At 40.7% G+C, this 136984-nt stretch overlaps 5 protein-coding genes across 15 annotated transcripts in view; all 5 read right to left on the reverse strand.

Annotated features, from left to right (window-relative positions):
- Positions 1-31196: 31196 nt before the first annotated feature.
- tnnt1 (troponin T type 1 (skeletal, slow)) lies at positions 31197-41908 on the reverse strand. 4 transcript variants are annotated; one of them, XM_080775483.1, is made up of 14 exons: positions 41901-41908; positions 40512-40577; positions 39926-39943; positions 38783-38803; positions 38186-38206; positions 37156-37177; positions 36184-36235; positions 34971-35087; positions 34388-34465; positions 33101-33211; positions 32582-32691; positions 32134-32224; positions 31807-31847; positions 31197-31650 (listed from the first exon to the last, which is right to left on the reverse strand). In XM_080775483.1, the coding sequence occupies exons 8-14, from the start codon at positions 35067-35069 to the stop codon at positions 31605-31607; spliced, it is 576 nt and encodes a 191-aa protein (XP_080631609.1). In that variant the 5' UTR covers positions 35070-35087; positions 36184-36235; positions 37156-37177; positions 38186-38206; positions 38783-38803; positions 39926-39943; positions 40512-40577; positions 41901-41908; the 3' UTR covers positions 31197-31604. The 4 variants fall into 4 exon arrangements, with proteins under 4 accessions (XP_080631609.1, XP_080631610.1, XP_080631611.1 ...); XM_080775484.1 differs by lacking the exons at positions 39926-39943; positions 41901-41908; XM_080775485.1 differs by lacking the exons at positions 38783-38803; positions 39926-39943; positions 41901-41908 and having other exon boundaries at positions 40512-40572.
- Positions 41909-48082: 6174 nt separating this feature from the next.
- pih1d1 (PIH1 domain containing 1) lies at positions 48083-63676 on the reverse strand. 6 transcript variants are annotated; one of them, XM_080775440.1, is made up of 12 exons: positions 63481-63518; positions 62476-62608; positions 60909-60966; positions 59783-59971; positions 55867-55928; positions 55191-55272; positions 54121-54217; positions 51763-51789; positions 51578-51656; positions 50800-50912; positions 50074-50110; positions 48083-48122 (listed from the first exon to the last, which is right to left on the reverse strand). In XM_080775440.1, exons 1-11 carry the CDS (start codon positions 63489-63491, stop codon positions 50104-50106), a joined length of 858 nt encoding a protein of 285 aa, XP_080631566.1. In that variant the 5' UTR covers positions 63492-63518; the 3' UTR covers positions 48083-48122; positions 50074-50103. The 6 variants fall into 6 exon arrangements, with proteins under 6 accessions (XP_080631566.1, XP_080631563.1, XP_080631564.1 ...); XM_080775437.1 differs by having other exon boundaries at positions 48087-48122; positions 50051-50110; positions 50800-50943; XM_080775438.1 differs by having other exon boundaries at positions 48094-48122; positions 50800-50943.
- A 606-nt stretch (positions 63677-64282) lies between these two features.
- On the reverse strand, positions 64283-77767 carry LOC308323219 (uncharacterized protein). 3 transcript variants are annotated; one of them, XM_080774897.1, is made up of 12 exons: positions 77601-77767; positions 76795-76852; positions 74875-74958; positions 73484-73549; positions 73281-73379; positions 72585-72705; positions 70473-70496; positions 68855-68974; positions 67164-67241; positions 66281-66369; positions 65989-66024; positions 64283-65565 (listed from the first exon to the last, which is right to left on the reverse strand). In XM_080774897.1, the coding sequence occupies exons 2-12, from the start codon at positions 76822-76824 to the stop codon at positions 65542-65544; spliced, it is 771 nt and encodes a 256-aa protein (XP_080631023.1). In that variant the 5' UTR covers positions 76825-76852; positions 77601-77767; the 3' UTR covers positions 64283-65541. The 3 variants fall into 3 exon arrangements, with proteins under 3 accessions (XP_080631023.1, XP_080631024.1, XP_080631022.1); XM_080774898.1 differs by having other exon boundaries at positions 76795-76942; XM_080774896.1 differs by lacking the exons at positions 76795-76852; positions 77601-77767 and adding an exon at positions 75137-75382.
- A 2304-nt stretch (positions 77768-80071) lies between these two features.
- Positions 80072-120044, reverse strand: cpt1a2b (carnitine palmitoyltransferase 1A2b). The gene is made up of 19 exons (XM_080776565.1): positions 119908-120044; positions 112666-112808; positions 110466-110605; positions 106409-106586; positions 104571-104672; positions 104252-104389; positions 104043-104120; positions 103069-103176; positions 102675-102762; positions 101873-102068; positions 98894-99082; positions 98468-98573; positions 97847-97963; positions 92124-92288; positions 89866-89994; positions 85904-86059; positions 83642-83755; positions 83102-83194; positions 80072-82172 (listed from the first exon to the last, which is right to left on the reverse strand). Exons 2-19 carry the CDS (start codon positions 112804-112806, stop codon positions 82050-82052), a joined length of 2361 nt encoding a protein of 786 aa, XP_080632691.1. The 5' UTR covers positions 112807-112808; positions 119908-120044; the 3' UTR covers positions 80072-82049.
- A 5400-nt stretch (positions 120045-125444) lies between these two features.
- LOC308324588 (serine/threonine-protein kinase BRSK2-like) overlaps positions 125445-136984 on the reverse strand; it is a gene marked incomplete at its 5' end in the record, with an annotated part of 19467 nt that continues 7927 nt past the window's right edge. Inside the window, 13 exons of the mRNA XM_080776685.1 lie at positions 125445-125925; positions 126713-126802; positions 126997-127114; positions 127277-127378; positions 127515-127638; positions 128124-128172; positions 129329-129605; positions 132263-132323; positions 133406-133556; positions 134218-134315; positions 134757-134921; positions 135498-135529; positions 136776-136922. Coding sequence (XP_080632811.1) covers positions 125675-125925; positions 126713-126802; positions 126997-127114; positions 127277-127378; positions 127515-127638; positions 128124-128172; positions 129329-129605; positions 132263-132323; positions 133406-133556; positions 134218-134315; positions 134757-134921; positions 135498-135529; positions 136776-136922 — 1665 coding nt within the window. The 3' untranslated portion in view covers positions 125445-125674. The remainder of the gene's footprint in view (positions 125926-126712; positions 126803-126996; positions 127115-127276; positions 127379-127514; positions 127639-128123; positions 128173-129328; positions 129606-132262; positions 132324-133405; positions 133557-134217; positions 134316-134756; positions 134922-135497; positions 135530-136775; positions 136923-136984) is intronic.

Raw genomic sequence — 136984 nt, forward strand, 5'->3', positions numbered from 1 at the left:
CGATATGGGCTATAGCCCACGGTCCAAAATGATGAGAAACGAGGCTAACTTTTTTTTTCAAATTTTCAAAGAACATGGGCTATAACCCACCGTTTTTTTCATTTTTCATTTTTTTCAAATCCTCAAAAATGATGAAAAACGGCGTGCCATAGTATGCCGTACGATATGGGCTATAGCCCACGGTCCAAAATGATGAGAAACGAGGCTAACTTTTTTTTTCAAAATTTCAAAAAACATGGGCTATAACCCACCGTTTTTTTCATTTTTTCATTTTTTCAAATCCTAAAAGATGAAAAACGGCGTGCCATAGTATGCCGTACGATATGGGCTATAGCCCACGGTCCAAAATGATGAGAAACGAGGCTAACTTTTTTTTTCAAAATTTCAAAAAACATGGGCTATAACCCACCGTTTTTTTTCATTTTTCATTTTTTTCAAATCCTCAAAAATGATGAAAAACGGCGTGCCATAGTATGCCGTACGATATGGGCTATAGCCCACGGTCCAAAATGATGAGAAACGAGGCTAACTTTTTTTTTCAAAATTTCAAAAAACATGGGCTATAACCCACCGTTTTTTTCATTTTTTCATTTTTTTTAAATCCTCAAAAATGATGAAAAACTGCGCGCTATAGTATGCCGTACGATATGGGCTATAGCCCACGGTCCAAAATGATGAGAAACGAGGCTAACTTTTTTTTTCAAAATTTCAAAATACATGGGCTATAACCCACCGTTTTTTTCATTTTTCATTTTTTTCAAATCCTCAAAAATGATGAAAAACGGCGTGCCATAGTATGCCGTACGATATGGGCTATAGCCCACGGTCCAAAATGATGAGAAACGAGGCTAACTTATTTTTTCAAAATTTCAAAAAACATGGGCTATAACCCACCGTTTTTTTCATTTTTCATTTTTTTCAAATCCTCAAAAATGATGAAAAACGGCGTGCCATAGTATGCCGTACGATATGGGCTATAGCCCACGGTCCAAAATGATGAGAAACGAGGCTAACTTATTTTTTCAAAATTTCAAAAAACATGGGCTATAACCCACCGTTTTTTTCATTTTTTCATTTTTTTCAAATCCTCAAAAATGATGAAAAACGGCGTGCCATAGTATGCCGTACGATATGGGCTATAGCCCACGGTCCAAAATGATGAGAAACGAGGCTAACTTTTTTTTTCAAAATTTCAAAAAACATGGGCTATAAACCACCGTTTTTTTCATTTTTTCATTTTTTTCAAATCCTCAAAAATGATGAAAAACTGCGCGCTATAGTATGCCGTACGATATGGGCTATAGCCCACGGTCCAAAATGATGAGAAACGAGGCTAACTTTTTTTTTCAAAATTTCAAAAAACATGGGCTATAACCCACCGTTTTTTTCATTTTTCATTTTTTTCAAATCCTCAAAAATGATGAAAAATGGCGTGCCATAGTATTCCGTACGATATGGGCTATAGCCCACGGTCCAAAATGATGAGAAACGAGGCTAACTTTTTTTTCAAAATTTCAAAAAACATGGGCTATAACCCACCGTTTTTTTCATTTTTCATTTTTTTCAAATCCTCAAAAATGATGAAAAACTGCACGCTATAGTATGCCGTACGATATGGGCTATAGCCCACGGTCCAAAATGATGAGAAACGAGGCTAACTTTTTTTTTCAAATTTTCAAAAAACATGGGCTATAACCCACCGTTTTTTTCATTTTTCATTTTTTTCAAATCCTCAAAAATGATGAAAAACGGCGTGCCATAGTATGCCGTACGATATGGGCTATAGCCCACGGTCCAAAATGATGAGAAACGAGGCTAACTTTTTTTTTCAAAATTTCAAAAAACATGGGCTATAACCCACCGTTTTTTTCATTTTTTCATTTTTTTCAAATCCTCAAAAATGATGAAAAACTGCGCGCTATAGTATGCCGTACGATATGGGCTATAGCCCACGGTCCAAAATGATGAGAAACGAGGCTAACTTTTTTTTTCCAAAATTTCAAAAAACATGGGCTATAACCCACCGTTTTTTTCATTTTTCATTTTTTTCAAATCCTCAAAAATGATGAAAAACGGCGTGCCATAGTATGCCGTACGATATGGGCTATAGCCCACGGTCCAAAATGATGAGAAACGAGGCTAACTTTTTTTTTCAAATTTTCAAAAAACATGGGCTATAACCCACCGTTTTTTTCATTTTTCATTTTTTTCAAATCCTCAAAAATGATGAAAAACTGCGCGCTATAGTATGCCGTACGATATGGGCTATAGCCCACGGTCCAAAATGATGAGAAACGAGGCTAACTTTTTTTTTCAAATTTTCAAAAAACATGGGCTATAACCCACCGTTTTTTTCATTTTTCATTTTTTTCAAATCCTCAAAAATGATGAAAAACGGCGTGCCATAGTATGCCGTACGATATGGGCTATAGCCCACGGTCCAAAATGATGAGAAACGAGGCTAACTTTTTTTTTCAAAATTTTCAAAAAACATGGGCTATAACCCACCGTTTTTTTCATTTTTCATTTTTTTTAAATCCTCAAAAATGATGAAAAACGGCGTGCCATAGTATGCCGTACGATATGGGCTATAGCCCACGGTCCAAAATGATGAGAAACGAGGCTAACTTTTTTTTTCAAAATTTCAAAAAACATGGGCTATAACCCACCGTTTTTTTCATTTTAATTTTTTTTCAAATCCTCAAAAATGATGAAAAACTGCGCGCTATAGTATGCCGTACGATATGGGCTATAGCCCACGGTCCAAAATGATGAGAAACGAGGCTAACTTTTTTTTTCAAAATTTCAAAAAACATGGGCTATAACCCACCGTTTTTTTCATTTTTAATTTTTTTCAAATCCTCAAAAATGATGAAAAACGGCGTGCCATAGTATGCCGTACGATATGGGCTATAGCCCACGGTCCAAAATGATGAGAAACGAGGCTAACTTTTTTTTTCAAAATTTTCAAAAAACATGGGCTATAACCCACCGTTTTTTTCATTTTTCATTTTTTTCAAATCCTCAAAAATGATGAAAAACTGCACGCTATAGTATGCCGTACGATATGGGCTATAGCCCACGGTCCAAAATGATGAGAAACGAGGCTAACTTTTTTTTTCAAATTTTCAAAAAACATGGGCTATAACCCACCGTTTTTTTCATTTTTCATTTTTTTCAAATCCTCAAAAATGATGAAAAACGGCGTGCCATAGTATGCCGTACGATATGGGCTATAGCCCACGGTCCAAAATGATGAGAAACGAGGCTAACTTTTTTTTTCAAAATTTCAAAAAACATGGGCTATAACCCACCGTTTTTTTCATTTTTTCATTTTTTTCAAATCCTCAAAAATGATGAAAAACTGTGCGCTATAGTATGCCGTACGATATGGGCTATAGCCCACGGTCCAAAATGATGAGAAACGAGGCTAACTTTTTTTTTCCAAAATTTCAAAAAACATGGGCTATAACCCACCGTTTTTTTCATTTTTCATTTTTTTCAAATCCTCAAAAATGATGAAAAACGGCGTGCCATAGTATGCCGTACGATATGGGCTATAGCCCACGGTCCAAAATGATGAGAAACGAGGCTAACTTTTTTTTTCAAATTTTCAAAAAACATGGGCTATAACCCACCGTTTTTTTCATTTTTCATTTTTTTCAAATCCTCAAAAATGATGAAAAACTGCGCGCTATAGTATGCCGTACGATATGGGCTATAGCCCACGGTCCAAAATGATGAGAAACGAGGCTAACTTTTTTTTTCAAATTTTCAAAAAACATGGGCTATAACCCACCGTTTTTTTCATTTTTCATTTTTTTCAAATCCTCAAAAATGATGAAAAACGGCGTGCCATAGTATGCCGTACGATATGGGCTATAGCCCACGGTCCAAAATGATGAGAAACGAGGCTAACTTTTTTTTTCAAAATTTCAAAAAACATGGGCTATAACCCACCGTTTTTTTCATTTTTTCATTTTTTTCAAATCCTCAAAAATGATGAAAAACTGCGCGCTATAGTATGCCGTACGATATGGGCTATAGCCCACGGTCCAAAATGATGAGAAACGAGGCTAACTTTTTTTTTCAAAATTTCAAAAAACATGGGCTATAACCCACCGTTTATTTCATTTTTCATTTTTTTCAAATCCTCAAAGATGATGAAAAACGGCGTGCCATAGTATGCCGTACGATATGGGCTATAGCCCACGGTCCAAAATGATGAGAAACGAGGCTAACTTTTTTTTTCAAAATTTCAAAAAACATGGGCTATAACCCACCGTTTTTTTCATTTTTCATTTTTTTCAAATCCTCAAAAATGATGAAAAACGGCGTGCCATAGTATGCCGTACGATATGGGCTATAGCCCACGGTCCAAAATGATGAGAAACGAGGCTAACTTTTTTTTTCAAAATTTCAAAAAACATGGGCTATAACCCACCGTTTTTTTTATTTTTTCATTTTTTTCAAATCCTCAAAAATGACGAAAAACTGCGCGCTATAGTATGCCGTACGATATGGGCTATAGCCCACGGTCCAAAATGATGAGAAACGAGGCTAACTTTTTTTTTCAAAATTTCAAAAAACATGGGCTATAACCCACCGTTTATTTCATTTTTCATTTTTTTCAAATCCTCAAAGATGATGAAAAACGGCGTGCCATAGTATGCCGTACGATATGGGCTATAGCCCACGGTCCAAAATGATGAGAAACGAGGCTAACTTTTTTTTTCAAAATTTCAAAAAACATGGGCTATAACCCACCGTTTTTTTCATTTTTTCATTTTTTTCAAATCCTCAAAAATGATGAAAAACTGCGCGCTATAGTATGCCGTACGATATGGGCTATAGCCCACGGTCCAAAATGATGAGAAACGAGGCTAACTTTTTTTTTCAAAATTTCAAAAAACATGGGCTATAACCCACCGTTTTTTTCATTTTTCATTTTTTTCAAATCCTCAAAAATGATGAAAAACGGCGTGCCATAGTATGCCGTACGATATGGGCTATAGCCCACGGTCCAAAATGATGAGAAACGAGGCTAACTTTTTTTTTCAAAATTTCAAAAAACATGGGCTATAACCCACCGTTTTTTTCATTTTTCATTTTTTTCAAATCCTCAAAAATGATGAAAAATGGCGTGCCATAGTATTCCGTACGATATGGGCTATAGCCCACGGTCCAAAATGATGAGAAACGAGGCTAACTTTTTTTTTCAAAATTTCAAAAAACATGGGCTATAACCCACCGTTTTTTTCATTTTTCATTTTTTTCAAATCCTCAAAAATGATGAAAAACGGCGTGCCATAGTATGCCGTACGATATGGGCTATAGCCCACGGTCCAAAATGATGAGAAACGAGGCTAACTTTTTTTTTCAAAATTTCAAAAAACATGGGCTATAACCCACCGTTTTTTTTCATTTTTCATTTTTTTCAAATCCTCAAAAATGATGAAAAACGGCGTGCCATAGTATGCCGTACGATATGGGCTATAGCCCACGGTCCAAAATGATGAGAAACGAGGCTAACTTTTTTTTTCAAAATTTCAAAAAACATGGGCTATAACCCACCGTTTTTTTCATTTTTTCATTTTTTTTAAATCCTCAAAAATGATGAAAAACTGCGCGCTATAGTATGCCGTACGATATGGGCTATAGCCCACGGTCCAAAATGATGAGAAACGAGGCTAACTTTTTTTTTCAAAATTTCAAAATACATGGGCTATAACCCACCGTTTTTTTCATTTTTCATTTTTTTCAAATCCTCAAAAATGATGAAAAACGGCGTGCCATAGTATGCCGTACGATATGGGCTATAGCCCACGGTCCAAAATGATGAGAAACGAGGCTAACTTATTTTTTCAAAATTTCAAAAAACATGGGCTATAACCCACCGTTTTTTTCATTTTTCATTTTTTTCAAATCCTCAAAAATGATGAAAAACGGCGTGCCATAGTATGCCGTACGATATGGGCTATAGCCCACGGTCCAAAATGATGAGAAACGAGGCTAACTTATTTTTTCAAAATTTCAAAAAACATGGGCTATAACCCACCGTTTTTTTCATTTTTTCATTTTTTTCAAATCCTCAAAAATGATGAAAAACGGCGTGCCATAGTATGCCGTACGATATGGGCTATAGCCCACGGTCCAAAATGATGAGAAACGAGGCTAACTTTTTTTTTCAAAATTTCAAAAAACATGGGCTATAAACCACCGTTTTTTTCATTTTTTCATTTTTTTCAAATCCTCAAAAATGATGAAAAACTGCGCGCTATAGTATGCCGTACGATATGGGCTATAGCCCACGGTCCAAAATGATGAGAAACGAGGCTAACTTTTTTTTTCAAAATTTCAAAAAACATGGGCTATAACCCACCGTTTTTTTCATTTTTCATTTTTTTCAAATCCTCAAAAATGATGAAAAATGGCGTGCCATAGTATTCCGTACGATATGGGCTATAGCCCACGGTCCAAAATGATGAGAAACGAGGCTAACTTTTTTTTCAAAATTTCAAAAAACATGGGCTATAACCCACCGTTTTTTTCATTTTTTCATTTTTTTCAAATACTCAAAAATGATGAAAAACTGCGCGCTATAGTATGCCGTACGATATGGGCTATAGCCCACGGTCCAAAATGATGAGAAACGAGGCTAACTTTTTTTTTTTTAATTTCAAAAAACATGGGCTATAACCCACCGTTTTTTTCATTTTTCATTTTTTTCAAATCCTCAAAAATGATGAAAAACGGCGTGCCATAGTATGCCGTACGATATGGGCTATAGCCCACGGTCCAAAATGATGAGAAACGAGGCTAACTTTTTTTTTCAAAATTTCAAAAAACATGGGCTATAACCCACCGTTTTTTTCATTTTTTCATCTTTTTCAAATCCTCAAAAATGATGAAAAACTGCGCGCTATAGTATGCCGTACGATATGGGCTATAGCCCACGGTCCAAAATGATGAGAAACGAGGCTAACTTTTTTTTTCAAAATTTCAAAAAACATGGGCTATAACCCACCGTTTTTTTTATTTTTTCATTTTTTTCAAATCCTCAAAAATGATGAAAAACTGCGCGCTATAGTATGCCGTACGATATGGGCTATAGCCCACGGTCCAAAATGATGAGAAACGAGGCAAACTTTTTTTTTCAAATTTTCAAAAAACATGGGCTATAACCCACCGTTTTTTTAATTTTTCTTTTTTTTCAAATCCTCAAAAATGATGAAAAACGGCGTGCCATAGTATGCCGTACGATATGGGCTATAGCCCACGGTCCAAAATGATGAGAAACGAGGCTAACTTTTTTTTTCAAAATTTCAAAAAACATGGGCTATAACCCACCGTTTTTTTCATTTTTTCATTTTTTTCAAATCCTCAAAAATGATGAAAAACGGCGTGCCATAGTATGCCGTACGATATGGGCTATAGCCCACGGTCCAAAATGATGAGAAACGAGGCTAACTTATTTTTTCAAAATTTCAAAAAACATGGGCTATAACCCACCGTTTTTTTCATTTTTTCATTTTTTTCAAATCCTCAAAAATGATGAAAAACTGCGCGCTATAGTATGCCGTACGATATGGGCTATAGCCCACGGTCCAAAATGATGAGAAACGAGGCTAACTTTTTTTTTCAAAATTTCAAAAAACATGGGCTATAACCCACCGTTTTTTTCATTTTTTCATTTTTTTCAAATCCTCAAAAATGATGAAAAACTGCGCGCTATAGTATGCCGTACGATATGGGCTATAGCCCACGGTCCAAAATGATGAGAAACGAGGCTAACTTTTTTTTTCAAATTTTCAAAAAACATGGGCTATAACCCACCGTTTTTTTCATTTTTCATTTTTTTCAAATCCTCAAAAATGATGAAAAACGGCGTGCCATAGTATGCCGTACGATATGGGCTATAGCCCACGGTCCAAAATGATGAGAAACGAGGCTAACTTTTTTTTTCAAATTTTCAAAAAACATGGGCTATAACCCACCGTTTTTTTCATTTTTTCATTTTTTTCAAATCCTCAAAAATGATGAAAAACGGCACGCTATAGTATGCCGTACGATATGGGCTATAGCCCATGGTCCAAAATGATGAGAAACGAGGATAACTTTTTTTTTCAAAATTTCAAAAAACATGGGCTATAACCCACCGTTTTTTTCATTTTTTCATTTTTTTCAAATACTCAAAAATGATGAAAAACTGCGCGCTATAGTATGCCGTACGATATGGGCTATAGCCCACGGTCCAAAATGATGAGAAACGAGGCTAACTTTTTTTTTTTAATTAAAAAAAACATGGGCTATAACCCACCGTTTTTTTCATTTTTCATTTTTTTCAAATCCTCAAAAATGATGAAAAACGGCGTGCCATAGTATGCCGTACGATATGGGCTATAGCCCACGGTCCAAAATGATGAGAAACGAGGCTAACTTTTTTTTTCAAAATTTCAAAAAACATGGGCTATAACCCACCGTTTTTTTCATTTTTCTTTTTTTTCAAATCCTCAAAAATGATGAAAAACGGCGTGCCATAGTATGCCGTACGATATGGGCTATAGCCCATGGTCCAAAATGATGAGAAACGAGGATAACTTTTTTTTTTTAAAATTCAAAAAAAATGGGCTATAACCCACCGTTTTTTTCATTTTTTCATTTTTTTCAAATACTCAAAAATGATGAAAAACTGCGCGCTATAGTATGCCGTACGATATGGGCTATAGCCCACGGTCCAAAATGATGAGAAACGAGGCTAACTTTTTTTTTTTTAATTTAAAAAAACATGGGCTATAACCCACCGTTTTTTTCATTTTTCATTTTTTTCAAATCCTCAAAAATGATGAAAAACGGCGTGCCATAGTATGCCGTACGATATGGGCTATAGCCCACGGTCCAAAATGATGAGAAACGAGGCTAACTTTTTTTTTCAAAATTTCAAAAAACATGGGCTATAACCCACCGTTTTTTTCATTTTTTCATTTTTTTCAAATCCTCAAAAATGATGAAAAACTGCGCGCTATAGTATGCCGTACGATATGGGCTATAGCCCACGGTCCAAAATGATGAGAAACGAGGCTAACTTTTTTTTTCAAAATTTCAAAAAACATGGGCTATAACCCACCGTTTTTTTCATTTTTTCATTTTTTTCAAATCCTCAAAAATGATGAAAAACTGCGCGCTATAGTATGCCGTACGATATGGGCTATAGCCCACGGTCCAAAATGATGAGAAACGAGGCTAACTTTTTTTTTCAAATTTTCAAAAAACATGGGCTATAACCCACCGTTTTTTTCATTTTTCATTTTTTTCAAATCCTCAAAAATGATGAAAAACTGCGCGCTATAGTTTGCCGTACGATATGGGCTATAGCCCACGGTCCAAAATGATGAGAAACGAGGCTAACTTTTTTTTTCAAATTTTCAAAAAACATGGGCTATAACCCACCGTTTTTTTCATTTTTCATTTTTTTCAAATCCTCAAAAATGATGAAAAACGGCGTGCCATAGTATGCCGTACGATATGGGCTATAGCCCACGGTCCAAAATGATGAGAAACGAGGCTAACTTTTTTTTTCAAAATTTCAAAAAACATGGGCTATAACCCACCGTTTTTTTCATTTTTTCATTTTTTTCAAATACTCAAAAATGATGAAAAACTGCGCGCTATAGTATGCCGTACGATATGGGCTATAGCCCACGGTCCAAAATGATGAGAAACGAGGCTAACTTTTTTTTTCAAAATTTCAAAAAACATGGGCTATAACCCACCGTTTTTTTCATTTTTCATTTTTTTCAAATCCTCAAAAATGATGAAAAACTGCGCGCTATAGTATGCCGTACGATATGGGCTATAGCCCACGGTCCAAAATGATGAGAAACGAGGCTAACTTTTTTTTTCAAAATTTCAAAAAACATGGGCTATAACCCACCGTTTTTTTCATTTTTCATTTTTTTCAAATCCTCAAAAATGATGAAAAACGGCGTGCCATAGTATGCCGTACGATATGGGCTATAGCCCACGGTCCAAAATGATGAGAAACGAGGCTAACTTTTTTTTTCAAAATTTCAAAAAACATGGGCTATAACCCACCGTTTTTTTCATTTTTTCATTTTTTTCAAATTCTCAAAAATGATGAAAAACTGCGCGCTATAGTATGCCGTACGATATGGGCTATAGCCCACGGTCCAAAATGATGAGAAACGAGGCTAACTTTTTTTTTCAAAATTTCAAAAAACATGGGCTATAACCCACCGTTTTTTTCATTTTTTCATTTTTTTCAAATACTCAAAAATGATGAAAAACTGCGCGCTATAGTATGCCGTACGATATGGGCTATAGCCCACAGTCCAAAATGATGAGAAACGAGGCTAACTTTTTTTTTCAAAATTTCAAAAAACATGGGCTATAACCCACCGTTTTTTTCATTTTTCATTTTTTTCAAATCCTCAAAAATGATGAAAAACGGCGTGCCATAGTATGCCGTACGATATGGGCTATAGCCCACGGTCCAAAATGATGAGAAACGAGGCTAACTTTTTTTTTCAAATTTTCAAAAAACATGGGCTATAACCCACCGTTTTTTTCATTTTTCATTTTTTTCAAATCCTCAAAAATGATGAAAAACGGCGCGCTATAGTATGCCGTACGATATGGGCTATAGCCCACGGTCCAAAATGATGAGAAACGAGGCTAACTTTTTTTTTCAAAATTTCAAAATACATGGGCTATAACCCACCGTTTTTTTCATTTTTCATTTTTTTCAAATCCTCAAAAATGATGAAAAACGGCGTGCCATAGTATGCCGTACGATATGGGCTATAGCCCACGGTCCAAAATGATGAGAAACGAGGCTAACTTATTTTTTCAAAATTTCAAAAAACATGGGCTATAACCCACCGTTTTTTTCATTTTTCATTTTTTTCAAATCCTCAAAAATGATGAAAAACGGCGTGCCATAGTATGCCGTACGATATGGGCTATAGCCCACGGTCCAAAATGATGAGAAACGAGGCTAACTTATTTTTTCAAAATTTCAAAAAACATGGGCTATAACCCACCGTTTTTTTCATTTTTTCATTTTTTTCAAATCCTCAAAAATGATGAAAAACGGCGTGCCATAGTATGCCGTACGATATGGGCTATAGCCCACGGTCCAAAATGATGAGAAACGAGGCTAACTTTTTTTTTCAAAATTTCAAAAAACATGGGCTATAACCCACCGTTTTTTTCATTTTTTCATTTTTTTCAAATCCTCAAAAATGATGAAAAACTGCGCGCTATAGTATGCCGTACGATATGGGCTATAGCCCACGGTCCAAAATGATGAGAAACGAGGCTAACTTTTTTTTTCAAAATTTCAAAAAACATGGGCTATAACCCACCGTTTTTTTCATTTTTCATTTTTTTCAAATCCTCAAAAATGATGAAAAATGGCGTGCCATAGTATTCCGTACGATATGGGCTATAGCCCACGGTCCAAAATGATGAGAAACGAGGCTAACTTTTTTTTCAAAATTTCAAAAAACATGGGCTATAACCCACCGTTTTTTTAATTTTTTCATTTTTTTCAAATACTCAAAAATGATGAAAAACTGCGCGCTATAGTATGCCGTACGATATGGGCTATAGCCCACGGTCCAAAATGATGAGAAACGAGGCTAACTTTTTTTTTTTAAATTTCAAAAAACATGGGCTATAACCCACCGTTTTTTTCATTTTTCATTTTTTTCAAATCCTCAAAAATGATGAAAAACGGCGTGCCATAGTATGCCGTACGATATGGGCTATAGCCCACGGTCCAAAATGATGAGAAACGAGGCTAACTTTTTTTTTCAAAATTTCAAAAAACATGGGCTATAACCCACCGTTTTTTTCATTTTTTCATCTTTTTCAAATCCTCAAAAATGATAAAAAACTGCGCGCTATAGTATGCCGTACGATATGGGCTATAGCCCACGGTCCAAAATGATGAGAAACGAGGCTAACTTTTTTTTTCAAAATTTCAAAAAACATGGGCTATAACCCACCGTTTTTTTTATTTTTTCATTTTTTTCAAATCCTCAAAAATGATGAAAAACTGCGCGCTATAGTATGCCGTACGATATGGGCTATAGCCCACGGTCCAAAATGATGAGAAACGAGGCTAACTTTTTTTTTCAAATTTTCAAAAAACATGGGCTATAACCCACCGTTTTTTTAATTTTTCTTTTTTTTCAAATCCTCAAAAATGATGAAAAACGGCGTGCCATAGTATGCCGTACGATATGGGCTATAGCCCACGGTCCAAAATGATGAGAAACGAGGCTAACTTTTTTTTTCAAAATTTCAAAAAACATGGGCTATAACCCACCGTTTTTTTCATTTTTTCATTTTTTTCAAATCCTCAAAAATGATGAAAAACGGCGTGCCATAGTATGCCGTACGATATGGGCTATAGCCCACGGTCCAAAATGATGAGAAACGAGGCTAACTTATTTTTTCAAAATTTCAAAAAACATGGGCTATAACCCACCGTTTTTTTCATTTTTTCATTTTTTTCAAATCCTCAAAAATGATGAAAAACTGCGCGCTATAGTATGCCGTACGATATGGGCTATAGCCCACGGTCCAAAATGATGAGAAACGAGGCTAACTTTTTTTTTCAAAATTTCAAAAAACATGGGCTATAACCCACCGTTTTTTTCATTTTTTCATTTTTTTCAAATCCTCAAAAATGATGAAAAACTGCGCGCTATAGTATGCCGTACGATATGGGCTATAGCCCACGGTCCAAAATGATGAGAAACGAGGCTAACTTTTTTTTTCAAATTTTCAAAAAACATGGGCTATAACCCACCGTTTTTTTCATTTTTCTTTTTTTTCAAATCCTCAAAAATGATGAAAAACGGCGTGCCATAGTATGCCGTACGATATGGGCTATAGCCCACGGTCCAAAATGATGAGAAACGAGGCTAACTTTTTTTTTCAAAATTTCAAAAAACATGGGCTATAACCCACCGTTTTTTTCATTTTTTCATTTTTTTCAAATCCTCAAAAATGATGAAAAACGGCACGCTATAGTATGCCGTACGATATGGGCTATAGCCCATGGTCCAAAATGATGAGAAACGAGGATAACTTTTTTTTTCAAAATTTCAAAAAACATGGGCTATAACCCACCGTTTTTTTCATTTTTTCATTTTTTTCAAATACTCAAAAATGATGAAAAACTGCGCGCTATAGTATGCCGTACGATATGGGCTATAGCCCACGGTCCAAAATGATGAGAAACGAGGCTAACTTTTTTTTTTTAATTTAAAAAAACATGGGCTATAACCCACCGTTTTTTTCATTTTTCATTTTTTTCAAATCCTCAAAAATGATGAAAAACGGCGTGCCATAGTATGCCGTACGATATGGGCTATAGCCCACGGTCCAAAATGATGAGAAACGAGGCTAACTTTTTTTTTCAAAATTTCAAAAAACATGGGCTATAACCCACCGTTTTTTTCATTTTTCTTTTTTTTCAAATCCTCAAAAATGATGAAAAACGGCGTGCCATAGTATGCCGTACGATATGGGCTATAGCCCATGGTCCAAAATGATGAGAAACGAGGATAACTTTTTTTTTTAAAAATTCAAAAAACATGGGCTATAACCCACCGTTTTTTTCATTTTTTCATTTTTTTCAAATACTCAAAAATGATGAAAAACTGCGCGCTATAGTATGCCGTACGATATGGGCTATAGCCCACGGTCCAAAATGATGAGAAACGAGGCTAACTTTTTTTTTTTTTTTTTCAAAAAACATGGGCTATAACCCACCGTTTTTTTCATTTTTCATTTTTTTCAAATCCTCAAAAATGATGAAAAACGGCGTGCCATAGTATGCCGTACGATATGGGCTATAGCCCACGGTCCAAAATGATGAGAAACGAGGCTAACTTTTTTTTTCAAAATTTCAAAAAACATGGGCTATAACCCACCGTTTTTTTCATTTTTTCATTTTTTTCAAATCCTCAAAAATGATGAAAAACTGCGCGCTATAGTATGCCGTACGATATGGGCTATAGCCCACGGTCCAAAATGATGAGAAACGAGGCTAACTTTTTTTTTCAAAATTTCAAAAAACATGGGCTATAACCCACCGTTTTTTTCATTTTTTCATTTTTTTCAAATCCTCAAAAATGATGAAAAACTGCGCGCTATAGTATGCCGTACGATATGGGCTATAGCCCACGGTCCAAAATGATGAGAAACGAGGCTAACTTTTTTTTTCAAATTTTCAAAAAACATGGGCTATAACCCACCGTTTTTTTCATTTTTCTTTTTTTTCAAATCCTCAAAAATGATGAAAAACGGCGTGCCATAGTATGCCGTACGATATGGGCTATAGCCCACGGTCCAAAATGATGAGAAACGAGGCTAACTTTTTTTTTCAAAATTTCAAAAAACATGGGCTATAACCCACCGTTTTTTTCATTTTTTCATTTTTTTCAAATCCTCAAAAATGATGAAAAACGGCACGCTATAGTATGCCGTACGATATGGGCTATAGCCCATGGTCCAAAATGATGAGAAACGAGGATAACTTTTTTTTTCAAAATTTCAAAAAACATGGGCTATAACCCACCGTTTTTTTCATTTTTTCATTTTTTTCAAATCCTCAAAAATGATGAAAAACGGCACGCTATAGTATGCCGTACGATATGGGCTATAGCCCATGGTCCAAAATGATAAGAAACGAGGATAACTTTTTTTTTCAAATTTTCAAAAAACATGGGCTATAACCCACCGTTTTTTTCATTTTTTCATTTTTTTCAAATTCTCAAAAATGATGAAAAACTGCGTGCCATAGTATGCCGTACGATATGGGCTATAGCCCACGGTCCAAAATGATGAGAAACGAGGCTAACTTTTTTTTTCAAATTTTCAAAAAACATGGGCTATAACCCACCGTTTTTTTCATTTTTCATTTTTTTCAAATCCTCAAAAATGATGAAAAACGGCGTGCCATAGTATGCCGTACGATATGGGCTATAGCCCACGGTCCAAAATGATGAGAAACGAGGATAACTTTTTTTTTCAAAATTTCAAAAAACATGGGCTATAACCCACCGTTTTTTTCATTTTTCATTTTTTTCAAATCCTCAAAAATGATGAAAAACTGCGCGCTATAGTTTGCCGTACGATATGGGCTATAGCCCACAGTCCAAAATGATGAGAAACGAGGCTAACTTTTTTTTTCAAATTTTCAAAAAACATGGGCTATAACCCACCGTTTTTTTCATTTTTCATTTTTTTCAAATCCTCAAAAATGATGAAAAACGGCGTGCCATAGTATGCCGTACGATATGGGCTATAGCCCACGGTCCAAAATGATGAGAAACGAGGCTAACTTTTTTTTTCAAAATTTCAAAAAACATGGGCTATAACCCACCGTTTTTTTCATTTTTTCATTTTTTTCAAATACTCAAAAATGATGAAAAACTGCGCGCTATAGTATGCCGTACGATATGGGCTATAGCCCACGGTCCAAAATGATGAGAAACGAGGCTAACTTTTTTTTTCAAAATTTCAAAAACATGGGCTATAACCCACCGTTTTTTTCATTTTTTCATTTTTTTCAAATTCTCAAAAATGATGAAAAACTGCGCGCTATAGTATGCCGTACGATATGGGCTATAGCCCACGGTCCAAAATGATGAGAAACGAGGCTAACTTTTTTTTTCAAAATTTCAAAAAACATGGGCTATAACCCACCGTTTTTTTCATTTTTCATTTTTTTCAAATCCTCAAAAATGATGAAAAACGGCGTGCCATAGTATGCCGTACGATATGGGCTATAGCCCACGGTCCAAAATGATGAGAAACGAGGCTAACTTTTTTTTTCAAATTTTCAAAAAACATGGGCTATAACCCACCGTTTTTTTCATTTTTCATTTTTTTCAAATCCTCAAAAATGATGAAAAACGGCGTGCCATAGTATGCCGTACGATATGGGCTATAGCCCACGGTCCAAAATGATGAGAAACGAGGCTAACTTTTTTTTTCAAAATTTCAAAAAACATGGGCTATAACCCACCGTTTTTTTCATTTTTTCATTTTTTCAAATCCTAAAAAATGATGAAAAACGGCACGCTATAGTATGCCGTACGATATGGGCTATAGCCCATGGTCCAAAATGATGAGAAACGAGGCTAACTTTTTTTTTCAAAATTTCAAAAACATGGGCTATAACCCACCGTTTTTTTCATTTTTTCATTTTTTTCAAATCCTCAAAAATGATGAAAAACTGCGCGCTATAGTTTGCCGTACGATATGGGCTATAGCCCACGGTCCAAAATGATGAGAAACGAGGCTAACTTTTTTTTTCAAATTTTCAAAAAACATGGGCTATAACCCACCGTTTTTTTCATTTTTCATTTTTTTCAAATCCTCAAAAATGATGAAAAACGGCGTGCCATAGTATGCCGTACGATATGGGCTATAGCCCACGGTCCAAAATGATGAGAAACGAGGCTAACTTTTTTTTTCAAAATTTCAAAAAACATGGGATATAACCCACCGTTTTTTTCATTTTTTCATTTTTTTCAAATTCTCAAAAATGATGAAAAACTGCGCGCTATAGTATGCCGTACGATATGGGCTATAGCCCACGGTCCAAAATGATGAGAAACGAGGCTAACTTTTTTTTTCAAAATTTCAAAAAACATGGGCTATAACCCACCGTTTTTTTCATTTTTCATTTTTTTCAAATCCTCAAAAATGATGAAAAACTGCGCGCTATAGTATGCCGTACGATATGGGCTATAGCCCACGGTCCAAAATGATGAGAAACGAGGCTAACTTTTTTTTTCAAAATTTCAAAAAACATGGGCTATAACCCACCGTTTTTTTCATTTTTCATTTTTTTCAAATTCTCAAAAATGATGAAAAACTGCGCGCTATAGTATGCCGTACGATATGGGCTATAGCCCATGGTCCAAAATGATGAGAAACGAGGATAACTTTTTTTTTCAAAATTTCAAAAAACATGGGCTATAACCCACCGTTTTTTTCATTTTTCATTTTTTTCAAATCCTCAAAAATGATGAAAAACTGCGTGCTATAGTATGCCGTACGATATGGGCTATAGCCCACGGTCCAAAATGATGAGAAACGAGGCTAACTTTTTTTTTCAAATTTTCAAAAAACATGGGCTATAACCCACCGTTTTTTTCATTTTTTCATGTTTTTCAAATCCTCAAAAATGATGAAAAACTGCGCGCTATAGTATGCCGTACGATATGGGCTATAGCCCACGGTCCAAAATGATGAGAAACGAGGCTAACTTTTTTTTTCAAAATTTCAAAAAACATGGGCTATAACCCACCGTTTTTTTCATTTTTTCATTTTTTTCAAATCCTCAAAAATGATGAAAAACTGCGCGCTATAGTATGCCGTACGATATGGGCTATAGCCCACGGTCCAAAATGATGAGAAACGAGGCTAACTTTTTTTTTCAAATTTTCAAAAAACATGGGCTATAACCCACCGTTTTTTTCATTTTTCATTTTTTTCAAATCCTCAAAAATGATGAAAAACTGCGCGCTATAGTATGCCGTACGATATGGGCTATATAGCCCACGGTCCAAAATGATGAGAAACGAGGCTAACGTTTTTTTTCAAAATTTCAAAAAACATGGGCTATAACCCACCGTTTTTTTCATTTTTCATTTTTTTCAAATTCTCAAAAATGATGAAAAACTGCGCGCTATAGTATGCCGTACGATATGGGCTATAGCCCACGGTCCAAAATGATGAGAAACGAGGCTAACTTTTTTTTTCAAAATTTCAAAAAACATGGGCTATAACCCACCGTTTTTTTCATTTTTCATTTTTTTTAAATCCTCAAAAATGATGAAAAACGGCGTGCCATAGTATGCCGTACGATATGGGCTATAGCCCACGGTCCAAAATGATGAGAAACGAGGCTAACTTTTTTTTTCAAAATTTCAAAAAACATGGGCTATAACCCACCGTTTTTTTCATTTTTCATTTTTTTCAAATCCTCAAAAATGATGAAAAACGGCGTGCCATAGTATGCCGTACGATATGGGCTATAGCCCACGGTCCAAAATGATGAGAAACGAGGCTAACTTTTTTTTTCAAAATTTCAAAAAACATGGGCTATAACCCACCGTTTTTTTCATTTTTTCATTTTTTTAGATCCTCAAAAATGATGAAAAACTGCGCGCTATAGTATGCCGTACGATATGGGCTATAGCCCACGGTCCAAAATTATGAGAAACGAGGCTAACTTTTTTTTTCAAAATTTCAAAAAACATGGGCTATAACCCACCGTTTTTTTCATTTTTTCATTTTTTTCAAATCCTCAAAAATGATGAAAAACTGCGCGCTATAGTATGCCGTACGATATGGGCTATAGCCCACGGTCCAAAATGATGAGAAACGAGGCTAACTTTTTTTTTCAAAATTTCAAAAAACATGGGCTATAACCCACCGTTTTTTTCATTTTTTCATTTTTTCAAATCCTAAAAAATGATGAAAAACGGCACGCTATAGTATGCCGTACGATATGGGCTATAGCCCATGGTCCAAAATGATGAGAAACGAGGCTAACTTTTTTTTTCAAAATTTCAAAAAACATGGGCTATAACCCACCGTTTTTTTCATTTTTTCATTTTTTCAAATCCTAAAAAATGATGAAAAACGGCACGCTATAGTATGCCGTACGATATGGGCTATAGCCCATGGTCCAAAATGATGAGAAACGAGGATAACTTTTTTTTTCAAAATTTCAAAAAACATGGGCTATAACCCACCGTTTTTTTCATTTTTCATTTTTTTCAAATCCTCAAAAATGATGAAAAACTGCGCGCTATAGTTTGCCGTACGATATGGGCTATAGCCCACGGTCCAAAATGATGAGAAACGAGGCTAACTTTTTTTTTCAAATTTTCAAAAAACATGGGCTATAACCCACCGTTTTTTTCATTTTTCATTTTTTTCAAATCCTCAAAAATGATGAAAAACGGCGTGCCATAGTATGCCGTACGATATGGGCTATAGCCCACGGTCCAAAATGATGAGAAACGAGGCTAACTTTTTTTTTCAAAATTTCAAAAAACATGGGCTATAACCCACCGTTTTTTTCATTTTTTCATTTTTTTCAAATACTCAAAAATGATGAAAAACTGCGCGCTATAGTATGCCGTACGATATGGGCTATAGCCCACGGTCCAAAATGATGAGAAACGAGGCTAACTTTTTTTTTCAAAATTTCAAAAAACATGGGCTATAACCCACCGTTTTTTTCATTTTTCATTTTTTTCAAATCCTCAAAAATGATGAAAAACTGCGCGCTATAGTATGCCGTACGATATGGGCTATAGCCCACGGTCCAAAATGATGAGAAACGAGGCTAACTTTTTTTTTCAAAATTTCAAAAAACATGGGCTATAACCCACCGTTTTTTTCATTTTTCATTTTTTTCAAATCCTCAAAAATGATGAAAAACGGCGTGCCATAGTATGCCGTACGATATGGGCTATAGCCCACGGTCCAAAATGATGAGAAACGAGGATAACTTTTTTTTTCAAAATTTCAAAAAACATGGGCTATAACCCACCGTTTTTTTCATTTTTCATTTTTTTCAAATCCTCAAAAATGATGAAAAACTGCGCGCTATAGTTTGCCGTACGATATGGGCTATAGCCCACAGTCCAAAATGATGAGAAACGAGGCTAACTTTTTTTTTCAAATTTTCAAAAAACATGGGCTATAACCCACCGTTTTTTTCATTTTTCATTTTTTTCAAATCCTCAAAAATGATGAAAAACGGCGTGCCATAGTATGCCGTACGATATGGGCTATAGCCCACGGTCCAAAATGATGAGAAACGAGGCTAACTTTTTTTTTCAAAATTTCAAAAAACATGGGCTATAACCCACCGTTTTTTTCATTTTTTCATTTTTTTCAAATACTCAAAAATGATGAAAAACTGCGCGCTATAGTATGCCGTACGATATGGGCTATAGCCCACGGTCCAAAATGATGAGAAACGAGGCTAACTTTTTTTTTCAAAATTTCAAAAACATGGGCTATAACCCACCGTTTTTTTCATTTTTTCATTTTTTTCAAATTCTCAAAAATGATGAAAAACTGCGCGCTATAGTATGCCGTACGATATGGGCTATAGCCCACGGTCCAAAATGATGAGAAACGAGGCTAACTTTTTTTTTCAAAATTTCAAAAAACATGGGCTATAACCCACCGTTTTTTTCATTTTTCATTTTTTTCAAATCCTCAAAAATGATGAAAAACGGCGTGCCATAGTATGCCGTACGATATGGGCTATAGCCCACGGTCCAAAATGATGAGAAACGAGGCTAACTTTTTTTTTCAAATTTTCAAAAAACATGGGCTATAACCCACCGTTTTTTTCATTTTTCATTTTTTTCAAATCCTCAAAAATGATGAAAAACGGCGTGCCATAGTATGCCGTACGATATGGGCTATAGCCCACGGTCCAAAATGATGAGAAACGAGGCTAACTTTTTTTTTCAAAATTTCAAAAAACATGGGCTATAACCCACCGTTTTTTTCATTTTTTCATTTTTTCAAATCCTAAAAAATGATGAAAAACGGCACGCTATAGTATGCCGTACGATATGGGCTATAGCCCATGGTCCAAAATGATGAGAAACGAGGCTAACTTTTTTTTTCAAAATTTCAAAAACATGGGCTATAACCCACCGTTTTTTTCATTTTTTCATTTTTTTCAAATCCTCAAAAATGATGAAAAACTGCGCGCTATAGTTTGCCGTACGATATGGGCTATAGCCCACGGTCCAAAATGATGAGAAACGAGGCTAACTTTTTTTTTCAAATTTTCAAAAAACATGGGCTATAACCCACCGTTTTTTTCATTTTTCATTTTTTTCAAATCCTCAAAAATGATGAAAAACGGCGTGCCATAGTATGCCGTACGATATGGGCTATAGCCCACGGTCCAAAATGATGAGAAACGAGGATAACTTTTTTTTTCAAATTTTCAAAAAACATGGGCTATAACCCACCGTTTTTTTCATTTTTCATTTTTTTCAAATCCTCAAAAATGATGAAAAACGGCGTGCCATAGTATGCCGTACGATATGGGCTATAGCCCACGGTCCAAAATGATGAGAAACGAGGATAACTTTTTTTTTCAAATTTTCAAAAAACATGGGCTATAACCCACCGTTTTTTTCATTTTTCATTTTTTTCAAATCCTCAAAAATGATGAAAAACGGCGTGCCATAGTATGCCGTACGATATGGGCTATAGCCCACGGTCCAAAATGATGAGAAACGAGGATAACTTTTTTTTTCAAAATTTCAAAAAACATGGGCTATAACCCACCGTTTTTTTCATTTTTCATTTTTTTCAAATCCTCAAAAATGATGAAAAACTGCGCGCTATAGTTTGCCGTACGATATGGGCTATAGCCCACAGTCCAAAATGATGAGAAACGAGGCTAACTTTTTTTTTCAAATTTTCAAAAAACATGGGCTATAACCCACCGTTTTTTTCATTTTTCATTTTTTTCAAATCCTCAAAAATGATGAAAAACGGCGTGCCATAGTATGCCGTACGATATGGGCTATAGCCCACGGTCCAAAATGATGAGAAACGAGGCTAACTTTTTTTTTCAAAATTTCAAAAAACATGGGCTATAACCCACCGTTTTTTTCATTTTTTCATTTTTTTCAAATACTCAAAAATGATGAAAAACTGCGCGCTATAGTATGCCGTACGATATGGGCTATAGCCCACGGTCCAAAATGATGAGAAACGAGGCTAACTTTTTTTTTCAAAATTTCAAAAACATGGGCTATAACCCACCGTTTTTTTCATTTTTTCATTTTTTTCAAATTCTCAAAAATGATGAAAAACTGCGCGCTATAGTATGCCGTACGATATGGGCTATAGCCCACGGTCCAAAATGATGAGAAACGAGGCTAACTTTTTTTTTCAAAATTTCAAAAAACATGGGCTATAACCCACCGTTTTTTTCATTTTTCATTTTTTTCAAATCCTCAAAAATGATGAAAAACGGCGTGCCATAGTATGCCGTACGATATGGGCTATAGCCCACGGTCCAAAATGATGAGAAACGAGGCTAACTTTTTTTTTCAAATTTTCAAAAAACATGGGCTATAACCCACCGTTTTTTTCATTTTTCATTTTTTTCAAATCCTCAAAAATGATGAAAAACGGCGTGCCATAGTATGCCGTACGATATGGGCTATAGCCCACGGTCCAAAATGATGAGAAACGAGGCTAACTTTTTTTTTCAAAATTTCAAAAAACATGGGCTATAACCCACCGTTTTTTTCATTTTTTCATTTTTTCAAATCCTAAAAAATGATGAAAAACGGCACGCTATAGTATGCCGTACGATATGGGCTATAGCCCATGGTCCAAAATGATGAGAAACGAGGCTAACTTTTTTTTTCAAAATTTCAAAAACATGGGCTATAACCCACCGTTTTTTTCATTTTTTCATTTTTTTCAAATCCTCAAAAATGATGAAAAACTGCGCGCTATAGTTTGCCGTACGATATGGGCTATAGCCCACGGTCCAAAATGATGAGAAACGAGGCTAACTTTTTTTTTCAAATTTTCAAAAAACATGGGCTATAACCCACCGTTTTTTTCATTTTTCATTTTTTTCAAATCCTCAAAAATGATGAAAAACGGCGTGCCATAGTATGCCGTACGATATGGGCTATAGCCCACGGTCCAAAATGATGAGAAACGAGGCTAACTTTTTTTTTCAAAATTTCAAAAAACATGGGATATAACCCACCGTTTTTTTCATTTTTTCATTTTTTTCAAATTCTCAAAAATGATGAAAAACTGCGCGCTATAGTATGCCGTACGATATGGGCTATAGCCCACGGTCCAAAATGATGAGAAACGAGGCTAACTTTTTTTTTCAAAATTTCAAAAAACATGGGCTATAACCCACCGTTTTTTTCATTTTTCATTTTTTTCAAATCCTCAAAAATGATGAAAAACTGCGCGCTATAGTATGCCGTACGATATGGGCTATAGCCCACGGTCCAAAATGATGAGAAACGAGGCTAACTTTTTTTTTCAAAATTTCAAAAAACATGGGCTATAACCCACCGTTTTTTTCATTTTTCATTTTTTTCAAATTCTCAAAAATGATGAAAAACTGCGCGCTATAGTATGCCGTACGATATGGGCTATAGCCCATGGTCCAAAATGATGAGAAACGAGGATAACTTTTTTTTTCAAAATTTCAAAAAACATGGGCTATAACCCACCGTTTTTTTCATTTTTCATTTTTTTCAAATCCTCAAAAATGATGAAAAACTGCGTGCTATAGTATGCCGTACGATATGGGCTATAGCCCACGGTCCAAAATGATGAGAAACGAGGCTAACTTTTTTTTTCAAATTTTCAAAAAACATGGGCTATAACCCACCGTTTTTTTCATTTTTTCATGTTTTTCAAATCCTCAAAAATGATGAAAAACTGCGCGCTATAGTATGCCGTACGATATGGGCTATAGCCCACGGTCCAAAATGATGAGAAACGAGGCTAACTTTTTTTTTCAAAATTTCAAAAAACATGGGCTATAACCCACCGTTTTTTTCATTTTTTCATTTTTTTCAAATCCTCAAAAATGATGAAAAACTGCGCGCTATAGTATGCCGTACGATATGGGCTATAGCCCACGGTCCAAAATGATGAGAAACGAGGCTAACTTTTTTTTTCAAATTTTCAAAAAACATGGGCTATAACCCACCGTTTTTTTCATTTTTCATTTTTTTCAAATCCTCAAAAATGATGAAAAACTGCGCGCTATAGTATGCCGTACGATATGGGCTATATAGCCCACGGTCCAAAATGATGAGAAACGAGGCTAACGTTTTTTTTCAAAATTTCAAAAAACATGGGCTATAACCCACCGTTTTTTTCATTTTTCATTTTTTTCAAATTCTCAAAAATGATGAAAAACTGCGCGCTATAGTATGCCGTACGATATGGGCTATAGCCCACGGTCCAAAATGATGAGAAACGAGGCTAACTTTTTTTTTCAAAATTTCAAAAAACATGGGCTATAACCCACCGTTTTTTTCATTTTTCATTTTTTTTAAATCCTCAAAAATGATGAAAAACGGCGTGCCATAGTATGCCGTACGATATGGGCTATAGCCCACGGTCCAAAATGATGAGAAACGAGGCTAACTTTTTTTTTCAAAATTTCAAAAAACATGGGCTATAACCCACCGTTTTTTTCATTTTTCATTTTTTTCAAATCCTCAAAAATGATGAAAAACGGCGTGCCATAGTATGCCGTACGATATGGGCTATAGCCCACGGTCCAAAATGATGAGAAACGAGGCTAACTTTTTTTTTCAAAATTTCAAAAAACATGGGCTATAACCCACCGTTTTTTTCATTTTTTCATTTTTTTAGATCCTCAAAAATGATGAAAAACTGCGCGCTATAGTATGCCGTACGATATGGGCTATAGCCCACGGTCCAAAATTATGAGAAACGAGGCTAACTTTTTTTTTCAAAATTTCAAAAAACATGGGCTATAACCCACCGTTTTTTTCATTTTTTCATTTTTTTCAAATCCTCAAAAATGATGAAAAACTGCGCGCTATAGTATGCCGTACGATATGGGCTATAGCCCACGGTCCAAAATGATGAGAAACGAGGCTAACTTTTTTTTTCAAAATTTCAAAAAACATGGGCTATAACCCACCGTTTTTTTCATTTTTTCATTTTTTCAAATCCTAAAAAATGATGAAAAACGGCACGCTATAGTATGCCGTACGATATGGGCTATAGCCCATGGTCCAAAATGATGAGAAACGAGGCTAACTTTTTTTTTCAAAATTTCAAAAAACATGGGCTATAACCCACCGTTTTTTTCATTTTTTCATTTTTTCAAATCCTAAAAAATGATGAAAAACGGCACGCTATAGTATGCCGTACGATATGGGCTATAGCCCATGGTCCAAAATGATGAGAAACGAGGATAACTTTTTTTTTCAAAATTTCAAAAAACATGGGCTATAACCCACCGTTTTTTTCATTTTTCATTTTTTTCAAATCCTCAAAAATGATGAAAAACTGCGCGCTATAGTTTGCCGTACGATATGGGCTATAGCCCACGGTCCAAAATGATGAGAAACGAGGCTAACTTTTTTTTTCAAATTTTCAAAAAACATGGGCTATAACCCACCGTTTTTTTCATTTTTCATTTTTTTCAAATCCTCAAAAATGATGAAAAACGGCGTGCCATAGTATGCCGTACGATATGGGCTATAGCCCACGGTCCAAAATGATGAGAAACGAGGCTAACTTTTTTTTTCAAAATTTCAAAAAACATGGGCTATAACCCACCGTTTTTTTCATTTTTTCATTTTTTTCAAATACTCAAAAATGATGAAAAACTGCGCGCTATAGTATGCCGTACGATATGGGCTATAGCCCACGGTCCAAAATGATGAGAAACGAGGCTAACTTTTTTTTTCAAAATTTCAAAAAACATGGGCTATAACCCACCGTTTTTTTCATTTTTCATTTTTTTCAAATCCTCAAAAATGATGAAAAACTGCGCGCTATAGTATGCCGTACGATATGGGCTATAGCCCACGGTCCAAAATGATGAGAAACGAGGCTAACTTTTTTTTTCAAAATTTCAAAAAACATGGGCTATAACCCACCGTTTTTTTCATTTTTCATTTTTTTCAAATCCTCAAAAATGATGAAAAACGGCGTGCCATAGTATGCCGTACGATATGGGCTATAGCCCACGGTCCAAAATGATGAGAAACGAGGCTAACTTTTTTTTTCAAAATTTCAAAAAACATGGGCTATAACCCACCGTTTTTTTCATTTTTTCATTTTTTTCAAATTCTCAAAAATGATGAAAAACTGCGCGCTATAGTATGCCGTACGATATGGGCTATAGCCCACGGTCCAAAATGATGAGAAACGAGGCTAACTTTTTTTTTCAAAATTTCAAAAAACATGGGCTATAACCCACCGTTTTTTTCATTTTTTCATTTTTTTCAAATACTCAAAAATGATGAAAAACTGCGCGCTATAGTATGCCGTACGATATGGGCTATAGCCCACAGTCCAAAATGATGAGAAACGAGGCTAACTTTTTTTTTCAAAATTTCAAAAAACATGGGCTATAACCCACCGTTTTTTTCATTTTTCATTTTTTTCAAATCCTCAAAAATGATGAAAAACGGCGTGCCATAGTATGCCGTACGATATGGGCTATAGCCCACGGTCCAAAATGATGAGAAACGAGGCTAACTTTTTTTTTCAAATTTTCAAAAAACATGGGCTATAACCCACCGTTTTTTTCATTTTTCATTTTTTTCAAATCCTCAAAAATGATGAAAAACGGCGTGCCATAGTATGCCGTACGATATGGGCTATAGCCCACGGTCCAAAATGATGAGAAACGAGGCTAACTTTTTTTTTCAAAATTTCAAAAAACATGGGCTATAACCCACCGTTTTTTTCATTTTTTCATTTTTTTCAAATTCTCAAAAATGATGAAAAACTGCGCGCTATAGTATGCCGTACGATATGGGCTATAGCCCACGGTCCAAAATGATGAGAAACGAGGCTAACTTTTTTTTTCAAAATTTCAAAAAACATGGGCTATAACCCACCGTTTTTTTCATTTTTCATTTTTTTCAAATCCTCAAAAATGATGAAAAACGGCGTGCCATAGTATGCCGTACGATATGGGCTATAGCCCACGGTCCAAAATGATGAGAAACGAGGCTAACCTTTTTTTTTCAAATTTTCAAAAAACATGGGCTATAACCCACCGTTTTTTTCATTTTTCATTTTTTTCAAATCCTCAAAAATGATGAAAAACGGCGTGCCATAGTATGCCATACGACATGGGCTATAGCCCACGGTCCAAAATGATGAGAAACGAGGCTTACTTTTTTTTTCAAAATTTCAAAAAACATGGGCTATAACCCACCGTTTTTTTAATTTTTTAATTTTTTTCAAATCCTCAAAAATGATGAAAAACTGCGCGCTATAGTATGCCGTACGATATGGGCTATAGCCCACGGTCCAAAATGATGAGAAACGAGGCTAACTTTTTTTTTCAAAATTTCAAAAAACATGGGCTATAACCCACCGTTTTTTTCATTTTTCATTTTTTTCAAATCCTCAAAAATGATGAAAAACGGCGTGCCATAGTATGCCGTACGATATGGGCTATAGCCCACGGTCCAAAATGATGAGAAACGAGGCTAACTTTTTTTTTCAAAATTTCAAAAAACATGGGCTATAACCCACCGTTTTTTTCATTTTTTCATTTTTTTCAAATACTCAAAAATGATGAAAAACTGCGCGCTATAGTATGCCGTACGATATGGGCTATAGCCCACGGTCCAAAATGATGAGAAACGAGGCTAACTTTTTTTTTCAAAATTTCAAAAAACATGGGCTATAACCCACCGTTTTTTTCATTTTTAATTTTTTTCAAATCCTCAAAAATGATGAAAAACTGCGCGCTATAGTATGCCGTACAATATGGGCTATAGCCCACGGTCCAAAATGATGAGAAACGAGGCTAACTTTTTTTTTCAAAATTTCAAAAAACATGGGCTATAACCCACCGTTTTTTTCATTTTTCATTTTTTTCAAATCCTCAAAAATGATGAAAAACGGCGTGCCATAGTATGCCGTACGATATGGGCTATAGCCCACGGTCCAAAATGATGAGAAACGAGGCTAACTTTTTTTTTCAAAATTTCAAAAAACATGGGCTATAACCCACCGTTTTTTTCATTTTTTCATTTTTTTCAAATTCTCAAAAATGATGAAAAACTGCGCGCTATAGTATGCCGTACGATATGGGCTATAGCCCACGGTCCAAAATGATGAGAAACGAGGCTAACTTTTTTTTTCAAAATTTCAAAAAACATGGGCTATAACCCACCGTTTTTTTCATTTTTCATTTTTTTCAAATACTCAAAAATGATGAAAAACTGCGCGCTATAGTATGCCGTACGATATGGGCTATAGCCCACGGTCCAAAATGATGAGAAACGAGGCTAACTTTTTTTTTCAAAATTTCAAAAAACATGGGCTATAACCCACCGTTTTTTTCATTTTTCATTTTTTTCAAATCCTCAAAAATGATGAAAAACGGCGTGCCATAGTATGCCGTACGATATGGGCTATAGCCCACGGTCCAAAATGATGAGAAACGAGGCTAACTTTTTTTTTCAAAATTTCAAAAAACATGGGCTATAACCCACCGTTTTTTTCATTTTTTCATTTTTTTCAAATCCTCAAAAATGATGAAAAACTGCGCGCTATAGTATGCCGTACGATATGGGCTATAGCCCACGGTCCAAAATGATGAGAAACGAGGCTAACTTTTTTTTTCAAAATTTCAAAAAACATGGGCTATAACCCACCGTTTATTTCATTTTTCATTTTTTTCAAATCCTCAAAAATGATGAAAAACGGCGTGCCATAGTATGCCGTACGACATGGGCTATAGCCCACGGTCCAAAATGATGAGAAACGAGGCTTACTTTTTTTTTCAAAATTTCAAAAAACATAGTATGCCGTACGACATGGGCTATAGCCCACGGTCCAAAATGATGAGAAACGAGGCTTACTTTTTTTTTCAAAATTTCAAAAAACATGGGCTATAACCCACCGTTTTTTTAATTTTTTAATTTTTTTCAAATCCTCAAAAATGATGAAAAACTGCGCGCTATAGTATGCCGTACGATATGGGCTATAGCCCACGGTCCAAAATGATGAGAAACGAGGCTAACTTTTTTTTTCAAAATTTCAAAAAACATGGGCTATAACCCACCATTTTTTTCATTTTTTCATTTTTTTCAAATCCTCAAAAATGATGAAAAACTGCGCGCTATAGTATGCCGTACGATATGGGCTATAGCCCACGGTCCAAAATGATGAGAAACGAGGCTAACTTCTTTTTTCAAAATTTCAAAAAACATGGGCTATAACCCACCGTTTATTTCATTTTTCATTTTTTTCAAATCCTCAAAAATGATGAAAAACGGCGTGCCATAGTATGCCGTACGACATGGGCTATAGCCCACGGTCCAAAATGATGAGAAACGAGGCTTACTTTTTTTTTCAAAATTTCAAAAAACATAGTATGCCGTACGACATGGGCTATAGCCCACGGTCCAAAATGATGAGAAACGAGGCTTACTTTTTTTTCAAAATTTCAAAAAACATGGGCTATAACCCACCGTTTTTTTCATTTTTTCATTTTTTTCAAATACTCAAAAATGATGAAAAACTGCGCGCTATAGTATGCCGTACGATATGGGCTATAGCCCACGGTCCAAAATGATGAGAAACGAGGCTAACTTTTTTTTTCAAAATTTCAAAAAACATGGGCTATAACCCACCGTTTTTTTCATTTTTCATTTTTTTCAAATCCTCAAAAATGATGAAAAACTGCGCGCTATAGTATGCCGTACGATATGGGCTATAGCCCACGGTCCAAAATGATGAGAAACGAGGCTAACTTTTTTTTTCAAAATTTCAAAAAACATGGGCTATAACCCACCGTTTTTTTCATTTTTTCATTTTTTTCAAATTCTCAAAAATGATGAAAAACTGCGCGCTATAGTATGCCGTACGATATGGGCTATAGCCCACGGTCCAAAATGATGAGAAACGAGGCTAACTTTTTTTTTCAAAATTTCAAAAAACATGGGCTATAACCCACCGTTTATTTCATTTTTCATTTTTTTCAAATCCTCAAAAATGATGAAAAACGGCGTGCCATAGTATGCCGTACGACATGGGCTATAGCCCACGGTCCAAAATGATGAGAAACGAGGCTTACTTTTTTTTTCAAAATTTCAAAAAACATAGTATGCCGTACGACATGGGCTATAGCCCACGGTCCAAAATGATGAGAAACGAGGCTTACTTTTTTTTTCAAAATTTCAAAAAACATGGGCTATAACCCACCGTTTTTTTCATTTTTTCATTTTTTTCAAATCCTCAAAAATGATGAAAAACGGCGTGCCATAGTATGCCGTACGACATGGGCTATAGCCCACGGTCCAAAATGATGAGAAACGAGGCTAACTTTGCAATGATTTTCAATGCCCAAAGGACTTGCAATGATTTTCAATGCCCAAAGGACAAAGTGACAACCGACAGGGGCGCTGAGGTGCAGTTCCGAAAGGCGGAAGTTGAAGGCAAAAACGGGCAAAACACAGAAATGACCGGACAAAAATGCTTTTTATTAAAGAACGCGGAATGCAGCAGTGCTAGCGAATGGTGCTGCTACTAGCTAACACCCGTGAGACAAAATGTGAGTAGTTTATATTTGAAATCTGAATGTTTATATATACGTTTAGTTTGTAAATGCAGAAATTGCCAAAAATAGGGTAAAGTTACTGCATGACTGTCATGATAATCATCATGGCAGTCATGTTTCAGGGCTAAGTTGACAGGAGCTTGAAGTCTTGCGCGTCTCGCGAGAATCTCGTCTGGAATCGACTACGTCTGAGATTACATGTAACGGCTGGCCTAGAGTGAAAACTGCGCATGCGTGAGTCTCAGTATACTATAATAATACGATACGTGAAAAAAAAATAAAGTTTGGAGCTATCTAAATACCCACATTAGAAGGAGGACAACATGCGCAAATGCAAGCTGTGGGAGGGGAGGGGGGAGTCAGAGGGAGATGTAGAGGAGGGGGCATCTATGAGAAAAATCAAGGGCACTATGGATGATGGCACAGGGATGAAGGTAGATGCATGGCCAGTGTGTTTTGGTGTGGTGTTCTCCTTTAAGACAGGAGGAAAACGGTATGAGAATAGTATTGTCAAACTGACAGCTGCTGCCTCCTTCTCACTCCGTCTCCCCATGGATGGATGTCCTCCCTCTCAGCTCAATCAGCAGGACCAGAACACACACTCATTACGTTTATTATACTCGTCGTCAGATCGTCTTGGTACAGAGTGTCCCCTTGTGACTGTGGACAATATGGTCTTCTATGAGGACACCAGTTGGATTTAATCTCAGGGATGAAATTACGAATTAACGCATTTCTTATGTACCACTAGTACCACCACTCGCTGTACAGGGTTTGGCCAGTGTTCAGAGGGCAGATGTTTCTGTTTTTTCAACACGTAAAATATCACACAAATCGGTACAGATCTTTATATACGGTAATCATGTGATCAAGATGGATCTGTCAGATATAGATATATAGATATAAGGCAGCAGATGGTAATTAATTGATGTCATCAATTCTTGTTTTCCCCCTCAGTTGTCAATGTGCTCGTCAACTTCACCCATAGTTTGAGAACCCTGGTGTACTGTACACACACGCATAAAATCGAACTCAAAGTCCTCTCTGAGATTGAGTTTTATTAATCAATAATATACACTCTTATAATTTAGCATTCTGCACCATGCAGTGACCATGCATATGGACAGCTTTGGACATAACAAGCATCTGTATTCTTCTTGTTCCTCGTATATTTGTATCTCTACTTTTGTCTCCTCCTCCTTCGTAATTACTTCCAGCGTCCGCCCACCTTTCCTTTTCCATGGATCTTTTTGCTGTGGGAGAAAGGAAGAGACAGAGACAGGTGGAGGAAACAGCCCGGATCAAGACGGTTATTATCACCGTAGGTATATAAAAACACAAATTGCCTCATGACAAAGAAAAATGTTGAGGTAGCATACAATGTGTACATCTGCCATATGGCTACTCACAATTTTTGAGCGTGTGATATTCTGTTGAGCAACACAGTGATCTGTCGAAAAGAACATGAGGAGAAACCTTTAAGTTAGATGAATAACATTTGCATACGTTATTTGATATATATATATATATATATATATATACTGTATATATATATATATATATATATAGAGAGAGAGAGAGAGAGAGAGAGAGAGAGAGAGAGAGAGAGAGAGAGAGACGAGTAGAAATGAGTTGTAGTGTAGAAATGAAAAGACAAAGATCCTGAGTGGGATTCAAACGCAACTATAATTAGTCATTACAGAAAATTGCAGAGTCACCAAAATGGAGTCCAGTACCTCATATTTCTGGTGTTTCATGTGTTCTATTAAGTCAAACTTGTCTGATTCCAGCTGATAAATACAGTTCCACATCTCTTGGGCGCGTTGCCTATAGGAGAAACGTACAGATTATAGTGTTGCTTTAACTCTGTACAGGGTTTTAATTTTTTCATTGCGATGACTATTTGGATACAATTATTTAAACCCCATATATTTTGTTGACCAGAGTCCTTTTTTCTATCTAGACGAAATCTCTTCACCAATCACATTTTCCTCAAAACTATTTAAGTAGTATACAAAAGAAAAAAAGTCTCAATTTAACACACTGAGCCAATCTCTTCAGCTATTTTCACCAAATGTTGAACCCCAGAATACAGTGTGCTGTGAACTGGAGCTGACTAGTCCATAATGCTGCTTTGGTGTCATATTTGGTTAACTGCCTGTGATGTGATTGGTTGAGACTGACCTAAGTCCGTCCTCCCTCAAAGTGTCGATAGCCAGTGGCTGCCGCCTGTCAGCCAGCGTCTTCATTTTAGTCTCTCTGCCCGTCATACGCTTTCCTCTCTTGGATTCAGCCTGGTAAGAGACCACACATACGCATGCACGCACACACGCATGACGCACGCACAAACACACACACACACACACACACACACACACACACACACACACACACACACACACACACACACACACACACACACACACACACACACACACACACACACACACACACACACACACACGCGCGCGCACACACACGCGCACACACAGAGGAAATGTTTTGAAAAATAGTGAAATATGTTTCAAAAGTGCTTAACATGATGTTGATCACTGAAGAAGGCATGCAATTAATTTCACACAATTCCGCAAAAACCAGACACTACACTGTTAAAATGCCATTCACCACCAGTATCTTCATCATCATCATCTTGACAACATCCTCACTGTGTAAACCGCACAGCGACAGCAGCTGTGAACTGACCTTGGACAAAAAGCCTCCGAAGTTGGCTCCCATGTTCAGAACCTTCTTCTTCTTGGCGTCATCTCCAGCCTTCTTCTTGGCCTCCTCGTCCTCCTTCCTCTGACGCTCCTCCTGAGGGATGGGAGGAGACAGGAATGAACAGGCACAACCTCAATTAAACCTCCTGAGAGATGGGAGAAGACAGGAATGAACAGGCACAACCTCAATTCAACCTCCTCAGGGATGGGAGGAGACAGGAATGAACAGGCACAACCTCAATTCAACCTCCTGAGGGATGGGAGGAGACAGGAATGAACAGGCACAACCTCAATTCAACCTCCTGAGGGATGGGAGGAGACAGGAATGAACAGGCACAACCTCAATTCAACCTCCTGAGGGATGGGAGGAGACAGGAATGAACAGGCACAACCTCAATTCAACCTCCTGAGGGATGGGAGGAGACAGGGATGAACAGGCACAACCTCAATTCAACCTCCTGAGGGATGGGAGGAGACAGGAATGAACAGGCACAAGCTCAATTCAACCTCCTGAGGGATGGGAGGAGACAGGGATGAACAGGCACAACGTGTTCTTGCACTTGCACCAATCTCCGCACCATGGGCGACCGGGCCTTCTGCTACACAGCCCCATGTCTGTGGAACTCGCTCCCGTTGCACCTGAGAGCACCACAGTCCACTGATGCTTTTAAAAATGGACTAAAAACCTACCTTTTTACCAAAGCATTCTCTTATTGTTTTACTCTTACCTAGTTTTACCTTGACCCAATTTAGTTTAGCTGAGCTGGCTTCCATGAAATTGATTGTGATATGCTGTTTTTATTTTTTTATTCTTATTTTTTGCCCTGCTTTTCTTTTTAACCCTGTAGCACTCTGAGATTCGTGAGAATGTAAAGTGCTTTATAAATGCATTATAATAATTATTATAACAGGCACAACTCCAATTCAACATTTTCTTTGCTACTTATAATATGAGTACATGACGAATATTTCTTTGTTGCAGAAGTAACAACAATAAGAAATAGGTAATTAGCAATAACAACATTGTGTGTAATCTGTCAAGAAAAATAGGACAGAATAACATTATGTATGTCCATTTATGAGTGCATTATGTTTGTGTGTGTGCAGTCTTAAAATATATACCTGCCTCTGTTTGAGTGCAGTAGACAGGTAGTTTTGCTGCCGATGTTTTGAGCAGGTACTGTACGTACTGTAGGTAGCTATGTGTGTGTGCGTGTGCGCGTGCGTGCGTGTGTGTGTGTGCGTGCATGCGTGCGTGCGTGCACATTACCGCAATCCTGTTCTGTCTGTCCTTCTCCTTCTCTGCTCTGACCCTCTGGATCTCAGCTCTCTCTGAACGACGATTCTCCTGATGAAGAAAACAACAATGGATTCAATAAAGGAAGGAAAGATAACAGGACATCAATATTTAATCATAGTTATTGGTATTGTTGTTATTATTAGGCTAGTAGTAGTAGTATTCTAAAGTTGTGAAATAACTACTTTCAACCACTTTCAACCAGGTGTCCCTATTTTGAGCAACATGCTTTTTTTTATCAAGCGTATAAGAGCATTTCTGCATTATAAGTTATAAGATGGCATATAATGGTAGAATAACTAAAGATTATTATTATATGATAGCATAATGATCATATGATGTGATCATTAATGATCAAATCAACTAATCAAATTATTCCCGAGCACGGCATGGCTACAGCTCACTGATCCTTGGCTGCGGCTCACCGCTCCAAGAGATGGGTCAAATGCGGAGAAGAGAACTGCGGTAACGTGTGTGACAAATAGTCGGTACCCAGGCTTTTATTTAGTTCGCATTCGGCTCAAAAAAGAATGATCAAACAAGGAAAGGGACTCACGATGCGATCCTTCAGGCCGATCAGCTCCTCCTCTTCCTTCTTCCTCTGCTCAAAGTGAACATCGATCAGTGTCTGGAGCTCCAAAAAATCCTTCTCCATGCGCTTCCTGTGGATGTCCTGAAAGGCAGGCGGAGGGAGGACTTAAAGCTAAATTAAAGATCGAGTGCCTTTGATGTTTTTCCCACCCTAGAACATGATCATCAGGTACTATAACTATACGATGAAGATGTTTTTCAAAGAAGTGTACAGAAACTGAACCCACCAGTTCATTAAGTCCTATAGGCCTATACCTGGTTTTCACCTTATAGCACCACCCACCTGAACGTAAGCCTCGCCCACAGCTGTTGTATGATAATGGGGGAGATTTTATTATGTCACGAAAGTGGTGGTATTACGATTGGGCCTTTTGACTCAAAGGCTTTCAGCTTTCAGGAAGAAACCAAAAATACACACGGAAGACATATTTGCATATTATAACCACACCTGGGGGTCTATTAGAGTAATGTCAACTCCATAGACGCATACAAAACAGAAAAAGTAAAAATCACGGCACTTCATCTTTAAAGAATGAAGTGTGGCAGTGTTCATTTCGTCGACTAAAACTATGATGAAAAATGTCCATTGACTACCTATTTTCACTGACGAAAACTGAATCAAAATGAGGTATGATGACTTAAAATTAAGACTAAATATATTGTCAATTTTGTCAACAAATACAAATGAGTTGTTTTGTTTTATGTTCGGTTGAGCTCAGGTGTTGATGTCAGGTGTTACAACGCGCTGCGATGCGAGCTTGTAGATCTGCTATTTTCAGCATGCAACCAAGTGTAAAATCAGGCATTATGACGCCATCAAGGCCTGCCAAAAACTGTACATTTACTACAATCGACTAAAACTAGACCAAATCTAAAACATTTCAGACAACTAAAATCTAACTAAAACAAAATGTATTATTATTATTCATTTTATTCAAAAGTCTATGACTAAAACTAAATAGAAAATGTGCTGTCAAAATAACACTGGCGTGTAGTACAGTGAATTGATTATGAGAGACCAGTAGGGCAGATACTGTAGGTAGAGCAGAGGACAGAGAGGGTGATACAGCACAGAAGTACAGAAGAGAGGGAGTGAGAGAGGGACAGGACTACTGTACATGCTGCAACCGGTCCTAGAAGATAGGAGGAAGACCAACGGATCTCTTCTGGTAACTCACATCAAAATCAACTCTGTCCCCCTCGGGTATCTTTAGAGAAGGTATCAAGGGTCTATGGAAAGGATGAAAGAAACGGAAAACTCATGAGTGAAGAAACCACTACATGTAGTGGTTAATTCACTCATGAAGAAAAGGATATTTATCTGAATCATTATTCTGCAGAATAATGATTCATTATTTTCCAGTTGAAATTTCATCGAGCACCAAATGAAAACTAGAAAAACTAGAATGTCCTCATCAAAAGCTCAGAAAGTATAAGACATCAAAAAGGTACATGCTTAAATCCAGTCCTAAAGTAGATTTTTATATATATTTTTAGTAGCATTTTTATGTAGTAAAACTGCAAACATTTTAAACTTTGGAGGGAGTTTGTTGCTGGAACTACGTATGAAGGACTAGGGCAGACAAAGTAGGTATAGTCAAGAAATGGTAAAATAGTCTGGACAATAGTGCCTAGCGCGTTGTAGTTTTGTAGGAATCAGCAACAAACCGATTCCTCTACACGAGAAAGAAGACAGAAAACCTTTAAGGAAATTATTTCACATCTTCAAAACTGGCAAAGCAAAGTTACTATATTTACCCAGGGTAACTGGACTAAGCTCAAGAACTTGTTTACAGCCAGGCCCTGCTCATAGAACATTTCATGGTAGGGGTTCAATGCCTTGCTCAAGGGCACTTCAGCGGTGGTAATTTTAACGTGCCGGTCCGGGGATACGAACTAGCAACCTTCCGATATCAAGACCGCTCCGCAAACCGTTCGGCCACCGCTGCCCCATTGAGTACCAGGGCATTGTGTTGTTTTTTTTAAACAAAGCCAGCCACTTGTGTTGCTATCCCTTGTCTCTTCAGGTTACATCAAGAATTCAGATTTCTCCGACTTCATTATGCAATATCATTATTCATGTGAAACGTCATGGTGGAGAAGACAACCACACAGCCAAACATGAAAGCAAAGCGCACACGTGGACGTACTTGGGCTTAGGGCGTTCCTCCTCTGTGTGTGTGAGAGTGTGTGTGAGATAGAGAGAGCGAGACAGAGCGCGAGAGAGAGAGAGAGAGGGGGGGGGGGGGGGTGGATAGAGGGAAGGGGAGAGAGCAATAAGAGAAAGAAATGAGAAAGAAGAAATGAGAGAGAAAATAGAAAGAGTCAAGATGGGAGAGCAAGGGAGGGAGAAAATATATTAATAAATGACTCAAAATGTATTTCCCCCTTAGATATATGTGAAAACCAGCTGGCCGTTTAATCCATCCTAGTTGATCCTGTTCAGAGACCAATGAGTAAATATAAACCATCTCATGCACATTATAGAAAAGAGTTTCAAACTGGAAAAGTTAACAGGATAGGCTACTATATGAGATTAACATACGACAAAGTAAACACAACTTTGAAGATGAAATACAGGTCGTATTACTAGTAATAATACGTGTAAGTAAGTGTGTTGCATAATCACTGAAGGAGGCTACTAAAGAAAAGGCCAGGATTGTACACGGTCAGCGTCTTTTGGCACTTGGGCCTGAGGGAGGAGCTAGAGGAAAGGCCATGGGATCACCAAAATCAGTACAAATGCCATGGCAGCCTAGCCAGCAGATTTCAAGATATCTTAGTTGGGAGTCGGGACACGACCGTTATTGTACACTGCCGTTATTGTACAAGAGCATTATTGTGTTAATTAGCGGCAGCCGTGTTGCTTACATTCAGTAGAACTGTAAGGGCAGCCTTATGTAAACTGCTACGTGTTTAGCCTTCTGTATTATTTTATCCTGAACCGAAAAAACCCTAAAATAAATCAGTCTAGGATTTAATGCCCCTGAATGGCTACGTGAATTATTTATAGTCTCTACTGGTACATTGAGTCTGACACAGTCAGGGAAGGCCACTTATCATCACCCTTTGCTCCACCACAGGATAAATGCAATTTTTGAAAGGCTTTTGGGACGGAATATAAACAAAAGTAGTAGAGTGCACTGTAGCCTATAATGTGAGTAAAACACAATCGCTCACCTTCCTCCTGGGCATCTTGATCTGAATGGCCACCCAAAGAACACATTGATGGATGGAGAGAGAGAGAGAGAGAGAGAGAGAGAGAGAGAGAGAGAGAGAGAGAGAGAGAGAGAGAGAGAGAGGAGGATACAGGAATGGTGGGATTACGTTAGTGGATGGTAAAGAATGGGAGGAACGGAATTATGGATTAAGGGAAGGAGATGAACATACCACAATGTTATGGATTCACACAACTAAATGCAAAAGGAGGGAAAGTCAGGAATTGGTGAGTAAATGTTGAACAGATCGCTGCATAGCATGCATATTTGATGCTTGCTGAATGAGAATGCTGAAATTATGTCTCATTTAAAGAGCTTTAATTATTATTCACTTGTTCATGTTCCTATTGTGAGGTTCATTTTTGGTCAACTAAAATGAACAGCTTAGGTTACATGGAAATTATCCTGAATTACCAATATTCTCATCAGTTACATTATTGCTCTAAGGTATTATATTAATAACTGGCATAACAATTACATTTGGGGAGAACATGATAAATGGAAAAAATATATAAAGAGGAGAAAATAGAACAATCCTCATCCTCACACTACGTCTCACCTTCCTCCTGGTCGACTGGCTCTGGCACAAGAACAACAAACGGACAGGCGGAAGACAAATGAAGGTTGTGGATGAATTAGGAAAAGTTAAGGAAAATTGGGAAAGGAAGGGAAGAATGAGACAAAACAAAGAAGCAAGGTGGATCAATGAAGGATATATAAAGCATGGCGGTTAGAGGAACATAAAATAGAAAGAAGAAGGCAGACAAAGTGAAACAAACAAAACAAAAACAGTTAAGGAGAAAGAAGGATGAGAGAAGGGTGGAAGGATGAAAGGAGAACAAGTTAATGATATAAAGCCAGCAAGCTCAGAAAACTACAATTTCCCATCAAGCAATCACGGGCCACTCCATATGACTAATATGCAGCAGCTGGTGTAAGGTAAAGGGCAATGTAATTTTGAGAAACTCTTCATAACATTCATAATTACATATGTACATGGCCAATGTACATAGAGTGTAATCGTAAATGTACATGTATATGAATCAAATGCAGCATTACAACTGGCAAAACCAACTCTAAAGAATTCTAATACAATTCTTAAGTGTTACCTTTGCATCTGCCCGTGTGAACGCAGCATAAGCTAGCCACATTGAACGTTAAACTATACAATTTAAAAATAGACTATAGCTGATTCCCACCACCAGTATGCAACTCAGTAAGCAACTCAGATGGGCTGTCGAGACAGTCGATAGTCGAGCCCAGCAGCTGATGGCGGTGAGCGAGGCCATCAGCTGCTCGGTACAGGCACTCACTCGCAGATACTGGCTCACTTGAGCACGCCTCCTGAGCCTCACTGAGGCCTTAATGTCTGCATTGTTGTTCAGAGGCGTGCACTGCAACATGCTGTTATACTGTACCACGTCCATCCAGAGAAAACTCGTGGTTGTTATTGGGTCTCGTAAATACAGTATGAACTGAACTGCCTAAGATCATAAGAGTATCCTGTACCTGGATCCTGTTTCAGGGTGAATTTCCCCTTTAAAGGAATCAGAAGCAATAGCGAGCAATGCGATAAGCTGTAAGAAATACTTGCAGCATGGTGGATAAAATTCCACATAATATACAGTATATACACACACACACATTATACAAAGTTTGCAAACGTTGGGATTTGGCACTGCAAACGGAGCTCTCACCCTACCTCCATACTCTTGCAGCTCTTATAGGCGGGACGTGCACAGATATTGGCCATTGTGAAAGCAGGACAGAAGAGATAAGACATTGACATGAGGTGAGAGTTAATGCAGCATAGCATATTAATCACTGTTTTGCAACCCCTGAGTCTAACGGTTTCAGATTCTGAATATGAAGTGTCGCGTTTGCATTCCTTTGGTGAATCCCAGGGAGCTCGCACTTCCCTACACTTACATTTTAGACATTTAGCTCACAGTTTTACCCAGAGCTACGTACGTAGCATGAGCATGAGCTGAATGATGTCTTTAATACTCAAGGACAAGTGAAATGGTTGGCAATGTCACCCATTATGGGGCTCAAATGAAACGTGGGACCTTTTGGTCACAGGGAAGTGCTTCTAATCACTGGAAATTAACACCATGATGCTCAAGTGCCTCCCAACGACCATGACGTCATTTGACCCTTTTCTTCCTGAAAACTACAAAAATGGCTGTAATCATGTCAAAGTAAGATCATTTACTGGACACCCAGAGGTGTCCACTGGTAGGTCTTGGAGGACGACATGATGTGGACACCTGCTCCTAATTTCTTACCTCCTCCATCTTCTTCAGCCTGCTCTGCCTCTTCCTCCTCTTGGATCTCTGTGTCTTCCTCTGGCTCTGATACAAAGAGAGACAGTGAAGATAGATGGAGCAAAAAGGAGACAGATTAAGACAGTTTGGGCTGTATTTTGCGTGTCTTAAGTACCAGGACTTATTCCCTAACTTGAGTAGACCTGGAGGCGTGATCAATGCTCTTTGGCCACTCAGAATAGCCAAATGGCATTGATCACGCCTCCAGGTCTTTAGTTTACTCAAGTTAGGGAATAAGACCTGGTACTTAAGACACGCAAAATACAGCCTTTTGTCTACAAGGCTTAGTTTAGATTTAGTTTAGTTTAATGCATGCTATTCGCTATACACTGGGCAATTACAATTATTAACAAAAATAACAATACAAAATAAAAAAGTGCGCTTCTCGGAATGCAGGTCTGCATCTGCTCTCCACCAGGCCAGCTTGCCTATTAACTTCCTGAAGCATGCGACCAGTGAATCAGTTCTTCTTGGTTCCATGATACAGCTTTTATCAGTATTGTGATGTGATGTTAAGTTAATCTGTTCAGATGTTATGTGCACTTAAAGGGATAGTTCAGATTTTTTGAATTTAAGTTGTATGAAATACTTGCCATTAATATAGTGGTTGCAACTGTATTAATTGATTGCCCGAGTCCCGTGGTGGGAGTTCTGCTCTGGTTTTGGTCAATATTAAGTAGTTCCGGTCATTTTGTGGGGGGAACTGGGGCCACACAGTAAAAGTAAATTAATCCACAAAACGAACGTAATTTGTATTGTTGACCTATTTCTAAAATATTAGCTCGACTTTCGTTCAACTTTGACCCCTCTATCACATGGAACTCTTTTTTGGGCGTAGTGATATGGACACATAAAACATAGTTCCGTGTGATAGAGGGGTAAAAAAATAACGAAAGTTGCACTCATATTTTAGAAATAGGTCAACAATACAAATAACGTTAGTTTTGTGGATTAATTTACCTTTACTGCGTGGCCCCCTGTGCCCCCCACAAAATGACCGGAACTACTTGATATTTCACCAAAACCAGAGCAGAACTCCCACCACGGGACTCTGGCAATCAATTAATACAGTTGCAACCACTATATTAATGGCAAGTATTTCATACAGCTTAAGTTAAAAAACTCTGAACTATCCCTTTAAGTGTGAAATGTCACGCCCACTGCCATGCCCCTTTTCTACAATCAGCATGAAAAGGGTTAATCAGGTAGAGATAATGACTACAGTGCTTTGAAAGCAAGCATTGTCTGCATGCATGGTCATAGACGCAGTGGTGAAATACCTGTAGAGAGCTTGTACACGTGAAAGACAACATGAGTTTGAGAGTAAGCGATAAATTCCATATAACTTACCCTCTGTCTGCTCCCTAAAGTCACAGAGGATGAAAAGAAAGGAGGACAAAATGTGTAATTTATTGCCATTTTTACAAAACACTGAAATCATGGTAAAAAGAGAGCATGGTACTCACTCGGACTCGGACTCCTCTTCTATATCCGACATTGCTGCAACAAAAAAACAAAACATGAATTCAACCATTAAGATGAAGAACTTTGGTAAAAGCCCAGTCCCCCTTGGGGTCTCGACCCACAGTTTGAGAACCATTAGGCAAACGGTACCAGTGCACCAGGGCTATGGGAGTGTTTATATTCCTGGTTCCTAAGACTGCTGAACTCAAAACTGTGACTCCCATACACCATCACACATGCAGGCAGAATCACATGGACTCCCAGACACCATCACACATGCAGGCAGAATCACATGTGCTTCCATAGTAGGACAACTTCACCCATTTTCAACCCATCATATTATTTGGTCCTCCTCACTAATGCTGATGATAATATGGTGATAATATGGGCTGTGCCTGTGGACAGTTCAGAAACCTGCCTACCAGTGAAATAATCGTTGGGCAGGTTTATTTTTGAGTATGAATGGATAATTTTATGTCAGTGTCTGAGCAAATAGACTTAATAGTGTCTAATTTAAGTCATGATATGTATGATGATAAGAGCGCCCCTCACTTCACACAGGTGAGTGAGACTACAGTCTCGCAGTGAAAGGTTGTGCAGATGTATGTAGGCAATGACATGTCAATATGCTCATTAGAGATAATGTTTTTGCAAACTGGAACATATATGGCCTAAGGTTTGGGCTAGAAGATAGGCCATGTCACCAAAATCATTAGCGGTCATGCTTTGAAGAGGATGACTGTACAAGTTTCATGGATATCCGGGAATCATATTTTTAGATTTTGGCATGATGTTGGCGATAGATGAAAGGCCATATGGGGTGAACAGACTCAGTATGGCTGTTCCTCCAGGGATCAGGACAGTGCACAACTGCAAGTGTGACAAAAGGGGACAAGAATGCGTGAGCAAGGACAACAGCAGGGTCCAGTGTCTATCCTCTCTGGGTGGATAGACCAGTGTTGTGGAGCAGAGCTGTGTGCGGCCTGCCATCTTTTAAACTGTATCTACTGGATGTGCGCAACCCACCCGTTTTTTTAAACTTGCTGACCACTCTGTGTCATTATGGCATCATATCCTAGACTTTCTTCGTGTGCAGGTGCAGTTTTGCAAAGTGCCAGCAATAGCTGCTTCTTGCATCGTTTATTTCTTTGTGGCAGGTGAGGTTTTCCCCCTTGAAAAGATCCCATATGATAGAGGGAACATGATTGTGCTTTTGTCGTTTAATCTAGATTTCAACCTCCAATTGCAGCCACGACCAGCACCAGGGAAATTCAAAGGAAAAGAGCGGGTAAAGAGGGGAACCGATGGTTTCTCAGATTGGCACCAGGGGGGGTGGACAACCAGGACTCTTCATCGTTCATCACACACTCTATATTGCTGTGTTATTGAGATTTACAGCAAATCAAACTTTGAAACCTATCATGCTGGTCAGCGAGCAGCTTATGAAAAACCTCCATTACTCTAAAGAGGACTACTATAGGTTGAATACATACAGTAGCTAGCAAATAATGTCAAGCACCATTTCTCAAAAAACACCAAACAAGTCAAACTGAAATCAGCACAAAACTATTAAGACTAAAACTGCATCCATGGATGTGTCTTTTGTCCGATTCAGTGACACACACATTAATGTATAGGTATGGATACAGAGAGGACAGTGCTATTTTGGTACCAATACATGATTGGTCAGACACAAAATACAGATACAATACAGATAAGGTATTGACTATTGAAACATGTATACCCTATACACAGTACACATATACTGTACCACCAATGGCTATGACCTTCTCTGAGGGCATTGTGTGGACAAATCCATACAAGCATCCACAGGACAGCCAAGTACACACGTACAGTACCCACAAACAATAGGACACGCACACACAGTCTCTCTCGTTGGTGACATCTTCTTGGCAGGCATCGAGACAAGAAGACTCAACAGGTGAGAATGTGACAAGGTTTAAAGAGAAAGAAATAGATAATTTCTCTCTCTTTCCTGTTTCAATGTAAAGTTTGAATGTAAAGTCCAAAGTTCCCATTTTCTGGTGTTGGGAGAGTCTGTGACGGTCCGACGGCTCGCAAAATGTGCACAATAGAAGGTTCAGACCATAACAGAGGGCATGGATAGATCATAAAGTGATATGATGATATCATAGTTTTCTATGCATTTCCGGGGTTTGGGGGGATTTGATCCCCCAAAACAATTTCGCCTGCATGTGTGTTTATTCCTGTTACTTTCCTATCCTCCAACAACAGTGGGAATTTTTCTAAACAGAAAAGCATCACAATTAGATGTTTTTCTCAAACAAACAGAGAACAATTAATTGTAAACCTGTGTGAAAACCCATGTCCTAAAAGAAAATAATTCTTTGATGTCCACGGGTCATTTATTTTAAATAACTGTCCCTTGCACATCATAGAAGTCAGATTTTTGTCTTGCCTCACATTTACTAGGGCTAGGCCTACTGTTCAAACCCTTTGTGCATTAATGTCTCCCTTCACTCAACCCCCGAGTTATCTCCATCTTCTGTCATCTGTAACGATTTATATTATTTATATCTCATTGTTGACTCGGTGAATTTATAGCGACTGCAACTGTCCTTCCTCTTCCATCCTCGCCGTTGTCTCGCCAGGACTCCACAGGCAGAGAAATGGATACCCAAAGAGCTTTCAACAGATAATAACCATCGCTCCCACTGTGCTTCTCCACCCCTTTCTGAAGCGCTCTCATTCTCACTCTGCTAAATTCATCGCAGGACTGGCAGTAGTTTTCAATTGAAAATGCATGTATAAAAGATAATTTGCGTGATCATTCTATTTGTCTGTGTCTGTTCTATTCTTCTGTCTTTCTGCCCTAAATCTCTCACTCTCTTCTACTGCTTTTGTCTATCACATTTGGGATAAAATATGCAAGTGGCTTTTGCTGGCAGTTGGTCAGTCACACACAAACTCTCTCTCTCTCTCGCTCTCTCTCTAGTCAGTGTTAAGCCACAAAACTTTCTGAATGCCACAGAGATAGGCACAGGCAGGCTGACAAACACACAGACAGATGGACATGAGGTCAGATGGACAGATGAACTGGCTTCAATGAGAATATGAATTCATTCAGATTCAGATTCAGATACCTTTATTTATCTAAATATGCATGTATTGGACACACACACACACACACACACACACACACACACACACACACACACACACACACACACACACACACACACACACACACACACACACACACACACACACACACACACACACACACACACACACACACACACACACACACACACACACACACACACACACACACACACACACACGGCTCAGGGGTTGAGTGCCTGGATGGGAACCGCAAGGTTGCCAGTTCGAACCCGGGCTCCCCCAGAGTTACTGTCGAAGTGTCCTTGAGCAAGACACTGAACCCCTAATTGCTCCCGATGTGCTAGTTGGTGCCTTGCATGGTTTCCGCTGCCATCGGTGTATGAATGGGTGAATGTAATGCACAATCTATGTAAAGCGCCTTGGATAAAGGCGCTATATAAATGCACCATTTACCATTTACACACACCTATTGTTGGCAACTATGGCGATAGCAGGCGAACAGGCGATGGTCGTAAAGTGGAGGAACGTCGTCCAAAAAGAAAATGTTTAATAGTGTTACAGTATGTGTAATGGAATGGTTCTTGTTAACCTCTGTTTCATTGGAAAGGTTACACAGTATGACTATAATGCAGGGTGCTTTTCATCCCAATGGTTAGGGCCATCGGTAATGATCCATGAGGACGGGGCAGAGAGAACAAGGGGATTCAGGAGAAGAGTCCAGTTACACCCGCACGCGCACACAGGCATTAACTGGAGCATTGTAATGGGGTAATTTTAGTCCGGGGCTCTGTTGAATGTTTGTGTATGCGTGTTTAGGTAAGAGTGTGTTTGTATGGCGTGCCTGTAGAGAGTTGTGTTGTAATGGGTGCATCATTACATGTTACTTTCGCAAGCAGAGTGCACAAGTACTGCAATCGGCTGGGTATGTACAGTATAGTACAGACTGAGTACAACAACGGTCAATAAGGGACCACCATTCTTGGTGACGCAACTATGGTACGTTTCAAGGTTGGCATAATAAGGTTAATAACGGGTCTAAAGTATTTAGAATAGCAGAGAGCTCTAGGACTCAGAGCAGCAGTCGTATCCAGACAGCAGAGAGCTCTATGACTCAGAGCAGCAGTCGTACCCAGACAGAGAGCAGAGAGCTCTAGGACTCAGAGCAGCAGTCGTACCCAGACAGACAGCAGAGAGCTCTAGGACTCAGAGCAGCAGTCGTACCCAGACAGACAGCAGAGAGCTCTAGGACTCAGAGCAGCAGTCGTACCCAGACAGACAGCAGAGAGCTCTAGGACTCAGAGCAGCAGTCGTACCCAGACAGAGAGCTCTAGGACTCAGAGCAGCAGTCGTACCCAGACAGACAGCAGAGAGCTCTATGACTCAGAGCAGCAGTCGTACCAGCAGTGGTGAGCACACTTGTAGGCCAGATACATGGTCTACTTGTGTGCAAGGCGCATGTTGGCATCTTGAGAGAGTGCATTTCTAGTTCTAACTTCTCTTTTAATTTCCGTCTCTCAGTTTACACTAGGGTTGGAAATATACTGTATAACTCTGCTGTTGGGAAGAAACCACCTAACTCCAAAAATTTCATTTTTCAGGAAATACACTAACGAGCAGACACTTATGGCCCAATGAATCAACTCAGTGAACAACCCCTTTGAAGTTCAAAGAGATCCTCCCCCCACAGACAGAGGTCCCTGTCAAGGGATGAATGTCAACATAAACATTGGAACGAAACCAAAATACAACCAGAGGGACATGTCTTACTGCAGGAAAACACCCCAGCACATTCATATAGTGGATGATAGAGTGAAAAAATGCTAAATATTTAAATATACATATATTTTGAATTTAGGCTTAAATGTTGTCTATACTACTTTAAGAGGTTTTGTCCGTAGCGCTTTTTACAACTTTTCATTGGTTCAACTTTTTTTAGGGGCGCTAGTCCCTCCTATGTCCAGCTTTACGGGTTTGTGTAAACAAACATTGAAGACAAAAGTGAGAATGCAAATTGTGATTGGCCAGAATGAGATGATGTATGATGATAAGAGCGCCCCTCACTTCACACAGGTTGTGATAATTTTGAGGGTCGCTAGCCACTCCTATACACAGGTTTAATGTCTGTCTTTAGTTCAAAGTTTGTTTAGTAAAGACATTGACAATAAAGGGAAAATGTAGTCATAATTTGTCATTTACGTCATATTGTCTCTTTATTGTTAATGGCGTTTAATGTTTGTGTTGGCACTGTTTGTTTTACATCACCTAATCAACATGGGTTAGACTTTAATATAGCGCCCCTCACTTCACACGGGTGTGATTTTTAACCAACACACAGACGTAAAGGGTGTTCAATAGCACTGATTTATGTAAAAAAAAACATTTAAAAAATGGAGTTATGTGGTTTCCTCCCGACAGCAACGGCAGATAGTAGGCTATATAATGTGGAACTCCATATAGGTAGAATACAACGCAGACAGATTAAATTCATTCTTCATAATATCTGGCAATGGTTAGTGTCTACAAAATCTGCAAAGTTGTTTCAGGTGGAAGCTAGGATCCCTTTTTGATTAGGATTATACAGAATAATCTACTGCACACCGAAAAATGAAGGTGCTGGCAGCAAAGGTATGTAAAAGAGAAATAGTTAGTTTTGGTTATCATCATTATTATTTTTTACTCACTTCAGTCATGAAGGAATAAGAGATGAGGCAAGTTTCAAAGCACTTACACACCTGAAAACATCCGATACATTAACTAACAGGATCACCAAATGCAAGTGTATGACTGGAAGGTTGCTAGTTTGAATCCCTAGAATGGCTGGGTGACATGTACAGTACGAGAATCTCCCTCCAGCAGTGACTAATAATGACGCCCTTGTTGTGCAATACACTTGCCCACTCAACACAGCAAGGAAAACACAGAAAACAAGCGGAAAGAATGATGGACAGACGGACATACCTGGGGTTATGGTGTGAGTTGTTGCCCTGTAAGAGATAAAGGCTGAACAGACACAGACAGGAGTAAAACACAAAAGAATGGTTATAGTAGAAGCAATAGGAGCTTTATACAGGGGGAAAGGGGTTGGTTGGTATACTGTGTGTGTGTGTGTGTGTGTGTGTGTGTTTGTGTGTGCATGACAAGAATAGCCAGATCTGTGTGGGTATTGTATTGTTTCCCATAAGCTGTGTGGGTACTTGTGTCATATTGGACGGATGATCTCATGTCTCATGAGTGCGTGCACGCAAAATGTGTTTTAAGAATGGTTGTGTGCCTGTGGTTTAAGTGCATGTTTTATCTGTGTGCACGGTTAGACACATTTCTGATTAATGCGCACACTGATGGAATGATTGTCCATGCTATGTAGATGTGTTTTGAAACAATCAGTGTTGATTGAACAATTGTGTGATTGCATCTTGTAAATATGAATCTGTGCGAGTGTGTGTGTGTGTGTGTGTGTGTGTGTGTGTGTGTGTGTGTGTGCGCGTGCACGCACGCACACGCACAGGGATAGGGGCTCCGGCTGGATTAGGCGCACAACAGTGGTGGAGATAGACGAGCATCATCCAGGATTAAAGGGAAACAGAAGGATGACCTCACCGAACAAATGCAGCCGTGAACAGCACAGGTGGAGTGGGGGCTGACAGACCAGAGGTGTGTGTGTGTGTGTGTGTGTGTGTGTGTGTGTGTGTGTGTGTGTGTGTGTGTGTGCGTGTGTAGAGAGAGAAAGAGTGTGGTAGGACAAAGACATACCGGTACTTCATGAGATTGAGACATTACATTACGTACAGTACATTGTGCTGGAGAGAGTACACTACTGACTACAGTATACAGGCTATGGATGCAAAGAGAATAGAAAGGGGGAGAGAGAAGGGTCTCAGAGGCAGACTGACGGGCATACAGATAAGAGATCTCATCATGGATACATGCTCTAGAGAGCGTCGCAGTCCCGCCCCCTTTCATGAAGACGCCTGGCCCAGGAAATGAATCTCAATGCATTTTTCCCATAGACATTTCAAAACGTATTTATTTAAAGACCTTTTAAGCGTCGTACGAAGCCAACTCTTGTCGTGACAAATCATGACAACACACACAATATTTTGGACCAAACAAATAATTACAAAGAAGAAAACCAACAAAAAGTGTTGTAACCTGCCGTTTTTTCTACTTTCTAATTCTTTGTTTGGCCTGAAAAATTGTGTTTGTTGTTGATTTATTTTCCGGGTCTCTCGAGGGGGCGGGACTGCGACGCTCTATACAGGAGATGGAGTGGAAGGATCCAATACGCCAAATTACAATACCCCAAATCTCGGGTTGGTCGAATTGGTGACCTGCTGAAATATGTGACAATTGTGTAGACAATCACATAATGTCAGTATCCGAATGTTTCAGGTTGTTTATTAGCAGAGTATTTAGGCCACATATGTGAAGTCCACAGGATGGTCACATATTTCTGCAGGTCACCAATTTCACCATAACACAGCCATGCTGGAGTGACCAAGTGTGATGAGTGAGCGAGTGGCCGAGATTTTGGGTATTGGAATATGGCTATAGGGAGGTGAAGCGAGTGAGGGATCAGGTGTCAGACAGATGGACGGATGAGTAGTGCACAACTGCACATCCCGAAATAGAAGTGACTATTTCATTCCCGGTTTCCATGAAGGGTTTTTGCGACAGACAAGACAGACTTTTAAAATGCACAACAGAGCGAATGACAAAGTAACCACCAGGCTAAACGGGCTGGTGAGGAAGGTTATCATAGAGATGTTAGTTAGTTAGTTAGTTATAGTTATAGTAGAAGTATATAAAGGTTGGGTATAAATCAGGCTTCACAATGACCACTGGTGCTAATATTACTTTAAACAAACATACGCCGAGGCTTTTCTTTCATACAGACAAAATCACTTTTATTTCCACGACAAGTTAACAACCTAATGCGAATAGACAACCAGACCTCATGAAGACACGACTGGCATGGTAACTGTCAGAATCTGAAAGACAAAGAGAGAAGTGATTGATAGAAAGAAGATATCATATGATGACTGAACAGTTTTTAGACAATTGTTTTGTAGCTTTCTACTAATGGGTAAGCCCCCGTGGGATTCCCCCCGCCCTCTTTCCATGGTCTGTCCCTAATGAATGGATGCTACCACTGCACTGCTTCACATTTTGATGTGCTCAGGTTCAGGTACCATGACTTGGTACCTACCCAACCAGTGCCCCTTAATTGCCTGGGCTGTCAATTGTGCCCCCTGGTGCTCCAAAGCGAACATTACAGGCAACAGCAGCGTTGCCTTTAATGCGTATCTGTCTTCCTCTTCCTTGAGGAAGGGTTGAGGTCAGCTTTTCAACTTCCTTGAAAAACATGGAAGCGGCTGACTAAACAAGCGATTTAAACGCTCCTTTCAACCCATAACTTGGATTTTCTTGGCCGCTCCTAAATTAAAATGAGTTTAGCTAATAATTGGACCTTCACTTTTTGGACACGATGTGCAGAAAAGGTGGTGGAAACCATGCTCCGTTTCTGAGACGCAGAGGGAGGGGATCTCCCCGTGACCTCATCTTGGAGCTACAGAATGAGCGTATAGGGACTGATAACGTACCGGGGCTAGGAGACGTTGTGATAGCTGTTGTATACTGTACTTTTGTATTGGTAACTTTGTGACGTGCGTGCGCTAACCTGTGTGTGTGTGTTGTACTGGGCGAGGCTGTTCTCCTGGTCAACGAGGAGAGGATGGAAGATGTCCAGGTGGAAGAGAGATGGACGCGCTGATAGAACAAGACGATCCTCACCTACATCCAGGACCAGAGAACGACATGAAGACTGGAGAGGGAGGGTGGAATACATTTGAGGTCAGAGAGAGATGGAAAAAGAGTGGTGCAGGAAAGGAGAAAGAATATAAGATATGAAGGGTGAGGAAGGGAGGACAGGAAGAGATGCAAAATCATTTAGACGTCATCCATGGAAATAATTGGTAATGTTGCGTGTGTATGCATGTACATTGGGTCGTGTGTGAGAGTGTGTGTGTGCGACTGTGACAGTGTGTATGCATGTACATTGGGTCGTGTGTGAGAGAAAGTGTGTGTGTGTGACTGTGACAGTGTATGTGCATTAGTGAATATGTGTGAGATTAATTCGTTTTTTTTTTGGCCAGACAGTGGCAAGCGTACAAATCGTACAATTTTTTTTTAAGACGGAGGGAAAACGTGTTCCTTTCCACGATATGCTGTAATGTAATTTACTATGTATCCACTCATGTACAGTGACATACTTTAATGACATTGTAATTTACTACATTCTGTAAGTGTAATGTACTTTACTATTATCCACTCCTGTATAGTGGGGCCTCAGGAAGAAACCAACAACCTTTTTGTGTGTATGTGTACTTTGTGTGCGTATGTATTGTTCGCTTGTGTGTGCGTGTGCGCGTGCGTCGGTGCATGCGTGCGTGTCTTACCACGCCTGGCAGTTGTATCTCAGCAATGATGTACTCTGGTTCACCAGCAGGAGGCTCCACTAACAAAGTGAATTCAGGCCTGGATAGGTTGACGGACAGGGAGAAGAGCAACAACATGATGATGAATGTAGGTCGAGAGAGGTTGAAAATGTGGCTTTGATATTTGGAGCGAGAGGAGAGGTTACCTTTTCGCCAGGGCAGGAGGGGTGTCCCTGGGAAGTGGAGAGACAATAATACAATTCAACAAACTCAATTTGTTAAAGAAGGTCACTCAGAACAGGTTCAGGTTAATTTATTTGTTTGTCCCCATGGGGCGATTTTACAGCAAGGCATAACACAGGCAGGTAACATGAAACACAAAAACACAGTAAAAAGGCACATAGTACACATAGAACGATACAACAGGATGGCAGTTCAAGGTATCAGTGTAACATTGTAATTCATAACATTTTCAGAACAGTTGTATGAATAATTCATACAAGCAAGTCAGGTGACAAGTTACCTCAAGTTACCTCCTCCTCCAAACAATCAATCGATCAATGTGTTACTTACCGACAGGGCTCCGCTGTATTTGAACAACAACTAAACTCGGAAGGGACTGCTCTGTTAAATGCTCTATTAAATGTATTGAAATAGCAGGGAGGTTTTTTTGCACCAGTGCAATCAGTGTATCAATGTGAGGCTACATGTCAGCTAAATTCATCTGTCATTCTCTGTGGAATAAAAAACGATAGCATTTGACCTCATGCTGCTAAGTGGGAGTAGCTAACGTGTGCCCAGACACTGCCCCTCAACTATGTTATGTGAGAATGCAGGTCATTAATTTCATTCATTTATTTATTTAGTAAATAAAAAATGACAAAATGAAAGAGAATAAATAAGATCGGCAGCAAAGTTATTATAACACCATCCAAATTATATTCCCATGTTCGAAAAAGGAGTAGGAGGAAGTTAAAAAAATGAAAATAAAATAAATTGCCCTTCTTTATCTCCCAAAACAGACCTGTGGGAGAGCTACAAGGGTCAAAGGCAACACCAGGACATTATCCAGAGTTCAGATGACAAATGTGTGTTCTGGGACCAAGAGGAAGAAACCTCTTCATGACCTTTCTGGCCAAATGTGCATATTCTCAGAAAGAAATGGTTGGATTGCCTTGCCATGATATTTAGCTGTACACAAGTATACTCCTAACAGGAATCAATGTATTGATTTTGGTGACACCATGACCTCTAGGCTCTAGCACCACCAAAGGGTCAAACTTTCCAATGAGTCCTGGAAATAAATTCTTTCAACGGTAAGTCTTTCTTGGTGAAGGTCTGTGTGACCCTGTTACACCGAATGACGTTTCTTCACTGAGCTTCGACTTAAATGGTGCGCTATCCTCTTAGATCAACATCATACAATATAAAAAGGTACTGTGGCAGTGAGTTGTACCCATTTAAATTCTTTACATAATAGTGGGACAAACGTTTTAGCTATCCACCTTCGTCAGTGTGCGGAAATGGGGGTGTCCATTCCCGTTTAAAGAGGAGGTGACAATGTGCACATCAAGACTGACACGTTATTGACTTACTATTGAATATGTCAACATACACAATAGGTAGGCCTATGGTCTATTTACGTTTGACAGTACTATATACATACACACATAATCTCTCTCCTCGTCCTCAGGCGAGCCCTACAGTACATTGACACTTCCAGTCATCCCAGCTCTGGGTGTCTTTGGCAGTATCCTGCTAGTCTCATTCTGCTAGCTACTAGTTTTTGACCTTGGCCCTTGGCATTCCATCATACAGATTCTTGTTGGAAACATGTGTACTCTTGCTGATGTTAATTACTGCACGCAACTTTCTGGTGTAGCACCTGCCTAGAGACTTCTGCAGGGTTTGTTTCAGGGTCCAGCATTCACTGCCATATAGGAGAACAGACCGTTGCATAGAAGCAGCTGATTTTGATTTGACAGGGGAGGTTGGAGTTCAATACACTGGCCAAACATAAAACAATACAATTCAAATAGCTAACAATAGTTGCTGAGTTCATCAGGAATAACTGCCGTTCATAAATCAGCCTCGACCGCTAAAATAAAGCAGCTTCATTCTACTGAAACATCAACATTTACTCACACTCTAGCTAGCACACAAGGAAAGTGTGAGTATGACTTGTGAGGCAGAAAATTACATATCTGAACGGTGTGCAATAAATCATACTGCATGATTGAACTTTTTTTATATATATATATATTTTTTTTTTATCCATCCCACGATTTTGTAACCAGTTTTTCACCCCACACAGGGTCCCGAGCGGGAATCGAACCCAGGACCTTCTAGCTGTGAGGCGACAGCACTACCGACTGTGCCAAGGGCCGTGCCCCCATGATTGAACTTTTTATCAAAATAATAATAATAATAATAATAAAGGAAAAGAAAGAAAGAAGAGCGGACTCTGTTCCATAAACCCAGCAGTTCTCAAGATAGACATACCGTACCATACCTTAGAGCCCTGCCTTAGAGCCCTGCCGCTGAAAACAGAGAGAAGGACCTACCGTGCAGGTAGTTCTTGAATAACAGGTCGGCTCTTGGTGCGGATGTTCTGCTCGTTCACAGAGCCAAGGAACTTCCTGTTTTTCAGAATCTTCCACTCTGCACAGGACAGACAGACACACACACAAGCTTTAATCAATACTTGTAGAACCCACAAAGGTGGAGACCAGTTTCGTTGAGTCTTGTGAGCCTTGTTTTAAATTGCTTCTTAAAACACATATTAAGTTAACCTGACGCTGCCAGATGAGGGCGGTATTGGGGAAACATATTCCCCAACACAACACTCATCTGGGATCTCTGACGGAGTTGAGCTGAGTCCAATATCTGCTTCGTACCGAACCAATCAGCGTGAGCTAAGGGCGGGATATGTGCGAAACCGGATGTGAAGCTATACAGACACGTCAATATGATTGGTTGTGTTTGCACGCCCACACGGTGATAGACAGACGGCCCCATCCAATCATCTACCAAGTATCTTGAAAAAAAGGAACAGCCCCGTCATCGAATTGGCTCCCGAGATCCCAGATCCAAATAAGCTGTGAAACAAATTTGTGTAGCAAGCTTTTTGGATCTGGCAGCGTCAGGTTAATATTAAGTGGCCATTCAATGCATTATTCTTCCTCATTTTATATTATGTTGTCGTGTTGTGTTATGCATGAACTGAAGCAGTTTGTAACACTGTTTTGAAAAGTAGGCTACTATACAAATAAAGTGTATTATTATTCATTGTATTACTGTACCAATCATACGATCACACAGAGATGCGTCACTAGAAACACATCACTGGGCGTTCTTTAATTGCACTACGTGTCCCGTTGTTTTTCACCAATGAAGGTTTGAGGTTATACTCAAGACTCTGCTTGAACCTTTCCCATTTTGATCACCCACCCTGTCACAAATGCGATTCCGCTCCGCAAGTGCACTACACTGTATAGCCAGAGGTGCAGCTTCGCCATGGCGTTTATGTAATCAATCATCAATTCCGCGGCTGTAGTGATGCGTCTCAGCTGTGATCCCTTAGGTACAGTATAAACAAACTGTGTCAAGCATGTGCATGAAAGTCCTACTGTACCTCTGCTGAGCTCCAGGTTGTATTTATTCTCTAATCCCTCTAAGGAGACTAGAATGAGGAACTGCTGAAACAGAGTATCTTTCTGGAAAACGTGGGCGCACGCACGCGCGCGCGCGCGCACGCACGCACGCACGCACGCACACACACACACACACACACACACACACACACACACACACACACACACACACACACACACACACACACACACACACACACACACACACACACACACACACACACACACACACACACACACACACACACACACACACACACACACACACACACACACACACACACACACACACACACACACACACACACACACACACACACACACACACACACGTTGTAAAAAAGCTACTATGACACTCCCAAAAGTCCCAAAGTTACGTGCTCCTCTCATAGTGGTAGTCGTGTGTGTGTTTAGCTGGTGCTCATTGATGCTTGTTAATGTCAAGGCAATTATGTTTATATGCACTGTCAAATAGGTCTACATCTATTCTAAGATAGGGTATACCTGTCTACTCTAGACATTATATTATCATGCTCATTACTGTGCAAGATTATACCTTAATCTTCGTGTTTGAGCACAAAATGCATTTTGGGAACCCACGTCCCCCGCCCCCCCCCCCCCCCCCCAAATAACAAATATGAACACACAAATATGCACCTGGCACTTCTGGAAGAACTCTTGGTTGATGACGACATCATAGGCTGTACAACCCTGGGAACCTGGGAGAGAGAGAAAGAGAGAGAGAGAGAGAGTGTAAGAGAGGCAGAAACAGATAAATGGAGCTCACACCTCACACTACGAGGCGTTGTAGATCGTTTGTGAAACCACAGTCTAAGTTTACGGAGTAGAGTGTTTAAGTTTACGGAGTGTAGAGTGGTGAGAGTGTTGTTGATAGCTACAGTAGAAGTGAGCCATTTATCTCTGCTGCTGTTGAACACATCAATGATTAATTTATTTCCAGACTGCACAAGTTGGTTCGATTGGACATTAAGGTCACATTCATACCAGAGAGCTTTGCTGCGATTAAAACGAATCCTGCTGCGCATTTTCAGAAAGTCCACTTCGTTTGGCATGTTACGATTCATTCGAATCGTAATGCGTATTATACTCCGAGCAAAAACGGGGGTTTCGCTTTGCTTCCAATCGCACTTGATTACGATTCGGTGCAGGTGTGAATGCAATCCGCAGTAAATAAAGGAAATGAAGCAAACAGGCGGTGAGGAGCTGAACACAGTTGGAGACGGAGAAGGCATATTTTACGCAGCGCAAAGATGTCCCGTTACCGTGGATAGACGTGGTCTAATGAGGAGACTGAAGCCCTGATCGAAATGAGGACGAGTACATTAATCAATTGCTTAAGAAAACACATAAACACTGCAGTTCAGTGTAATAGTATTATAGCCTACAGAATATTCTGTCTGTCTGTCTGTGCCGTAAACATGGAGTGCTGTCACTGTGTGGGGACTAGTGGGGAGTAGGAACTTTCATCTCAATAAACGTGTAAACATTTTGCGCTGCCGTCTGTTATATCAGCGCGCTCAGTGCTGGAGAGCTGTGCCTCCATGCCCAAAAGAACAGTGTGTGGCTGCGTGCGTATAGTGAGAGAGAGAGAGAGGGGGGGGTCCAGTCCCAGACGGCACGACACATGCACGTTATGAGTATAATTTTATCACCATAGATTTCACTGTGTAGGCTAGTTTATGAATGGAACACATTGATAAAGGTCCCCCCTGCTGCGTTTCCAATTGCTGCGGATGACAGTGTGAAGGCAAACCACAGCAAATTAAATATGCAAGAATCCCAAATTCTCCGCCCATACGCATTGAGTCTACCGAAGTATTAGGTGAGAATGTGACCTAAGACTACCTGTCTCTTCTTGGCTGTATTCCGCTTATCCATCTTATCTAGGTGTGAGATCTCTAAACCAAGAATATTTAAGTTGTCATTTAAATTGACATGACACAATTTAAATGATCATTTTTCTTCAGGTTTCCTCTTCTCTCCCTTCTCTTGGGGGTCTAATCGGCAATTACCACTGTTAACATGCACCGTCAACATGTAACGCAACATCTCCATATTATAGTCTATATGGAGATTATTATATGGGTCTGGAACAGAGAGATTGTGTAGAAATGATTGTGTTTCCTTATCCTTGTAGAGGACCTAGAACAGGTGACTCTGCCCCTAAACTTTATGTAAATGGACAGGTGCATTTTATATAGCACCTTTATCCAAGACGCTTTACATACTGTAGATTGTGCTGCATTACATTCACCCATTCATACACTGATGGCGGAGGAAAGCATGCAAGGCACCAACCCATGTCAACTACAGACTTTGGTAAATCATGGGTCTGGGACTCTGCAAAAGGCAGACTGTTATCATGTTTCCTCTCCTAGCCCACCCCTTCTCAACATGTTATGTAACATCTGTATTTCAACTCAACCGACCCCTCACCAATTTTAAAGTATACTTCTACTACAATTGGATAGCCTGACACTCAGCCTGAATTTTCATTTTGTTTCACTTCACATGTTTTTTTTAATGGGCGTAGCTAGCGATTCAGGGCTGGAGCCAGGCTAATAATTGGAATATATATATCATATAAATATTATACATTATACCAAGATTATGCATTATCTTTGGTAACTCACAAAGTCAGTGCAAAAATACTGATAGTTGAGTATCAACAATACAGTCTCGATTCACCAGCCTCTAAAGTTTTATGGCACAACTCCGCAAAGAGTTTTGCTTTTTATTTATATCATGCATTATCACTCATACTCTGCAGGGATGATTAATTATTCAGTTGTTTGTTTCCTGTGTGATTGTTGGGCGTGGCCTGACAGACAGATGTGTGAGTAGACACTTGATAGCAGCAATTATGTTGCTTTTTAAGATTAGCCCGAAGTCAGTAGTCAGTGTACTGTATGCTTAGTTAGATAATGGTAGCAAGCAACCATTACTTAGCTGCGTCTTGCATTTACAAAGTTATACACTTGCTAGAAGCACTATATAAAGTTATAGCTAGAGCAGCATCTATCTACGTCCCTCAGCCTCAGTACCGGCTCCCCACAGGGCTGTGTGCTGAACCCGTTGCTCTACACCCTCTACACTCACCAATGTACCCCCGCCCACCGCAGCAACACCATGGTGAAGTTCGCGGATGACACCACAGTAGTAGGGCTCATCTCCAAGGGAGATGAGTCTGCCTACAGGGATGAGGTGGTGCAGCTGACGGACTGGTGCAGAGAGAACAACCTGCTCTTGAACACATCCAAGACCCAGGAGCTGGTCATAGGCTACAGGAGGAAGAAAACAGTCATTCCACCCCTGTTCATAAATGGGGACTGTGTGGAGAGGGTGTCCTCTTGCCGTTTTCTGGGAGTCGACATGGAGGAGGGCTTGACCTGGAGCACGAACACCTCTGAGCTGCTGAAGAAGGCCCAGCAGAGACTCTACTTCCTGAGGGTGCTCAGGGGGAACAACATCACGCAGAGACTGCTGGTGTCCTTCTATCGGTGCTCCATAGAGAGCATATTGACATACTGTATATGTGTGTGGTACACCAGCTGTACAGTGGCGCAGAGGAAAAAGCTCCAGGGGGTCATAAATACAGCACAGAAGATCGTTGGCTGCCCTCTCCTCACACTGGAAGAACTACACAGAGACCGCTGTCATAAAAAAACTCTGAACATTATGAAAGACACTTCCCACCCCGCTCACTCACTGTTGCCATCAGGCAGACGCTACAGAGTGATCAAGTCCAAGACCAACAGATTCAGTAACAGCTTCTATCCCACAGCAGTAGTTGCACTCAATGCTGCTAAAAAATGATCTGTTGACACTTTTAGATTTTTTTATCTGCTATCTTAAAGTACAATAAGGGTTTGTTGTGCGATAACAGATGAAATTACATGTTTGTGCATTAGTGCTGCTGGGGTTGTGCAATAACAAGAAGTCATGTGTGTTTTGTTTTAGCTTGTATACAGTATGTTGTTTTGTGATATAATGCACTGATTGGTTGGCACTTTTCATTTCGTTGTACACGTTGCAATGACAAATAAAGATCTATCTATCTATCTATCACAACGTACCAGAGCGTTTCATGAGCAGTTCAGATGAATGACAGACGGGTTAAAGAAATAATGATACATTTACTATTTACATGTGTTAGCTCGTAAATATGTATTCAAATGGCAAAAAATAGAGAGGTTCAGATAGCAGACCGGATGCAGTATGAATAAAGACAAAATTGATTCAGATAACAGAATAGTTAGTGACACAGGAGAAATCTGAGTTTGATTTCTTTTTTCTTTAAAAAAAAGTATTTTGCACATTAATGTGTATTTGGGATCATCACACTTGATCATCACACTACTGTGTTTCTTGCTCGGTTGTTTTGCTTCTGATCTGTACAGCACTTTGGTCAATTTAGGTTGTTTTAAATGTGCTCTATAAATAACGTTTGATTTGACTCTAGACTTAGTGAAATGGTTAAAGTGGTAAAACAAATGTTGATACTATATTAACAGATTTGGCTGGGAATCCCCTGGAACCCACCACAACTCACTGTTGTCGATCTCTGTGTGCGGCTCGCCAAGGCTCATGGGAACTCGGTAGCTGGCAGGGTCTTCTGATTGGAGGAGTTCCATAAGCTCCTCCCTTGAGAGCTCCGGAGGGGGAGGGACTGAGGCTGATTGGCAGATGTTGACGAACATCTTCTGCTGATCCGCCTGGGACAGGGTCTTGACACATATGCCTGAGAAAGACAGAGAGTGAGAGAGAAAGGGAATGAGAGGGGATGGGTGAGACAGATGGAATGAGATGAAGAGATGAAGACACTGAGATCTTTCAGAATACTGTTAGTTTGAGACTAGTGGACTGTACCACGAAGCAGGATTTGGCGTTAGAGTAGGTAACTTCAGTATTTCAGGGTTATGACGGCGGTTCACGTTTTACCCGGAGTACACTGCCATGGTGACTAAAGGTCCCTGCACACAGAGCACGTTTTCGGATTTTTAGCTGCGTTTCTCCGTCGGTTTTCCGAAAAGCGCATCCAGTGTGCAACCACCTTTACTCTGTGTTTACCCAGAGTACACTGCCATGGTGACTTACTCTGTGCTCAGTGCTGCCCACCTAAACACATAACTGAGCAGCAACATGCTTAAAAGTTAAAAAGACAAAAGACAAATGACCAATTCTCAATTATCTTGGAAAATGGCATCACCATTTGTAGAATATCCCACATAGCTCTGTGTATATGGGTCATAGTTAGACAAGCAAAACTCTTTGACTATCCCTAGTGATTTTTGAGGGGCGTATTCAGCCATTAGTGTAGATTTCTGTAATACACAAACATTAAATTACCATTGACAATGAATGGAGAATGTTACGTCAGTGTGTGAGCAAATACCAAATAGGGCATAGTGTCGTAGTATTTTACCGTACATCATGATGATGTACGATGATAAGAGCGCCCCTCACTTCACACAGGTGTGATTTGTTTATAGTACTCAGCGGAGCAGCTCGGAGGGAGTCAACTGTGTCAGCTTCTTGAGCCGTGAGTTGTTGGGTGAAAGCAATATCAAAGCCATAGCTTTTGTTACAGTTGTTCCGATACCATTACCAGACCAGTGTCGGAAAATGCCATTCTGATGCCTCACATGTTAATAGAGCGGCCGTGGGAAAACACTCACCAGGTTGTGGTCGGATCACTGTGGAGTCAGGATTCTCACTTTGTATCTTTCCCATTGTCTGAAACAGAAAGGAAAGTACATTCACTGGGTTGTTTCATTTATTTATTTATTTTCTACAACCATTAAGGTGTTTGCACACAGAGTGCGTTTTTTCGGGACGAATATCAGAGCGAGTGTCGGGAGCACGGAGAAAAGTAATCGACCTTGCTTAATGTCAATCACTTTTGCATATTGCGTACGTATAAAACGTTTTCAGACTGGGGTCGTTTTTCGCTCTGTCTTTCACATAGCTAAACAGTAGACACCATTTGAGCAGTGCTGTGTCCCCTTCTCTGCTGAGAAGGTGATGGTGATCATCTCACTGAAGTAGGCTACTTCATGAAAAGTCCGATTGGGTATGAAAATCAAAATAGGCAGCAGGGCCAGGGCACGCAACACACACAAACACATGAGCTCATCATCTCACTCTCAGTCATCAACTCCATCTCACCCAAACACGGTGAAATAACAGCCAGGGATTGGCATCCGTACATACTGTACATACACACAGTCACACACACTACTAGAAAACCCCCAAATCTGTACATATTACAGTGAAATCCTCCCCATTAACCGCGACGGAGGGGCGCCGTCTCAAGCGAACTTGAGCTGCCAATGGGAGCCCTAGAACACTAAACATGGGTGATTTTCACCCGGACGATTATATTTTTGCAATTTTCATAATGTTGCTGATGTCTCAGGTGGGTGGGTCTTTCAGTACCTTCAGTGACATCATAGAAGGTAGGTTTATTTCCCTGCCCACATCCCTGGTTTTAGGCAGGTGTTTGGGTGGGTTTTTTCACCGGACCATTCTCACATTCTCACTTAGGAATGGGTGGACCAAAGGAGAAGTTCCCAACTTAATTTAAATTTTTTTAGGAATACTTTAAAAATAATATGCACGTTTTTCATGATATCTATTTTGTTTTTTTGTGAAAAGTCATGATGAAAGATTAAAGAGTACCTCAAATTGCCATGTATTGCTGTACTGCAATATATTTTGATGAGAAATATTTGTTATGGAATATTTCATATTGGGTAAAATATACCTGTGTTTTGGTGTAACAAAAAAATATGTTTAGTGTTCTAGGGTTAAAAATAGCAGATATATATGAATATCCGAGGTATAAAATAGAGTTAGAAAGTGGTAACTGTCAATATGCTATACTTGTATTTGTTAACCCATTTTGGGCGGGAACCCGTTTTGGTGTTAGCATTATGTTATGCTTTAGCTATTGAAAAATAGCAGATCTACAAGCTCATAGTGCGCCACCGAGTGTCGCGCTACGAGCTTGTATGTCTGGTATTTTAGAAAAATCGAACTGACATAGAAACATAGCTTTTTCAGAAAACTGTCAGGATGTAGAAGACGTTTTTAGAATCTGATCTCAGGTCAGAATGAAAAACTGTCAGGATGTAGAAGACATTTATAGAATCTGATCTCAGGTCAGAATGGGTTAATTTAGCTGGGGACCCCCTGGAACGCCTTCAAGGACCCCTAGGCGTCCCTGGAGTGGACCCCACCTACCTGTAAAAGCAGCTGCTGGTACAGCTCCTCTTGCTGCTCATAGTCCAACTCAGAACCAAGGAGGGAGGAATCTGTGGCCATGGCGACGACTGACAAAAACAGGTCCAAACAATCAATGGATCCGTCGCTCAATCTAAACAAACATGTTAACTCTCAATCTAAGATAGAGGTGATTCTGTGTAATAATATTATCACTGTCGTAGCCCTATCGGAGCTCATGCACCCTGTCGATCTTTTGATTGATTGAAATATTTTTTAACAGTTTGCAGAATTACAGTACATTTCAAGCACAAACTCAATACAAAGACTGTTAACTGTGAGTGTAAGAGCCAATTAAGCATTACACTTGTTTACAAGAGGGTCCACCATGTTCAATTTATCAAAACATTTAGAGACATACAAATAGACACTTCTATATAGTAAAAGAACAGAACCAATATCATCAGTAGTACAGTAGCCATAAAGGCTGGGCTACCCCGGCCGGCCCTATCCCCTTAATTTCAGGATCCTTATTGTTTAGCCAAGAATGATAGATGTGATAATGCAACATTTACATTTATTGTCCACATGGGATCGCATTTGGGTCCTTGAAATCCAAGTCTGACAAATAACAACATGAACAAGACGAAGTAAACACAGTTACACAGTTGCCTCTCACAGAGACATGACTGACTGCAAGTTAACGTCTCTATTACCTCTCAGAGCTACGTACGTCTCTATGACATTTTCTACATTCAAAATCAAAACCATTTGTGTAAAATGTGTGTCCAGGCCGCAAGGACGCAGATTTGGACCATATCCTAGCCCTATAGGGTTATTTGAATGCGCGTTACTATGGGAATTGTTGCTCATGGCGACGTGAGATGTTTATAGCCACTATTAGCCAGTCTAATTTTAGATTATATATAACTTTAGGTCGTGCTAGCAGGCTATCTTTTATAAAAATAAGTTGTCTTTTGTTATTCCACCCACGAACTCAACTCCATAAAGCACTGTTTGTATTACCTTCCACTCATAAGTTGCTGTTGAAAGCTGTTCCTCTCTCTCTCACACACACTCTCATGTCACGTGGGTACTGTATTTCCTGATTACTCTGACGTCAGAGCCTTGAGACCGAATCTCTTTTCAAAATAAAAGTAAAATAAATTCACAGTCAATCACAAAGTACCGGTGTTTAGGCGCCGCTGCCGCAGCCGTGACCGAGCTGCGACCCTGCGGCAGCTGCTGCTCTCACTCTGTTCAGTAGTCCTTTTAATTATACAGTAGTTAAAGTTAACCGTGTTTAGCATTGTCATTATATACTCCTATTGTTTTAGACTAATGGATCGTTTCTGTATTTATATGGTGTATGACATTAAAGATACTTTTGCACCTATATTATGGACTATTCTATTGTTGAGTATAGGGTATAGCTTAATACACAGAACCACTGGTCTACACAAAAGACCACGTGGTTCTCAAACTGTGGTCGGGACCCCCAGGAGGGTCCCCACATGATCCCCAGATCATGACAGTGAAGTGACAAGGACTTTTAAAACCTTTTTAATAACTAAAAAAAGAAAGAAAGAAAAAAGACCATTTCTTGCATCAAAAGTAATCAACAAACTATAGCCTAGTATAAAAACCTAGAGCATTGTACTGCAACTCCCTGGTGCTGCCACTGTTGAGAACCTTAATTACTGCCATTTTCTGTCATGCAACTTGTTGATTGAATACAAAAAAAAGACGCAGTGCCCAATTATATAGGTCTATAAACATAATCCCAAAAGAAGTGCATATAACAGGGGTCTGCAACCTATTTTAAATGAAGTGCCATGTTTTTATTTTCTATAGTGAGTCTGCCATATCAAGATACATTTTAATGACACCATATTAAAATCTGCACATTGTTGTAATGATCATTATATATCCCCCTGTCAGAGTTCAAAGTTTTAATGAATGAATGCATTGTGAGCTGGTAGATCTGCTATTTTCAAAAGTAATCTTGGAAAAAAAGTGACAATAGAGCGTCGCAGGCCCAGGAAATGATTCTCCATTAATTTTCTCCATAGGCTTTTCAAAACATATTTATTTAAAGACCTTTTAGGCGTCGTACGAAGCCAACTCTTGTCGTGACAAATCATGACAACACACACAATATTTTGGACCAAACAAATAATTACAAAGAAGAAAAACAACAAAAAGTGTTGTAAAACTTTCTAATTCTGTTGTTTGGCCCGAAAAATTGTGTTTGTTGTCATGATTGGTCACGACAAGAGTTGGCTTTGTCCGCGGCGTAAACGTCTTTAAATAAATACTTTCTGAAAAGTCTATGAGGAAAATGAACGGGGATTTATTTTCCGGGTCTCTCGAGGGGGCGGGACTGCGACGCTCTATTGTGGAATATTTTTTAAACATTTTATTGAAACATTTAAAAACACAAATCTGTCATGGGGGTCACTGGCCCAAAATATTTTTGGATTAGCCATCCTTAGTTGGGCAAATGCATTCATTTGGGGGTTCTTGACATGGGAATATCGCTGTGTGAGGATCACTGGTTTAAACAACATTAGGAGAAAAGCCTAATAAGCACTTTAGAAACAAGAAAAGCAACCACAACTACCAATATTTACAAGCAACTTTACAGAAAAAGAAGCCCAAAGTCACTTGTAAATAAACAGACATGGCAACACTCCAGAGCAGCCACAGAGCTGCTCAAGTGTAAAATCAAAAAGTGCTTTTTGCATTTAAGAGGTGGTCAGACCCAGGTGGAATCGTTATGCGTGTTTTTAGGTCAAGGAGCCTAATAGCAGAATGCGCAAAGCGAATAACACCAGGCATTTGCGGTCACAAGAATAGTCTCCAATAACGTAACATCGTTTGACGTATCAATCAATCACGCTTTGGTATCATCCAGGACCAGTACAGGAGGCTTGAGCCAAAGAGATTGTGAAATCCACAAGCTGATGAAACGTAATGGAGGTGTACTGTAACGGATGATGGAAGCAGATCTATGTGGAGATTGTTGGTCAGGACGAGGAGAATGGTTAACACGTCGTCAAACTTTGTTGTCATCAGACATCTTTGTCATGATTGATCATCGCCGTTCGTCTGAATGGAATTAAAGAAAAGAGACAGAAAAAAGAAAGCGTGAAGGAGGTCAACATCTAAAGGTACAGCAAGCAGCAGTAACATTTTCACACACACACACACACACACACACACACACACACACACACACACACACACACACACACACACACACACACACACACACACACACACACACACACACACACACACACACACACACACACACACACACCAAAGCTGGTAGCAATCAAGTTAATGGTTTATCTGAAGCCTGAATAGATTTGGCCCAGTCCTAGACGTTAATAGTAACAATGCCTTTTCATGTCTTTATCCACATCCACATCCACCTCATACTCACACTCACACTCACTCACACTCACACTCACACTCACACTCACACTCACACTCACACACTATGCAACTGAACAGTTTGACCATTACCATTGCGTCTTCTAGTGGAACAGCTGTTCCATAGCGCTGAAAGAAAAATTACAAGCATGAATCAGGCATGATCAGTGAATGCGTGTGTGAATGTAATGCACACTGTAACACGCTTTGATAAAGGCATTTTTATTTTATTTATTTTTCACATACATTCCCATACACTCCGATTCGGGCACACATGCTTTACGCACACATTCGCATAAACAACACACACACACACACACACACACACACACACACACACACACACGCGCGCCGCGCGTGCACAAACATGCACAAACACAATCACCTTGCAATTGCGGGATTGTATCTTCTGACGAATTACATACGCCCCAAGGAAAATGTTGAAGATCAGAGAGAGGATAAGAACAATGGGCACTGCCAAAAAACAAAGACACCAGACACCTGTTATCATTACGGTAATATCCTATTATGCAGTGGTGGAAAAAGCCCTCACATTTTTTACTTCCTACTCCACTACAAGTAAAAGTCTGGAATTCACTCGAGTGAAAGTACACAAGTATTGGCATCAAAATGTACTTAAAGTACCAAAAGTAAGTACTCATTGTGCAGATTGTCCCATTTAAAAATGTCGAATGTATAAAAATCCTTTGAAAATGGCCGATCTACAAGTATATTGTGGTTAATGTGTGTTTTGTAATAATAATCAAAATCTACAAAGTAACTAGTAACTGTTTTCAAATAATTTCAGTGGAGTAAAAGTGCAATATTATTTTGTCTCTGAAATGTAGAAGTAAAAGTACAGGAAATTTGACATGCTCAAGTAAAGTACAAATACTTAAAAATTGTGCTATTATGTCATTCCACATCCCCTCCACCTATCTTCCACCTCAGAGACACCGGCTTTGTCGGTATAGGCCAATCAGAGGCAGGCGGGGCGTTACCATGTCTATTCTCGGACGTAGAAAGAAATCACGCATGGAGGCGTGATCTGATCTCTCACGAGCTCCATTGTACATAATCTTGTACTTTCTTGCACTCAAACTTTATTTATAGAGCCTTTTATTAATTAGTTGCAACTCAATGTGCTTCATAGAAAAGAATGATTAATAATAATAATAATAATAATAATAAATGATTTAATAGTAATGCAAGAACAATTAATAAATTATTAAATTATTAACAACCATTATTAAATAACTATCTTTTACCAGCAGTGGTGAAGGCAGTGGTGAAGGCAACTGGCTTTGGCTCAATCTTTAAACGATCAGCACCTCCATCCTCGGGCACTGTAGGAAACAGGAAAATACATATAGAAAAGATGAAAACATTTTGCATTCACTATAACATAGGCAAATTACATTATAGCTAATCGAACTAATAATCTTAACAATTTTTTCTTTTTTGTAATTGTGTCCTCAAACTTTGCTGTGATTGGCTGGAAAGTCTGTCACTCTGCGCTGTTATTGGCTGGAAGCCAAGCTATATATATATTTTTTATATATATTTTTTTATCCCACGATTTTGTAACCCAGTTTTCTTTTCACCCAGTGCCAATTAGCTAATGTAATCCTGGGCGCTACACTTCCTCTGCCAACCTGGGGGGGCAGCGGACTGACCTCATGCCTCCTTCTATGCATGAAGAGTCCAAGAAGCCAAGCTATAATTAACCCTAAAGGTTACTTCAGACCAAACAAACTTGTTCAGTTACTACTTAAAACTACCAGATTGCAACAGACTAGCATTTTTTTATCTGCACAAAACCAGTCTGCCGACGAAACATAATTTTTCCCCATGCAAATTGCAGAAAGCAGCCACCAGCAGCGCTGGTTTGCAGGTCTGCTTATTATAAGCAACTTTGGGCTAGTTCTTCCTGTAACATAGCTTAATATTCATAGTTGCCCGTTGCTTTATAGTTTGGGCTTATTTCTGAAGTGTTGTTGCTTATTTGGGCTTGCTTTCATGATTCTTTAAAAAAAAAGTAGTGGTGTAACTGGTTGCTTCTTTTGAATTTGTTTTCATAGACCAGGTAAGACTAAATATGTTGACCATTATGTCAACAAATACAAACTAGACTAAAATGTTAGGGAGGGACTAGTGGAGAAGAGATGCAGTAGATCTATTAGACAAGTGATGTTATGTTCGGTTGCGCTATAAGGTCTTGCACTCTGAAAATAGCCGATCTACAAACTCACAACGCGTCGCAGCAGATTGCCTATTTTCAGCATGCAACCAAGTGTAAAATCGGCCATATCAATTAAGGCCTGCCAATATACATTTTAGTCGACAAAATGAACTGATTTAGTCGACTAGACTAACACTAAACCATTTCAGATGACTAAAATGTGACTAAAACTAAATGGAATTTTATTCAAAAGACTGTGACTAAACTAAATCAAAATTTGCTGTCAAAATCAACACTGGTAGGGAGAAACTCTGCACATACTTTGGGTATGTCATACACCCAAACTGGTATGGACTAGTTATTATTAATATTATTATTAATTAATTATTATCTTATGCGATATGTGACTATTCTTTCTCTGACAGCAGGCAGGTCGCTCTAACCTCCGCAACTTAAAAAAAAAAGGAAATAATACAATACAAATGTCATAGACAGCCCTCATTTATCAAACTTGTTCAGACTGAAAAACACAATTTATACAGTATAAACACAGGTTATCTAATTTATATTATTGAGTATTTTAGAGATGATTTGATTGGCTGATCACCCCATAGCGATGATTTGATTGGCTGAGCAAAATACATATTGAGGATAAAGAGTGGGCTGAACATTTAAGACGCAAATTGTGATTGGTTGGACTGAGAAGATTTATGATGATAAGAGCACCCCTCACTTCATACGGGTGTGATTTTATTATATATAAATTAAATTGCTCACAGTTGTCACCGGTCTGTATGTGTGTTGAGGTCTCTGTTGTCGTCTCTGTTGTTGTCGTCTCTGTTGTTGAAGTCAGTGAGGGTGTGGGGTGAGGCACACTTGACGCAGGTGTAGGTGGACCTAAAGTAAAAGATGTTATGTTAGGCGGTACGAGATAAAATAAATGATATGTCAAGTATAAAAAGTGAAAAAAGATAAAGCCCTATTCACAGAGTCAATCAGTACAAATCTATACTCTCAGTGTTGAGCAAGTTATGAACATTGATTGCCTGAGGAGTTCATAGAAAAAATAAAATAAGAATATAAGGGCAGGTGCCCTGCAAAATAGCAGACATACATTTCTACCCAGATTTAGAGGAATATTTTATTTTAAATGAACACTAGGAATATACTGGAAAAGTAACCAGTAAGACGTCCTGAGGGCGAGGTCGCGTGCACGCATCCGCCTCGTTGACGGCAGACTGCTGGGCGAGCGCCAGGACCACACAGAAACTTTGGGTCTATGTGTGCACGTGCGTGCTGCTGGCGTAAGAGTGTCCTCATGTGGACATAGTGCGTATACTCCTGGGAAGAACGTCAGAATGGGCTCATCGTGATACCGTGAGGGTGGATGGGTAGAATGGAGGAGAGGGGTCCAGAATTTGAAAAAATTCCCTCTGACCTCAGCCTTTAACATTTAGATGTTCACTAGGCCTTTGTGGTAGTGGACACATGTTCTCAGGAGCTGGGCAGACAATAATTGTTTTATGGGACTCTAAATGTTAAGCTCACAAGTGGGAGTGTATTGGCCATCATGTGGCCAGTAATGAACTCAGGCTCATTGCTTATTGAAACATTATTTACAGTGCAATCCAGAAAAATCCTGTTTCTGTCTAATTCAGCCTCTTTCTATATTCCTACATTTCCCATGATACATCTATCTAATTTGACATCAAATAACTCTACATTTACAAACAATGTTGAAAATCTGGATAGTGTCCCTTTAATGGTAGTAAATAAATAAATAAGTTAAACATTTTAGTAGTATCATTGCTACTGAAGTTGTGCAGAGATAATACAAAAATGCATTTATTCATATTTATAAGAGATAGGTAGATGTTACTATATGTGCACCGAAAAAGGTTCTCTGCAAAAGATAAGGTCCAAGTTACAACTTACAATACATAAGAATGACTAGTTAAGTGTGGTTTGCTGAATGTACTAAATCAGTTGTTCTGTGAACTACAGTACAGATCTAATGTTGATATTGCAGGAATTGACCAATATATAAATAGTTGTATGCAGTGCTCACTAGGGCATTAAGCAACTAGTCGACAATTTAACTAGTCTTATATTATTATTATTATTATTATTTAACTAGTCGACTAGTAAATTCATTAGTCGACATTCTTCTTTTCCCCGATTTTGTAGGCAACAGTATCAGGTAGATTATAGTTATAGTCACCAATGTACACAGTTTTTAAATGTACAAATATATTTTTGTTACATAATAGGTAGTTAAAACAACTAGTCGACTAGTAAAAACACACATACGCACACACACATGCAGACAGAAGCTGAAGCACTTACAGGAGGAGAAACACACAAGGAAGAAAAGAGAGCTAGATACATTACTCACTGTCAGGGTTACGGTTATGGCAACCTAAGCAGGAACAAAAGTAACATTATACAGTCAGTGAAAGTAAAAGATATGAATTAAATTCCGTACATATTTCATTATACAGTGTGCGCCAGGAAATACCTGGTAGGCCTAAATAGAAAGCAAAAAAAAACATTGTTCTTGTGAATGTTGAGCAGTGTTGTATAGATGAAGTGCAAGATGCTATGCATTTAAGTACTGTCATAGGCATAGCACCGGCAAGAAACAAACTATAGTTATTGTCACACATTTGCATTATAATTTTTCTGGAGTAACCTACCTAACTTCCGCTGTGGTTGACCGAGCTTTGCATAAAGTTTGTAGTAGCCAATTGGCTGTTGTTGGTTACGTAACCAACCAATCTATGTTTTATGAATTCCCTTGCAGGGGCAGAAGACCAAACTATTCAAGCGTTATAGAAATTTTCAAATTAGGCATGGTTGTAAATAGAAAGTGTTATGTTCCTGACTATGCTAGTGGGCGTGGTTTTCTGGACCCACTGAATTATTTTAAGCCTAGAGTCAATTAAGCCATCCAGGATCCTGGTGATTCATGACCATTTAAAGCCTTTGATAATCACTTGAAAGAATACTGTTACAACATCTTGTCAGTATAACCAAAGACAAATTCGACCCCAGTCAGTTTGCCTACAAAAAGGGTTGTGGTACAGAGGATGCGGTTGTGACACTGGTGCACTTAATTACAAAACACCTAGATAAGTCAAATAAGAATCATGCGAGAGTGCTATTCTTAGACTTTTCAACACAATTCAGTCTGATATACTAGTGTCAAAAATGGTACAGTTGGAACTGAATCCATACTTAATTCACTGGTATGCTTCTTTTCTTACTAACAGAGTACAGAGGGTGAAAGTGAACACAACCCTCTCATCAGCATTAACTACTAATGTTGGTGGTGTGAGCTCAGCTGTACTTTTCACCCTCTATACTGACAGCTGTCGTATTGAGGAATGCCTGTCTGAATGTCGCACTGACACACCAGACCAATACATTCTAAAATACTCAGATGATACAGTTTTGATCTCTCTCCTAGATAGTTCCAGTGATCCTGGACTGCACCAACACAGAGTAAATAAGGTGGTTGAATGGAGTGATAACAACGCTCTCATCATTAACACAAAAAAGACAGAAGAGATTGTTTTTGGTACACCACCAGAGATACACAGATCCCCCATTACTATTCATGGTGTACCGATCAACCAGGTATGTTCGAAACAAATACCTAGGAGTAGTAATAGACCATCATTTGTCATGGAAAGATCAGATTGATTCAGTTTGTAAGAAAACAAAGCAAAGAATCTACTTCCTTCGCCGTCTAAGATCCTTCGGTGCTAGTAGACGGATTCTTCTTTTGTTTTTCACTTCTGTTATTATGAGTGTTCTTCAGTAGCCTACTGTAGTACCACCTGGTATGGATGTCTGTCTGTAGCCCTAAAGTCACAACTGCTGCAACAACTGAACATTTGTTCAAAGATTGTTGGACAACAACTTCAGAAACTTTATACATCCACATATAACAGGATCCTAAGGTTAGCAAGGAATATCACCTCTAATACTAAGCATGTGTCGTATGGAGAATATAGGTTGCTACCTTCAGGAAGGAGATATGGTGTACCAGCATACAATAAGGTCAGACTAAAGAGGTCCTTTGTCTTAATCAGGAGATGTAGTAGCCACAGGATAATCTAAGCGGTGGATATTGCTCATGTCTTTATGTATGTAAATTGTCTTGTTCTTTGTGTTTGTATATGTGTTCTGCATACTTGGCTGCTGTGTCGCAAGACAAATTTCAGTGTGAACTGACAATAAAGTACTATATCATATCATATCATAAAGCCAATTATATGATTACTACTACATTTAATAAATACTCTTTGTTTAGCCGTTTTCATTTTTCTCTCTTCACATAATCAAAGGTGTTATGGTCATGATTCACTAGGCTTGATTCTAGGCTTAAAATAATTGATACAAATATTTTTCAGTGAGTCCAGAAAACCAACCACGCCCACTGCTATGCTCTATAAGTCTATACAAATCAATGAATATATGAATATGATTAAATCTTCTATACCTTCAATATCATTAATCACAGGCTCAGCAGCTTCAGCAATCATACAGGGGAGGTCAGAGAGACTCACATAAACTCCACTTTTATGCATGGCAGCATCATCCAAAGAGCAGTTTTCTTTCCGCTGGGAATTAAGTAATAAAGCGCACGCACACACACACACACACACACACACACACACACACACAAAGATGAGCTTCTGAGTGACAAAATTAAAAGATTTGAATACTAATGCACCTCACAAACCTTGCTTTAATAGTGATGACAAAAAGTAATGCATACCCGGTATGTAGAGAAAAGCTTTCGCACACCTAGAGTAAGTAATATCTGCTCAGTAACGGGGAGGACACATTTGTTGAGGGCAACATTTCGGTCCCTACATGTCTGAAGAAGGTCCGTTGGGACCAAAATGTTGCCCTCAATAAATTTGTCCTCTTGTACTGAGCATATAGTGAGATATAGTGTGCGCTTGTGCGGGCGTATTTGTCTATTAAAAGTACTGCATATAAAACCATTATTCATTCAGCTGAGAGTGAAACAAAGAAAGAGCTCCACCCCACCCAGTCTCGCACACATATGCTTTCACAGACAGACAGACAGACAGACAGACAGACAGACAGACAGACAGACAGACAGACAGACAGACAGACAGACAGACAGACAGACAGACAGACAGACAGACAGACACTCCTGTCTCACCTTGAAGCAGGGTAGTAGCATTTTACACATGAGATTGTATATTCTTTCTTTCTCCTGTTTTCTACAGCATAACGTGTTCAGGATGTAGATTACATCAGCCTGTATAGTAACAGAATTTACCATTGATACAATGCTAATTCATTTATTTATTTATTGATTAAAGACGGACAGACTGACAGACAGATAGATAGATAGATAGATACCTTTTCCCTGCTCTGTTTACTAACTGGAAACCTCACGTATTCCTCAGGTATGGACAAGTTGGATTTCTGAAACATGTGAATGTTATTGCATTTGAGCCTATTTCACATAATTCAAGGGTGCTGAATCTGAAAAACATGGTCCCCAAGCGATTTGTTTTAGTTTTTAACCTTCTAATTTGCATAACAAATACGTATTTATTCAATAACTCCCTAACAAGCAAGCTATATAAAATATAGTGTCCATATCTATGTTCTGAGCGTCCGACAATGTGTTTAGGCATTTTTAATGGTATTAGTGCTAAGCCTACTCCTAAATATGCAAACTAGAGGCCCCCATACAAAAAACGGTTTAGTACTCAAATGGGTCCATATGCACCAATCCCCCCCCCCCCCCCCCCCCCCCCCACCCCCCACTTCACCACTTTTCAATCTATCTTCATAATAATAGGTCCTCACTAATAATCATAAATTGTGCCATTTTATCATGATTATTAGTGAGGACCTATTATATGAAGATAATGGGTTGAAAAGTGGTGAAGTGGTCCTTTTAATAGTGTGAGATTAATAGATTTTGGGGCATAAATAATATATTAGAAGCTTTTTTTAATCAAGAATTGATCAATGTCATCATGGTCCACATACTGTACAAAAAAAAGTTTTTTTATTTATTCTTTCCAAAAGGGCACATTGCTGTCCAGAGGGCAAGCGCAGGTGGTGCTTTAGCACCCCCCAGTGTCTACTTCTATGTGCACACCACTGCTTAATGAACTGGTGGGTGTGGCCACAAAAAACATAATTGTAACACTTTCTGTACACTTTTTTGAAAAACTCTTGATTTCTGTTGGGGGGGTGACGGCACTCCATCTTTAGAGGTAGTGGAGGTGAATAGAATCTATAGAGTGTTTGTTCAGTAATAGGCCCCGTCTCTCCAGCTCTATAATAACCAGAAAATTAATCTCTCAGAAAATTAACTATTTATGAGCTTACATTTTTATAGTGTTCCAGTTCCAATTTTGTCTGCATATTTCTTTGTGTCATCAAAAACAATTACATTTGTTTAAATCTGTATCCTGACTGCATTTTCTATCCTGATTGGATAAAATTGGTATCCCAGTTTCAGTTACTGAAAATGTTTTTTTTTCCTGTTTAATAAAAAGCTTGAAAGACATGCGGAGACTCCTCCACTTACTGAACAAACACTATAGCAATGAGTACATCATGAGCAATGAGTACATCACAGTGTAGAGCTTTTGGACACTTATTTTAGCAATGAGTAGCCTACTATCAAAATCCAATATAGAGCTTTTTAACACTTATTTTAACCAACGAAAATCACTTACTACCTTTAAGGCTTGAAGATAGAGGCAAGAAGCAAGGCAAAGAAGACGTACCCAGTATTCAAAGTCTGAGGAGTCCTTTGGCTCAAAGTAATCAGCACAGCCTCCCTCTGAGGAGTAAATCTTCATAAGAAACACCTGGTCGAAACAACACACGAAAATACATTTTAAAGTTGCCCATCAAACATCAAAACATTTTTCTTTATCTATTGTTTTCTTGTCTCTGTTTCCATCCCTTGCTCTCTCCAACATCTCTCAACTTTGTGTTGCAGTATGAATTAGCTTTGAGTGCTGCATGGCCGCATGTGTGACTTACATAAAGAGAGAACATCCAAACGGGAAGCACGCACATCTCAAAAATGTCAGGGTTCCCAAAAGTCGACGGGTGAAGGACAAAAATATACAAAAATATACACTGGAAGAACTTAAGAAGGTAGGAAGTCCGCACACCGTCAATTTTATTAAGGGATCAGGAATCAACGTTTCGACCTTAGAGTATACTCTATAGAGGGTATGCGCGTGACATCATTATGTGGGAACGCCCACTGAGTGGCAAAAAACAGATAGACCCTGACGAAGACCTTTTGGTCGAAAGTAACGTGTAGGTCCTGTTATTTATTTGCCTTGATCATCATCAAATAAACTATTTAATGTTTCACCAAAGACGGAGTGCCTTGGATTATTTTCTTTTCAAGTCTGCAACTCACATTTTGACAAGCAGTACTACTTGGAGGAAGGATACCTTTTGTCTATATGGTTTTACCTGTATCACCAAAGAGCACCCATCTAAGAGCCACTAACAGATCCCTGCAGCGCTTCCATTCTTCTATTGGCAAAAAACTACTTTCTGGCCTTGACAGCCCATCCTTTTGAGAGGTTTGGGTTGTTTTCTTACCTTATTATAGGCAAACTAGTCCATTCCATGAGTTATTTCGCTCCGTTGTGTTGTTTATTAGCAATTTAAGAAATAAAAAATAGGGTCCATTGGACCCTATTTAACGGGCTTCCAATGTAACGGGGAAACGGCTCTCAAAGTCGAACGCAACAAAAGCTGATTCTGACAGTTTATTAAGATAGATGTATAAAGTTACTATTTTAGTCGGAGATAGACTGCAGCAGTACTAAGGCGTTCCCAACTGTCGTGGGGACGTCTTGCGAGGTTTCGTTTGTAAACAGAAGTCTCCACGGAGTCCACGCTGTTTGAGATGCACCCAGCTGCAGCCTCGCATATGAGCAATCCCAGACACAGACACTTTACACACTTCTTCTAAAGTGTCTCCCTCAAACACGTCCATTGTGTATGTTTTTAGTGACAAGCGGACGAGATCAAATCCATTTGTTTAAATCCCTGTCTTTTCCAATAAGGAAGTGGTGTACAGTTTTGGTCCAATCACATCGGGTTTTTTTACTCAACGCGAACAGCAGTGATTCGGTCGGCGTAGGCATACCTATCGAAGTCCGAGTTTTCCTGATGTCATAAACTGTCAGAATCAGCTTGCAGAAAATTGTTGCAAGAAACAAACAAACAAAAAACATGTTTATATTACTCCTAAACATTTTGCCTGTTTTATGGTTATCATTTGTAGGCTTAGTTGTTTCTTTGCTTTTTTGATTTATTGGTTTGCAGTTAATTATCTATTTTCCTGCACCATTGTTTCAGCCCACCCTAGACTATTTCATATTTATTGGTTCTACAATTGGCCTTTGTGCCTTAATATAATAATATCTCTACTTGACTATGCTCTACAAATGTACGTTAGCTTATGTCAGTAGATGTGGGGGGTGTGACTTGACTACTCTGATTACCTTCATTGCAAAGACAGCTTGTCGACCTGTATATAAAACACGCCTACTTTGTATATTCATTCCTGATGAAGACCCGGAGGGGTCGAAATGTTGATTCCTGATCCCTTAATAAAATTGATGGGAGCTTAAAGAACGGTGTGCGGACTGCCTACCTTCTTCCTGACTTACATAAAGAAACACGAACTTCAGGACTCCCATGCTGTCACGGTCTTCATCAGGGCTTGAACTGAGGCGAGAGAAAAAGAGATGAGAAGATGTAGCCTGATTGTCAGACTCTGAGCCTCCAGTGTGCTCAGTCTATGGGCTGGAAACCAGGCTAGAGAAGATGAGGAGCAAGAGGAGAGGGAGGAGGAAGGGGGAATGAGTGACATATATTTAAATATATTTCATGCCGAATGCATGGAGTAGGCTACATTCATTGTGTTTTGTGTGTTTGTCACTTTACCCAAATCCAGCTTAAGTGGAGTTAGGTTTTTGACCATTCATGTGGAGATAGGGTATTATTGGGTATTGATAGGTATAGATAGGGTATTATTTTTATTCATCGACTTATTCATTCTAATCAATGACAATGGGGGACTTTTTTTTTCTCCCTGGAAATAAAAACGTCTGGGTTTCCGTGTGGTGTGCACCTGGGACCAATCGCCCCTTACAGACCCTAACTATCTCTAATTGAGCTAGGTAACCCCTGGAACTCCCTCAAGTACCCCTAGGGATCCCCCATCCCCGGACGGCCGGACCCCACTTTGGGAACGACTGGGCTATAGAGTAGACTCAGTAGACAGAGTAGAGTATGCACAGACATGCGGCAGCTTGCGGCTGAACTTAGCGCACATTTCTTGAGGTACTCTGCAGTCTGCACTGCAGTGACAGAATACTGCACGCCACGGTTAATTCTAATAGGAACATAAACTCCAGACAGTGAGTGATTCGAAACTATATGAAAGGCAGCCATATTCTAATCTGGACCTTACCGTACGTCGTGGTGTGGACCGACCGGGGTAGACTCCAACTCCTCACAGAATAATAGGGCACTATAGGGCCGGGGCTACGCTACTTTCGATTTGATTTATGTCGCACATTTAAGACTATTTATTCCGCCCCCTTCTTCTCGACTCGATCTTATCCCCGGACGGACATGATCCCACCATTTCCTTCAAGTTCCAACGCAACTGGTATTGCTAAGCGGACCCCAGCATGTACGGTACCCAGACGGACTTTCCCCAGCCTAAACTGGGTCAGTCACGTCAGTACGAGCCTACACTACAGTGACCCACTGACCCCCAGCCAGAGTCCCTCCCAGAGAGTCCCCCACCAATGTTGGCAGCCTGCCCTAGCCCCATATAGGCCTCTCCCTACAGAATGAGCGTAGGACTAGGGAGAGGGCACATATGGGGCTAAGCCTTAGAGTAAGGGCTAAGCCTGCCCCTGCTTATTGGTGCAGTCACTGCAGTGTATGAGTAACTTGAGAAACCCAAGTTGACTTTGGTGGAGAGGCATCCTTTGCACTTAGAACAGGTTTTTCTGTTTGACTGGTTTGGTTCCTGGCATTGTGGACAGGGCTTTTTTGCCATGGCGACAACTTGACAATAAGATCCGCAAGATCGAGAAAACTGACGATTTTAACACCCTACACCTACATTGACAACAGTAAACTGCCTCATGTAGAGTGTAGAGTAGACATGCAAAATGCTAAACTGCATGGTTCATATACTTTCCAAGAGCTGCACACTGTCTTAATTCCACTTGTACACACTTAGTTTGCCTTTAGTGTTTTGCAAACAAAGTCCATAAAGGGCATACATGATAAATATGAAATATATAATACAAATGATGGCCAAAAATATGTTCCAGGTCAGAACAGGCTCCCTTCTCTAATCTCTAGTTTAGGCGAGCTGCCGACCTCCACATGTAACTGCTCATACCTTTAATGATCAAATAATAACATCCCAAGAACAGTACGATATAAGTAGCCTATCTTTAATTTATGCAGCCCATTATCACCACCATTTCTAAAAGGCATATTGCAGAAAGTCCACAATTTACATTTAAATAAACATTCAAATCCAAACGATAGACAGCGATAGTTACAAGAGATTTCTTGTGGAGTGTAAAAAAGGATATTAGATGACTTCAACAGGCATTAACCTACAGTACCCAGAGATTCATCAACAATGTTTAAGCATCACATGTAAAAGAAAATAGTACCAGTTTAGGTTAAATAAGAAATACAAAAATATACATAAGAATTAACATCTTCATTTCAACCTTTAGCCCCAAAAAACAAAGCAACATTCTGAAGCTGCTACTAAATGTTAGTTGCAAAGGCTCTAATGCCAAAAGGATGAATTCATAAGACATTTTATTTTATCTGTCTGTCATTAGGTTATTATAGCTCATTAGCTTTTGTCTAAAAAAGACACAGATGTACAACAATAGGAATGCTTAAGTATAGCGTCAGATGGTTTGTATGTATCGAAACCTCAAAACACAGAAATCGAGAGGGGAAATCTCCAAATCTTACCAACAGATCCACCAGTAAGCTCAAATGGTGTACTGTGCATTTATTGTAGCTCAATTTGGATTAATTTAATTACCAATCGACAAGTGGTCTTTATCAGGGAATGTGAAAACATTTGCATTGTTTTTTTAAAGAGCATTGTGTGGCTATTCAAGTCACATGCTCAGATGATGTGTGCATCAAGCTTAATCTATTCCCAGTTGCAGTACAGTACAGTGAAGACATGTATTGTGCACAGCTTGTGATTATCTGATGCACAAATTATGTGACATGATGAATGCTCTTTATTAAAAAAACCTGGTGAAGACAGCTTGTTGGCAATTAAAATAATCAAATGGAGCTACATTGAGTGTGCACTGTGTGCAGCATATTTTTCTAATTTCTTAGTACTGCTGCCAGTACGACATATTTGATGGCCTCACATCTGACATGCTGTAACATTGTGATTAAAATCTGACATGCCGTTACAATGTGATTCAAATCTGACATGCCGTTACAATGTGATTAAAATCTATTGGATTTAAATGAAAATTAAGGTTGTAAAACGAAACTTCAAACCAGACAACGGATTAGGAAATAAGCAGTTATGTGTTGTGTTAAACCTGAGTTTATAGACAGTAGCCACTATGAGATTTGAGGTGTTTAAGATTCTAAACTCATATAATAATCTCTACAAATAGAAATACAACACACTTTGGTCACATGTGAACAGGGATGTAGTGGAGAATAAAGGCAGACTTAATTTAATTAAGCATTAGCAAAAATAGCAATTTAGCAGCAGCTGTCAAAACGCTTTTGTTTGCGGCTACCCTAATGAATCAAAAGCGTATTAACTGAGCGCGCCATGAAAAACGAGGCAACTAACTTAAAAGAGTATGCAACATTCCACCTTGATTTCTTGGCAAAGGAGTGGGATACTATAACAACATTAAGCAGCATTTATTACAATGAATAATTAATTCACAGATGTAACATTTTAATCCTGCATGTGGCCCTTCAACTTGATTACGGTATTTTGCACCACTACATCGCTGCTCACAAGAACATCATCTGATGTCACCAACAGCAGCTAAAAGACCAAGCGTAGCACATTCTTTTTACAACAAAGGAAAAATACACTTAAAACATAATAATAATAATTTGGTTCCATAAGGAATTGCATTGAAGGAAATCATATACTACAATGTACACCAGACTTTGTGGTGGAAAACAAGTGTTTATCACGTCACAATTCTAAAGTATAAAAGAGTGAATGCATTTTTTTCAAACTTGACTTCACTTTAAATTTGACGTGATAAAGGTTTTCATCATTTTGAAGATTCCATCTCCCCACAACCATGAACCTCAAAAGAAAAATGAAATTTTCATATTCAAATCTAAACAAATTTCTCCACTGTGAAAAGCCACAGACACAACTAACTTGAATTAAAAAAAAAAAACCTTCAACAAAGTTCAGCAGCTTAATCGACCATAATTATCCTTGAGGTGTTCTGGTTTATGATGACTTCTAGAAACAATGCATCATCTTCTTAGGTTAAATAAAACACATAAACATACTGTACCAGAAGAATCAAGTGCACCCTCAAAATGATCTAAAACATCTGAACTATAGGCCAATTATGTGTCCTGATAAAAAATATATAAAAAAAGTAAAATACTAAAAATAGATATTTGAACTTCTCCTTCTGTTCTTCCATCTATCCTTCCGTTGGGTGTCATAAATAAATCTCTCCAGTTCAGTCACCAAAACTTCTTGGAAACTTGGAACTAGGATTGAGTTGTTTTGCAACAAAAAGAAATGGCACAATAATCTCAAAATGTGAAGAATTTAAGCTAGGACCCTGATTGGTTTCCCTGACCCTGAAACGAATCATTGGTAATACTTTAGAATCATAAATATTTATAATAAATATTTAATCATCTACAAACTAAATGATTGAATTAAAAAGGCAACTGCCAACATTTTTTCGACCTTGTTGGTCGAACCATGTTAGCAGTTGCCTTTTTAATCCAATAAAGGCGTTCCTCGTTTTTCACTGTGAGTGCCCGGATCCTCTCTTCTTATCTATGCCTTTTGAATAGTTGATACAGATACAGATACAGACCGGTAGTGCCCGGATACTCTCTTTTTATCTATGTCTTGATCCCATTTTTGATCCGCGTGAGCACCTTTTTATCATTATCACGTTTTGCTATTTCTGTTGAGCACCTGGTTAGTTCCTCTTTTTCTCTATTCAAAAGGCATATTTATTATTACTGAATCCTCATCAAAAGGGGAAAACCACAAACTCACCAAGGTGGAATTCACCATTCACCTAATTTCCTGGCAACAAACAACAAAACAGCTCTCAAGTCTTTCCCTTTTCACCATCATTGAGATTCATCTCCCCCTCTCTTCCCATGGACACACACACACACACACACACACACACACACACACACACACACAGGTAGTGGACTGAATACGTTTTGAATGGCGTGGGGGGATAATAAAGGAGAACTTTTAAGGCCTCGACACAATTAAGACATCCGTTGTGTAAAAAGGATCTGAAACTCAACATTCGGAAGCAGCTCTGAATATTCGGAACGCTCTGTAGACGTATATGTTACGCATGTTTCATGATAAATGTTTTTATGTGATGTATTCCCCATGCTTTTTGTTCTTGCTTAATGTAAGTCGCTCTGGATTAAGAGCGTCTGCTAAATGCCTAAATTGTAAATACTTCTGGGATTGTGGTTGAGAGGCTTCCCAGTTAGTTCTAAAAAAATACCAAAATGATTATTGTTCTAGAGGAAAACCCTGCGGCAGTGTCTGTGTGTGGTGTTGAGAGAAGTTGTTTGCACATGCCAATTCAGTGTTTTCATGGTTTTGTCTCAGGAAGTATGAAGGTCCCATCCGTGTTCAGAGGATCTTCTTAGACTGACCTGGGCCTCTGGAGGACGAGGTAGTTTTGGGAGCAGAGCTAAGGAGTGCCAGGATGTCCTGGAGAGCACGACTGACCTGGGCCCCAAACCTGTGCGAGTCCTGAGGGAAAGGGAGTATTTGTGTCAACTCAATTATTAGTTCCAATTTGTGTTTCTATGAAAGGAATCGTATATGTATTTTGTGCATGTTTCTTTGTTGAATGTGTCTTTTTTCAGTGGCTGTCACCGTTTCTGTTGCGTTGCGATAAGGGAGAGATGGAGGTGATGGGGGGTGAGGGAGTGAAAATGGCGAGGAAAGAAGAGAAGGGGTGAGGGAGAGAAGGTGGTGGGGAGGAAGGAGAGGGCTGTGCGATGGGTGAAAGACAGGGAGAAAGAGAAAAAGCGTGGACAAAAGGTGGGACAATAAAGTAGGCGATAGAAAAAGGGTATGAAAGTAAGAGAAAAAGAATAGTAGCATAATTCCAAACGCAAGAACGGCAAAATGTTAAGAAGAGAAGCAAAATCAAGGAATAATTAACACATTGTTGGCCCAGTCAACTTGAAAATGGATTGGGCAGAAAACTGGACAACTGGATTTCAGAACTACTCGACAGCAGGCACTGCACTCCCTTGAGTCCTTGAGTCCCTGAGTCCTTGAATTCCTGAGTCCTTGCCCGCTGAACGTGTCAAGTTTGAAACTCCGGCCAAAGTGTAGATGTTTGACTGACAGTGACTACGTTACTTTAGCTACGTTGTCGTGTGGACAGAGAGACTTTTGTAAGCGTCGCCATGTAGACTAGACTTTCAAAAACAAATATGACAATAGTATCCACCGTCCTACATAGAGACTGGACATAGATTTTATCCAGGGTCATCAGATTGTAAGACTTGCAGGCTATTCTTTCGATATTCATGATCAAACTGCTATTTAAAGATGAATAACTGGAGGTGCGGCTGTGCTTTCCTACTACATTAAGTTATGATAGGCTATGGTGATCAATTCGCCAAATTGGTGTCACACTGGCAGAAACTGAGTGATTTGTTACTTACTGTATCGGTACAGGAGTGTTTTGACGACACATGGAAGTTGATCATGTCCTCTCCCACAATAATGTAGGACACGCCATAACCATCGTCAGCCACCTGATGGGAACACAAGGGAAAGGAGAATATAGTGGAATGCAGAATACACTACAAACTGATCAGTACATGAAACAACACTCGTATATTGAAAATGCAATGTAATGCTCGAATGCAAATCAAAGGAAAGCAATGTTATGTCTTGAATTTCAATTCAATTCAATATGTACAAAACAATTGTACGATTCAAATCATACTGAGTTACTTTTGAGCAATACTAAAGCCCAAACCACACCAAAGGGTCGAGACGGGACGAGAGGGTTTTAGTTATGTCCTGTTGCATGTCGACCCAAGTCGACCCAAGTGATTCAACTGGTTCAATTCAATGGCCCAAACCACACCTTAGCATCTATGTTATTACAAATTGACATTGTATCAATAATTACTGTAATATCCATGTGTTTCAGCACCAGTAACTGCCAACTTTGTAACAACGAAACGTAAGCTTACAGGTCCAAATCCGCCGCCCAGAGAAATGAACTCTGGGTGGTTCTTCAGGTCAAAGAGTTCCATTTGCTGAACGGGAGTCTGACTGGTGGAGAGACGCCATGGTTCTGACAGGACCTGGAGAGAGAGAGAAAGAGAGAGAGAGGGAGAGAGAGAGGGGGGGGGGTTATAGAGATCTCCATAATAGAGTATGGGCATAAAAGGACTAAAGGAGAGATGATTAACTGTTGGAATTGGTCCATTTATAAATGCTGTATTAAAATATCAAAACCAGCACTAAACCCTGGAAATAACTATACTAATAAATCAGGGGAAACACAAAAGACGTCTTACATGAAGGGTGATCATTCCGAATAAATACTTCAGAATAAAATACATCCGATGTAATGTTTTTTGCCGCGAGTCTACATGGGAAATGGTCATTCCGAACGAATGTTTACATGGACGTTGCCGTCGGTGTGATATAATCCATGACACATGTTATTTCACCTGAAATTACGCCATTTGTTGGACACATAAAATATAGGCAGTTCATTCAGTAGCCTATGTCTCAACAATACATTAGCCTACAGACGAAAGACCATATACTTTGAAATACCATCATTTCATCTCTCGCTCGCTGTAAGCACTGGACCAGAGAGAGAGAACGCACACACACACACGCACACACACACACACACACACACAGTCACACACGAAGCAGTAAAACATTGCAATGTGGACCCTGTTGTAAACAAGTGTAATGACTCAGCCATAACCATATAAGGAGTCCCCAAAGCAGCTATACGTCCAAAACCCAAATATGTACGAGCTGCGTTTGCGCGTCTTACTTGTTGCGAACGCAGTGAGCACTTACTATGAGACCTAGCAGATCATGTCTGTCTGTGTGTCTGTGTGTGTCTGTCCCGCTATACGTCCAAATATGGAGTGTGTTGCATCAGCAATCACTCAGCTCCATATATGGGCACAAAAGGGGCCAGGTCCACATATACAGTAACAGCGGGACAGACACACAGACAGACAGACAGACATGATCTGCAGGGTCTCAGCTGCGTTCGCTTCCCGCGTTTGCGCGTCTTACTGGTCCTATGTATATAGCTCCCAGCCTTATATATAAGGATTATTTATTATATGTTCCATGGTTGTTTTGTCTGTACAGTATGTATGTGTATAGTTTCATGTTACAAAGTGGACCACAATGGAAACAAGCAAAGGCTTTTTTGTGTCTAAGTCCATTTGGCGTTTTTTTTAAATGATGTCATTTTCTGTAAGTTTCTTAAACTGCCAATAAAGTATTCTATCTATAAAGTATTCTATCTACACTGCCAGACTTGGGCTACCGGCCAAGGTGCCTGGACCGCTGAGCCATGGCCCAGGCCAGTCTGGGGCTTTTTAAAATTATGTTATTGTCCCAAAAGTGACCCAAATGTTTAACTTTTCCAAAGTAAACATTAACATACTGTACATTTTGTCTTGCCAATAAAGCTCTTTTGAAAATGGTGTTTCCTGGCAGAACACCACATGCTAATGGCAGAGACGAGTATGTTGTTTACTGGGATTAGATGCTAAGAAATGACTGCCATCGACACTCATGCAGTGATTTATAGACATGGATGCATAGATTGTGCTCTTGTGAGTTGAGTTTGACCCATTTCTATCACACAGCGTACATGTTGCCAAACTTGTTATTCACCATTCACCACCTTGGTACCGAGTTTGTGCCTCCTCTACTAACTGGCAATCTGTCGCCTAGGCCATTGCCTACAGTATGGGGCCTATATCGAAGCAACATGTTACAGTATGTTATTTCAGTAAATGCTAGGTATGCGACTGCTTACTTGTAGCATATCCTTGCTATCTTAACACTAGTCTCCCATAGTGCGGCGCTATGAGCTTGTAGATCTGATTTTCTTTTATCGTGAAAATGTGGCGCAAATCTTTCAATAGATATTCTTTCAGAGCGAAAAATGTAACTCAAATCTTTGCTTCTGGGAGGGTCCCTGGAACAACATATTTTCAGATGGGGGTCCGTGGCCAATTACAGTTAATTCTGGGGCTCCTTGACATGAAATAGTTTGAGAACCACTGAAACATATAAGAAACATGGGTTTTTCAGAAGACCGTCATGAAGACATTTGTAGAATCTGGCCTCAGGTCTAAATGGGTTAAACCATTTTACCCCGACCGACGCATTTCGTCTCTCTGGACTTGATCGGGTGCCAACCGCTAAAAGTAGAAAGACCACCGATGGCCACGCTGTCATACCTCTTTGAGGAAGGGCGAGTCCACCCCCAGATATTTGGACACCACGTACAGACAGAACAGGTGTCTGTCAATCCCGTCTCCCGTCATGGCCAATCGGTAGAGGTTCTGGTGTTTCTCCGCCGCTTGTCGGAACAGCTGCCCGCAACGCTCCGCTCCCTGTTGAACCGAAAACAAACTGTAGTCGGTGCATCACAGAGAGCCTCGTGTGTATTCATGCAAACATAAACCCTGCAGTTCTAGAATCTAGGAGTAGATGTGTGTGTGTGTGTGTGCGCGGCTGCGCACGCACACACACACACACACACACGTACGAATGAAGATGATTTCCCATTGCAGCTTGTCGCGTGTCTGTGTGCTCGCGCATGTGTTTGTAATGCATTTCTGTGTGTATAAACCTCCCTCCCGTGACTTTAAGTTAAGTATGAGCATCTGATAATATGATTTTGAAAATATTTGATATAAATGTATTTAGATTATTCCTGTGTATTCATATGAGATCAAAGAAGATAGAACTGAAGTGTAGCCAGAGCACCAGCGGTGGAAGAAGTAAAAGTATCAATGCTGCAATGTCCCGATTTCAAAATATACTTGAATAAATGTACAAAAGTATTCGTATATATATACTTTTTTTATTTTCATGGGAGCACCACAGTGATGTAATGTCAAAATGCACTTTAAAGTAGAAAGTTGGCTACTCATTATGAAGAATGTCCCATTTCACACATTTTCAAATCTTTTGAAAATGTATATAGGCCTGAAGTGGGTCATGTATGTTTTGCAAATCTACAAAGTAACCAGTAACTACCGTTTTTCAATAAATGCAGTGGAGTATTGCACGACTGCACTGACTGGGAAACATTCACAGAAGGGACCAGTCTGGAGGAGGCTACTGAGGTCATCACTGACTACATTCTTTTTTGTGAAGACATGATTATTCCAAAAAAGACAGTTAAAGTATTCTCAAACAATAAACCCTGGATCACAAAGAAGCTAAAACACACACTCAATCAGAAAAAAATTGCATTTACCTCTGGTAACAGGATTGAGGCTAAATTGATTCAGGCAAGGTTAAATAAAGAGATTAAAGAGGCCAAAAGGGAATACAAGGAGAAAATGGAAAGGCTCTTTGAGGAGGGCAAAGCCAGAGATGCCTGGAAAGGTGTCAAGACACTCGCTGGCCTGCAAAACAACAGACCCTCATCCCATCTAAGAGCAGAGGAATGTGTGGAGTTTGCAGAGAACCTGAACAGCTTCTACTGCAGGTTTGATACACAAACCTTCACTCAGGAGAGGGAGGAGCTGACCACCAAACTCCTGTGTAACGCAGCGACCGACACCAACCTAGAGCTCAACCCAAGGGAGGTGGAAAGGGTGTTCAAGAGAACAAACCCCCATAAGGCTCCGGGCCCTGACAACATTAGTGGGCGCCTACTGAAGGTCTGTCATGAACAACTGGCCGAGGTCTTCTGCAATCTCTTTAACCACTCCCTGTCTGAACACTCCATACCAACCATATGGAAGTCCTCCACCATCTGCCCAGTCCCTAAGAAAACTAACCCCACCTGCAATAATGACTACCGCCCTGTAGCTTTAACATCTCTGGTGATGAAGAGCTTTGAGAGGCTCATTCTACCCCAGCTACAGAGGGAGGTTAGTGGGTTCACAGACCCACTCCAGTTTGCATACAAGCAGCAGAGAGGCACGGATGATGCAGTGATAACTTTGCTGCATCACACCTACGCACAGCTGGAGAAGCCCAAGTCCTTTGTCAGGATGGTATTTGTGGACTTCTCGAGTGCATTTAACACAGTGCAGCCTCACCTGATGGGACAGAAACTCCTCCGGATGAATGTCAACTCCCACCTCATACTGCTCATTCTGTCTTTCCTCACAGACAGACACCAGACCGTCAGATTCAATGGCAACTACAGCTCTAACAGGACTGTGTCCACCGGGGCACCACAAGGATCTGTCATCTCACCAGTCCTGTTTACCCTGTACACAGATGACTGCAGCAGCCCAGACCCTGACATGCTATTCATCAAATATTCAGATGACACGGTTATTGTCGATACCACCAACACCAATAACCGCATCATTGGGGTAATGGACTATTTTGCTGAGTGGTGCAATAACAACTTCCTGGACCTAAACCCCAGCAAAACTAAGGAGTTGCTGGTGGACTTTAGGCAGGGCCCGCCCACTCCACCTCCGGCCCTAGAGATAAATGGCCAGGCAATAGAACGTGTCGAAGAGTACAAATACCTCGGCACCACCATCGACCATAAGCTCACATTCAAGACCAACGCAGAGAACATTCACTCCAAGTGTCAACAAAGGCTGTTCTTCCTCAGGAAGATGAGGAAGCTTCAGGTCCGACCATCGATCCTGCAGGCCTTCTACAAGTCCTTTGTAGAATCCATAATGACCTTTAACATCACATCATGGTTTGGTGTGATGCGTGCCATCAACCGGAACCCTCTCGACAGGGTGGTTAGGATCAGCGGCAAGATCATTGGGAGGGACCAGGAGTCACTCAGCAGCATCCATAAAAAACGGACAATAAAGAAGGCCTCTCAAATAGTTGAGGACAACACACACACCCTCCATAACCACTACGAACTAATGCCCTCAGGCCGGCGATACAGAGCATCAAAACTCACAAAAAGGGGCTCAGCTAGCTTTGTGCCCACCTCCATCAGACTCTTGAACACCTAGGCTGAACCCCCCCCCCCCCCTCGTTGGAATCCCTAACAACAACCCCCCCCCTTCCACCTGATGGACTATAGTGAACGCATAGGTTGCATACAGTAAATATTTAGATTTTTAATTATTAGTACTTATAGAACAGATTTTTAATATATTATGCTTTTAAGTAGTTCCTCTTAAAAAGTCGTTTTTATGATCTTTTATATAGTATCTGTGTTTGTGTGTATTGTGATCTCTGTTGTTGTCTTTACCACTGCACAAAAGAAGTTTCCGAAAGGAAAAATAAAGTTCTTTGAAGTTGAAGTTGAAGAGTAGGGTTACGACACCATAATTTAATCCAGATGTGTTCACACAAGCCCTTTTCACAAACATGTTGTCCTACAAACCCTCCCGCTCACTCAGATCAGCCAACGCAGGGAAGCTGGAAGTACCCTCACTAAAAACGCCGGGACAACGCTCCACACGTCCCAAACTCTTCTCCCTTCTGGCCCCAAAACTGTGGAATGCACTTCCCATGGCAGTCAGAACTGCAGCATCACTCCCAATCTTCCGCCGTAGTCTGAAAACCCACCTTTTCAGACTCCATCATGGCCCATAGCACTTACCCCACCCCCTTAGATAGCAATTCTGTAGACTTAGATAGCATTTGATACAGACTTATAGCATGTTATGTAGACAGCATAAGTGCATTGTATGTAGTCATAGCACGGCATAGTACATATGTGTAGCATAGTAGTATAGATGTATAGCTTATATGTATAGTTTCATTATAGATATTCCACTGTTACTTTCTTAGCTTACGCATGTTTCATGATAAATGTCTTTATGTGATGTATTCCCATGCTTTTTGTTCTTGCTTAATGTAAGTCGCTCTGGATTAAGAGCGTCTGCTAAATGCCTAAATTGTAAATTGTAAATTGTTGTGAAGTCTCTATGTAAGACATGTTCTCACATGACTCGTAAATATATTTTTATTAGGTCGAGTGGGGAGGGGGTCTGGGTAGTAGACACACACATTTTAGCTACTCTCACTTCCCACAGTTCAATATAGGCTATATGCGTCTTGCATCTCATTATGATAGTATGACTGTGTGTTGCACACAGAACATGCGCGCGCATGCACGCACGCACGCACACACGCACGCATATGACATGTTGTGAGCTTGTAGATGCGATATTCGAAAAATAATAAAAATGACATGCCCAAAATAGGGAGGCCAGGAAGGTTGAAACAAGTAGTTAGGGTCATTTACCTCTCCAGCATCCACGGCCTTGACGAAGGCACAACTCTCGTTGGAACAAGAGCGGACGGTCTCTGTGCGACCTTCTCTAAACAGACGGGTCATGGAGGCCTCGTAGGTCAGACAGAAACCACCACGATCCTGGAGGAGAGGAGGGGAGCGGAGTAGAGGAGGAGGAGGAGAACAGCAGAAGAGGGAGAGAAGGGGAGAGAGGAGGGAGAGGAGTAGAGGAGGAGGAGGAGAACAGCAGAAGAGGGGGAGAAGGGGAGAGAGGAGGGAGAGGAGTAGAGGAGGAGGAGAAGAGAGGAAGGGGGGGAGAAGGGGAGAGAGGAGGGAGAGGAGTAGAGGAGGAGGAGAAGAGAGGAAGAGGGGGAGAAGGGGAGAGAGGAGGAAGAGGGCAAGAAGGAAATGAGAGACAGAAAGACACGAGGAGATGCAAAGAAGAAGAAGTACAAATAGGAGAAGATAGGAGAAGTTAGAGAAGATGGAGGAGTGAATGGGGAAGGGAAAGTAAATCACATGTTTAATAGGCGTTTTTAATGTGTCCAAACAAAAGGGATGTGGATATTTGTACTACATACTGTGACAAGGTACAATGTTTTGCATGGAATTCATTTTGTTGATGTCTGTACATGTAGAAATATGCAATAAATGGTTTACATGTAACGCATTAGAAAAACTGTAAAGCTGCAGGTGGATCTGTGTGTGTGTGTGTGTGTGTGTGTGTGTGTGTGTGTGTGTGTGTGTGTGTGTGTGTGTGTGTGTGTGTGTGTGTGTGTGTGTGTCCTGAGCATGACATTAAACTGCTCCGTTGTAACTACCACCGTTAATGTAGTGGGTGCAGATTTAAGATGCATTTGCAACCTCTGTGGACTGTGTGCTTCAACACAGCCGCAAGCTCGTCCTCCCCGTCGCAGTTCCGTGGACCTCTAATATTAACCCCCAATTGACTGCCGAGTGTGACCGTGGACCAGGCCTCTTCATGGAGCCCATCAGAAGTGTGACCTGGACCCGGCCTCACAGAGCACGACCTGGACTTGATGTGGACCAGGCCCCTCCACGGAGCCCACCTGTCTATCTCTTCTATTCTTTCTTCCTATTCCCCCTCTACCCCCCCCCCCCCCCCCCCCTCCCCCGACGCGGTCGAGGCAGATGGCCGCCCACCCTAGAGTCGGGTTCTGCCTGACGTTTCTTCCTAAAGCGGAGTTTTTCGTTTCCATTGTCGCAATATTGCTTGCTCTGGGTGGATCTTTGTTGGTTGTAAAGTGTCTTGAGACAACTTGTTGTGAGTTGACACTATAATAAATTTGAATTGAATTGAATTGCATATACTACAAGGCACTGCTCACCGATGGGAGTATACTGACAGCCGGTGCTGCTTGGTGTCCCTTCCCATGAGCAGCTATACCGGGAAGAGAGGCGTTGGACCTGGCCTTCTAGCGGTGTGTCCGTCCGCTGTCGAAACAACAGTGGGTGGATTTTGGGCCCATGGGATCAGCCACGCTACAGAGAACGATATGACACCGGGTGGCAATGCAGGAGTGGACTGGGAAATTGTTTCCTCTGGTGGTCCAGCCTGGGACATGCCCACGGACTGGTTGTTGGAGGGAGTTTTCGTACTTAGGATGCATGCCTACACTGCTTGTGCCCATGGAATGCTGGGTGACATGACATGCTTGTTGTATCATGACTGAGGACATATTCCTTGATTTTGTGGATGTAACTTTGCTGCACCTGAACTATTTATGTCCTTGTATGTGTAGTATATTGGAGCCCAGACATTAGGCATATTTGTAAGACACAGATTTGGAATAGAGGTGGTAGGAGGCCACACAGATTTTGGCTATGCAAGACAAAGCAAAGTTACCATGTTTACCCAGGGTAACTGGAGTAAAACTCAAGAAACATGTGTGTCAGCTCAAATTAGGCAGACAGGAGATACATTCAGGAACCACCGCATAATAGCCCACCTGTATTTACAACCACATCACAATGGTATGATATGTCATGTATTTCACATTGCAATAATAGGAGTTGGTGTTTAGGTGTTTAGGTGTTTTAAGTCTTATGCTTTTTTTGTTCTTTTAAACCTGCCTATATATCCACCATTATCAACAATAATAGACTACATATGGAATGTGTGGACATAAATACATTGTTAAAATGTGTGTGTGTGTGTGTGTGTGTGTGTGTGTGTGTGTGTGTGTGTGTATGTATGTGTGTGTGTGTGTGTGTGTGTGTGTGTGTGTGTGTGTGTGTGTGTGTCTCACTCTGTAGTAGGCCAGCTGCAGACTGAGTTGTATAAAGGCATCGGGACTGATGCGTAGCTTCTTGATGCGTCCCTTGCCAAACTCCCTGAAGGGGAAAACATGACAGTCCACGTCATCTGCCAACGCCTGGGCAACAGCCAGAGAACTGGCTACCTGGGCCTGGACCTGAGATATGAGAGAGAGAGAGAGAGAGAGAGAGAGAGAGAGAGAGAGAGAGAAGAAAGAGGGGAAAAAAGTTTCTAAATGAGAACAGTGTTTTGGAGAAATAGCACAGAGACTGTAGTGATCTCATCTTGTAAATTATCTTGTAAACTCTTCAGACAAGACATTTTCTTTTAATGTAGCTCTTAATGTAGCTCTTAATGTAGCGTGGAATAACCGGATTAACATCTGCTCATCTTGAATGGCATCTTTGCTCCACAAATGTTGTTCGTTCGTGAGACTTGCTGTGAACACATGCTGCAGCTTGAACGATGCTGGACTTCCGCCAATAAATACTCAAGGCGGCGCCAGTCTTGTTATCAGACTTATCACACCATAACCAGATGCACTGAAATTTTGCAGCAATGGAAAGAATGGCAGCAATGGAACTGGACGGCGTGGGAGACAACCAAATTACAAGAATTACAAAGTGCAGATGTGTCTAATGAAAGAGCACACAGAGAGAGCCACGGCAGTTTCCTCTCTGTTGTACGATGATTTATGACGAGTTACCGCTAAGCCATGATGAAGACCAGCCATGTGGTCAAAATATGTTTTAGCTATGTAGCCACCCACCATGGAAATGTATGACTGAAGGTTACAAATAATTGTACTTTACTTGTATCCATGGCCCAGCTACAGTATATGCAGGCATTTCAAGTTGAGAGTTAAATCATCTACATCTACAAGCTCACAATGCGTCGCATTGTAGATCTGCCATTTTCAAAAAGATGTTGTATACATTTGAAAAACTTGAAATGGGACATTCTGCACAATGAGTACTTTTACTTTGGTACTTAAAGTATATTTTATGACAATCCTTTTGTACTTTTACTCAAGTACATTTTGAATTCCGGACATTTACTTGTCTTTCTACACTGCAGTGTTGATATGTTTATTAAAGTACAAAATGCAAGTCTTTTTTTCCATTACTGCTCCTTTTCGCGAGCTCCAAAAGTGGTCTTTGGTATTTGGTACCACTCCACAAAAACTGTATACACTTTTAAAAGTGGTATATATACCACTTTCAAAAGTGGTATATATGCCACTTAACCCATTTTGGGCGGGAACCCCGAGTGGCGCGCTACGAGCTTGTAGGTCTGCTATTTTTTTTTAATTGTCAGGATGTAGAAGACATTTATAGAATCTGATCTCAGGTCAGAACTTTTCTAGCTCAAAGTATGTGGAAGGAAGTAGTTAAGAGTGAAGTAATCAGACTGCAAATGACCTCAAGTACACAAAGGAAACTGAAACTGGAAATGTAGGAAACCAATCTACAGAGTGTCTGGGAGTGACCAATATGGAGGGTGATGCGAGGGGAAATTCCCTGTTACTTTCACTTTCACCCTTAAAATCGGTGAGCAACAGGGAATTTCCCTCACATCCCCCTGCATGTCAGTCGCATACACTGCTGACATTCAATACTAGGGATGTTAATAGTTAATCGATTATTAGATCATTAAGAAATTCTTCAATTACTTTTTTTTGCCCATCATTGGGCGGTTTTCTGTGCATGTAATGCTGTCTGTGCGCGCGCGGCCAAGGAGCGCAAAAAAGACAGTGCACGTTTCAATTCATATTTTATTCCTCATAAAAGATGGGAATGCCTGGCCCTGTATTTCAAAAATGGTGAAATAAATATTTGATTAAGGAATATAATATGCCTTTTCTATTTCTGTATATCAGCAAAATGTAGATTTCTTTATGTTAGACATTGAGGGAAATTAAGATTCTCAGATTAAAAAAAGATAAACACCTCTTATCAACTAACCGGTTAATCGATTAACAAGGTAATTCATTATCAATTCATGAAATAATTCCCATCCCTACTCAATACTGATATTTGATTGTTCAAAAGTCACTCTGAGAGTGTACAAATGGAACTAACGGGTCCAATTGGACACACTCAGAGTTAAATTGATTTTACAATATAAATGGGGGTCCCAGAGATAGAAATGCCATTAAATGGGGGTCTATAGACTAATCTGCATGTCAAACTGGGGGTCCTTGAAATTAAACGGGTTGAGAATCCCTGCTAGAGCCGTAAACATATTTTCTTATGGGGGTCCCTGACATATCTTCTCAGACGGGGGTCCGCGGGCTGTGTCAATTTGGGGGTCCTTGATAAGTTTGGGAACCACCGCTCTACACGGCCCGCCAGGATTAATGAATACATTTGATTGATGTAAGTACTTATGCTTGTAGATCTGCTATTTTCAAAAGATGTTTATACACTTGAAATGGGACATTCTGCACAATGATTACTGTTACTTTTGGCACTTTAACCCATTTTGGGCGGGAACCCCTTTTGGTGTTAGCATTATGCTATGCTTTAGCCATTGAAAAATAGCAGATCAACAAGCTCATAGCACGCCACCGAGTGGCGCGCTACGAGCTTGTAGGTCTGCTATTTTTGAAAGAAAATCGAAGAACCACTGACATAGAAACATAGCTTTTTTTTAGAAAACTGTCAGGATGTAGAAGACATTTTTAGAATCTGAACTCAGGTGAAAATGGGTTGAGGACATTTTGATGCCAATACTTTTGTACTTTTACTCAAGTACATTTTGAATTCCGGGCTTTTGCTTGTCACGGAGTACTTCTATATTACAGTATTGATACTTTTACTTAAGTAGGAATATTGAGTACTTTTGCCACCACTGGTACTATACGATTTGCATGTATGACGACCTTGGGAATAGTGCTTCAAGTGATCCGATTGGGCAGAGCGGTTCAAGCAATCTCGGTACTAAACTCCTGTGTAGGAGGCAAATGTAGGCAAATTGGGACTGCATGGAATGACAGCGCCGTCAAGGAAATGCTAACGGACGGACCGACAAAGGTCACGCAATGACAATACGACCCGTAGTTGACCCATAGGGACATGAAAACAACTAGGGGAGTCAATGGCCTGCGTGTGCTTGCTGTAGGTTCAAGAGTTCAACCTTGTTCCTCAGCCAACCTGTGGCGCAGTAAGTAAGTATGTCTTCTAAATACTGACAGTTTTCTGAAAAACGTAGGGGTTAGTCAGAGTCAGTGGGTCAAATGTCAGTTGATCTCAAACCTTTTTATGTGGGACGCCCCCCAAGGAACCCCAAAATGTATTCTGCCGCCGACCCCTATCTGAGAATGTTTTGTACCAGGGACCCGCCCAGAAGGATAAATATGAGTTAGAAATGTCCAACTGTGAAAGAATATATATATCCAATGATTTGTGCCACATTTTCACGAATTTTCAAAAAAATCTAATAACGGATCTAATAATATCTAATAACAGGCACCGAGTGCGCGCTATGAGCTTGTAGATCTGCTATTTTTCCAACAGCTAAAGTTTTAAAATAATGGTTAAAGTGGTCACAGAAGCGTCCTCCGGTCTAAATGGGTTAACCCTTGAGAGTGTACAAATGGAATCAAATAAGGACCCATTTAGGGAGGGTATAATTGCAATAATAATGGTTGTCAGAATATCCCCAAGGGTGAAATTAACAGGGTTTTATGGTGTACTCAGTGTGGCATAGAGACCCAGCATGACACTCAGTGAGGCATAGAGAGAAAAAACTAGATAAAAACTAAGCCATGATGACTAAAACTATGACAAAACCTATTGACAATTTCGTCAACAAATAAAAACTATACAAAAATGTTAGGGAGGGACTAGTGGAGAAGAGATCCAGTAGAACTGAAAGACAAGTGATGTTATGCTTGGTTGCATGCTGAAAATAGCCGATATACAAGCCACAATGCAACCAAGTTTAAAACGAGCCATTACAGTGTAATGGCTCATTTTAGACTTGGTTGTGTGTGTGTGTGTGTGTGTGTGTGTGTGTGTGTGTGTGTGTGTGTGTGTGTGTGTAAGGGTGCCCGGCGGACCCTGTTGGATATGTTCCAACATCGGCAACAACAACACTGGACTGGACTCAAACTCCAGGGGAAACTGGCTTGTCTTCCCCATGCTGACCACTCTGTTTCCCATTCATTCATAAGGAACACTGCTCTCAATGAGGACATTATCACCTTTACAGTAAAAGCCAGGCTACAGATCCTTCCCACCAAACTCAACCTCTCCCTCTGGTTTCCCTCCACCCATGCACCTCATTGCTTGCATCACACCACAGGGCTTGTTACAGAAACCATGTCACACATTCTGAATGGCTGTTTTGCCTATAAAGGGCTTTACATAGCACGCCACGACAGAATAGTTGATCTCATAACTAAGGACATATCCAAACATTTTGCACTGTCTGTGAGAATGTACAAACATTCCTGTGTCAAACCTTCCATGTTTCAACTCAACTCTGTACTGAAAATACTGACATTTTTGCACATCTCTCTGCTAACACACCAGATGTTGTTGTGGTTAATGAAGAGAACAAATCAGTTTTCATTCTTGAAATGGCCTGCACCTTTGACTCTAGCTTAGAGGAAGCCTTTATGACTAAGGTCATTAAGTACCAGCCGCTCCTCCAGTCCATCATTGAACTAGGCTATAGGTGCAATCTATATGTGTTTATCTTCGGCAGCCTAGGACATGTACACAGTTTGGTCGTAAGAGGCTTCCAACAACTTGGGATGCCGAAAAAAGCAGCCAAACGGCTTGCGAAATTCTGTGCAATATCTTCCACTATCGGTAGCCGCCAAATATGGCGAAGACGCTGTTACCTGTACCCCTGAAGGGTGTGTGGGTATTTATTTGTTCGGGATTTGCTGACTGCATTCTGTGCGGCACCTTGTAAATATTTGTGTCCTTGTATTTGTATCTCTTATGTGGACATAAATAAATGATTAAAATGTGTGTGTGTGTGTGTGTGTGTGTGTGTGTGTGTGAGAGAGGGGGAAGAGCAGCAGGGGAGGTTACACTGCCTAATTAAAAAGCCTTTCTTGCCTGTGTCTCTGTTCAACAAGAAAGTATTTTTCTTTCCTTCGACTTGCTGCATGACACAGCACATCCCGCCGTGGTTGCTCAGAAACGGGAAATGACTCATGAGCAAAAGGAATGTTGGGGTGACACCATATAATCCCAACCCCCACACACATCCCCATCGCCCTCACACACACACATGCACGCACCCCTGGTTACGGTACGGTATGCCAGTCCCCTGGGCCTCCAATTCTCTCCAGTCCTGCTGTTGTAGACCTCTTTGTGTATGTATGTATGTATGTATGTATGTATGTATTTGGTTAAAATGGGTAGGGTTTAAAAAAAGGCAAGAGCTTGCTCTGGTGCACTGGCCTAAAAGTGGGTCCTTAAAAACTGCTAAAACTTCTGAAATGTATGTATGTAGGTATGTAAGTATGTATGTATGTATTTAAAAGGGGGGCTTTTTTTGTAAAAAGCTCAGCCCACAATACCTTCAATTTAAAACTAATCCAAAATAGGGTTACCAGTGAAGGGCAAACTGCACTGGGGACTATGCAAGGCAGAGGCGTCCACCCCCCTGAGTCCAAGTTAGGCTAGACCGCATACCTAAAATGTATGTATGTATGTATGTATGTATGTATGTATGCGTGTACATGTACGGTACCTCGGTGGGGATGTCCCATGCGAGGCGCTGTGGGTGAGGCAGAGAGAGGTCGATGTCTCCTTTGCAGTGTCCGTCCTCTGTGTAGCCCAGCTGGAAGGCATCTGTGGCCAGAGTGAACTGCAGGAGAGGGACAGGTGTAGAGCAGCACACACACAGAGATACCATCAATTTCATTTACATTTCAAGTGGATTAATACCCATGTTCAAGAGCATCACCCTATTATAGACCTTTATTACTGTCTGTATAGGCCCATATTCAGCATGCAGTTTATAGGACAGGACATGCCCAAAAGCACAAATCTGGAGAGCATATGCCCATATATGGACTGCTAGACGAGTAACTACCCGACCTGTGTGTGTGTGTGTGTGTGTGTGTGTGTGTGTGTGTGTGTGTGTGTGTGTGTGTGTGTGTGTGTGTGTCCATACTGTACATATGGTTAAAGAATGCAAAAACACTTGGCTTATTCACAAGAGAAGCGGTTCAATTCCAAACTTAACAACACTGTATTGTTACAAAAACGTGCCAACATCACTAAAGAGGGGAATACTATAATAGGTATGTGACTGTCACACACACACACACACACACACACACACACACACACACACACACACACACACCTCCCAGAGGTGTGCTACTGTCGGTGCGTCAGCCCAGGAGTGCTCTGCATTCAACCCGTTCTTCCCGTTTTTATAGATGACGATGGAGAAGGACTTGTCAAACCACCTGAGAGAGAGAGAGAGAGAGAGAGAGAGAGAGAGAAAGGAGAGGAAGAGATGGAGAGATGGGTTTAGTGTATCATACCATACCACCTTTATTTATATACCAACAAAGTTGTAACAAAGTGCTTTACAATAATTAATAAATTAATTAAATGAATTAATTAAGTATTTTTTGTCTGATGTATTGTGTATTGTTTTGTTGTATTGTCTGTTTGTCAAAAAAAAAATGCAATAAATAGTTAAAAAAAAAAAAAAAAAAAGTGTAAGAGTGTAAGTGTGAATAATTTCAGAACTCGGGAGCCGATCCATCTCTTTCTCCCTCACCTGTCGTAGCATCTCCCGTGCAGCAGAGACTTGGCGTAGCGGTCCAGGTTCCCCGCGGGGTCGTCTCCCATCATGCCTTGCTCCTCGTCGTCCAGGGTCACGAAGAAGGCGGCCCGTTCGATCAAGTCCAGCGATCTCTTGTTGACCCCCGAGCTGAAGTAGCACTTCCTAGTCTGACACCACGGCATCCTGTGCCAGGAGCACGCGCACGCACAGACACACAGACACAGACACACACGTACAGTAAGTAGGTGAGTAAACACACATTCAGTATACTCAGTGGTTCACTTAAGTGAAACTGTGAAAGTATCAATACACTGGAATATAGAAGTACTCAGTTACAAGTAAAAGTCAGGAATTTAAAATGCACTTGAGTAAAAGCTACAAAAGTATCGGCATCAAAATGTACCAAAAGTAAAAGTACTCATTGTGCAGAATGTCCCATTTCAAGTTTAAAAATAATTTCAGAAATAGCAGATCTGCAGGCTCACAATAGAGAGTATGCACATGATTTTCCCACCAGGACACGCCCCTCTCATCTAGACTGAGTGGCAAAACATTGAGCAGCATGGAGCGTTGGAGTTTGGAAGCACTCGTTGGAATTCACTCAACCGTGCTGCGTACCACCTGTTTCTAAATGTCACATAATGCAGGAGGCAGCAAAATGTTGTGTTATTGAAAACAAGCACTTCCAAACTCTGACAAAATAATCAAATGCAGGGCATTTCTTGACAGAAAGTAGCTCATAACGTTTCTATGGTGGATTTTATGAAACAAAAACTTTGCAGATAGAAAGAGGATAATTCAAGCTTTTCGTACAGCTGCAATGTTGGTGAGTTTAACATTGTTTAATCAGACAGGACTTTTCTGTTTGGATGTATGGGCTGTCAAGGCCAGAAAGTAGTTTTTTTGCCACTCAGTGGGCGTTCCCACATAACTTCCAGGTACGATGATGGCACGCGCAATACCCTCTATACGTCGCATTGCGACACAGAGATCCGCACACCGTTTTAAAAGCAGTTTGTGAATGTACGTGCACCTCTTGACCATTGCAGATTGTAACTACAATATTTGCCTCTGAGATGTAGTGGAGTAGAAGCAAAAGTATTAGAAATACTCAAGTAAAGTACAATTACCTCAAAAGTGTACTAAAGTACAGTACTTAAGTAAATGCACTTAACACCACAGCTATTTATACACACACGACAGTGTTAATGAATGTATCCACGTGTGTAGATTCACACACAACTATCATGAACAAACACGCACACAAAGGGCAGCATTGTTAATAAGAAGCATTAAGCATTGAGTGTAGTGTTGAACAGAGAGGGATAAAGGTAGTAGTAAAACAAATCAGCTTGTTTCTATTCGTTATTCGTAAGTGATACTGCTCAATACAAGGGCAAGCCTTATTAGGTAAACGAAAGCAAAATGCAAAAAACAAATGCAATTCCAGAGATAAGTGCCATCAATCATATCAAGTAGTTCCCCTGGGGGTGCTAATCCAGACATGCGTGCAAAATACTTTAGTTTGGCCCGGGCTGGTAATCCAGTCTGGCAGTGTGCCAGACACCCGATCCCTCTATCCCTCTATCAAAAAAACAAAAAAAGTTTGTATAGTATCTCCAGCATTCTGTGCCCAGGTGGCTCAGGCCCTCAGCCTCGCATACAAATATAATTTAGTCGAAAATGAGCTAGTCCTTGAAAACAGTTTCAAGATCAACAAGCTTGTAGATTGTCTATTTTTAATAGGGTGTAAGTGATACACCCTGAGCGGCATAAACGGAGGTCTCCGTCCTATCAAATAGTAACGCTCGACGCTTAGGACGGAGATTAATCACAGGACGGAACTTTATTGATATCATAACCGAGCGCATAGTTTTAGTCATCATAGCTTAGTTCTTATTTAGTTTTTATTCCATTTTCCCCAGTGAAAAAAGGTAGTCGACGGACATTTTTCGTCATAGTTTTAGTCGACGGAATCAACAGTGTGAGCATGACCAAAGACCATACAAGTAGAACACACACACACACACACACACACACACACACACACACACACACACACACACAGAAGCATTTCCTAGAAATGACAGATGCGTTTCTCTCTCTCTCTCTCTCAGTCCTACATTCATTTCGATGACATCATCAACACATGATGTGTTGCAGTTGCAGATCAAAGTGAGAAGTAAAAGTAGGAAGTGAGAAAGAGACAGAGAGGGAACCCTTCATTTATGCTCGCACGTAGAATAGATATACGCCTGGACTAGATTACACATCGATTATAGACTCAGGTAAAAAATGTGAGTCAACAGTCTGAGAGACTAGTAAGGTCAATGCCCAAAGATGGAGATGACCATCGGCCCTAGGGTGCCACCTAGTGGTTGGTAATAAAGGCACTGGGATGCAAACTGGAGCTGAAAGTTCAGTGTGCACATTAAATAAATTAAGATTTATTTATCACACATTGTTCACACATCATTTATTTATGTGTAATTTTATTGAAGTAACTTATTGAAGTTCCAGACCCACAAGAACGCACCCAGGGTGCCGGCCCGATTCCGGCGAGTCGCCCCAAGTTACCGTGTGGGGGTCCCTCTACTGTACCCTCTACTGTACTGTCACTGTACTGTACTGGCACACCCAAAATCACCATATATACAGTTAATATGTGCGTGTGTGTGTGTTTGTGTGTGTGTGTGTGTGTGTGTTAGGTTGCACACAGGTGGTGAAAAACAACCATGCTGTTTTCGTGCTCAGATGCACCTACCCAGCCACCCACACGGCACCCACACACATAGCTCCGTAAGGGAGTGGTTGCACCACTCAAAAATATGTTTTAACCAATTCTATTCTTTAACCAATCGATCAACAATTTAAAAGCCAACTTAGAATCATCACAGCATCATTCATTCACTCAGTCGGCTGATCATCAACCGTCAGGCTAACCGAGGGTACAACGAGCCATAGACTCCGTACCTTTCTCCTGCGGTGAGGGCCCCCAGCTTCTCCTCCCCAGGCTGTGGGGGCGAGGGCTCGTCCAGGATCCTCTGGATCTGGTACTCGATCTCGCGGGGACAGAGCAGCCGGCCGGCGCTGTACACCCACAGGCGGAAGAAGCGTCCCTTGTGATACACCGCTACGAACTCACTGTCCTGCCAGTGCTGCAGTACATCTGGAGGGGAGACGGGGACGAGAGTGAGTGAGTGATTTATGGTCACGGCCTTGATCCTCAGTCATCTTTAACCCATTTAGGCCTGACCTCGAAAAAAAGAAATCTTCTAAATTCTGACAGTTTTCTGACATGTTTCTGTATTAGTGGTGCTCAATTTTTCAAAAATAGCAGACCTACAAGAAAATAGCCCATCTACAGTACAAGTTCACAACTGTCTATGTCTATGCTATAGAATATGCTACAGAATAGCAGATAAACAGTGTCGCAAAACTTTGAATATATTATTATTTCACAGCGAACGTTTTTAAACTCAAATGTTTGCTTCTGGGGGGGAGGAGATCCCTGGAACAACATAATTTCAGAAGGGGGTCCGTGGCCAATTTCATATAATGTTTTGGGGTCCTTTACATGAAAACACTTGAGAACCACTGATATAGAAACATAGGTATTTCTGAAAAACTCAAAAGTCAAATGAAGACATTTGTAGAATCGACCTCAGGCCATTTCGGAGGTCCTTGGCATGGAGTGTGTGTGTGTGTGTGTGTGTGTGTGTGTGTGTGTGTGTGTGTGTGTGTGTGTGTGTGTGTGTGTGTGTGTGTGTGTTACCAGTCTCTTCTCCTGGCGTGCGCGTTGTGTTGAACATCCTCTCACACTGAGCAGCACATAGCGGGATGACCGTACCAGGTACACGAGACTGAGGAGAGGAGGGGGGGGGGGGGGGGGGATGAAAGGGATGATGAAGATGAATACGATCAATGAATAAACCTGTGCCTGGTTGTGTGTTTCAGCTAAGTGGCCGTGTGGTTAGTGGCCGCCCTGAGACCGGGAGGTCTGGATAAATCCTCTGGTGGGCGATTCATACCAAAGACATAGCCCTACGTTTAGTTGCTCATTCCACGATTGCACAATCTTTTGTGTGTGTGTGTGTGTGTGTGTGTGTGTGTGTGTGTGTGTGTGTGTGTGTGTGTGTGCGCGCATGTGCGTGTTTGTGTTCTCTTACAGGTTTCAGCTCCTCTCGGTTGACCTTGCGTCTGTAGAGCAGCAGGGCTGTGATGGTGTTGCCTGCCCTGGCAGCCTGGATGGAGGTGGGGGTGACGTACAAGAAGTCCTGACATGGGGACATAGACAATGTAGAGAGGAGAGGATAGGACAGGAAGAGACAGGGGGACAGAGACAATGTAGAGAGGAGAGGATAGGACAGGAAGAGAGACATGGGGACAGAGACAATGTAGAGAGGAGAGGATAGGACAGGAAGAGAGACATGGGGACAGAGACAATGTAGAGAGGAGAGGATAGGACAGGAAGAGAGACATGGGGAACAGAGCAGTGAGAGAGAGAACGTTTTACATCCAAGTACATTTACAAGTAATGGGTATAGTATGTTCCTAATCTAGTAGTAGTAGTTCAGTCAGGACAACTCCTGAATGGATAGAATATTTCATATATTTTATCGAGTATAAAATGAGCAATATATTTATTATGGTTTTGGCGATGAATTGGATCTGCTTTTATGTACCCTGATAAAGCGCATCTCCCAGCCATAGAGACTCGGCGAATCCCCCTGTACATAGACAGCAGCTCCAAGACAACAGGTGGTAGCTGGGGTGGTGGCGGGTGAGCAGCAGTGTTTAAGCAAGACAGCAGTGGTGAATGCAGCAGCAGCATGACAGCAGCAAAGCAAGCAGGAATGAGCAGTGCAAACTTCCAGATTAAATAGAGCAGTCTGAGAATGAAATGAGTGTGTGATTGGATGAGTGGATGTGGACGTGGAGTTGAGGCGGCCGGCTGAGAGAACTGCACTGAGTTTGCTGACTGAACTTACCCTGCACACGTCTGTGACAGGCGCAACGCTCATCATCATTACTACTGGTACGTAGTTACAGTACCAAGCCATAGTAGGAGCAATAGTTGTAATAAAAGTAGTAGTTACCGTGCCATAGTATGATAAATAGTTGTAATAATAGCAGTACTTACCATGCCATAGTAGTTACTGTTGACCATGATGGGACCTCTGCCTCTCAGGTAGATGAACTCCTCCCACCAATCACTCACCTGAACCAAACAAACATGTAGAGGTCTATAGTTATGTGTGTATTTGTGTGGTTTTGTGTAGTTATGTGTGTACAGTATATATATACCGGTATGCATTTGTGTGGTTGTGTACTGTATATATATCGACTCACATAGTTGGTGGCCCACAGTGCTTTGAGTTTTAGGTAGCGTTGAAGGCGGTTCCCCAGGTTTGCCTCAAATTGAGTGGCCAGTGCAGCCATCCGTTCATATCCTGGCTCAGTCAGCAGGGGGCGTACGGACTCTAGGTACTGAGAGACACACAGGGGGACCAATTATATTAGTTGTTGATTGTTAAAAGCATGTCGTAAAAATAAATTATGTCATGTTGTGTGACTTGTGTATTATTATGAGAAAAGGTTGTCATACTGTATGCTCATGCATTTTGCACCAGCACACACAGTCATATGTCCATGCATTTTGCGTGCTCACCCTAGTCAATGTGTCCTTGATGGCAGGGACAGGTAGATGAGGTAGAGATGTCTGGTAACTGTACAACAGTGGTTTCCTGCCCGAAAGCAGCCTCAACAAAGTCTAAGACATACAGAGAGAGAGAGAGAGAAAACTTGTTTTTTTAATAGGGCCTATGCATGTACATCATACGTTTACAATGACCGTAAGGGGCATTCAAACTAGTGCTGCACAGTGAATCGAAACAAGATACACCTTTGCGATCACATTTCTAATTATTCTTTCAGTTATTCTTTGCAAGAATAATTGCCTTATGTTTTACTTTAAGAGAGGTTTAAGTCAAGCACTTTGATGTTGCCTGTTTAAAGCCACAGTAGTTGGCTCCAGGTGTCACAGTTGAGCAGGAATCGTGCCACACCAATTCGAATTGAGCACTACAACAGAAACCATAGGTAATTTTAGCCTCAGTCAACAACAAGCGGGGCTAGATTTTGCCATGATAAAAGAAAAAAAAACACCACATGCAACCTCTTTATAATGGTATGGGTTGATACTTGATACCATTTACTGGTCAAAGAAGCATTTGAAGTTTTGAACCAGAGGGTTTATGTTTATGTTTATTTATTTGATATGGACATAACAATCACATTGCTCATTGCACAATTGTACAACTTGTAGATGCATCGTTTACAGTGTGTTAGCACGAGTGCTAATTTTCACCACTTGTCCATAGGAGACTTTTCTGAAAATACAAAGTAGGGTAATTTAAAGGAACTGGGTTGAGCATACAGGTAGAGGAATGCTGTACATACTACATACTGTACAGCAAGCTTTGTCCCATGCAAGTCTGCATCCGAGCAGACTTGAGATAGAGGGGCCCTCCGCAACATTCACAGACAAAAAAGGATTACTGAATCAGACTACTAACGTGGGAAGTTTGGAAAATTCCTTTACACCCAAAACATGGGTCCACAGTTGGGCCCACAGAGAGAGAAAAGGCTGGACGCAAACCCATGTTGTCTTTGAGCACGTGGTGTTTCTTTTGGCCCTCTGAGCCGTGGTAGCTACTATACTGTAGTTATTCAAACACCAACCAACCATGTTGGTTGCAGATGTCCAGTCACATCCGTCACTGATGGCCGAAACGTATTCAGGCTTTCATCCCTGGCAGACACGGCAGAAGATAACTTGTTATCATCTAGTTCAATGTTTCCCAAACATAGGGTGGTGACAGTATGTTGGGTTACAGACCCGGTTTTACGGGTCGCTAGTAAATGTCATTTTCTCCCCCAAAAAAAGGATTTTCAGAAATGAAAAAAATAAAATGGTGTCGTCGCGACATGTTATGAACTTGTAGATCTGCTAAGCTATGTTCAATATTTTTTAAATAGGACTTAAGGGAGTAGTTCACCCACCAAAAATACTTATTTTCAGCTCAATTACGTCTCCTACCTGAGACTGCGGCTGTCATCAAATTATTGGCTTAGGAATGCAACAAAAACGTAACAATCTATAAATTCAAGGTGTCATGGGGTGTGTAATTGATAGAAAAATGTTTGAGAACCCTTGATCGAGTTCATGCAACACATCTCTACACATGCGCGCGTGCACACACACACACACACACACACACACAAACACACACACACACACACAAACACACACACACACACACACACACACAAGGAATTCCGTATTGTAATGCTAGTGATGCGCTTGACCTCTCCCCCACAGCTGCAGGCCTCCTGTCACTCACAGCCGACTCACTCACTGTTTTTTTTTATTTTATTTGTCCCATTTATTTGCATGAACAAACACAAACACAAACACAAACACACACACACACACACACGACTTACCACCCAGACTTTGGTGGTGTTGGACACGCGGCCGTGCAGCTCAAACATCCAGCGATGGTAGGAGAGGAGCAGCTTGAGGCAGAAGCGAAGCGTGAGGATAAGAGAGAGCCACAGGATGGTGCTAAAGAGCAGCGCAGACAGCATGGTCTGACCCTGGGCACTCAGAGTCGCATGGAGACTGGAAGAGAGAGAGAGAGGGGAGAGTTGGAGGCAGACAAACAAAACATTAACCGTTTATCATGATTGAATGCTTCATTATAAACACTACTCGTGGCAAAACAAATTCCGTTTCCCATTAAACATGATACAACATATAACAGGAACTCAAAGACACGTTAATATTAAAAGGAACCCTGGCTAATAAGACAAATATGCCGTAAAACATTATACTTGCCCTCTATAACTAAAATTCATAAATGGAGAATCTTTCACTCAATAGCAACTGCTCCTGTCACAAGTCATATGTCTGTGTGGTCCAGCCCTATGGAACATATTTGTGTTATTAGCAAGGGTTCCTTTTAATAGTTAATCGATTAATCGCCGTTAACAATTAATCAAAAAAATCTGTGGTTCCATCTTCCATTTTCTGTGAATGTAATGCTGTCTGCATGTGAGAATGGCCGAGACATGCACACGTGAGCCCCCCCCGGCCCCCCCACCACCTTGGTAGCCACAGAAACGTCTCTGCTTTTGTATGTGATGTGACAGACAAGACAGTGTACTTTCGATTTCATGTTATTTCTCATACAAAGATGCCTAAGTCCTGATGTCACTCGCTGGTTCATGGACGTTTTGCTCTATGGAGAATAACATGGGGTCATCTTAAAATCGTCTCATATAATAGTGGTCCAAAAAGAAACTAAGTGCCTCTGCGATATTGTCGACAATCAGTCAGCCTGTTTCTAGCGAAAATGTAACTAACTCAGCAGCAGTGACATTAGCGTTTTCTCTCAGTCAGTTGATTCTTCATATCCATATACAGCAAGTAAAACGGCCGGGAATCACAGTTCTTATATGAGGCGATCTAAAATCCCCCTATGGGAATTACAATGCAAATAAAAAGTACATGAACCCCCTACTTAGCACCCTCTACCGATATCGACGTCAGACTTCGGTGCGCTATTGCCTGGCCCTGTATCTCAAATGGTCAGATAAATATTTGATTAAGGAATATAATATGCATTTTGTATTCTTTCTGTATATCAGCAAGATGTAGATTTGACATTGAGGGAAATGAAGTATCTCAGATTTATTTTTAAACGAACCGGTTAATAGATCGATAACATATTATATCAAAACATATTATAAATAATGAAATAATAAATAATTGCCATCCCTAAAAGCCAAACAGTATAAATTAGCCTTTACCAGTGTCCAAAACAGCTGTCTCAACTATCTCACACCACTGTATAGAATCGATAATGCATAAATAATGTACTTGAATTTAAAAGGACCTGGATAGAAAAACACTTAGATGGAGACATAGTGACATCTGTTGGCCACATGGGAAATTGCATCTGAAATTACCGACCTACATACTCTACTTCTCTATGTACACAGTACACTACACAGTAGTATGTGCACAAGAATGTAAGTACTTGGGTGGGGTAATTAAGGTGTGTGTGTGTGTGTGTGTGTGTGTGTGTGTGTGTGTGTGTCCGCGCGCGTGCGAGTGCGTGCGTTCATGCAAACAAATGGGACAAATTAAACAGTGAGTGAGTCGGCTGTGAGTGACAGGAGGCCTGCAGCTGTGTGGGAGAGGTCAAGTGCATCACTAGCATTACAATACGGAATTCCTGGTTCCCAAACACTGGGTCGGGACCCATTTGTGGGTCGCTGACACATTTCTATGGGTCCGTTTATTTTTTGGGTTTCCTACTTTTTTTTTTTAATTATAATTTCAAAAAAACGTTCCCAAAAAAAAAGCATGCATTTTCATGAATCAATGCCAAAGTAAATTATTTGAAGAAAGTAATGGAACTATAATTCTATAATGGAACCGGTGTTCTATAATAGAACCGGCGCGCTCTCTCGCTCTCCTCCCTCTTGTTCTGTTCTACCCAGACCCTCGCTTGTGTGTGCACAGCTTTACACTGACTGCACCTAACGCACACGTTTACAACTAAATCAAGAACTGTAATGTTGTGCACTCACCAGTGTTGATTTTGACGGAAAATTTTGATTTTAGTTTTAGTCAATAGTTTTAGTCACCTGGAATGTTTTGGTGTTTTGGAGTTTTGGAGTTTTCAGTCGACTTAGTCGACTAAATATCATAAGATTTTAGTCGACTAAAACTACAGTTAGACTAAAATGTATTTTGGCTGGCCTTGATGCCGTCGGGATGACTGATTTTACACTTGCTGAAAATAGCCGATCTACAAGCTCACAATGTGTCGCGCTGCAACGTGTTGTGAACTTGTAGATCTGCTATTTTCAGCATGCAACCAAGTGTATAATGACTTGTAGATCTGCTATATATATTTCAGCATGCAACCAAGTGTAAAATGACTTACGGCCAAGCTACACCGGGCACTGCGCGCACAAAGTATGCGTGCGAAATGCCCCGGCTACACCAGATCTGTGGCGCGCAGCAGATTTGTGCGGGACCTTCCGGGAGGATATATAGATACGCGCGCATGGGGGCATACGCACGTAAAAAAAATGTAACCTATTTTTAGAGCACGCATAGGATGGCCCGCGGTATCCGTGCGTCTGGTGTAGCTGGTATCATTGACATATATTGGTCCTATCCAAACGCACGCAGTAAACGCACGCGCGCAAAATTGCCTGGTGTAGCTTGGCCGTTATACTGGATCTCTTGTCCACTAGTCCCACTTTAGTCTTGACGAAATTGTCAATATATTTAGTCTTAGATTTAGCTTAGTTTTCATTTAGGTCCCATTTAGTTTTCCTCTGTGAAAAAACTTTGTCATAGTATTAGTCGACAAAATCAACACTGGAACTCACATATTTCTTTATCAACCGTTTTCTATGTTCTACCAAAACCTTTTTTTTTTAATACCAAGAGACCATGAGATTCAAACGTATTCAAATCCAGATCTCCCACGTGTGGGATTGGAAAAAGGAAACATGTGCGTGCCTCATTGACCACCCTTTGGTCCCTCCAGGAAACCCGATCCAGGTCATGGCACCAATGTACTGTAACACCCCTATGTACTAGAGTTCTCAAACTCTGCCCGAACCCGACCTGACATTTTCGGGCTGGGCCTAAAATGGATGCTAATCAGTAGGGCCGGCTCCTGCACATCCAAAAAGACCAGTGGGAGGTGCAAGTCTAGTTAGCAGGCATAGACATCAAAAAGGGCAAAAATCTTCCAAAGAAGGGACTGCACACTCCAGAACAAAACTTACTACATCAACTTATTTATTAGCACGACGCGTTTCGCCAGGTCAGGTTTCGTCAGATGCTATGCACCTGACGAAGCGCGTCTACGCACCTGACGAAGCTCACGGCGAAATTAGTCTTTGTTCCCTGGAGTGTGCAGTCCCTTCTTTGGAAGGTTTTTTCCCTTTTTTATATATATATACAGTATATATATATATATATATATATATATATAGCACATTTTTTAAATAATTATAAAAATAGCTCTGTTCTGTCTGTGTGCATTTATCTATTATGAAGATGGTGCTGACTGGCATTTCACTTTTACTCTGTGTAGAGTTCTAAAATGTTGCCAAAACCCGATCAAGGCAAGCCCGACCCGATGTTTTAGGACCGGGTCGGGACTTGGGCCTGATCAGTTAGGGCCGGGCCTTAATTTTCAGGCCTGTTGAGAACTCTACTATGTACCGCCTAACAATAGCTGGCATGACAAAGAGCAAAGCCAAAAGACTTGCCAAATACTGCTCTGTTTCGGCTTTTAGAGGCAATTTGTCTGTGTGAAGGAGAAGGTGCCATGTGTATCCTTAGGTGCCCATGAACTGTCAACCTCGTAAATCATTTTGTTTCCCTGTAAAACAAATTGAAATTTGTGGATTCAAATAAAGAAACTAAAGTGTGCGTGCGTGCGTGCGTGCGTGCGTGCGTCCATACCTCAGAGGCAGGTGCTGCTGTATCTTCTCAATGAGCCCCATGCTGGGGTCTGAGCGCATGTACATTGTTGCTAGGATCGCTATGACGACAAAGAGCCAGGAGGAGGGGCTAGCAGGGTACACGCCCTTAATCACCCGATTCTGTTAACGCACAAAAACAAAAACAAAAGAATTGTCAAGTTCTAAACACTTGCTGTTTATACTAGACAAAAAGCAGGGAATCGTGAAAAATATTTCTGATAAAGTACAACTACAATGTTCTCAGACCCAGTACTTAGAATACCGGTATATTGTTGTCATTGGATAAGATTTTGCCCACAATTCCATGCTGTATTGATGTGGTATCATTAGGAAAGATAAAGGCAAATATTTTGCGTGTCTTAAGTACCAGGTATTATTACTTAACTTAAGACCTGGAGGTGTGGCCAATGCTCTTTGGCCACTCATAATAGCCAAATGGAATTGATCACGCCGCCAGGTCTTAAGTTAAGTTAAGACCTGGTACTTAAGACACGAAAAATACAGCCCAAAGGGTCCATTTGGTTTCCAACTCTCCATCATTTAGTTGGAGACCACCCCCTAAAGGACCACTGGTTGAAAATCACTGTGTTAGAAATCAAGACCGGGTTAAATAACAGTGTGGCTTCATGTAATCATAGATCTATGACAGTGCAATGCAGTCTTTCCAAACCTACTTATTTTACTACTTCTGAAAAGTAAAACTAATTAATGGAATTTGTTTTTAAATTGAAATTGTCATTTTTTTGTAGGATAGTGTTGCAAATCTTATACTTGTGACCCATAAAAGTGGGTTTTTGTGCTCCAGACTGAATGACTGAACCATTTGAAAATTGTGGGAGGCAAGTTAGGTTTAGTCTCCTCCCGAGCCTAACGCTGATGTGACTGTCACTATAAACTGTGTTGGGATGAAAGCTAGCCACTTTGAGCAATGTGGAAGTGCTGGGGCAGTTTGGGACAACAGGGGCCAAAATGTCACTTTCACAGTCCAAAGTGCCGTTTTCACAGTAAAAAAAAAAAAAAAAAAAAAAAAAAAAAAAAATGAATAAAAGTGAATGAGAAAGAACACATGTCGGTACATGTTAGGGCAGCCTCCACGTACACAGAAGGGAATTCTAACCTTGTCATTTATGTCTTTGGCTGGAGCCATCATCATCCCATGCACAAACCACTCAAAGATGTCACAACAATTCATCTGCTCATGCACACACAGAAATATCACCGTTTTTCTTACTGAGATTCGCAACAACACCGCCACAACTCACAACAAGTGATATTCCGATTCACAAATAGCGAGTATATTAATGTCATCGGAAAATACTAGAACCATGAAAGGCAATTAGGGGTTCAGTGTCTTGTTCAAGGACACTTCGACACTAACTCTGGGGGAGCCAGACACGATTTTGTTCACTTGCAATTGTAGGCTACAAGATAGTCGATGAGATAAAAAATAAAGAATTTAGCCAATTTAGACAATCCAATCCTTTCCATTAAAATGTTCATTTTAACATCTACTCAGGCTTATGTGAAGACAGTTTTTAAGTTGCTTGATTCAGTAGATATTTGATATTAATTTTAGCTGCACTGCCCCTTCCTATATAAATCCATTGTAACGTACAAACGGTTGCAAGGAGTTAACGCTAAAACCGTCTCGACCCTTCGTTGTGGTTTGGGCCACTGAATTCCATGCGTTGAATCACATGGGGCGACACGCATCAACGCGCATCAACGTGCAACAGGACATATCACACCGCAGGGACAACGCTAAAACCGTCTCGACCTTTTGGTGTGGTTAGGGGCTTAGGGCTTATTTTACCTTCATCTTTCTGTTCTTACATTGCGAGGACATCTGGTCCTCACAGAGATAGAAGTACACAAACTTAGAAAGTGACCAGTAAGACGCCTGAGTGCGAGAAGCGGCCTCGCGCTTCTCTGGGCGAGCGCTAGCGCTTTGGCATGGGGGGGGGGGGGGGGTCAGATCAACATATCTGCCTGGGTGACGGCAGACATCAGGGATCTTCATCACTGATGACGTGACGTGATGTCACGAGACCTGGGCACCTTATATGGGGGCTTTCCCCATGTATGGGGATTTTGAGTGATACACTGACAGACAGGAAACGCACGATTCCATAGTTAACTGCGACCTTTGGTCACAATCACCCACTCTCAGTCGTACGTACCCTCATGCGGCTGCAACGTTTCTTCCAGGAGCGAAGACCAGACAGGTAGATCTGGTTGAGGGCCTGGTAGGACAACTGTAGGTCGATGCCTTCGGGGGTTATGGTGAACTGGAACGCCACCGCCTGGTGGGCTTCTGCCATCACTATAGAGAAAACACACACACACACACACACACACACACACACACACACACACACACACTTAGGGAAACAACCAGAACAGGAGCTCTCTGAAACTCATAATGTGAAAGAAAAGTATCTCTGGTGGACTAAATATGTTGGAAAGTGGATTTCTAAGGAAGAAATGTCTGCCCCACCCCAACATTTTGCATACAGAAAAATGAGAAAATGCAGTTTTCCTTTTGTGAAGTAGGATGACAAACATGAGACAATGAACCAAACACACATCAAGAAGTGGTAACAGAATGCCCTGCCCAGAGCCTTATAGTCAGAGTTACGCAAACTGCGTTCACTTCATGGGGCCAGTCCAATGGCGGCTCCTCTACATAGACTTCTATTGAGAATGGGGACAACCAACTGGCCTGGACGGGAAGTAGGCAGAAATGCATTGGACTCAGTCAACAGCCCAGCTTTAATGATCTTAAATACCTATATTTTAGATTGTTTTGTAGTAATCATACAACATAAACATTAATGAGACTTTAGTTGTTACTATACAATACTTTAAAACAGTTGGCATGTTGCACACATGCTTAAAATAGCTCTAGTTTGCGCCGCCCTCGTTGAAAACAATGTATTTCCAACTCCAGCTTGGCTCAGTTCAGGCTGCATGAACAGCGCTCGAGCGCTCGGTGTATGCCCCCTCAACATCGCAACTCTTCTATTAGATGGCTCTGGTCCTGCCCAAAGTCCTGACCTAAACATCGAGAACATGTAGACAGTGCTGAAGAAACAAGTCCATGTCAGAAAGCCAACACATTTACCTGAACTGCACTGAGAAGAGGGGTCAAAGATTCAAACAGAAACGTTTGCAGATTAGACACCTTTTTGGCTACCAAAAGCGCCAAAACAACACGTAACCAAATATTAGCATTGCTGTATCCATGCATATTTTTGACCCAGCAGTTTTGATCACATTTTCAAAAGACCCATACTAAATTCATGAAGCCAAACTTCAAGATTAGTTTCTTTTGTGACAAAGTTTGTGCTCCGTAAAAGTCAAGACAGCCATGAAAGACAATACATGTTCTTTACAAGTGTATGTACACTTTGGACTACAACTGTACATTGGGAGCAAAACGGAAAACATTATCCATTATAAATTTAAAAAGATAAAATGATGAGACCACGCAAATACGAGCACATCACACCCGTCCTCCCAGGCTGAATATACAATATTCCCGTTAACCCGTCAATGCATCCACTGCAACACTCCCTCCTACCTCAAGGAAAACCTTCAGACCACCAACCTCCGCTCTAGAAACACCAATCTTCTCCTTCTGCTCACCCACCCCGACTATGACTATGAACCACATGAGCAGAGCAATATTTTTTTAGAAAATGCATTTTTTTTAAACTAAACTGGATTTAGTAAACTTATTTTCAACAGTCTAGATTGTTTAAGTAGTCTTTTTTGAGGACAGAAACAAACAAAATTGTGTTATATATCACAACAACCTAAAGTTCAAGATTATGCCCATATATGGACATGCTGCACCATTGTGTGTGTGTGTGTGTGTGTGTGTGTGTGTGTGTGTGTGTGTGTGTGTGTGTGTGTGGTGTCGGACCAGTGCTCGATCAAGAGGGATATACAGTAGAGGTAGATACAGGGCCAGATATAGGCATGGGAACGGGGGGGAAATGCCCCCCTAAATGCCCTGACTGCCCCACCAAACATGATGGCATGCAAAAATCCCACATTTCAAATTAAAGTGCTTGTATTACTTACTATTTGAAACACTACGCTACTAACTACAACTGTCGCACCACCACCAAACCAACACCATTTCATCATTCAAAAAAGAAAAATCTCAGAGTCCGACCACTCATACAACCTGCAAAATATAAATCCCCTGCTCATTTCAAGACACAACAAGGCTCAACAAGAAACACAAATAAAATAAAAATGTGCTACGTTTGTGTTGTGTATTTCACACGCTCCCTGACAATGCATGCACTCTGTCATTGCTGTGTGCTGCTAGCCTATGCCAAGTGTTGAAATCACTGTGAGTGATTTATGGCGTTATCTTTCTGGTAAAATGCAATATGTTAATAACTTAAAAGGAAGCATTTGTTAGGGCTTTCACAGAAAAGCAGACAACTGATGTTATTATTGATGCTCACTTGCTGAAGAAGATCCTAAGGGATCGAAACGTTGAGTCAAATAAACCAGTGGAGCTGAGTTTTTCATACCAGTGTTGCGGACTCTATTTTTTTCTCTTCTACTTGCTGGGGGGTCCCTGGAATAGGGGTCTGTGGCCCAATAGAGATAATTCTGGGGGTCCTTGACATGAAAAAGGTTGAGCACCACTTTCAGAAAAGATTTAGGATTTTGAAGCCTTTTTTTTTAATCGACCTCAGTCCAAAATGGGTTAATTATATAAATCAATAAACTGCCCAATTGTATTGGAGCATATTTATTATTTCAGTATGTCATAGAATTGTGTTCTAAAATGGGGAAACTATTTTGAGTTTGTTGACATTTGCTTTTGCAGCTAGGCTGACAATTGCTAAACTGGTCTTATCAGCATTGCCAGGGAAGTCAGCGCATGTTGTTGTTCAACTGTTTCCCATCATGACTGTTCTGTTGTCATTTTGATTCAATAACCTAACCACCATATCCAGTTGTTACATTTCTCGTAAATTAGAGTTTCTCTCTTTCTGTGTCAACAATCCTCCATCTCTGTCTTTGGCAGTGGGGCGCTCACTGTTTTTCTTGCCTATGCAGGTTTCCTCCTTTTTAGCCAAAGTCCAAATCACAAGAAATAATAATTAATAAACGGTACAGTAAAACCCTCATCGTCTCATATTCAGCACAGGAAACTGTACCGTCTGTTAGGTACTATTCAACCTGGATATTATCCATCTGTACTTTTCTGTAAATTCCCAACACAAAGCACCAACAAAGCTGGCCAGATGTATGGAGAACCAGGATGACTGGAAGCGGCATGGAGGTCTCGTCTGAGGACGACATAGAGAGTAGATTTCCAAATGGACCTGGTTACATTTGTACACTCTCAGAGTTAAATTAACACTCAGAATGGACTTTACTGTGTATTTTCACAGAACGAGGGTGGAGGTGGATAAAAATACATACTGGGATTTGATTTCTCCTCATTTTGATAAAGAATATCATCGGTCATCTTTCATTACAGAGCTACAATACTGTAGCTGTAACGGTCTGTTCTTAGAATCTTCTAGCATGCTGCATGAGTTCATTTTCATGTCTTCATTTATCAAATCAATAATCAATATAATAACTTCAGTGAAATTAACGTCTAGAAATACAGCAACAAAGTGAAATGCAATTGATTACGTACAGTGGAAATTTGTCTAATGATGAACACAGCTACTGCACATGATATTAATCAATCAATCAATACTTTGTCAGACCCATATCACAGATAAAATACATACATCATAAATGTAAAAATATTAAGACTTAGGGCCGATTCATACTCCTGTTTCGGCGCTGTAGTGCCGAAATGATTTCGGCTCGTCAGAAATTTTCAGTAGCACCGAAGAGCCGACTTTAGGACGGTACCCGCCCCCCCGAACCTCAAATGACGTCAAATTGTAGGCTCTACAGCGCCGAACCGACTTTTATTCGGCTCTAAAATAGGAGTATGAATCGACCCTAAGAGGACAGAAATCTTAGGTGTTATGATCAACTGTATTCTACGTATTGGACCCTCGTCTGGTTCTGGTGTGTGACGACCCGGTTGGCATTTCCATGGTTCGGCGGCGGACAGACAGACAGGCCGGCCCGGGAGAAGATTAACATGACACGAGACTTGGTCACATCAAAACGTTCACAAGGTTTATTCCACTTACAGCAGCATATATAGTTTGGATACTTCATGTCCTAATGACGTCACAGACTAGACATCACAATCATTGCCTGCCAGCAGCGGCCTTCAGCTCTAACACAGCTCCACTCTTATGTTACCATTCAGGCAGGCAGTACACCATACATACAAGTACATATCCGAACACAGTACCAAGTATCAGAACACTATAATACAACATTAGGTTATGATTGGACAACCACCCTAGAACAGATACTAGGGAATTGTTGGGTCATCCTAACTCTGTTGTGTGACAATTAACAGCATTCAACCAAGACAAGATTAAACAAACTATGGATGGACATGCGAGCGAGTATGAAAAGTAGGTCATCATATAATCCCAGAGATGTTTCTGTGCGTGCGTGTGCTCGCTCGCTCCTCTTTGGTCAGTTGAGTGATTGATTGCTGCAGATTTATCCCTCCGTTTTCCATCATCTACCATGTGTTATATGGATAATATAGGTTGCTACCTTCAGGAAGGAGATATCGGTGTACCAGCAATACAATAAGGTCAGACTAAAGAGGTCCTTTGACCTTTGTAGTAGCCTTACTAGCCATGGGGTAAACATTGCTCTTGTCTTCATGTCTTTATGTATGTAAAATTGTTTTGTTCTTTGTGTTATGTGTTATGACTGTGAACTGACAATAAAGTACTATATCATATCATATCATATATCTCTCTCTTCCTACAGCCACCTTTCCCTGTCACTGTGTCTAATATCTATCCTAAAAACGGTTTCCGAGGCTACCGTGTCACTGTCTATGAGTGTTTGTACTGTGTTTGTTGTGCCTGGGTGTGTCTGTTTGCAAGCCAGAGGGAGTGGCTATGTGACAGAAGAGAATAGTGACAGTAAAGACCAACTCATGCTTCACCACTCGCCACCGGTACAAAGCATACTTTGTTTGAAGTGTCACTTGCTGAAAACAATATGGCAAATTTACAGATTTGTAGACTGACACCGTCCTGCGACTAAGCATAAATAAGAAATCAAAGTATAATAATGAGGCAAGACAAAGGAAGACTGGTAGAGGGGGACAGCATCTGTGTGTGTGTGTGTGTGTGTGTGTGTGTGTGTGTGCGCGTCAGTTTTATTTTAGTAGTGTAAAAATGAGAGTACTGTAAGTGACAGATCGACTGATATAGAGAATGTGTGGAGGAGGAAGTGGGTGGGCTTGTAGGTAACAGTTTGTTAATTGCTGCTGGCACTTCGGCTATAACAGACAGACACAGACACACACAACCACACACACACACACACACACACACACACACACACACGCACACGCACACACACAAAGAAAACAAATGCCGCATTGAGAGCGGGAAGAGAGACACTATTGTGGTCCATCTCTCTGCGGAGGCCAAGCCTCGCTGCCTTTATCACAAGCAGGCATTACGAATGGCTGCAGAAAGTTAGCTATTGTCCACAGTCATTCAACAATGCAGTCACTGACTGACTAGGCTATTTGAAATGTGTCCCGTTTCATTCCAATAATGTTCATCTCACATTGTGGTCGTATAAATTGGTGGGTCACTGAGAGTTCCAGGGGGTACCCGCAAAATGTGTTGAGCGTCAAAACCACACATAGTAGACTCGGTCTACAAGCTCATAACGTGCCTGTGAGCTTGAAGATCAGCCTTTTTTCAAAATGTTATTTTGAAGGTTTTTAATAAATGAAGCATTTGACAAACACTTGTTGTATTGGGGGGGGGGGTCTCTGACAAAAACAATTATGATGGGCCCTGGGGGTCTGCAGACAAATGCATATATCAATTTGGGGTCCTTGACATGATAAAGTTTGAGAACCATACAGGTTCTCTGTCCATACCATATGGTATGGTAGACCATACCAGTGGTTCTCAGCCTTTTCAGGCCGTGACTCCCAAAAAATAATATCTGAACTGGGGACCATTCACCCCACTTGGAATGCAGGGTTGGAGCAGGCATTACATATGTTTTGTTCCACAGATAAATAGTGAAAATAGCCAGATCTACAAGCTCACAACGCCTCACGATCAGCTAGCCTCTATTTGACAATTTGGTCAATGTTTGACCAGGTTTTTTCTTGTACGAAATACGAATTATTAATTGTCGACTCTTCATTGTCATCTGGAGACCCCACCAAAGCATGTGGCGTGGAAAATAGCCTCCTTGAGTGAGTCATTCACTCACTGAACCTGTTCATACACTCACTCTGTACAAGAGAATAAAGTACAGTGACCATGAGTGCAATATAATTAAAATATAGGCTACTTGATTAAACCTCATGCAAAAGACTTAACTGGACTACAAAGACCACTTGCTAAGTTCCTCCTTAAAACAGAAATTGAAGACCCGGTCTTTTCAGTATTTAATCCATCCAGTAAACAAGACGGACGAGTTTCATGTTTGAAAATGTCACGCTGCAGGTCGGACTGGCCTACCCGCACGCCTGCGGTTACGCAAACATTCATCCGTCCAACAGTCTATGGTCCATCCACCCGTTTATTCATTCATAAATCATCCATTCATGCACAGCGTGCAGAATCCCAACACGTTAGCCTCGCATCATATTCATGGAGGCGTTCCTGCTAAAAAAAGCCTGCGGTATTTATTTTTTGAGAAAACGGGAAACAAGTTAACCGTCTCTCTGAATTGTACAACATTGAAACCGCAATTTAATGCAACTTCCTCTGAATGCGACACAGCTCTGCTCAGCGCTTCTCAACTGAAAATGATCGGGTGAAAATCTGACCCCTTTCTATGTTTACATCATGATATTCTCCATCAGCTCGCATTTCTCTCCATCACTTTCACCCCCCACCCAGCCCCCTATCACTTTCACACACACACCCCCCCCCCCCAACACACACACACACACACACACACACACACACAGAGAACACACACACTTCGCGCGTTCTCCAGAAACGTGCGACGACCTGCCCCAGCTTTTCGTCGTATATACATCTATCTATTCTACATCAAAGCTCGTAGAGCGGCAGCCGCTATGTTTCATTTTCTGCAGACTACATGTATCACACACACACACACACATACATATTATACACACACAAACAAAACAAACCCCTAGCTGGCACGCACGATGAAACCAAGCAACAACACAGAGCAGCCTAAATCACGATGCACTAGTAGAGAGAGACCACACCTTAGACAGAGTCTCTGAAATAAAACTACGAAAATAGGATTAAATAGGATGTAATCAGATTTACCTGAATCTTCTATGTGTAGTGTGGCCTAAAAGCAGTGTTTGTTGTTGTTGAAGGTGCGTGAGATCAGATGATGATGAGATGAGGAGCTCTATCTCTTTCTAAACAGTAGATCATGTGTGGATTGTTCAGTATTTGGGCAGTGAGTCAAAACGTTGGCACTACACAGTACACACAGTACACACAGCCACAGTGGGCGGGGCCTCTAGAAAAAACAGTCACAGCCAATGGCATCGAGCACTCTTTTCACTCACGTCACTCTTTCAAAGGGACCCCGCCCATCTCGGGGGGGAAACCTCAGAGGAAGCATGTATGATTTGTAGGCCTACAGTAGAGACTCACTCACTAGGCCAGTGGTTCAACTTCTAAACCCCCATGGGGTTTTACTGCATCAAAAGTAATAGATAAAACATCGGCCAAAATTGCCAAATAATAAGAAAGGCAAAAATGTATTCAATAAAAAATATAAAAAATATAAATCTGTGGAACCGAAGGTTGAATGCCTCAACCTCAACTCCAGTCCAAGTGCTTGTCAGGGTGGGGGTCCCCACTCCCAGTTCAAATATGATTATGTTGGGGGTCAGCCGTCAGGTAGGGTAGTATGCTAATAGTATATAGTATAATACAGTATAGGTACTGTAGCCATATTATTGCGAATGCAGTGAGCACTTACTATGAGACCTAGCAGATCATGTCTGCCTGTCTGTCTGTGTGTCTGTCTGTCCCGCTTTTGTGCCCATATATGGAGCTGAGTGATTTGTTTGTGATTGATGCAAGTGTCTGTCCCGCTGTTACGTCACCATGACTCAGCCATAACCATATAAGGAGTCCCCAAAGCAGCTATACGTCCAAAACCCAAATATGTACGAGCTGCGTTCGCTTCCCGCGTTTGCGCAGTGTGCTTGCTATGTTGTATATATTTCGTTTTTATCTTGTTACTTTATTTTTCTTGTCTTTTTGCTATAGCAGCCAAAACTAACGACATTAGTATCTAATGAGAATATTAAATAATCTTCTTGAAGTCCAATCATATTTAACCTTTATTATTAGCCTTTTTGGTGGGGACACAGCTAGACCTATTGTCCACACAACCTGCTCCTCCCCACGTATTCCAGTGGAAAAACCACAGACCCCTCTTGTATTTCTGTTGTTTATTGTTCAGTATTTATCACAGGCAATAATGTTCATCATAATAATAGTGCACTTTTCCTTTTTTGAATTTTACAGACATATCTCTTCATCGTCAACATTATGATCATCATCGTTGTTATTGTCCTCACCATCATTGTCAAGTTTGCTGATGTCTCGACACCCTCAAGCTTTCGATTTGAAAAAAAATAAAAATCGTCTTCCCTTTTTCCCCCAAGGAAGGAAAATAACTTTGTTCTACCGTATGAGGAGTTGGAAGGGGAGGGGGGGGGGGGTGCTGGGGAAGATAGTAGAGGAGGACACATGAGAGAAAGGATGGATGGATGGATGGATGGATGGATGGATGGCTGGCAAGTGTAACCGATGAGATTACAGTCTTTTACAATCATTAAGTGCAGAAGAATGAATGAACAATAATGATGACGACAAGAAGAAGAGTGGCACGGTGACTACAGTGTCGAATAAAAGATAGTGATCGATATATGTAGATACAGACAGTATACAATGGATGAAGATGGGTAATGCATGTGTATACAAATGTATACAGTGTCTAGCCTTCGATGTATGCAATGTATCAAAAAGTATACAGTGAATGGGAGTGATTATATGAGGGGGGGGTGAGGTATATTCAGTGCATGGGGGGGGGGTTTCAGGCTGACGGGTGCGGGTGGAGTTCAGATACTCAGGATTCGGGTGGTACAAAGAGTGAATGGAAGGCTGTGTGCATGTGTTTTCGCGGGTGGGGGGCAGAGAATTCATTTGAATGGCTTGGGAGATACTGGCTGCAAAGCAGGCATGGCTGGAGAGAGAGGGAGGGAGGGACAAGAGAGATTTTCTTTGTACAAGGAGAGGTTGGGGAATGGGACTCATGGGCCACAGTGGGTGTGAACGGTGAGCATTATGGCTGTTGTGTTTTAAAGCCTACTGTTGAGTTGATGAACAGATTCTTGAGCAGAATCAATTGTTGCTAGATTTGTTTTATTGTTATTATTCTCTGCCTTTCTTTCTTTCCTTCTTCTTCCCTTCCTTCCTTCCTTCCTTCCTTCTTTCCTTCCTTCCTTCCTCCTTCCTTCTTTCCTGTGCACGCACTTCACACCTCTCTGTTACTAGGGTGAGAGTTGAACACGACTCTGGCCTTTGCATAGCACTCTCATCATTACGTGTGTGTGTGTGCATGGGTTTGCATGGAACTTGTGCCCCTCTGCACAACCCCGACCCCTGACCTTTGATAATTAGCGCCTCCCGGCTGGCAGCCATATGGGGCCATCTGTGGGAGCTGAGAGGAAGGAGAAGGAAGCTGATATATAAACCTGTGCCCAAGTTTACTTCGTTCTTTTTTCTTTACAACATTTAATTATAATTCACAATGTGCCTATAGACTGTAGCCATTTAGCATTCCAAGCAATTGTTTTTGCTCAAGTGTAAATACACTCAATGCTGGAATTGAAAAAAAAAAAATCCTAATCCATCAAAGGTTAGTTTAAAGAAATCAGATTTAGGGGTGCAACAATTAATCAAACTAATCGATTTAATCGATTATAAAACTTTCTTTTATTGTTTCAGAAAAAGAATTGAAAATTGACCCTTTTATATAAATAACAACGTACAATAGCAAAAATAGCAAATCTACAAGCTTCACAACATGTCACGATGTAATGCATTGTAAGCTTGTAGATTGGCTAAAATAGCCATTTTTATGTGACACTGTTCTACGATTAAATATAAAACAGGGCTTAAGTGGTTTAACCAGACTAATAATTTTAGTCAATTATTTAAAAAAATCTATTATAATATTTTTTGTGTTGATTATTTTATTTATAAAAGATGCGCTTCAAGATTATTCAATCAATTAAAAAGTAATCGATAGACTAATCGCTGAGAAAAGAATGAATAGTTGCAGCCCTAATCATATTTCAGTTCTACTTGGGTGTCTGCACACCTTAATTAAGCTCAGTCCCTCATGTTAGGCATGTCAGGATATCCACTGAGAATGTAGCACAAGCTGTTATGAAATGGATCCTAAATTGTTGGTACTGTATGTATGCTTTCTTGGACATTGCTTATTTATAGATCATATGACCATAAAATGGTCAAAATGAAAAGTGTGTATGGCGTGCGTGCGTCTTCTTGCCTCGTTTTTTGTCTTAAAATATGAAAGCTCAACCAAACAACAGACAGAAACAACTTGAAAAGAATATATTAGAACCACAATAATGTGATTGGTTTCAGCCTTGCTTTCCAAAATGTAATATTAATAATAATAATTGTGGTAATGTGGTAATAAAACCATCGAACCACCAAATGTAAGCAGCCTGATTGTGCCTTTTCTCCCACTCTCTCAGCAAAATGTGAACAAATTAACTAATGTTGAATAAATAAATAAATAAATAAATCTCAATTAAATGAATATGATAAATAAATACTATTTAAATCACCTTAAAATGTTTTTAACATTCACTCGGTTATCCTCATTCAGTTCTGATGGCGTCAAACACCGAAACATAAATAGTGCAAAAAAACGAATTAACACAGGAAAAACAGAGGAAAAGATGTGCGTTTCCATTCTTTATGTGGTAATGGCTCTGAGGAGTAGCTTTACATTGTTCCTCACTCTAATCTGTTGCCGTTTCTTCTCAGATTCCCTTTCCTTTCTTAAAAAAGAAGGGAAAATAAGTGACTTGTCTTCCCTTCTGCTGTCAATTTCAGGCAGTCAGAATGTGTTGGGGTGTATTGGGGATGATTACAATCATCATTTCCTCCTTTGTTCATCCAATAAGTAAACTAGGTAGGGGGGGTTTGATTGTTTTGAATTGTGTTGGTCGTCCCATTACCTGTCCTTCTTGAGTTCACTCAACTGATTTTAAATGTTGACCTGACGGTTTGTTTTAGTTTCTCTCTGACAAGTTTGAGATCACTCAAATATTTCCCACCCTCTTCCAGTGAGCTTGACACTTCCTCTTCTTGTGAGCCTACGTCAAACCCCTCCACATTCATTTGCTACCACTTCATGGTTTCTCTGTCTACGTATCAACGTGGTAAAACCCTGGGTGCTAATTCAACCCTGGCAGTTGAATGAACGCACAGGGCACTGCTGTGTGTTCCTCTCTAGCACAGAGGAGGTGTTTGTGTTTGAGAATTTCAGTTCACCCATGATGCATAACATTTCTTTCAAATGGGAGCTATTTCTGATGAGCTAGCCATCACTTATCTTCTGTAAAAGGCAATACGGTATCATAGCTATATGTTTGAACCTTGTTCTACGATCATTGCTTGACATTCATGTTTTGTTCCTCATTCGTCAAGTGAGGTTGGGGGGAGTTGTTGTGTTGATGTTCAAATAGTGGCGCATCGATATCTTTGGAGCTGCGGTACAGAGTGTGTGTGTGGACTTCATATCCACTTCATATCCAATCTTATGGTTGCAGGGACTTATTTAATGTCATAATTAGAACATTATTTTAAATAACATTCTGTCATATTCTTTATATACTATGTTCCTCTTTCCTGACCCAGTGGACATTCTGTTTTTGGTGTTTTGCTTGACATGAAATGGTTGTCCTTTCTTAGTTTCCTCTACCCAGAAGTGAGCTGGAGTAAGCAATAGACATAGAAAGGTAGACGCCTCTTCCGGCTCTGGGCCAAATGCTCTCAAGTCAGGGCAAGCTTCCTTGGTTGGTGCCTCACTAGTCTCGCGTAGCCAGACAACTATAAGAGGCAACACAATGGTCACGTGAGACTAGTGCTTCATAGAAGCTTCCACGTGTGTCACAGAGCGGATGTGATTGGCCAGTATTCACCGCACTTCTGCCCTCACGCCGACACACGTTGCTCCAATGAACTGCAGCGGCCAATGAGGCATCTCTTTTTTTCTATGGAGTAAACAGTCACCATGTGACTATCTGGCCAGGTGAACAGATGCAGCTGATTGGCTGACTGGTGATGCGTATCAAGAATACAGACAACTGATTGGTGGGATGCCAACTGTAGGCTAAACACTAGGGATGCTCCTGACTGGGTGGCAATGATAAACAAATCTAGTCTTTATGCGTTCCATTATTGGTCATATCAGTGTTGCTAATCATTGTGATTAGCTGATTGGCTCTGAAGGTGACTTGCAATCAGTCGGTGGTACCTTCCTGTGCTTTTGTTTCATTCCATCCATGAGTGGGGGTTGATCTATTTCATTGATTGATGATGTGTTTCCTGGGTTTCTGATTTGGGTATGTTTGTGTTCGCACATCCTTTGTCGTTCCGGGGAGGGCTTAAGTGTGTCTCTGGTTCATCCCTCCGGGGGGGGGGGGGGGGGGGGGGGTGAAGTTTGTCCATCTGCCTCCCCATCAACATCTTAGTTGTTGTTGTTTTTTTGTATTTTCTTTTACTTTCTGACCCCAGACCAGCTTCGAGCAAATCCCTCCTCCATCCACTGCATGGGACAGAAGGAAGGAAGGAAGGAAGGAAGGAAGGAAGGAAGGAAGGAAGGAAGGAAGGAAGGAAGGAAGGAAGGAAGGAGGGAAGGAAAGCAGGAAGCTGCTGTGGAACTCAAAGAAGGAAGAAAGGAAGGTAGCTAGAAGGGAGGGTGGCCTGTCCTTCCAGAACATTCACAGGTGTGTTTTGTTTTTGTTCAGGGCTGAGACTGGGTCCCGTTGGATGTAGAGAGCAGCCTGGTCTTTTCTTTTGAAGAGCCTCTCCTCTGTAGCACACTAGTGCTCCCGCTGCCTCCGACGACAGCGACGGTCCCTCCGTCGCCTCGCTCTCTGTCCCGCTCTCGTTCTCGCTCGCGGTCCCGCTCTGCGCCGCCACCGCCTTCAGCTCGGCGGGAATTCTGCCGCGTGGGAGTGGTGGGCTGAGAGTTCAGCTGGCCATTCCTCTCGTCTTCTCGTGGCGGAGGGGGGGATGAGGGAGAGGAAGAAAAAAAAAAAGACGGTGAAACGGTCAAAGAACAAAAGGTATAAAGGAGAGAATTAAGGACGAACAGAGAAAGAGTGAGAAAAGGAGTATATGTGTATTTGTGTGTAAAGTAGAAAAAATAAGTTATTCTAAATTCTTCATGACCAATTGTAAAAAGCTTTATTACTTATAATTCAGCCATAATCACAACTGTGTAATTACAGTCTGTTTGTGTGGTGTGTCATGTGTGTGTGTGTGTGTGTGTGTGTGTGTTACAACCACACACGGAGATTTTGAAAACATGACCAATGACAAAAAACTCCCATATCTGCTGGGCGAAGTACAACAATGTGCAAACACAGCAGCAAGATTTGTGAGTTGCTGTGATAGGAGAAGGATATCAAATGGAACACAACCACCCTAAAGACTAATCATTGTGTATATTCCTGCACTATACCTGCATCGAGTTATCTTGGTACACAGAAGTTGATCTATTGAAGATTCTGACCTTCAAAGTACATAATTTTTGTTTTGATTGTATTGCTGTACTGTTGTTTTGTTCTTTCTGCTTTGGCAATGTAAACGTATGTTTTCTCATGCCAATAAAGCCCTTTGAATTTAATTGAATTGAATTGTGTGTGTGTGTGTGTGTGTGTGTGTGTGTGTGTGTGTGTGTGTGTGTGTGTGTGTGTGTGTGTGTGTGTGTGTGTGTGTGTTTGTGTGCGTGCGTACGTGCGTGTGTGTGTGCGGTGGGAGGGGATATACTACTCACCAGCCAGTGCCTGCACAGAAGGCTGATCATGAGTACTTAGAAGTTGAGCCTGAATGGTCTCCACTACTCTCTTGAACCTCCGACTGGGACCTGAGAGGAGAGGAGAGGAGAGGAGAGGAGAGGAGAGGAGAGGAGAGGAGAGGAGAGGAGAGGAGAGGAGAGGAGAGGAGAGGAGAGGAGAGGAGAGGAGAGGAGAGGAGAGGAGAGGAGAGATATTTGCAAACGGAGAATGAAAACAGGATCCGGGATTATGTTATTTCGTAGACTTTCCATCCAGAACAGACCTGATATTAGGGTGAAGGTCACGCTGTAGATTCCCAACTCTTTCCTGCCTTCCTTCTCTCGTTCCCGCTCTCGTTCCCTCTCTCGTTCCCTCTCCACCTCAGAGAAGTTGATATCCACCTGCCAATCAAACGTAAAGGAGAATTAACTATTAGTACACCTTTTGTTTAAAGTCATCCATGAAGTAACCAGTCATCCACCTGTAAGCAGACTAGAAACTATACTTGCATAGTATTATTATTCAAAAGAAAGCAATTGAAGGTGAAATGAGCTGATGAATACCTGGAACTTGACAGGTTTCTGGAAGACAGAGGGACCACCAGACGACTTGTACTCCGCCCGGAAACTGGTCTGAGACACCACACTGTGGCAGAGAGATGGGATCTGGAGGCCGAGCCAGGTGGAGAGAGATAAATGGTCGAACAAGAGAAAGACAAAGGTAGCTTTTCTAATGAAATTCATCTGAAACGAATTGGATGGAGACCCGGATATTGGTTCTTAAGAGAGCAGACACACTCACGGAAAGGAAGGCGTGGACAATATCGGCCTTGATGGAGCTGAGAGGTTTGTCTCTGATCACCAGAAAGATCTGTTCCTCTCTCTCCAGAGTGATGAAGTTGCCAAACCATGACCTCTTTGCCAATCTGAAAACAAACACAATATGATTTGGTATTACAGCTCTACAGGATGCATACAGTGGTGTATACTGCCACCAGGTGGCCATATAGATTCAAGGGCTAGTGTTAGATTCAAACACAGCTATTTAACATCATGAGTAACCTGATGAGTAACATGTGAGTCATTCTGTCATAGTTATTTGAATATTATAACCTCACCTATCTATGTCTATTATATAGACAGAGAAACACAGACTCCATCTTTAAATGAACACTGAGGATTTGTCTGTGCAGCCTTTAATTCTAAATCAGTGAATCCAAGCGTACTGTAGACGTCCTACTTGTTTGGACAAGTTTATTTTGCATGATAAACTAAACTGTGCTGTTTTAGTCAGTTCTACTCTATTGCATTGTGTCAGCGATGTAGATGCTCAATCCATGGTTGTATTGTAATGTAGTGTGGTGTGGTGTACTGAGTAGTGTACTGTAGCGTATTGTAGTGTAATACTCACTCTGGACTGGACTCTGGGGTCAAACTGGACATATCTTCGGACGTAGGAACTGGAACAGAAAGTTAAATGACAAGACAAAGAAAGAAATTAGGAAATAAAGAAACAAGAATGACGAGTCATAACTGCCAGGTGCAGAAAGCTCTCTTCAGCCTCAGCTCACAGCTTCATGTTGCGGCCATAGATATTATAGGAGCCATAATAGTATTAGTATTTTGAGTATGTCACTTTAATGGACAGATTGGGTAGTGGTGGTGAACGTGATCACTGGGGCTGGGCGCTGCCACGCTAATAACTACACAGCGTTTACCTGGCACTAGAGTTGAGGAACATGGACGGAGAGGGGGTGAGCTGAGAGTCGACATTTTCTGTCCTTTTAACATCCACGGTAGTATAATGGTTAGCTGGGTGTAACTGTTGTACTTTACCTGTGCTGAGAAGAATAAATGGTCAAACTGACGGCTTGGAGTGGACCTGAATTATTTTGCGTGCGCGTCATACAAGGGTCTACTACTCTCCTGCTTAGCTCCTCGGCTCACGGCTTTTGAACAGCCTACAACCGCAATAGATATTAACAAATATAGATGCCTCATTGATCGCTGCACTTTCATTGGAGACCTGTCTCCAACGGGAGGAGGAAGTCAAGTGTGCCTCTGATTGGCCAACAGAACGTGCGACAAGTCCCCTTTCCGTTCTTCCGTTTTGCTTCCGATATGCTTCGCAAGGAATCTCGGGGAAATTCCTGAAATTTGTTTTGAACTCACCCTGTAGTTTGTTAATAAACCATCTATGAATTACAGTTTTAAACTCACCCTGTAGTTTGTTCGTAAACCAGCTATGAATTACAATTTGAAACTCACCCTGTAGTTTGTTCTTATAAACCAGCTATGTATTACAGTTTGAAACTCACCCTGTAGTTTGTTCGTAAACCAGCTATGAATTACAATTTGAAACTCACCCTGTAGTTTGTTCTTATAAACCAGCTATGTATTACAGTTTGAAACTCACCCTGTAGTTTGTTCGTATGAACCAGCTATGAATTACAGTTTGAAACTCACCCTGTAGTTTGTTCGTATAAACCAGCTATGAATTACAGTTTGAAACTCACCCTGTAGTTTGTTCGTATAAACCATCTATGAATTACAGTTTGAGACTCACCCTGTAGTTTGTTCGTATAAACCAGCTATGAATTACAGTTTGAAACTCACCCTGTAGTTTGCGTCTGTGGAAGCGTGGCGAGCCCAGCAGGTTGTTCTTGAAGGAGTTGAGACGTGTCCTCCAGTGGGCGGAGCTGGAGGAGGCCATGCCTCCGCTGCCGCCGGGGCTGGAAGGCGGAGTCAGCGACATGGACGCCCCGCCGCCGCCATCCGCCCGGGAGGCCGACGACGTGGAGGAGGAGGTGGAGGGAGGGGTGGTGGAGGGGTGCTGCATTTGGTGCACGGGCGTGCCCAGGGGGGTGGGCAGCGGGGAGCCCTGCGGCGTGACCTGTGACAAGGCGGAGTTGGGAGTTAGAGGCAGCGGTGTAAAGTATCTGAGTTCATTTACTTAAGTACCGTTACTTAAGTACAATTGTGAGGCGTTTGTACTTTGCTTGAGCACGTCAACTTCTCTGTACTTTTTACTTCCACTCTGCTGCTTTTCAGAGGCAAATATTGCACTTTTACTCCGCTACATTTATTTGGAAACTTTAGTTACTAGTTGCTTTGGAGATTTAGATTATTATTATCAATTCAGCACTATATACATTTCTGAAAATAGCAGATCTAAAAGCTCACAATGCGTTGAATCGCAACGCATTGTGAGCTTGTAGATCGGCTGTTTTCTAAAGATTCTTATACATTTTGAACTTGTGAACTGGGACATTCTGCATAACGAGTACACTTTTGGCATTACAGTACAGTGTACAGTACATTTTGATACCAATACTTTAGCACTTTTCCTTAAATCAATTTGTTGTCCTTTCACTCGTAACGGAGTATATAGTTCTGCATTGCAGTCGTGACACTTTGACTTATATAAAGAATGTGAGTACTTTTTCCACCACTGAGTTAGAGGCGGAGGAGGAGGAGGGGTGGTGGTGGTGGGCACCGCCCTTATTGGCGGACGACTTGAAGACGGAGGTGGCGGGAAAGAAGAAGAAGCGGGGGATGGGCGAGAGGAGCGGGGAGGGCGAGGGGGGCGGGGAGGAGGGCGTCTGCAGTGGGAGGGACTTCATGGACTGGAGGTGGGGCCGGTGGTCGGACTGGCCCTTGGAGGGCAGCGTCTGGGTCTTTGGGTCGGGCGCGGCGCGAGATGGCGGCCGCGAGGTGGTGGAGGAGGCCCCGCCGCCACTCACTTTGGGCTCTGGCGGCGGTTTGGGGGAGGTGTTCTTGGCGGAGGAGGCGGACGTGACTTCGGATTGGTTGAAAGTGAAGACTGGGCTCTGATGGATGGATGGAGAAGAGGACAGAGGAGAGGAGAAGAGGTGGAGAAGGAGGAGGACGGAAGGGAGGAGAGGAGAGATGGATGGATGGATAGACACACGGAATGAGAAGGATAGGAGAGATGTGAGAGAGAGCGATGGCCATGGGTTATGGTCTATCTAGGAATAGTAAACTATTCTGTGAGTACTTCTAGAATTAATCTAGAAGAAATGACCAGATGGATTCAAATGGCCACTCCATGGAGGTGACAACAGATGTTTATGATCATCTGGCATCAAGGCATCCACACAAAAATACAGAATAGGACCGAAACATTGTTTCAAAGTAACTAGCTACGTTTAATAAGTAATTTGTAGTGTAGCTATCTACTTATGTCGAACAAGAGCTTTTAGTGTAGCTCAGTAACTTTTTATAGAGTAACTTGTAGCTTAGTTTGCTACATTATTTTAAGTAGTTTGCCCAACACACATGGCTTTATTTATTTACGTGAGTGTCTTCGTGTACATAGCTGTCGTCAGCTATAAATCCTGAGTGTAAATTGAGCTCTCTGAGAAATAAAATTATTACCTATAAGTAGGGATGCACGATTAATCAGTAGCATAATCGGAATTGGCCATAAAAATGCCATATCGGTATTGTAATGGTCTCAATCGGTTTTCACCAGCAAAAATATTTTTAAATGAAAAATGTAAAAAAAAATCATCAAAAGTGTCCAGTACCTCTAGTCTAGAACAAAAGCCAAATCAAATATTATGTAAAATCTTAAGTAAAAATAAACGTTAAATTTTTCTACATTTAATTTGTGTACTCATCTAATTCAGTAGTCATTCAGTTGTGAAAACAGACACGTGGAAAAGAGTATAGGCTATTTATTGATTGATTTCATACTTTATAAATAGGCTTTGGGCCAAGCCCCTATAGGGCCTAGACTTGTTTCCATTGTGGTCCTCTGTGTAATATCGGAATCGGTCAGAATCGGTATCGGCAGATATGACCCTGCAAATAATCAGAGATCGGATATCGGTCATAATTTCATAATCGTGCACCCCTACCTGTGTTGTTGAACACTCAGGGTTGTATTTTGTACCAAGCGGTATAACATGACAATGCAGATCATGAGATGGGTGATCATGAGACAGCATGTACAGGTGTTGGGGGTAGCATGGAGGTAATGGCACGGCTAATTCACATGGACTCTCGTGGCGCAGACCACAGAATAAGCCATCCAGATGACTTCTAAAATACTAGAACAGTGTCCTCAGTTTTCTGTGCCAATCCCCTCCACTCCTAACCTGACGCTGCCAGATGAGGGCGGTATTGCGGAAACATATTCCCCAACACAACACTCATCTGGGATCTCTGACGGAGTTGAGCCCTGAGTCAGATCTGCTTCGTACCGAACCAATCAGCGTGAGCTAAAGGCGGGATGCGGATGTGACGGTATATAGACACGTCGATATGATTGGTTGTGTTTGCACGCCCACACGGTGATAGACAGACGCTCCCATCCAATCATCTACCATGTATCTTGAAAAAAAGGAACAGCCCCGTCATCGAATTTGCTTCCGCGATCCCAGATCCAAATAAGCTGTGAAACAAATTTGTGTAGCAAGCTTTTTGGATCTGGCAGCGCCAGGTTACTCCACTCCTGGCTGTAATTAGTTTATAATAATAGTTATTATAGAATGAGCCACTAGTAGAATACAGTAGACTTCTTACCCTGGGGCTGCTGAGAGGACTGGAAGAGAGACCTGTGCAGGCTCCACTGACAGAGCGAGACCTGTTGGAGAGAAACACAGTCACCCTGGTCAGGAGGTCAATTAGAGCTGTGGTTCTCAAACCTCTTAATTCCAAGGACCCCCATAACACACAGGTCCATTTGGTTCCATCTGTACACTCCCAGAGTTACAGACCTTTAAGGGTCCATTTAGAACCACCTCAAGGAACCCTTAGGGTCCTAGATATCTTCTAGGGGAAAGGCCTTGGGGGTCACCGGAATTAGTAGGGCTCATTTGGGGATGAAATAACATCTGTTCTTTAGTTGCCCCTATAACAACATGGTGGTGGTGAAAATGCATCTGCGAATATTATTTATCTATCTTTAAATGCACCATGTCTCTGTCTGTCTGTACGTACGTACGTACGTACGTACGTGTGTACGGCTGAAATGCTGAAATTCGCCCCACCGACACAAATTCGACACACGTGTTCCACAACCCCACAGGGAGTGCAGTGCCCGGTGTCAAGTCGGTCGGACCCACAGATGTCCAGAACCGCCACAAAAGGCCTCTGCCCGGGCTCTGGACAGGGCCCCTGACCAGGGTCCATATATGGAGCGGGCCTGTTTTCCGACATCACAACACTCCATATTTGGGCATGCCTGACACAGAACTCCATACATAGGAATAAAGGGTAACAGAGAGACAGATACAGATGGGTGGAACGGGTACTCTGACACGGGTACAGCGGGTATTGCCGTCTTGTGTGGGCATGGATCACCAACTTCCATCGTTACCGACTTTTCTCTACAGCCGGCCACCGGTCTAGTCACGATTAATTTGGTGATGCCTCATTAGTCATTCATACAGGTGGATGATGTTATTTGCGCTGAAACATCAACCTTGCAGTTTAAATGAATCCTATGAAACTAATAGCATGAAATAAACACTCCCAGTGGCGGGTATGCACTAGTTGCGTTCATTCGCCTCATTTGTCTTTGTTGAAAAAGTTCGTTAGACGGTTGACTCTCAATAGATCGAGGTCATGCTCTTCTACTTACGAGACTCTGACCCATGTGTGTGTGTGTGTGTGTGTGTGTGTGTGTGTGTGTGTGTGTGTGTGTGTGTGTGTGTTGGTGCATACCGCTGGCTGTGTGCTGAGGTGTCCAGGGCCCTGCGCGGAGGGGTGGGAGACCCCGTTTCCGTGACGCTGAGGACCTCCAGGCTCTTCCGCTCCGGCCGACACCGGCCGTGGCGCGTCAACATGGGGGAGTCCACACGCTTCCTGGGAGGGTCTGTAAAAGGGCAGACATGAGTTATGGTGTGTGTGTGTGTGTGTGTGTGTGTGTGTGTGCGTGTGTGTGTGTTCACACATTCGTATCCTATAACAATCCTACAACCTTAATCTGTTGTAAACTGTATATTTCCGTGCATGCACTCCTCTGTTCTCCACAAAAGTGGGAGTAGGCATTCCCGCATAACTTCCGGGTATGATGATGATGCCACGCGCATACCCTCTATATATTGTGTTTCAGCTGCACACGCGTGAACAAAATACAGCTTATAGTGAGTGACGACGCTGCTCGTGCTCAACACTCTCTGAACAGACTAGGATAAAGATACCAAGGATTCGTCAGTGATGTCACTGTCAAGCGACACTGAAGTGGCACGAACATATGCCGTTACGCTCGAGGCTGGTTATCAAGTTTTTCATCAGTGATGTCACTGTCACTGCCCTCTCCATTGTTGCCCACCCCTGCTCTAACCTATGTCATTCCTGTGTGTTCTTTGTGCTCTACCTAACCTATGTCATTCCTGTGTGTTCTTTGTGCTCTAACTAACCTATGTCATTCCTGTGTGTTCTTTGTGCTCTAACTAACCTATGTCATTCCTGTGTGTTCTTTGTGCTCTAACTAACCTATGTCATTCCTGTGTGTTCTTTGTGCTCTAACTAACCTAAGTCATTCCTAGGAGGCAGGTCCTCGTCCTCACAGCTGGGGTAACGCTCTTTCCTGTCCAACAGCAGGTAGTAGATCATCTTCTCCTGGTTCTCCCTGATGGAGGCCCAGGTGGAGACACAAGGGAAGAGAGAGAGAGAGAGAGAGAGAGAGAGAGAGAGAGAGAGAGAGAGAGAGAGAGAGGGGCGGACACACACACACACACATGACCGTGAGATAATTAGAGTGAAGCGGTTTAGAAATGGAGAGTGACAGAAAGCAAGAGGGAGTTCAAGGTTACAAAAGAGAGAAATCAGGGAATTGTTGGGACAGCTAAAATGTTGTTTTGAAAGCATTTTTGAAAGGATGATGCAATAATATACAGTTCTGAAAGGGAGCTGAAGAGATCAACCCAGTTCAGGGAACCTGTGGTCTTCTGTAGACAGTACTACAGCCCGCTATACCCTACCCCGAAGTTACAGTAACATAAACATGTGTGTAGGTATAGGTGAGCGTGTGAGTGTGTGCGTTTGTCTCCAGTATACGTGCAGCACTCACTCTTCACATTGCAGGTCCTGTGTGAGTTTGGCTCTGTCTCTGAAGCAGCCCAGCGAGTGCATGCTGTCCAGGACGTCCGGGTCCAGCTCGGTCAGCGACAGGATCCTCTTCAGACACACCCGGCGCGGCGCGGGCTGCTCTGGACACGGCTCGTTACGACCGCCCCTGAACCAGGGCGACAGGGGCCAGAGGACGGATGTCAGGTACACTTTGTCGACTAAAACTATGATGAAAAATATTCATCGACTGCATTAGGCTGCCTAAAACGATGACTAAATAATAAATATACTGTCAATTTCGTCAACAAATAAAAACTGAACTGATGAAAATGGTTGGGGCGGGACTAGTGGACAAGATATCCAGCAGAACTAAGAGAAATTATTCTGTGCTTGGCTCGACTAAATCAACTGTAGATTTAGTTTACTAAAGTCGAATGCTATTTAGCCAACTAAAACTAGACTACAGGTTAAACATCACGTCAGATGACTAATAAAATAAGACTAAAACTAAATAATACTTTGCTGTCCAAATGAACACTGGAAGACAGCTTCATTCTATTGTCGCCTGCTGTAGAAACCATGCTTGTGTCGCATGACGATGTTCAGGTGACACAACACAGAACTAGCGTCCACGTTCACGTTGAGTATAGGTAGGCTTTAGAGAGAGACATTAGGAGATGGAGACTTGTATAGAAGTATAAAAATAGAAAAGAAAGAAGAAGGAGAAAAAAAAGATACTCACTGGTACCAGGAATGTTTTTGTATTGCTTCTAGCTGCAACCAACAAAGGACAAAAACAAAGTTATTAGCAACAAACAACAGTATGTCCATCATGACACAAACAGGCATGTTGGTGAAAGAGCTGGACAACAGCAGCATGTTCTACTACGTCTGTTGGGGAACTTTGTGTCAGCCTCAATCAAGTAAAGTGAACTGCATTACAAACCCATTTTAAACCATGCTACTCATGCCCCTCTCTTGTCCTGCTGCCTCTCACGAATCTCCTTCAGCCATCTGTCCATTTCATCCATCCATTCATCCTCTCCCCTTAGCTTCTCTCTCTCTCTCTCTCTCTCTCTCTCTCTCTCTCTCTCTCTCTCTCTCTCTCTCTATCATCTCTGCTCATCTCTTTTTAACCTTGATCTCTATCATTTCTTTGAATAGAGCCTTAGGTGAACTGTGCCCACGCCTTTGCCCTGGTGGAAACGAATTGTGGGAAAAAAGTGCCCTTTGCTTGGAAAAATAAGATCTAGAGATATTTTTTAATAATATATTTTGAACGGAAATGACAAACAGATGACTCTGATTTCAGGGGAGGTGTAGTTCCAGACTCTATATAGCATTCGGAGATTGTGGAATAGTTGTCTGGCTACGCGAGACTCATGCCACCAGGATTACATTTTGTGTTATGAAATGCGAGAAAGATAATCAGTTGTCCAGTGTGTGCGTGGCTGCGTGCGTGTGGTGTTTATTTGCTCAAATCGGCTGCCAATGCCATGTTCCTCTCTTTATAGCCAGATTGTTTCAGAAGGCAGGGCAGCTGTTTTGGATTGCAGTAGTACAGTTGGTTTTATATTGAATAGTATGTGCTCAGGCCAAGGTGATTATCATCCAGTGATAAGGTTCAGGGTCTACCAGAGCTAAGATAGTTTGTTGTCATGCGGCATGACATGTTACTTCATATACTGCCCGCTGCCTCCGAGATAGATTTGAAGAAATAATCCAGCATTTTAGGTGAGAACATGGAGAATGCATAGGTCTACTTTTTAATCACAGCTGTTAAGATGAAGATACATACAATACAAATACAACATTGGAGGAGCACTCCCTACATTATGCCAAAGCCCAGCAGTTTTTTTTGTTTGTTTGTTTTTTTATGGTTTAAACCCTGTATGAATTGGGGTCCTAGTATAGTTTCACTAATGTGAAATAGGTGATTTTTAAATATTTCGATTGTATATCGCCATCGCTCCCCTCAAATTATCCACCCCCCCCCCCCCTCTCATCCCTTCCCACATACTGTGAGTCTCTTGTCGGGGTTGACCTCGATCATTCCTTTCAGCAGAGCCTGGCAGTCAGGAGGGATGAAGTGAGGCATGTGGAACACTCCACTCTTCACTTTCTCCAGCAACTGACGCAGGTTGTCATGGTCGAAGGGTAAGGCACCCTGTGGTGTGTGTGTGAGTGAGAGAGAGAGAGAGAGAGAGAGAGAGAGAGAGAGAGACAGAC

This window comes from Protomyctophum bolini (genome assembly GCF_963924005.1).
Source record: "Protomyctophum bolini genome assembly, chromosome: 11".
NCBI classification, from domain to species: Eukaryota; Metazoa; Chordata; class Actinopteri; order Myctophiformes; family Myctophidae; genus Protomyctophum; species Protomyctophum bolini.

What these genes read in the sequence shown, in the direction of transcription:
- tnnt1 (XM_080775483.1), bottom strand. Translation starts at nt 35,069, where the DNA reads ATGGAGAAGGATTTTTTGGAGCTCCAGACACTGATCGATGTTCACTTT. An exon ending in TCGGCCTGAAGGATCGCATC is followed by an intron (nt 34,466 to 34,970) that starts GTGAGTCCCTTT and finishes TTTCTTCATCAG; the next exon opens with GAGAATCGTCGTTCAGAGAG. An exon ending in TTGAGGGAGGACGGACTTAG is followed by an intron (nt 32,225 to 32,581) that starts GTCAGTCTCAAC and finishes TTTCTCCTATAG; the next exon opens with GCAACGCGCCCAAGAGATGT.
- pih1d1 (XM_080775437.1), bottom strand. An exon ending in GCACACAGAGATCGACAACA is followed by an intron (nt 55,929 to 59,782) that starts GTGAGTTGTGGT and finishes TCTCTCTCCCAG; the next exon opens with GTTCCCAGGGTTGTACAGCC. An exon ending in CAACCTGGAGCTCAGCAGAG is followed by an intron (nt 54,218 to 55,190) that starts GTACAGTAGGAC and finishes TGTCCTGTGCAG; the next exon opens with AGTGGAAGATTCTGAAAAAC.
- LOC308323219 (XM_080774896.1), bottom strand. Translation starts at nt 75,172, where the DNA reads ATGTGCGTGCTTCCCGTTTGGATGTTCTCTCTTTAT. An exon ending in TGCTACTACCCTGCTTCAAG is followed by an intron (nt 72,706 to 73,280) that starts GTGAGACAGGAG and finishes CTTAATTCCCAG; the next exon opens with CGGAAAGAAAACTGCTCTTT. An exon ending in CCATAACCGTAACCCTGACA is followed by an intron (nt 68,975 to 70,472) that starts GTGAGTAATGTA and finishes CTTTTACTTTAG; the next exon opens with GTCCACCTACACCTGCGTCA.
- cpt1a2b (XM_080776565.1), bottom strand. Translation starts at nt 112,806, where the DNA reads ATGGCAGAAGCCCACCAGGCGGTGGCGTTCCAGTTCACCATAACCCCC. An exon ending in GCCCTCACCGCAGGAGAAAG is followed by an intron (nt 99,083 to 101,872) that starts GTACGGAGTCTA and finishes CTCCTGGCACAG; the next exon opens with GATGCCGTGGTGTCAGACTA. An exon ending in CACGGGAGATGCTACGACAG is followed by an intron (nt 98,574 to 98,893) that starts GTGAGGGAGAAA and finishes TCTCTCTCTCAG; the next exon opens with GTGGTTTGACAAGTCCTTCT.